The 139,941-nt window shown below is 50.0% G+C and overlaps 4 protein-coding genes, 5 long non-coding RNA genes and 2 pseudogenes across 24 annotated transcripts in view; 5 read left to right on the forward strand and 6 right to left on the reverse strand.

Moving 5' to 3' along the window:
• The first annotated feature begins 18,067 nt into the window (after window positions 1-18,067).
• On the forward strand, window positions 18,068-23,919 carry LOC136569697 (serine/threonine-protein kinase pim-1-like). The gene is made up of 6 exons (XM_066570060.1): window positions 18,068-18,083; window positions 21,113-21,972; window positions 22,092-22,142; window positions 22,346-22,712; window positions 23,357-23,533; window positions 23,782-23,919. The coding sequence occupies exons 1-6, from the start codon at window positions 18,068-18,070 to the stop codon at window positions 23,886-23,888; spliced, it is 1,578 nt and encodes a 525-aa protein (XP_066426157.1). The 3' UTR covers window positions 23,889-23,919.
• Window positions 23,920-32,041: 8,122 nt separating this feature from the next.
• On the forward strand, window positions 32,042-54,525 carry LOC136569698 (synaptonemal complex protein 1-like). Its single transcript, XM_066570061.1, is given in 30 exon segments — window positions 32,042-32,162; window positions 33,977-34,052; window positions 34,215-34,261; window positions 37,377-37,541; window positions 37,936-38,003; window positions 38,169-38,242; window positions 39,581-39,639; window positions 40,029-40,098; window positions 40,666-40,739; window positions 41,236-41,344; window positions 41,865-41,959; window positions 42,096-42,280; window positions 42,727-42,794; window positions 43,715-43,795; window positions 44,381-44,439; window positions 44,442-44,474; window positions 44,829-44,932; window positions 45,419-45,536; window positions 45,791-45,861; window positions 46,510-46,591; window positions 47,431-47,493; window positions 48,157-48,219; window positions 49,074-49,190; window positions 49,767-49,875; window positions 50,542-50,636; window positions 51,542-51,616; window positions 52,052-52,111; window positions 53,147-53,311; window positions 53,604-53,692; window positions 53,778-54,525. Coding segments are annotated over 30 exon segments (2,694 nt in total). The 5' UTR covers window positions 32,042-32,084; the 3' UTR covers window positions 53,920-54,525.
• Window positions 54,526-58,395: 3,870 nt separating this feature from the next.
• Window positions 58,396-59,384, reverse strand: LOC136569699 (zinc finger protein 211-like; annotated as a pseudogene).
• A 189-nt stretch (window positions 59,385-59,573) lies between these two features.
• On the reverse strand, window positions 59,574-59,925 carry LOC136569754 (uncharacterized). Its single transcript, XR_010785451.1, has 2 exons — window positions 59,879-59,925; window positions 59,574-59,692 (listed from the first exon to the last, which is right to left on the reverse strand). It is a non-coding gene; the product is annotated as an uncharacterized lncRNA (long non-coding RNA).
• An 8,157-nt stretch (window positions 59,926-68,082) lies between these two features.
• On the reverse strand, window positions 68,083-68,764 carry LOC136569752 (uncharacterized). Its single transcript, XR_010785449.1, has 3 exons — window positions 68,672-68,764; window positions 68,379-68,457; window positions 68,083-68,192 (listed from the first exon to the last, which is right to left on the reverse strand). It is a non-coding gene; the product is annotated as an uncharacterized lncRNA (long non-coding RNA).
• Window positions 68,765-69,505: 741 nt separating this feature from the next.
• Window positions 69,506-72,459, forward strand: LOC136569747 (uncharacterized). Of its 2 annotated transcripts, XR_010785443.1 has the most exons (5): window positions 69,506-70,142; window positions 70,647-70,753; window positions 70,853-71,003; window positions 71,461-71,637; window positions 72,083-72,459. It is a non-coding gene; the product is annotated as an uncharacterized lncRNA (long non-coding RNA). The 2 variants fall into 2 exon arrangements; XR_010785444.1 differs by lacking the exon at window positions 71,461-71,637.
• Window positions 72,460-88,419: 15,960 nt separating this feature from the next.
• LOC136569700 (serine/threonine-protein kinase pim-2-like) lies at window positions 88,420-95,887 on the reverse strand. Its single transcript, XM_066570062.1, has 8 exons — window positions 95,869-95,887; window positions 94,420-94,513; window positions 93,525-93,681; window positions 90,320-91,246; window positions 90,156-90,206; window positions 89,586-89,952; window positions 88,766-88,942; window positions 88,420-88,526 (listed from the first exon to the last, which is right to left on the reverse strand). Exons 1-8 carry the CDS (start codon window positions 95,885-95,887, stop codon window positions 88,420-88,422), a joined length of 1,899 nt encoding a protein of 632 aa, XP_066426159.1.
• A 2,301-nt stretch (window positions 95,888-98,188) lies between these two features.
• LOC136569722 (synaptonemal complex protein 1-like) overlaps window positions 98,189-139,941 on the reverse strand; it is a 44,283-nt gene continuing 2,530 nt past the window's right edge. For 2 of the 13 annotated variants that reach the window (XM_066570080.1, XM_066570081.1), the window contains 19 exons: window positions 139,938-139,941; window positions 139,297-139,370; window positions 138,692-138,800; window positions 138,077-138,171; window positions 137,756-137,940; window positions 137,242-137,309; window positions 136,260-136,321; window positions 135,109-135,212; window positions 134,505-134,622; window positions 132,551-132,613; window positions 131,824-131,886; window positions 130,857-130,973; window positions 130,169-130,279; window positions 129,410-129,502; window positions 128,430-128,504; window positions 127,935-127,994; window positions 126,584-126,730; window positions 126,204-126,290; window positions 125,969-126,111 (listed from right to left, as the gene is read on the reverse strand). The exon at window positions 139,938-139,941 is cut by the window's right edge. In XM_066570080.1, coding sequence (XP_066426177.1) covers window positions 126,097-126,111; window positions 126,204-126,290; window positions 126,584-126,730; window positions 127,935-127,994; window positions 128,430-128,504; window positions 129,410-129,502; window positions 130,169-130,279; window positions 130,857-130,973; window positions 131,824-131,886; window positions 132,551-132,613; window positions 134,505-134,622; window positions 135,109-135,212; window positions 136,260-136,321; window positions 137,242-137,309; window positions 137,756-137,940; window positions 138,077-138,171; window positions 138,692-138,800; window positions 139,297-139,370; window positions 139,938-139,941 — 1,650 coding nt within the window. In that variant the 3' untranslated portion in view covers window positions 125,969-126,096. The other 11 variants (XM_066570083.1, XM_066570085.1, XM_066570087.1 and 8 more) reach the window with 11 other exon arrangements.
• Window positions 115,992-119,307, reverse strand: LOC136569746 (uncharacterized). 3 transcript variants are annotated; one of them, XR_010785441.1, is made up of 5 exons: window positions 118,693-119,307; window positions 118,012-118,118; window positions 117,762-117,912; window positions 117,128-117,304; window positions 115,992-116,682 (listed from the first exon to the last, which is right to left on the reverse strand). It is a non-coding gene; the product is annotated as an uncharacterized lncRNA (long non-coding RNA). The 3 variants fall into 3 exon arrangements; XR_010785442.1 differs by lacking the exon at window positions 117,128-117,304; XR_010785440.1 differs by having other exon boundaries at window positions 115,992-117,304.
• On the forward strand, window positions 119,996-120,826 carry LOC136569753 (uncharacterized). Its single transcript, XR_010785450.1, has 3 exons — window positions 119,996-120,237; window positions 120,452-120,530; window positions 120,717-120,826. It is a non-coding gene; the product is annotated as an uncharacterized lncRNA (long non-coding RNA).
• LOC136569741 (zinc finger protein 501-like) lies at window positions 120,854-122,162 on the forward strand (annotated as a pseudogene).

The following is a 139,941-nucleotide window of genomic DNA, read 5'->3' on the forward strand; positions in this document are numbered from 1 at the left end:
ATCTGACTATACTCAGGAATGTGCATCCTCCAAAAGCCTATGGCACCTAGGAAAGCTTGTGTCTCTTTCTTATTGGTGGGTGGAGACATTGCTGTGATCTTGTTGATGACGTCTGTAGGAATCTGACGCCATCCATCTTGCCACTTCGCTCCCAGGAACTGAATCTCACGAGCTGGTCCCTTTACTTTGCTCTTTTTAATGGTGAAACCAGCTCCCAGGAGGATTTGGATGATTCCCTTTCCTTTCTCAAACACTTCCGCAGTTGTGTTCCCCCACACAATGATGTCATCAATATATTGCAGATGTTCTGGAGCCTCACCCCTTTCTAGTGCAGTCTGGATCAGTCCATGGCAGATGGTGGGACTGTGCTTCCATCCCTGGGGCAGTTAGTTCCACGTATACTGCACTCCCCTCCATGTGAAAGCAAACTGAGGCCTGCATTCTGCTGCCAGAGGAATGGAGAAAAATGCATTGGCAATGTCTATAGTGGCGTACCACCTCGCTGCCTTGGACTCAAGCTCGTACTGGAGCTCTAATATGTCTGGCACAGCAGCACTCAGTGGTGGAGTCACCTCATTCAATGCACGGCAGTCCACAGTCAATCTCCATTCTCCTTCAGATTTTCACACAGGCCAAATGGGGCTGTTGAAGGGTGAGTGGGTCTTGCTGACCACCCCTTGGCTCTCCAGCTCTCGGATCATCTTATGGATGGGGATCACAGCATCTCGAGTGGTTCTATACTGTCGTCGATGCACTATGGAGGTGGCAATTGGCACTCGTTGCTCTTCTCCCATCAGGCGTCCTACTGCAGATGGATTCTCAGACAGCCCAGGCAAGGTGTTCAATTGCTGGCTGCCCTCTGTCTCTACAGCAGCTATCCCAAATGCCCACTTGAGTCCTTTTGGGTCTTTGAAATACCCACTTCGAAGGTAGTCTATGCCCAAAATACATGGGGCCTCTGGGCCAGTCACAATAGGATGTTTCTTCCACTCATTCCCAGTCAGGCTCACATCAGCTTCCACCAAAGTCAAATCCTGGGATCCCCCTGTCACACCAGCAATAGAAACAGACTCTGTCCCCACATGTCTCGACGGAATTAATGTACATTGAGCACCAGTATCAACCAAAGCTTTATACTCTTGTGGCTCCCATGTGCCAGGCCAACGAATCCACACAGACCAGAAAACACGATTTTCCCTAGCCTCTACCTGGCTAGAGGCAGGGCCCCTCTAAGCCTGCTTATCCTTCTTTCCCTGGGCATATGTCTTGGATGTTCCTTCAAGGGGATCAGACATGGCATCATCAGCATCCTACCTGGTGGTTCGGCTATGGGCAACTGGAGCTGCTTTCTTTCTGGAGGCTTCCTTCAATTCACGCACCCATCGTGCCAGAACAGCAGAAGGTTTTCCATCCCACCTCCTCATGTTTTCTCCACAGTCACGCAGGTAGAACCACAGCTCTGTTTGTGGGGTGTACCTTCTCTCGCCATCTGGGAAACGTCTGCCTTGGATACCAGAACCTCTGATCTGTACTGCCGAGATTTGGAGAAGGTCTTCTTTAATCTCCTCTCTGAGCCTCTTATGATTCTCCTCTATCTTATCCTCTAAGTTCTGCAGACGTGTTTCTACCACTGCAATTCTGGCATGTGTTGGGCCATGCACAGCATCTGCATATGCTCGGAGCTTCCTTGCCATATGCAGCACAGTCTCATCCCTCTCATCCCGCTTCATTATGGCTAGGGCAGAAGCATATTCGTGTGGCCCAAGTCACACAAGTTTCCGCCACATCACAGACGTGCATGGCACCAAGTCTGGGTTCCTAGTTGTTACATCATCTGAGAAGATAATCTCTGCCACTGCCATTTCTCTAAGGTGTTGGATCCCTTGCTCTATGGTCTTCCACTGTGTTTGTTGCATGTAAAGATCATCTGCACACAGGTATCTTTGTGCAACACTTTCCAAGACCCGTGCCCAGAGGCTCTGAGGGTTTGCCCCCCTCATCATTCCTTGGTCGATGACAGGATCATGTGACAGGGATCCCAAATGCCTCACTTCAGTGCCATCCAGAATTGTAGCCTCGCCTGCAGCATCCCAGAGACGGACTAACCAACTAATTATGGATTCATCAGGTTGTCGGGTGTAATCCTTCCATAAGCCATGAAGGTCCTTCAGGGAAAAAGACTCAATATTTGCATCTGATCTTGTGCCTGCTGCTTTGACTCCTGATTTTATGTCAGGAGGCACTGAGGTTCCTTCTCCTGCATCATCATCATCATCCACTGGTCGATTGGTCTTGTCCGTGCATTTCCCACTTCTAGTACTGGTAGCAACAGCCATTGGTTTAGCTGCTGGCTTAGGCTCGCTATCTGGTTTGGCTGCGGGCTTCGAGCCTGGGCTGTTGGCTGCAGCCTGAGTGACTGGGATAGCTGCTGATTTATCTCCCTGCCCCCCTGCCTCCGTCTGCTGTCCTACAGTCTCCAACAGAGTGCGATAAGCATATGCCAGGGCCCAGCTCACTGCAATGACCTTTCTCTCCTTAGGCTCATCCTGGTATTTCTCTTTCAGATATTTCCCCACCTCAGCTGGCGTCTGAATTTGTTCATGGGGAAAATCCCAGACTATAGGGTCAGAGAATTCCTTCAGGATTTGGCCCATATCCTCCCATTTCCCACACCACTCAGGATGTTCCACGCCTGGGTCTACTCCTGAGTCAGGGGTCTCATCAGCCCGTCTAGAAATCTCAGCCCTCATTCTGGAGAAGCAGCAGACTGTATAGAGGAAGGTTACCAGGTTGAATACCAGAAAGATGGTTTCTTTAACGTTCATGGGAAACTGAACATCCTTCACTACTGATGCAACCGATTCATAGGAGAAGAAGGAAAGCAAAGGCTGAAAAGCCTCATTCCCTGCTGCTCCTCCTCTAACAAACTGGATGCATAACCATAGCCAGGAACCATTCATACCTGGAGCGGACCCCAACATGTTTATAAGCTCCTTAAAAATCATTACCACCAAGCCCAGCAGGAGAGCTATTCTGGTCACTGCCTCTCTACTGTAAAAACTACCTATTAGGGACAATACTAGAGCTGTTTCTGGATAAGATAATAAACCTAGGGACAGACCATAGAGGTATTAAGATCTCAAAAAACCCTAGGGACCAGAAATGCATGCAAGCCTTCACCCCAATAGACATTATGAATTCAGAAAACATGGCTATTAACTGCTATATACCAAGACAGAATAATGGCAGCTAAAATGTACTCAAAGCAGGGTTTTTCCACTCTCTCTTGAGCCCCACGCGTTGGGCACCAAATTTTGTCCTGGTTTCGGGCAAATTTGGTAGAGAATCTCCAAAAGGGGACCCCTCCAGTAAGGAAACCCACACAGTCCCTCCCCCAACCAGTGTGGGAAGAATTCCTCCGAGAGAGGTGGAAAGAACCTGTTTATTTAACAGGCACAGCACCCCCAGCACACAAAATGAAAAATACCAGGTGACACCACTCTTTCACCGCTCTGAAAAAAGATGACAAATTCAGAAAGTCTCTCTTGGAGGTGGTCGCTCTGTTCTCAGTCCGTCCTGTGCTGGGGTAGCTGCTGCAGGCCACAAGGTGCAAACTCTCGGTGCTCCTCGGTCCCAGTCCGCAGCAGGTTCAACCTAGTTCAAAAAAGGAAAGAAGAAACAGTCCAGGAAGAAATTGGACTGTTTAGCTAAACTAGCTAATGAGCAGAAGCAAGAGCAAGCAGAAGCAAGGAAGAAGCAAGAGCAAGAGAGCAAAGCGAAAAGCAAAAGCAAAAAGCAAAAGCAGCACTATGTACTGCCCTGTCTCTGTGTCCTGCCAGGCTGATAAGAAAACCCAAACAAAACTTTGACTCTTTAGAGCCAGTCTTAAAGGCACAGAACATAACAGCCAGCATAAACAGAACACATGAATGGGGATACAAGCATCATAACGTCACCCTAGGACACACGGGGACAGGGGCCAGGGCCCTGGGGGTGGCACAGGGGGACAGGGACCCCCCGGCAGCGTCCCCATGTCCCCATGTCCCCCAGGGCCAGAGCCTGGGCCAGTGCTCCTTCACCCTGCTACCAACAAGGCCTTGAGAGCGCTGAAAAAATCCCCAGCAAGGGAGCAGCAAAAACCAGATTTAATCTTAAGGAACAGCAGCACAAAGTTCCTTGGCAAGAGTCACTCTGCTCCTGACTGGACACTTCAGGCACACCAGGGAAACAAAGCAACAACAAAACCAAACAGAATCCAGGCAATCAAACCAGAAATGAACCGAGAACTGTCCCTCTGTGTGTGTGTGTGACAAAAGGACAGTGAGGACAGGGATAAAAGGAATACGGCCTAAAAGCTTAACAGAGCTCAAACCTAACAGGACTTAACTTATACCTTAACCTTAACTGATACTTTCAACATCACAAATTTGCACAAGAGCCGAGCGTAACAGCATTTAACCTAACTTAAACCTATGACTTCGCAATTTAACTGAGGAATAACACTTTACAGTATTTAACTTAGCTGATAACTTAGATTGAAGGTAACAACTTAGCAACTTAAAACAACTCTTAGCAGCAGTTAATTTCACTTAGACCTTGTGATTGAACCTTCCCTACAGGCCTGACTGACTCAGCTATCCAAGGCACTCCAAGCCCTCAGAGAGCAGCATTTCTGCCACATTTCCCCAGCACAGGCACTCCTGTGTGCACACAGACACAAAGAGTCAGTGCAAGGCACCTGTGAGCAATTCCCCTGAGGGCAGGGAATGCTCCCTGCTGATGCTTTGGCATCTCCCCAGCTGGCAAAGGGTTGAGCCTGGAGGAGTGGAGGGATGGGCCCAGGCTCTGTGCTTGTTCAGGATCCCCGAGTGCAGCAAACGGGAGAGTTCCCGGCTGGGAGAGGCCCCGCTCAGAGGGAGTCGCTGGCCCAGGAGAGCTCCAAGGGCTCCTTTTGGAGCGCTGTTTGCAGGGCCCCAAGAGAGGGGCTTCAGTCCCAGCAATGACTCATCCTGGCCGCACTGGGCACCAACAGCTTTCTTTGGCAGGGTGAGAACAGGGATCTTGTGCCACTGAGGGAACAAAAACAGTTCCCAGGGCTGCTGCTAAAGGAACCAGGAGCTGGTTGGGCAGCAGCAGTGCCTGGAGCAGACAGTGTTTGTGATGAGCTGCAGAGGAGCTGAGCCCAGGGGCTGTTGGCCAAGGCCGAGGCCCAAGGAGCATTTCTCAGCTGGCAGGGCGGCCTGAGAAGGGCAGGGGGGAATGCACCAGCACAGGGCCATGGAACCAAGGCACCATTGTGACACTGTGGGGCCCTGTGAGATAGAGGGACCACTGTGACATTGCTGGGCCTCATGGAACCAAGGGGACTGTACTGACGCTGTGTGGCTCCATGGAATGTAGGGATCATTGTGACACTGAGAGGCCTCATCAAACCAAGGGTCCATTGTGACAGCAGGGGGCCTCATGGCACCATGGATACCATTATGACACTTTGGGGTGTCATGGAACCAAGGGGCCATTGTGACACTGCAAGGCTCCATGGAACCAAAGGTTCATTGGGACATTGCAAGGCCTCATGGAACCATGCAAAGACAATTAAGACACTTTACAGCCTTATGGAACCAAAGAGCCATTGTGACACTGAGGGGCACCATGGAATCATGGAGACCATTGTGCCCCTGGGGGGCCCCACAGAACCAAGAGGACCATTGTGATATTGTGGGGCCTTGTGAAACCAAGAGGCCTTTGTGACACTGCAGGGCTGCATGGAACCAAAGGTCCAAGGGACCTTTGCATGTTGAGGGTCACTTCTCATCTGCTGCTGAAACCGTGGGACTCTGTGCTTTCCTTCCCAATAGAAAAGAACTGTCCTTCTGCTCCAGGCACCCATGGCCAGAATTGGGATTTCACCTCCAAATTTCCTTCAGTCCAGGGATTGTTCCCATAGGAATATTGCCAGGACAAGACTGGCTGGCAGTGGTTTCACAATGGTCACCTCTCATCTGTCCCCAAAACATTGGGGGAGGCTCCATGCTCTCCTTCCCATGGGAAAGAACTGTCCTGCTTCTCCAGGTGCCCATGGCCGAGATTGGGTTTCCACCTCCAAAATTCCCTAAATCCAAAATCTGCTATTACTGACAAGTCTGGCTGGCCTTGGCCTACTGAGGCTCTCACCTGCCTTCCAAACCTTGGAGCTCTGTGCTTTCCTTCCTATGGAAAAGAACTGTCCTTCTCAGCCAGGTGCCCATGGCCACAACTGGGATTGCACCTCCAACACTGCCTGTTGTGACAGACTGGAGGAGATTGTTGGCTCCAAATATTTTGTGTGTGAGGGAGGAAGGGGCAGGTCCAGCCTTGCCCTGCCCTGTAAGCCCAGCCCTGCCCTGCCCTGTGACCCCAATGCCCCCAGGGGCCTCCAGTGCGTTTACGGTTTCTACCTGAACCGCGGCACACTGAACCCCCAGCACTGCCGTCCGAGCCTGGGCACTGGGGCCCTCTTGGCTCTACTCAGTGCTTCTGCTGTACTCGGAGTACCCCAAACCCCGGTAGGGACCCGTGTCCCCCCACTCCAGGGATCGTGCGCGACTCACACTGCCCCGATCCTCCCCACACCCGGAGCTCCATTCGGGGTTTGCGTGCCAACTCACCAATTCGTCTGCCACCCTCAGCACGCCCTGAGGGCGCCTACCAAGCCTGAAGGGGGAAGGCCGACCCCTTGCGTGCCACTCACATTTCTATTCCTCCCACGCCCGGAGGGGGGCCCACCTTATCCCCCTGGGAGACGTCTCACTCACTCAGGCTTCTCCTGCTTCCCTCCGTTTCTGGCCAGTCCCCTCGCAGGAGTCCGGAACCGCGGTACTCGGAGGCCCACAGCTGCTTCGGGGCTCCGAGCTGCCGGGCCCCGTCTCACATACACTTCTTTCGCTTGCCTCCTACTCCTGACACCACCTTTACTTACCCATGCTCCTCCACACTCTTTGGTCCTAGGCTGCTGCCGACCGCTCCACATAGGGCCAGATATCCCGCAGGCCCTCAGTCCTCTTCGGGTGTGGCCTGTCCCGGACCAGTCCCCCAGACTGTTATGAATGGCACGTGAGCAGCTCTTTAGTGATTTCAGCTTTACTGGAAACAGTCTAGGCAGGGGACCCATGGGGTGTGCGCACACCACCGCTCCTCCCGAGACAGCGTTGAGGAGGAGGAGGTCAGCTCTGTCCTCCAGCAGAGCTGGGTCTTCTTTCCTCACAAGAGTCTCTGAGTAGATACCTGTTGGTTTCAGGTTCATAATCTTTATAATGCTCTTGGCCCGCTCTGGTTAGGTTGATGAAGGCAAAAAGTTCTGACCAGGATCTTTGATATTGTCTTATGTTCTCTTTGTTTAGAGGTGGTATTTTGATTCTTTATTTGCATGGTGGTTTGTTGTTCGAGGGGTTTTTGTTATGTTATCCTTTTCTGCTAAGTCTTATGGGAGTTTCATATTTTTGTTTATTAGGTGCCGTAATCATCCTCTTTATGGTCTCGGGTGGTTTGCCATTTTAGATGAGAGTGGGAGCAGCGGGGGGAATACCCAACAGTAAGGGGATTTACATAATTATAAAACCTTTAAATAACCTATTAAAACTAAGACTGGAACTTTACATAACTATAACACATTAAACAAACAATCTATACCTATCATTGGAACTTTCTATTAACTCCTTTAACAATGTATTCTCGACAACACTCTGGCAAGTTGTGGAACCAAGGGGATCATTGTGGCACTGTTGGGGCCCATGGAACCAAGGGGCCAGTGTGGAAACAAGAGGCCATTGTGAGCCTGTGGGGTGTAACAGCCCAGAACACTGAAATGCTGCAGGTAAACAAAGGCTCCTTTACTTGAGTTTGGTGCACAGGAGGAACACCAGCCAGATATTCTCAAGAGGTCAAAATGACACAAAATTATACTGGCAAAGTACAAAAACACAAGAAACTTTGGAAGAGGATTTCATGCAACATCCAATTACACAGAAAACACTTATCATAGCAGTAACTTCATTAACTTAGCTCATGTAACCTAGAAATCATTGAACACGTAAGCTGCTGAGGTACCCAAAAAATGTTGCATATAAAGAGCATTAGAAGGAGAAGAAAGAGAGAAAGACAGAAAGACAGAAGCTCTATAGAAAGACATGCATATGACTAACAGCTCCTAGGGTTCCAGTGTGGGTGAGACACAAACCCCAGGAGAAGGCAGAGTCCATACCAGGGGCTGACCTTGTGCTCTGTGTTTTTAAGCCCCTGGGCCTTTGTGGGCCTCCCCCAGGTGGGATTTCTGATTGCTCAGGCAATCAGGGCTGGGTTAGCACTGTCCCCACTGTGTGACTGATTGACAGCTCATCCCACGGTGTCTCAGGACATTGATCTCATCCAGCCTCTGACAGTGACCATGGTGACACCGGGGAACCTCATGGAACCATGGGTCAGTTGTGACCAGGTGGGTCCAAGGACACCACGGTGACACTGGGGAACCTCATGGGAACAAGTGAAGCTGTTCCACAGCCATTGTGAAGCTGTGGATCCCCATGGAACCAAGGGAACATGGAACAGGCTGATGCCTTCAGTTTTAGCTGTCATATCTCCAGATTCTGTACTGCATTAGTCTGTAACTCTGGACTTCATACAGAGTGTTAGCAAGTTCTCTTTACAGTGTAGTCAGACAAAACAATCCTTTTCCAGCCCCAGAACCAGATGAAGTTGCAGCTTCAGGCCTCAAAAAGGGGCAAACAACAGCAAATTGAGGAGAGCAAACTGGGAGGATGGGACTGCATCACCTGAGGCTGTAATTGGACATTTGACCCCAATATTTAAATGGACCAAACCTTATAAAAGTGTGAAAACTCCTGACCAGTCATCCATTTTGAGTGTAGCCTTGGCTGGGCTCTTGTCCTGCTCAAGGTGAATCCTTTGAAGGCCTTGTAATAAATCCCTACTTTATTCCTTTAACTCTCGCCAGCCTCTATTCCAGGGAGCCTCTCCAGGCATCAAGCTGATCAGTGCCCGCAGGGCAAAGGATTGCTGAGAAAGTCTCCCTCACCCTCGGACAGTCCCATCTGACCAGGGCAAAAATCCAGTGGGGAGGAGAACATTATCTTGGGCCCTGGAAGGTGTGTTCTGCCTTTGCTTTGCACTTCCTTTCCTTGGACATTTGTGACATCTCCTTTGAGGAATTGAGGCTCATGGAGTTGCCACCAAATCTCCCATGGGGCTCCTCAGAGTGCACAAAGCCCAAAGGAGCTGCACCTCGACCACAATTAGCTTCAAGAATTAATTTTGTCAGGAGTGGAATTAATGAAAAAGATTTCAATGAGCAATTACCTCAAATGATTTTTTCCCATTTTCAAGATTTCCTCTCCTTAGTTTTCTTTTCATAAGAGGCAATATAACATTATTTTCTAATTGATATTGAAGCAGGGTGTTCCCTAAGGAAGTCTTGATTGGTAGGAAAGGTCTTCCTTGAGGTCAAGCACTGCCTCTATGGATGAAACTTTGCTTCTCACATTTTCAATATTGCCATTTCTCTCTGGGCCTCCGGGCACCTGCATCCCTTTTCACCTTCTGGAAGGCAGTGAGCTAGGGCTGCCTGTGGCAACAGCAAGGATATAAAAGGGAGAGCAGCCATTGTGTGGATGAGCCAGCCACGTGGTTACCAGCCACAAAGTGGGGGAGGTTCCCAGCACTGTCACTTTTTCCTTATTTAGTCCTTTTGTTGTAAGTTTTGTTAAGTTTTTAATAGACCTTTCAAAATTTTGAGACATGAACAGTCATTTCTCACAGGGAGAAAAAGTTTTAATAGAAAGCTTTTTTTAAAATTTTTTTTTCTTTTAAACCCAGGCCATTCCTACCACGCTCACAGTGAACCACAGCCTTTCTCACCACCTGCACAGGCACCCCCCACTCAACCCACTCCCCCCGGACTCTGCACAGCTCCCAACACACCATTTGTCTGGGGGAATGCACAGACTGTGTCAAGGCAGCAGAGCCCAGACCTGGCCTGACTTCCCCAGACCACTGGAGAGGAGGAAATCCAGACCCACGGACACACACCTGGACACAGAGCAAAGCTTTGCTCAAAGGGTTTATTGATTCTTGATTGATTATTCTTCAGGGGAATCGGCCCAGGGCTCAAAGGGTTCAGGGGGTTCCTGCAGGGATGATCATCTCCTCATGCCACTGGAGAGGAAAAAGGACACTGGTCCTTGCAAGCCTAAAAGACAAAGCCCAGAAGGTGACCTCTGGAGCCCACTGGGCCATGGCAGGGCTTTGTCCCCAGCCCTGTCCCTGCAGGCACGGCTCACCTAGGCATCCAGAGAGGCAGCCAGGCGCTTCTGCCGCAGGAGAGCCCGCAGCTCTTTAGCCACAGGGGGCTGGGGACAAAGGCAGCATTAGAGACACTGGGGGCACTGGGCTGCACTGGGAGGCAGGGGAGAGCAGGGGGGCCTTGGGGAAGGGGCTGTGGGAGCAATGGGGTACAGGAGCTGCTGTGCTGCTGCCCAGAAGCACTGGGCTCCTGGCCAAGAGGCACAGCTGGGGCAGGGGCTGCGTCCTGGCTCATCCAGGGGCTCCTGGGCTGACAGGGATGGGAATGCAGCAGGGCCCTGGGCAAAGGCTTCCCTGGGGAGCAGCCCTCGGGCAGGGCATTGTCTGGGCTGTCAGGAGGGGTGCACTGGGCTCTGCTGGGACAGACTGGGATGGCCTGGGCTGTGGTGGCCAGGCAAGGGGAGGCTCTGACAGCGGCAGAACTCGTGGTACCCACCAGAGGCGTCTCCAGGACCGCGACATTGTCTAAATCATCCTGCAGAGAGACCAGGAGACCTCGCTGGTCACTGGGATGTCCCCAGTGCCAGCAAGGGATGGGGGGACACCACTGCCCCCCAATGCCCTGAGGGGATGCCCTCCCATGCCAGCAGCCCACTCACCTCCCGGAGATCATCTTGGGTTCCTTCCAGGAGTGCCTGGAAAGGAGAACAAAGGCTGGGTCTGGACTGGACCTTGTGGGGCTGGGGGGGGACACGGGTGTAGGGAGCAGGGCGCAGGCAGAGGGATGGGAATTCAGGACTTCCAAGGAGATCTGTTTGAGGTGAGGGGAGAACCAAAGACACTGATCTGGGGTCACTTGAGGGCCCAGGGGACAGGGCTGGGGCTGTGGAAGGAGCAGGGTGTGAGGTACAGGGGAGGAGAAAGGAATTGAGGTGTAGGGACATGGGAGTGCAAGGGAGGGACTTGGCGGGGACAGAAGAATGAGGACAGGTGGGGACAAAACCAATGGGACTGGGAGATCATTGGAGTATGGGGAGTGAGTCAGGGAATTCTATAGGAGGACCCTGCTGCAGTGGCCAGGAAGAAAGGCAAAGGACTGAGGGGGGACATGGAAGGAACGGCCTCAGGAATGGTCAATAGGAGGGTGTTTGGGGACCCTGAACGGGACCCAGAAGAGGGACCAAAAGGGTGGGATGGGAGGCCAGAAAGGGCAGGATGTGGGGACAGCGTTTGGCTGGTGCCTCACCTTGGCCTGTGCCGGGGGGCACAGCAGGATGGAGAAGAGCAGGGCCACGCTGAGCACAGCCACCTTCATCTTCCTCTGGCTCTGGGCAGCGCTGCCTGAGGCTGCAGCAGGTGAGGAGCACCTTTATCCCTGCCAGGACTCCTCCCTGCACCCTCCCTGCCAGCCCCCAGGCCAAAGCCCGGCTTGGCACAGCACCCAGCCCTGGCCACAAGCCCAGCCCTAGCACAGAGTCGACCCCACCCCACCTGTGGCACGGATCCAGCCCCCTTGCCCAGCATCCCTCCAGCTTCCTGCACGGGGCAGCTGCCCCTGGAAGGGCCCAGGCACCTGGGGGGCCAAGGGGGGCAGGCAGGGAGCCAAAGGCACCTGGGGACCCTGTGGGGACAGCCCCCAGTCCAACACAATCCATCCTCCAACAGCCCCCAGTGCCAGATCCCCCATCTCCTGCTGCCCCTCCCCTCCCAGAGCTTTCCCTGGGGGACACCCCAGAGCTGAGCCCAGCCCCAAACCCAACATGTGGGAGAACAAGGGGAACAAGGGACATGTGATCAGGTGGCTGATTGGCATCTCAGTCACTGCAGACACTGGGCAGCACTGGGCAATGCTGAGCACCTGCAGACAAGGCTGAGGGCTGGGGAATGCCTCAGGAGTGACAATTCCCACATCCACACAACCCGATATCCCTTTCCCTGCAGATGCCAAACCCCACCAAGCTCTATGCCCACAGCACTGTCCCGAGGGGAATATGCCCTGCCCTGCCCCTCATCCTGTCACACCTGCAGCCACCGAGCCCTCCCAGAGCACCTGGGTCATGGCCCTGGCTCTGGGCCCAGGCCAGCACTGGCCCTGAGCAGGATGCGCCCATCCCAGGGACATGGGGAAGTGGGCACCTGTCGCCAGGCAGCCACTCGGAGCTAATTGGGGTAACAGAGGTGCCCTGTGAGGAGGAGGGGTGTTGGTGCCCTGCCAGCCTCTCTGACAAGCCCTGTTTACCCAGGCCCTGAGGCACCAGGAGCACATTCAGACACCTTGGGCTTCCAGGAAGGAAAATCCACACTGAAGTGCTTCCTGAGAGCTGTCCATGGCTGTGATTCCTGTTTGACATTCCAGGGCATTAGTGAAGAGTTCTGCACATCTCTTTCCCCAGGGACAATGTGCACCCATCAGAGAAGTGTTATGGCCCAGCTGGGAAAACATTTCAGGCCACTGCCTTGATTGTTTGCTCTGGAACTCACCCAAGGAGGCGCAGGGCCCAAGGGGGAAGATTTTCCTCAGGGGTTTTGCTGCTTTGTGCCCTTGGAGGAGAGACCAGAGTGTCCTCGTGGGGGATTCTGGACCAGATGGACAAGAGCTGTGATGTCATTGGTTTTCTGAGGTCACCTTGGAGAGAAATTGAGGAAGTGTCTGCAGGACCCTAAAGAGTGAATGAATGGATGAAGGAGATTCTCACTGTCCTGACCCACTATCCAGCAAAACCACAGCCAAGGGAAGAGGCCTGGTGGAATCAGGGGGGAAGGAGACCTTGTTGAGCCTGGTGCACACTGGGCAGTGTTAGGTGATCCCCTGCTGGTGTCCCAGCTGTCAGTGCAATACCACTGCTCTGATAAGACTGGGTCCTTAAGAAACAAAAGAAGTGTTCAAGCTCAGGGGAGGAGGGGATCTGGTCGCACTTCTCTTCTCTGGCAGTTTCTCTCCCAGGGGGACATTACATGAGAATTGGGATGCGGTAAAGGACAGGGCTGAGGGCAGCTGCTCCCTCTCTCTCTGGGCTTCGCAGGAGGACGCTGGGAGCTGCTGCCTGGGAAAAGGAATTGGTTTCTGCGGGTGGCCAGAGCAGCTTCCCCAGGCAGGCGCTGTCAGGCACCTGCAGCACCGAAAGCATCTCCACTTGGGGCTGCCTTGACAACTCCCCCAGCCCAGCAGACGCCTGAGCCCGGATGGTGCAATCAAAGCCTCACCAGAGGGACGAGAGGACTCCTCGCAGAGCAGATCCAGCCAGGTTTAGTAAGGGAAAATCCAAGGGCCCAGCTGAAGTGAGGGGGAAGAGGGAAACAGGAGCAAGCAGGAGCACAGCCTCTGCTGAAGCGAACCAGAGGCAAAGAGCCAGGAGCAGGGCTGGGGCCAGAGTATATAACTGGAGGAAGGCAGGAGGGCTCAGGGTACAAATTATCCAATGGGGAAGGGAGTCAGGGCTGGAGTTAAGGTGGGGTGACACGGGACGCACCAATGGGGGAGCAGAGGGGAGGGGTCTCTCAGGGAAAGCCAATGGAGGAATGGGGAGTACAGAACTTTCTGGAACTGGGGGACGAGCAGCAGTCGATTGACAACAGCACATTCACATTAACAAGCAAAGAACCGTGGGGAATTGCACCAGTCTCTCACCTCAACTTAAACAGTGGTGTCCTCCAATGACATCCCAGGTTCATCTTCTCCATGGCTGTCTCTCACATCTTCCCCCTTTTTTATTTATTAAATAAGCATTTCTCAGTGTTTTGTCAATTATTTTCTTAAAACACATCAGTGCTGCTGAAATGATAACAACTATGAGAAGGACGCACAATAAACTTTTAAGAATGGGGGCCACCCACACAGGAAGGCCCCACCGCATGAGAGTTTTGTCCATCATGTCCACAACTTTATTTTCAGTAAGAAGAGTCTTCACTTGCTCTTGCATTTGTTTGATGGTGGCCTGGATTGATGTGCTATTCCATGACAGGTTAAAACAACAAAGTCCTTTGAAATCTTCACAACCATGGCCATGGGAGAGCAGCAGGAAGTTGATGGCCGCTCTGTTCTGAAGGGTTGTGGGAACTCAGCACATCACTCCGGATGTCCAGAGTTACCGAGAGAACCCTTGGGGGGGCTCAGAAATCCTGGAATTTTTCCAGGAGCATCTGGTGGCTTGCTTTTGATCCTTCTAAGGATGTGACGCCTGTGTTAGGACGTGAGAGTCACTTGGGAGTGAGTGCTGCAAGAAAGATATATTTACAGGTTGAAATATAGATTTTAGGGTTTTTGGTACAGGGAGGTTATGGAGACAAGATGGAGGGATCAGGGCGTGTCTCGTCCTTCTTCTTTCTTCTTCTTGTCATCCATTTTCTGTGGTGATGTTGGCACTTGGGGATTGGTTCATGGTAAAGGTGTACTTGCTAATATGGGTGAAAGGTATTGGGAAATAAAGGTAAGTATGATATACGTAGTTTTACGTATAAAAAGACACGACCACCCCATGGGTGGTCAGAGTGCCCGTGGCTGCCTTGCAGGTCAGACCTCTGTTGGGCAGAAAGAAAATTCTGTAGATAAGAAATAATAAACAATCTGAAGACCGAGAAACTGAAGAGTCCAGACTCGTCCTTTGAAGCGCGGGCCGCCCCAGAACCACCCTACCCGTGTCTGGGCAGAGATAGAAAGCCAAACCGGACAAAGGGTGGCATGTCTGGTGGTTTCCTCGTCCGCTAGAAGGTCTGATAAGGCAGCAGATGTAGCCTTGGTCTGCTTACTAAGCCAGCACTCCAGGTGAGAAAGCTCACCGAGGGCCTTCACAGCTGCAACCCATGGTAGAAAGATGGAAACAGCGACCCTCTTCGTCTTCCCCAATTATAAATTTGGCCATCACAATTTTGATTGAATTGGGAGTACGATCTTTTCTGGGGCGCCAATTGAGTTTCTTGTTTCCAATTTTTAATTTGGGTAGAGTTTGGGGTGAGGGTAGTAAGCTGGCCAAGACTGCAGGGGCCCCCTTTGATCTTCGAGGGGATCCCTGCCCACACCCTGTCACCACAGATGAGAAACACTCCCTCGGGAAGCACTCTGGGAAACGGAGAGGACTTAGATAATGTTTTGGCAGTATAATTGCACCAGTCAACATCATTGTATCTCTTATCATTTGATGATATATCTTTTCTCACTATCATCTGTGGTTCAGGTTTCTCATGCCAATTTTGTTGGGGTGGCTTGTCGAAAAAGTTGACACAAGAAGTCGCTTTGAGGAGCCCGGTAGGTCTAGTTCTTGGAGGTCCTGTGGTGCATGGGGTAAGATCTTCATGCACTCGTCCCAGGTGTCTACCAGGGTGGGCTTCTTACCTGCACAGGCATATTCATTTGGCGACAGGGGGATTCCCACCAGACATGTAGACAGCGGGTCTTTTGCACCTCCCATGGCCTTGCAAAAGTTATCCTGCTTGAGAGATTTCCCGAGTGTGACCCATAAGTTTTCTGTTGGCTGTGGCACGACCCATCCAACCGCTCTTTGGATGCACAGGAGCACAGTGACGGTGGCAGCAGCTGTTAAGGTATTTTGGGGTGTCCTGGGAGTGGCCATCTGCTCCTCCAGTGAGTCAGGTATCGACTGTTCGAGCACTGATAGAAACATGAATGGTCAAGTTAGTTGTCACTGTAATTTTCTTTGTTTTGTCCCTATGGTAGGGAGGGCGAGGGATTGGCAATTGGGGCAGGTGGAGACAATTGCCTTGGCTTGGTCTCTGGAAATCTTAAATTGACCTACTAAAGCTGGAGCATTCTGAGGGAAGAATGCATGGCTTAGACAAGCCTGTTGAAAGACATGTGGTGCAGCGGGGGAAATGTGGGTGGCACTTGCTGCCATTGCTAACAAGTCTGCTCTCCGGTTGCCCTCAGTGATGTATCTTGGCAGCTCTGTGTGCGACCGGACATGCAGGATGTGATAAGGTTGCTCTCTGTGGGAGATGAACCAAATTAATTCAGAGAGCAAGCTGTAGAATTTTTTATTTTGGACTTCCTTGAGCAGGGCACGCTCTGCCCGCTCTGCTATCCCAGTGACATATGCAGAATCTGTGACTAAATTGAAGGGTTGTTGGAATGTTTGAAACGCCCTCACAGCTGCAGCAAGTTCTGCAGTCTGGGGGGAACCTTCAACAACCTGGATATCAGACTCCCACTTCTGAGTGTCCGGGTCCCTCCAGGTGAACACTGACTGGTGAGATTTGCCTGAACCGTCAGTGAACTCCGTGATAGAGTTTTTGAGTGGAGTTTTACTTTTATCTGATTTTGGGGCCAAATGCAGTGAATCTTTAAAAAGCCCGTGTTTAGGATAATGAATTGAAAATTTCCCAGGATATCTGTCGAATGAAATTTGCAGATGTTCATTTGTTTGTAATAGAGAATCCAATTGTTCCAAAGTATAAGGGAGGTAAATGCACGCTGGATCGCAAGCTGCGAGGGTCCGGAGGCGATGTCAGCCTTTAATAATAAGTTTGGCTACAAGTTCTGGTGGGGTGGTAACTGTTTGATGTGGTTGGTGCGGCAGAAAAAGCCACTCGATGATGATGATGAGTGGGGTTTTTGAAGTATCATCCCTCTGAAAGAGCCGCGCATGGAAGTTTGGGCACTTACCAAAAATACCGAGGCTGAGGGGAAGGGACCGGTCTGTCCGATGTGCCTGGCAGTGTTTGATGGCGCTGGCGACTCTCTCCAAAGCCTCCCAGGCTTCTGGCATTAGCGAGCGTGGGGAAGCCAGGTCGCCGTCTCCTCGTAGAAGGTCGAAGAGCGGTGCCAGTTCTTCTGTGGTGAGGCCCAGGAGAGGTCGGATCCACGTGATGACGCCGCACAGCTGTTGCATGTCTCTTAATGTCTGGGGGTGCTCGTTGATGGACAGAGTTTGAGGCACGACGGTCCTTCCTGTGATTAAAAACCTGAGGTACTTCCATGGGCTCGATAGCTGGATTTTTTCCCTGAGCTATCTGAAACCCCACGCTTTCGACAGCTGCGACAGTCGTGGAAAGTGCTGCGTCTGAGTAAGACTTGGTGGAAGCACAGATTAGTACGTTGTCCATGTAATGTAGGTGTGAGACTCTGTCCGAAGTTTCTTTCATCTGCCTCACGATCATCATTGGGGACCACTGAAGAAAAGCCCCTTGTCTGAAGTTTCTGGCCCTGTTGGAGAAAGTTACATGCCAAGGGCTCCGAGACCTGAGCACAGCTCCTGGCATTGCTAAGCTATTGTTCACAGGTGTGTTTGCTGTATGCTACACTGAACCCAATGAAAGGAAGAAGGGGGCCCCTTGCCTTTTTGCAACACTAGCCTTGGAAGTTGTCCCACCTCTCGGCCTGGCTGGACTTCTCCTGAGTTGTGGGTGGTCCCCCACAGAAGACCCCTCACTTGTCTTACAACCGCCGTGACAGACAGACTGAGATGTACGAAGCCTCTCCATCAAAGACCGAGACATGAAATCCCTATGTGAAAAGGCCCCCCCACACTCTTTCCAAGGACTGGGACTGAGACCCCTAACCTGGGGGAGGTGTGCGGGGGAGGCAAGCTAACCAAAGCAAGATGGATGTTGCAGGTGCGAGCAGTGGACCAAGAAGACGATGGCTCTCACCCACTGCAGAGAACATGGACTGTGTGTACCCTTCTCTAAATACCATTTTTCCCCCAAAAATACAATAGACTACCCTTGATTCGGTTTCAAGTTTTACCCCTTCCCCCATCAACAAAAAGAGTATAATAAGAGTTTGGATGAACTGCAACCCTGAGATCTCCCCAGACGTGACATGGTGAACGCCATTGGTTGGACATCAAAGGACTTGGCTGTTCTACGTTTGGTAGCTCTATACCTTCCTTTCTCTTCCTCCCTCTTTTTCCCTTTTCCCCAATTCCTCCCCAATGCATTTTCTTGTGGTTATTCAATAAAGGTACATTTGTTCTGATTATCACTGCAGCCCCCTGTACCGTGTCGGTGTTTTTTGCACTCTGAGATCAACCCACGAACCATCACGAAACCCGTTCGTAAGGACGGATTGTGACACTTGCATACATACTATAGAAACCTTCTATCAAACCTTAAAAATTCTCTACAAATTCATTTCCAACATTACTGGGTCTGGCACCGCCCAGATCTGGTGTTTGCTGCCACCTCCAGTGCCCAGATCTGGAAATTCCCTTGTTCCGGCAGAGCCAAGTCCAGCAATTTTCTGGTAAAGAAAGCCACAATCTGGCAATTTCCTACTGATGGCACCAGCAATGCCAAGATCTGATGTTTTCTGCCACCGCCCATACCCCAATCTGGACATACTCGGTTCCAACACAGCCCAAGTGCAGCAATTTTTTGGAAAAAGAAGACAAAACGCAGCAATTTCCTGGTGCCAAGACTGTCACCACCCAGACCTGGTGTTTGATGGCACCGCCCATGCCCAGATCTGAACATTTCCCTGTGCCACCACAGCCCAAGTCCAGCAATTTGCTGGCAAAGAAAGCCAAAACCAGGCAAATACCTGGTGCCTACACTACTCCGATCTCGTGTGTGCTGACACGGCCAGTGCCCAGATCCGGAATTTTTCAGATGCCTGCACAGCACAATTCCAGCAGTTTGCTGGCACAGAAAGGTCACATTTGGCAATTTTCCAGTGCCAGCACATTCCCCGCCAAGATCTGGTGTGCGCTGGCACCGCCAGTGCCCTCATCTGGCAATTTCCCAGTGCTGGCACAACCCAAATGCAGCAATTGTCTGGCAAAGAAAGCCAAAACCCGGCACCTACCAGATCTGGTATGTTGGGGTTGGTTTCAAAGAAGAGGGAGACCTCGGCTTAAGGCCGTGGGAAAACCCTCTTTAGTTGGGGTCAGCAGGAGCTCCCGCCCATAATCCTCTTGTTCAGTTATGCAGATTGTTACTAGAAAGTTCTGAGTTCTCTTTGCTACCATTGGTTACATTTTACTGCAAAAATTGTAATATTCATAATCCTTCCTTCCTCTTGGATCCTTCCCTCAGATCCCACATTAACACCTCCCCATATATAAATGGATAAATATCCCTTCTAGACCCTGGACCCAGGCTTTTTTCTGCTTTGCTCTGTGTACTGTGCACGCCGTCCTGTTTGTTGTGTTTGCCTTCATTAAAGTTCTGTTTCCAGACAAGCAGATGAAAGCAGTCTCTGTCTGTAAAGTGGCCAGAGCTGGTTCTCAGGGAAACCACTGGCCAATGGTCCGGAGAAGGACCAAAAAGTTTTCACTGGTGTTTTCTGGCACCGCCAGTGCCCAGATCTGGAAATTTCCCTATTCTGACACAGCCCAAGGGCAGCAATTTGCTCGCACAGAAATCCAAAACCCAGCAACTTTCTGCTACTGGCTCTGGCACCGCCCACATCTTGTGTTTGCTGTGCCAGTACCCAGATTTGGAAATTTCCCGGTGCCAGCAGAGCCCAAATTCGGCAGATTTCTGTCGCTGCCAACGACACCACCCAGATCTGGTGTTTGCTGGCAGCGCCAGCGCCCAGATCTGAAAACTTCCAGGTGCCAGCACAGCCCAAGTCCAGTGATTTGCTGGCACAGAAAGCCAAAATTTGCAAATTTCCAGGTTCTGGCTCCAGCACCATCCAGATCTGGTGTTTGCTGGGACCACCAGTGCCCAGATTTGGAAATTTCCCAGTGCCTTCACAGCCCAGGTCCAGCAAGTTCCTGGGACTGTGACTTTCCTTTTTCTTGGAACTGTTTAAACCTGTTCTGGACCGAAAACCTGGAAAAACACCTGCAGCTCACACCTGTGGCCCACCGAGGTCTGGGATGCTGCATTCCAGCACCAGAGGGACTTAGAAGAGACCGAGTGAGCCAACTACAACCCACAAAAAGGGTTTTCTGAATTTGCCATCTCTTCAGCACTGTCAGAGGTTTCATTTAATATTATTCATTTTTCATGCTTGGGAATACTTTACTTGATAAATAAACTGGGTTTCTTTTCGCTTTTCTTGAGGGAAGTCTTTTCCTGAACTAGTAGGGGGAGAGGCCACTTGATCTTGCTCTCTAGACGGACCCCTTTTGGAGGTTTCCTCCCAAAATTTGCCCTAAACCAGCACAAAGAGTCACAATGGAAACTTCACCAGTGGCACAACACCCCAGCCCACCAGGAAAAGAAAGGACATGTAAAGTTCTCCAAACATTTGTCCTGCTTTGCTGCAAAAGTCCTGCTGCAGACACTGTGCAGTGTGGAAAGCCAAGAGAAGCTGCAGCTGGTGGCAAATCTTGGGACAGAAGCTTGACCTTGTTCTCCAGGAGAGATTCTTGGCAAGAGCAGACAGGAGAAGATTCCTGGAAAACTGGAACAGCTTTCCAGAAGGGAAATGAAAATGAAAGAAACAATCCAAGATGTTTTCCTCTATTTATTTCTATGCTCCCCTTTTCCATGTGGCATTACTTCTCCATCCCAGTAATTCCAGATGCACTGCACCTCTAAGATCGGTGACTTAGTTATTTTTAGACACTCTAAAATACCATGAGGCACACAGAGTTTTCCTTCCCCTGTTTTTACTGGAAGGCAACACTGGAGATGTAAGTGCAGTGCTGGGCTCAGGTAGGAATCCTAGCCCAAGGGAAGGTGTCCCGACAGTGTTTGCCCCTCAGCCAGGCCAATGCAGAGCAGCAAGCGAGGGGATTGCTGTGCCAGTGTGCAGGAGTCAGGGCTCTGCACCTGGGCTCAAGGCTGCAAAGTTCCCGTATTTGGCCAGACTCAGGGGCTGTGCCCGGGGCGCGCGGGGCTCGAACGTGGGGCTCGTGAGGCGAGCGGGGAACGGACACGGGGACGAACGGCCCCGGTGCTTCAGTTGCAGCGGCGGCGGCGGCGGCAGCAGCAGCGGTGGCAACAGCGGCAGAAGCAGAAAAGCAGATAATCTATAACGATCTTTCTCTTTCTCTCTTTCCTTGTCTTTCTCTCTTTCTTGGTCTTTCTCTCTTTCTGTCTCTGTGTCTCCCTTTCCCGCTGTCGGGCACCCTTCTCCCGGGGTCCCTTGCCCGGCATCCCTCTCCTCTCCCCGCCTCCCTCTCCTCTCCCCGCCTCCCTCTCCCCCTGCCGGGCCGGGCCATGCCCCCGGCCCGCCCCCGGCCCCGGGCGGGGCTGCCCCGTGCCCGGCCCCGCCCGTCCCGCCGCGGTCTCGCCTCCGCCCGGCTCTGGCCGTACTGGCGGTGGCGCTGCTGGGCAGGCATCAGTGCCTGGTGCGGGGGCGGCATCGCCGCCCTTCGCCTCCGCCTGGCCCGAGCCCGGCCCCGGCCCCGAGGCAGGCTCCAGCCCCGAGCCCGGCCCCGGCCCCGAGGCAGGCTCCAGCCCCGAGCCCGGCCCCGGCCCCGGCCCCGGCTCCTCCCGAGGCCCGCGGAGGACACAGGCGGCGCAGCCGCTGCCGCCGCCTCCGCTGGGGCTTCCCTGGCCCGAGCTCCGCCGCTCGGCAGCGCGGCCGCTGGCCCCGAGCTTCCCGTGCCGCGTTGCGAGGAGCGAAGGCCTGGGCATGGCCGGCCCGGGGCGGCTGAGGGGCGCTCGGGGGCCGTTGCTGGCCCCGGGCCGAGCGCTGACAGCCGCGTCCCGCCCGCAGGGACGGCGCACGAGGCCCAGAAGGAGCGCTACCGCCTGGGGTCGCTGCTGGGGCTCGGAGGATTCGGCAGCGTCTTCGCGGCCACGCGGCTCTCGGACGGCGCCCCGGTGAGCGGCGGGGCCGGCGGCGGGCGCAGGACGAGGGGACGGAGGAGGAGGAGGAGGAGGAGGATGGGGCTAGGCAGGGCGGGCGGCGAGCTGAACCCGCTGCTGTCCTTGGCTTGCAGGTGGCCATCAAGAGGGTGCCACGGAACCGCGTCCGGCACTGGGGCGAGCTGGTGAGTGAGCGGGGCCAGCGGCAGCAGCCGGGGCTGCCGGGCGGGGATGAGCCGAGGCCCGGCACGGTGGAAGCCGCCAGGACGCCTCGAGGGGGAGCGGGCGTGGGCGCAGCGCAGGGCGCAGAGCGTCCCGGGCTGGCTCAGGGCTTCCCCAGGCCTGGCACGGCATCGGCCCCACTGAGGGCATCGTGCTCCTCCCGCAGCCCGATGGCAGCAGGGCCCCTCTGGAGATCGTGCTGCAGGCCAAGGTGTCCACTGGCTTCCCTGGTGTGGTGCAGCTGCTGGAGTGGTTCGAGCTGCCCACCCACATCGTGATGGTGATGGAGCGGCCAGAGCGGTGTCAGGACCTGCATCGTGTCATTCGGGCACGGCGGTTCGTGCCCGAGGAGGTGGCGCGGGAGCTGTTCCGCCAGGTGCTGGAGGCCGTGCGGCACTGCACCAGCTGCGGGGTCCTGCACAGGGATATCAAGCCCGAGAACATCGTGCTTGACCTGGCCACCGGGCAGGCCAAACTGATTGACTTTGGCTGTGGCATCTACCTGCAAGAGACAGCCTACACTCACTTTGCAGGTGAGCCCACGTAGGGTGTACTCCTGGTCCTGGGATCTCATGGCCCAACATCTCCCAGCCCAAGCTGGCTGTGGCAGTGGGGATTCTCCCTTTTGCTGCCAGTCAGGGGACTGAGTCTTCAGCTGAATTGCTTTAGAGCGGGGCTGGGTGGGGAGCCATCTTCCAGGCCTGCTGGCAGCCTTTGCCAGCCACTCTGCCCAGGACTGGGACTGGGCTGGGGCAGCCAGCCCGACCACTACCCCTGTGCATGGGGGTAGCAGAGAGGGGGGTGGAACCTGTGCCCCAGGCAGTTTGGTGTGCAGGCGAGAGGAAGGGCTTGCACTGCTCAACTCTCCCTGTTTGCCTTTGCTTCCTAATATTTTTGGGGCAATGCAGGCAGGGAGCATAAGGGCATGTTTTCCCCAGCACAGAGAGGGTTTTTCCTTTGCATGTCATGGTCAGGCTTAGCCAGGGCTTCCTCTGCCCTCTTCTGACACCAGTGGCTTCTTTTCCAAGCCTAAGTTTGTGCACAAGTCCCAGGTGCTGGCGAGAGGGCAGTGGTCACCCTGTGTGCCACTGATGCAGCCCCTGCAGGCCCAGGTTTGCTGGGGCCAGGCTCTGGGAGCAGCAGCATCCCCCTGCTGAACTCCATCTGTATTCCATAGGAACACCGTCCTACAGCCCCCCGGAATGGAACGACTTTGGCTGGTACCATGGCGAGGCAGCAACGATCTGGTCCCTGGGCATCCTGCTGCACCAGATGGTCTGCGGGGAGCACCCTTTCAGGAGGGGCCGGAACCTCAGCTGGGGCCAGCTCCCGCTGCCACAAGGGCTCTCTCAAGGTGGATCCTCTTCTCTGGGCACGGGGGGAATCCCAGTGCTGGGAGCCAGCAGCGGGCTCGTGAGCATCCTGCTCTGGCAGCTGCTGAGGAGGTGGCACATGTCCTGCTCTCCTCCAAAACAGGGAATTGATGGGAAAGTTTAGGCCCAGCCCTGAGCGCATCCAGCAAGGCCTGGGCATGGCAATAGTGGGGCAAAGCAGACAGGAGCCTTCTCTGGCTGACCGGCAGTTTCTGCTTTCTCTGCCCAGAGTGCAAAGATCTGATCTGGTGGTGTTTATCCGTGAACTCCTTGGACAGACCCACATTAGAAGACCTGTTCTGTGATCCTTGGGTGCAGGATATTCCTCGGCCGTAGAAGAAGGGAGAGAGCCACAGGCACACTTTGATCCAGGGCCCTGGTAAGTTGCAGCTCCACACATGCCTTGGCAATCAGAAGCAAAGGAACCCAGACCTTTTTGTGCTGCCTGTGTCACTGCACCGGGGTCATGGGATGGGAACACGCAGCCCTTGTGCTGCAGCTGAGCTGCTCTGCCCAGCACTGGTGGCCTCCATCCAAGCTGGTTTTGCTTGTGCTGGTTTCCTGACAGCTGGGGCCCTGGGCAGAGCCCTGAGAGCCTGGTCTCCCCCCAGGGAAGGAGAAGGAGCCCCTGGAGAAGCTGTACCGGGTGGGGATGCTGCTGCTGCTGCTGCTGGAGACAGCCAGGATGACATCAAGGATGACAAGCTCTTCCTCAGCCTGGCCACTGGAGGCTGAAGGTGATGGACTTTGATTCTGGCACCTTCTTCAAAGCCAGACTCCACAGGGAATTTGCAGATGAGTCCCCACCCAGGGAAATGCTGCCAGATTTGGGCATGGTCCAGCCTGGCTGGGAAGCAAAGGTTCCCCTTTGCTGGGGCAGATGCAACTCATTCTTCAGTCACTGCCCAGCTGCTTTTGGCAGGGCTGGGGCATGGGCTGGGGTGGGTACGAAATGGGAGTGGGCTCCTGGCCCTGCCAACAGCCCCCAGCAGCCACCGTGGCCTGGGCTGGGGCTGGGGCTGGGGCTGGGGCAGCCAGCCCGACTCAAACAAAGCCCCATGCTGGGAGCAGAGGTGGGACTCCAGAAGCTGTGCAGGGGCTGCTTTGCTCTGCAGGCAAGGAAGGGCTGGGCTGCTGCACTGCCCTTGTTTGCTTTGGATCACCGTGATTTTGGGGGCAGTGCAGGGTGGAAGAGAGAAAGTGTGGGCTTCCCTCAGCCATGGCTGGGTTTTTCCCTACCGTGTAGGAGTTGGGCCTTCCTTAAGGCCCTGACAGAGATAAGAGTTTTTCCTGTTTTCTTGTTTTCCCCTTTTGTCTCTAATATCTTTTCAAGAATGTGTTGTTTGTTTTTCCAGAGGAAGCGTTCCAGGCGGTCCAGTGCAGATGGGGAAGTGCTTGGGAGCAGCTGTGGCGTGGATGGGCGGTGCCCTTGGAGAAGGCTGAGGACATGGTTTGGGAGCAGCTTTTCTTGCAGCCGTGGCTGGCGTGAGGTGGGTCCCTGTGTGCTTGGCAGGGTGGGATCAGAGCTTTTGGGAGATGGCAGCGAGCACAGGAGCATCCTGCTCTGGGCAGCTGCTGAGGGCTGGATGTGCCGTGGCTGGCTGCAGGCTGGGCACATGTCCTGCCCTCCTGCTCTGCTGCCAAAGGCAGCAGGGATGGGCAGCTCTGGGCACAGCTCTGGGCACAGCCAGCATGGCCTGGGCACCGCAGGCCTTGGCACAAGGGCACAGGAGCCCTCAGCTGACGGGCACTTTCTGCTTTCTCTCCTTGCAGCCGGGCTCTGCGGCTGCTGAGGCTGCTCTGGGCTCTGCCAGGGCTCTGCTGGGCTCAGCCCTGGGCCCAGCTGGGCTGGCTCTGCCCTCACATTGCTCTGACAGCTTTGCATCAGATGAGCCCCTTGCGAGCACAGCGCCTGAGCTTTCTGCTTTGGCAGCTGAGTGAGACTCTGCTGCAGGCCCAGAGATTGCAGCTGGGGACACACATGCAATTGGCAAGAACCCAAACTCTCCACAGTCCCAGCTGAACGCCTGGATCTGCACAGGGTGTTTGTCTGTCCCATTCTTCCTTCTTGATTGGCTGGAATTGTGCAATTGCACTTTCTTCCTCCTCTAGAAGTGCCTGAGTGGGCCAAAGCTGGCAAGTGGGCCGTGTTTCTGAGGCAGTGCAGTCTGGAGCTGATGGATGGAGAATTGCCCTTCTGCACTGCCAAACCAGAGCAAAAAGCCCTAAGTGGCACTTTGTGTCTCTAAGAAATCCCTGACAGTTTCAAAGGGAATGTGCAGCTCCTTCCCAGGCTGAGAAGGAAGGGCATCTTCTAAAGGATTTGGGCTTTGACAGAGTTTCCATTCCCAGTCCTGCTTGGAGCGGGAAGGGCACAAAGCAATTTCCTCTTGCTTTGAGCACAATTTCAAATGGCAATGTTGAAACAAAGCCCAAAATCTTTTAAAAGGCTGCTGGGGTCAGTAAGATGGATCCATGCCATCAGCACATTTACAATGAAAATAATTGACTTCTCTTTTTGAAAAGATCATTTACCTCTTAATGCAAAGAGTGTGACTTTGCATTTATGTTTTGTTTTTTTCACTAACATTATGTTATGTTTTTCACTAACACTTGGATTTTTTTCTTATATTTTACAATTTACCTATTTTTCCTTTTTCCCTTTTTTTTCCTTTAAATAGAAAACATGTCCTACAAAAGGAGTGTCCTTTGCTCCTGGTTCCTGTGTGGAGCAGCTCCCTTCCTGCTGGCTGAGCTGCTCAGGCAGAGCCCGGCAGCTCCTGGCCCTGCAGGGCTGAGGCTTTTCCCCGTTGCTGGGCACAGACTGATGGAGCAGCACTGCTGAACACGGGCACACACAGAGGGCCCAGCAGCAGCTGCCTTTGGCCACCTGAGGCTCCAAGGCCCAACCTCTGAGCAGCCAGGGCTGGAGGAGACTGGCAGCATCTGATCCCTGACTCTGGGCCAGGGCTGCACAAATGACCCCACAGCAGCAGCAGCAGCAGCAGCAGCAGCAGATGGAGCTGACTTTCAGCACAGCCCCTGCCCCTGTTCCCTCCCATGTGCAGCGGTGTCACAGCAGCCTGAGGCACCTGGGAGCCCCCAGTGCCAGCAGGGACTTGAGATGGCAGCCCTGGGCTCCTGGAGGCTGTGCAAGGAACGGAGCTGAGCACTCCCTGTCCATGGGGAGCTTCCAGATGGAAAAGGCTGCTGTGCCCAGGCAGCTCCAAGGGCACAGAAAGGAGGCTCTGGAGCACTGGATCTGTGCCAGTGCCACAGTCCTGGGCAGCAGCCAGCCAGCCCTGGGGGAACAGAGGGCACAGCAAGAGGGACAGAAGCAGGCAAGGGCAGAGACTGGGAAGAACCAGGCCCGCGAGCAGGAACAGCTGCTCCATTGCACTCTTGGAGAAAGCTCTTGGCTGCTTCAAAGTGCTGAAAGGCGTGAAGGGCAGAGAGGAGGCCACAGCAAACAATGCTCTTGTTTGCACAGCCTCCCCTCTCCGTGTCCCAGAAGGAATTGGATGGACTGGATTCGTCTCTCCGAGTGCTCTCGTTCAGCATGAGCAGCTCAGCACCAGGAGCTGAAGGAGCTGAAGCCTCAGGCCACAGGAGCTGGGCAAGAGGGAACTTCTGGAGCAAAGTAATGCTGCTGAAATAGCCCCAGCTGAATGCAGCGGATATCATCATGGAATCACAGAATCCTTTCTGTTGGAAAAGCCCTCTGAGCTCACCCCGTGCAGCCGCTCAGCCAGCAGTGCCAAGCCCAGCACTAAAGCACGTCCCTGAAGTGCCAAGGCCTGGACAGCAGCCCTGAGTGAGGCCTGGACAGCAGGCCCTGAGCCAAAGGTGGCCTCTGGAGGAACCTTCCAAGCAAAGGTTATCTTTGTATCTGCTCCCTGCTGAGATGTGCATGGTCATTAGCACTGTGGTAGATGTAGCCACTCCTTAGTGAAACATGGATGGACTTTGTGTATTTAGAAGCCAGAGAAGGCCATGAAATCTGACATCTGGCCTTGTGTGGGGCTGAAGGATCAAAGTCAGCTGCCTTGGCTCCTCCTTGAGGCCTGGCCAGGCTTTGGGAGGGAGCCAAGAGAAGGATGAAAGCAGATGTTGGCACACTAGCAGTGCTGTCAGTTTGTTCATGCAGCACTGCCAGAGCTGGGCCCTCTCCCAGCGGGCTTGGAGCCTCAGCTGGGGCTGGAGGCACCTGCAGGAATTGCCAGTGCCCAGGAGTGGCTCTGCAGCCCTTGGCTGTGACAGCTTCCCCAGCTGCTGTGTGCACCTGGGGGATGGGAAAGGCTGAGGGTAAATGCTGCTGCATCTTTCTTAATCACTGCAGGCAATCTTTGGTGGGGATGGTTGGGTGCATTGCTGAGCTGCTCCTTTTGTGATTCTTTGCTGCTCTGAACTGCAGGAAATGACACTGATTCCTTCAGTTGGAGTCTGTGTCTTTGGTGCTGACTTTGGCCACTGGTCAAACCAAACTGGCCCAGTCTGGCCAGATCCCAACCAAATGTCACTTGTTCAGTGTCAATGTGAGGCATCAGTGCCATCAGAAATTCCCAGATGGGAAGCCCTTCCCTGGAGTTCCCTGGCTCTGGAGTGGGCTGAGGTGGGAGCCCCGTGGGAGCAGTGGGGCAGTCGGGTAAAAGAAGCTGCAGCCCTGGATGTCTTCAAATGCATCCAAAAACTGCACATGGAAAAGGAAAAGGACTTGTGGGTTTGGGCAGACAAAGATGAATTTGTTAAGAGTCCAATGGAAACAGCACCTTCAGAAGGAACAATTATTGTTGGAATGCTCCCACATGGAGCAAGAGAAGAAGGTTTCAATCTTGAGCTCAGCTGCATTTGTGCCAGTGAAATATCAATATAATAACTAACTATATGTATTTATTGTATAATAAGACCTTAATATATATATATATTTGTATATTTATAGATATATATAATATATATATGTCTGTATCTATCTGTCTATATGTATATCAGTATGTATATCTACATATGAAATAATAATAATGTGAAATGGTGCTGACAATACTAATTTGGTAGCTTTGGCTGCTCAGGGATGTAACTCTAAATAACCAGACTATGCACAAGCTGCAGGATTGGTTGAACGGGTGAAGGGGTTGTTAAAAGAGCAGTTAAAAAATGAGGAGATGGGAACCTTTGCCCATGAAGAACCCACCTCCCAGATGTGCTCCATGCCCTTAACAATGGCCCACGGGGGAAATGGAAACCCCCTGGCTGTGCACGGCTGCCCCCAGTTTGCAAATCCAACCATGGGCAGTGAGATTTGGGCTGCCTGGGAAATTGTTCTGGCTGTGATGGCCCCTGGCAGGGCCAGCCCAGAGGCTGCAGGGCTGGGCCTTCATGCATTGGAATTAATGAGGATGAATTCAAAGCAAATGAGAGCCATCAATACTGAAACAGGAATTCAGATTCCTCCAGGACACTTTGCTTTGGTAACTGCTCCCTTGGAGCTTGGCCTTGCCAAGTGTTCATGTCATGGCAGGAGGAATTGATGCAGAATATCCAGGAGAAATTACAGTAATTCTGTGAAACAATAGTGACCAGGATTGGATTATTCAACCCCATGACAGGGTAGCACAATTATTGATATTGCAATTTTAGGAACGATTGTGAAAAAAGGAGCTCCCGCTCCAATCACCACCGTTTGTGGAGATAAAGGGTTTGGATGCAGCCGTCCTAATAATGGAGCCAGAGTGTGGGTCCGGAGGCCAAATGGCCCTCCCGAGGCAGCTGAAGGAGCAGCTCCTGGGAAAGACAACTCGGAGTCCTGAAACCTGGGCAGGAACAATGGGAATGTGTCCCTGCAGCCAAGGATTGTGTGTGAGAGCAAGTAGATCTGACAGGATATTGTTTTACACATGCTGCCAGACCAAATCTCCCTGTTTGCCCCAAGGGCCCCTTTGGCAAATGCTCTGATCCACGGGGCTCCATGGGAAGGCTGCTGTGACACTGAGGGACTTGCACAGGAATTGCATCCAGGAGCCTGGGTGCCCCTCAGGGACTGGGACCCGGCCCCTTCCAGCCAGAGGGGAAAGGGCCCCCCAAGCCTTGTTAGCCCCAGACAACATGGTAAAGCTGAACAGCAAAGGGCCTGGGGACATTATTCTGGAATTAAAAAGGTGCCAGCTCCATGGACAACAGAATTCTTGTTCCTAACTCCAAGGAGATTGAGAAAAAAGAATGAAGAACGGTGTCACCAAAGTACTACTGATGTCTGTAAGGTGTACCTTGATAGTCAGCCAGAATCTTTGTCTGCCACAAACACCTCTAGTGTTTGACCAAGGGGTTAGTCATCAAAATGTAATGATGAGTTCTGATGGATTGCTGAACTTCTTTTGTAATTCTTTGCTAATGATGATGTGCTTTGCTGAGCTTATCCTTTTGTCATTCTTTGCAGCTGTGCATGATATAAATGCCACAATTCCTTCAGTTGGTGTCTGTGTCTTTGGTAGTGACCCTGCCCACCGGTGAAACAGGGCCCCCTCTTGCCTAAGTGTTCCCTGGGAAGGCAAAAAGCCTCCCTCCAGAATTGCCCCCTTCCTCCTTGTTCCCCCCCTTCATAGCCTGAGCATGATGTGCTCTGCTCTGGGCTGTGCCCGGGGTCAGTTGGGGTCACCTGTCCTGGCTGTGTCCCCTGCCAAGCTCCCCCGCAGCCCCAGCCCCTCCCCAGCATGGCTGGACGAGGGGCAGGACAGGCCTTGGCTGTGCTGCAGCTCAGCAAGAACAAAACCATCTCTGCGTGCTCAGCGCTGTGCTCAGCACCCGGCCCAGCAGTGTCTCAGTGCCAGGGGCTGTGCCCTCAGTGCCTGCCAGGGCTTTCCATGGCAGCTGCCAGGCCAGGTGACCCAGGTGTCCCCCCCAGTGCCGGTTGCCATGGAAACAGTGCCCAGCCCTGCCCCTTTCTGTCTGGCTGACCTGGCCTTTGGCCCTGGCAGTGCCCTTGGCTGCTGGTTCCTGGTGCCCGAGCGGCCAGCGCGGCACAGGGCAGGTGGCCATGGCACAGCCCCCAGCAAGGGATCCCCTCTGGCTCTGGGCACTGACACCAGCCCTGAGCAAGGGGCCCAGGGCAGCTTTCCATGGCCACCAACCATCACAATGCTTTTGCCCAGAAAAAGGTACTTGGGCATCTGTAACTCTTTGTTCTTATTGTCTCGTATTCTCCTAAATCCTAATTGTCCACATTTTTATTACTTTAATTATATTACTGTTTTATAAAACAATTTAATTGTTTCATAACAATTTTTTAAAAGTTTAAAAACAAGTGATTGGCGTTTTTCACACAGTGCCCAACACACAACATCCCATGTACTGATGTTTCTGGGGGAGCCATTTACAACACCAGGGGATCATAGGATGTGAAAAACGCCAATCACTTGTTTTTTAAATTTTTAAAAGTTTCATAGTAATAAAATGGTTAGAAAAAGAGCAATATAATTCAAGTAAAAATAACTTGGATAATTTGGATTAGGACAATATGAGACAATACAAACAAAGAGTTATGGACATCTGGGTACCTTTTTCTGGGCAAAAGAAGCCTGAAAAAAGACACACTTTAAGAGAGGATTAACCCTTAAAAACAATAACCTGTTGCATATTCATATACTTCATACATGATGCATAAATTCCATTCAAACCAAGGAGTCTGTTCAGTGTCGACTTCTTCCTCTGAATCCTGACGGCGTCTTCAGGGCTGAGCAGGCAGGAAGAAGTTCATTTCCTCTGATAGGAAAGCAATAAATTCTCTTTCTCTGAAAGATTTAGGTGTCCTGTGGCTGCTATCTCGCTGCAAGTCCTTTCTTTAAAAAAAAAAAGTATCTCACATAGCATAGTTTCTATTTTGACATTAGGTTATACCCTAAAACTAGATTTAACACACTACTTAAGAAAATTTATACAGCATAACTTTCTGACATAACACATATAATATTCATTTGAATATTTGTGAAAAGCCAATCATAAAATTGCATTTTTCCCACAGGAGGACTGGGCTCCCCCAGTTATTCCCCGTACAGGCGGGACCTCCCCTTCCCCTCAGACCTCTCCCGCCTTCTCCGCGACGGCCAAAGTCCCGCTGTGCTGTCCCCGGCCGGCGGCCACGGCGACATCGCCAACCCGCCCGGGCCCCCGGGCTGCCCCGAGACCTCTCTGGCGTCCAAGGGCGACGAGCAAGCCCCGCCGCTGGCCCCGATGGCCCCGATGGCCCCGCCCATGGCCAAAGTCCATGGTCCCGCCCACGGCCCCGCCCACGGCCCCGCCCACTGCCCCCGCCCATGGCCCCCGCCCATGGGCCCCGCCCATGGCCCCCGCCCATGGCCCCGCCCATGGCGCCGCCGCCGCCGCTCTGTCCGGCCGGGCCGTGCCCGGGCCGTGCCCCGCGAGCTCCGCTAGGCGGCGCCCCCGCCTCCGGGCTGAGGGGCCGCTGCCGCTTCCCGCCCTTCGCGCCCGCCCTCAGCAGCCGCCGGCAGCTGGGGCCGCCCGGCCCGCCCTTTTATCGGAGCCATGGAGAAGGAAAACCGCTTTAAATTGTTCATGCCGCCGCGCCTGAGCGCTGGGCAGGTGTCTGCGGGCAGATCCCAGGTGAGCACTCGGCCGCGGGGCCGCTGAGGGCGGCCCCAAACCCCCCCTCCCCGGCCGCCCCCTCGGGCTGTGCTGCTCTGGAGGCCGCGGCTGAGGAGGGGGACCGGGGGAAAGCGCTGGGGCCCTTCCCCGGGGACAGTGCTGGACCCGGGGAGTGCCCGGCACAGCCCGGGCTGGAGCACACACACACCTGCCCCTTGCCCCGGCACAGCCCTGGGCTGGAGCACACACACACCTGCCCCTTGCCCCGGCACAGCCCCGGGCTGGAGCACACACACACCTGCCCCTTGCCCCGGCACAGCCCGGGCTGGAGCACACACACACCTGCCCCTTGCCCCGGCACAGCCCCGGGCTGGAGCACACACACACCTGCCCCTTGCCCCGGCACAGCCCCGGGCTGGAGCACACACACACCTGCCCCTGCGTGGGCCGGGACAGCTCCTGCCTACTCGTTTCTGGCATATGCACAGACATCTTCGGTTTGAATTTCAAAGACTTTTGTTGTTGTTTTCTATCAAAACTGAAGGGAATCATCTTCTCGAGCATCCGCTCTGTGCTGTAAGCCCGCGTTTGATGTGGGTAATTCAGCCCAGAGGGCGAGCAGGGCTCTATCGCCGGCCGGGGTCTGTGTACAAATCACAAACGGGACGGGACTGCTGAGGAACTGCCTTGAGCTGTTTTCTTTTCCAGCATCGGTCTCATTACATGGTGATGACAATGGGAAGATGTCAGCAGCTCACATCCCAGGCAGCAGACAAAGAACTTAATTTTACAACTTACTTTCAAAGTTTTTTGACCAATCACACAAAGCAAAAGCATATTGACAGTAGTTCTTACAGTACCACTGTAAGCACAGGTACCTTTGGTTCAAACAATGCTTGCCTTTTTTGAATACAATACCTGCTGCTTGTAAGCCTTAAAACACAATGCACGGAGCTCCATTATTAAGCTTAGAACTTCCTAATATCTCGCTAGATAAACTTTTCTGTAACTTAGGGAGTTATTCTAGACAAGCGTTAATACACAGACCATTGTTCTATTTGCCCTTACTTTTCTACTTTTTAAATAATTTTTCTGCTGACCTATCTCATGGCTACTGCTTGGCTCTAATCACAGTTCTGCTGTCTCTGAGGCTGCCTTTTGCAGCTTTCCCAAACCCCTCTGATTTGATGGATTCCCACAGGCCCCACTCAGATGCTGGCACTGGTGTTGGTGTCTTGGTCTCACCAGATCAGGTGTGCAGTGAAAATGTTCTGTCCCCACACTGAGTTATGGGAATTCAACAAGTTATGTTTTCATGTCAAAGCTCCTTATGAAATATGTTGAGATTCAACAGGATATTCTGACAGCAGATGAGTTAGCTGTTTACAGGATGAACTTCTGTGACTTAAAAACCTTGTGAAAGGGTATTTTCATGCTGAAACATAATCAGATATAGTTTAGAAGTGCCCTTGGAAGCAAAGCAAAAAAGAAATATCAACTACTGGTCTTCAAAAAAGTAATTGGTCTCCTTGAGTCCTTTGCCATGCACCAGGGCCCAGCCAGGCAGGAGCTGCTGAGTTCCCTGCATTGAAAGCTCCCCTTTGGCCACAGTCTATAAATCAAACTGCAGGACACCAACAGTTTGATAAACCACTGGGCAGTAAGAAGTGAGTTCCAAAGCCATTACCAATACCTTGGGCTTTGAAATTTGTAGGCAGCTGTTTTATTAATGACCAATTCTATTTTCACATCATCTGTAGGGATTTTTTATGGATTTTATAATTCTTCTTTACAAATCTACCCATAAGGAACTAATGTTTAAATTTGTGCAGGGTTTGAACAGATGCTCAGATGATGACTTTAAGCTGCCATTTGATGTGTCGAACCGTGGCGAAATCACTGATTCAGGTACGATTGGAACATTTGCCATGCACCTTCTTTAAATTTTTATATATTGTCAAGGTTTAATTTTCATGAGTAGTCTCACAGTTTCATATCTGTAACTGTTAAATACAGTTTCACTGTTACTTTTTTTAGAAAGACATTGATCAAAATCTCTTCATGTTTCAGATACAATTTCACAGCAAGTGAAACTTTGCTCTGAAGTAGATGAAGAGGTCAGCTAAGTATCAACTCTGCACATCTAATTCCTTGGGGTCTTTTGAATTTGTTCCCAAACAGTGCCTAAAGCATTATTCAGTAGATATTTCAGGGCTAAAGGAAGTAGTTAAAAGGGAATAATGTTTTTTGTCTCCTGTTTAAAGCTGAATCACTTAGAGGAGATATTTGTGATTTAGTGAACATGCCTGGAAACAAATCTTTAAAAATTAAGGTGATTGCAATATTGCTGTTGTTCTTTCTTTGTTTCTTTGTCCATGAGCTTTAATTAGAGTAAGATTTAAACACTTAAGTATTCTTGTGGAACTGGTTCTGAATATTCTGTTGAGGGGCAGAAGGGTTGAAGTCAGAGTATTCTTTGGAAAACTGAAGTAGATTATCCCCATTGCTTTGTCTGGCTTTGTTTTATCTGTAAAACAATGAATTCAGTGGTTTCCAGCCTTGTCTGGCTTTGTTTTATCTGTAAAACAATGAATTCAGTGGTTTCCTCAAGCACTGGATTCTTTTGACAGTGTCTTTACCAGCAGATCTCTGCTTTAGCACAACTCAGTCCAGCTCATTTTTTTTGCAATAGCTTCTGTACTTTGCAGCTACAAAACACTCTTTGCTACCACAAAAGAAAACCCATTTCTTGCACTCTCCCTGCTGATTTTCATATCCCTGACAACTTTTTGGACTTTTTTAATCCTAAGCTATTAAAGCACCATCAGGACTGGAACAAAACTGTGATGCAGCCAAAACAAGGATGGTGTTTGGGGGTGTTGTAAGTGAACCAAAGGGCCCTTTGGGCTCGTGTGTTGCTCTCCCTGCCTCGACCACTGGCCCAGCACTGCTTGTAGGACACTTTCAAGGTGTTCTAAGGGCACAAGGGTGGTGGTTTTCCTTCCTGCTGCGTGTGTGAGCAGAGAACTGCTGGGACACTTGGGTATTTGTAAATCCCTGGGTCCAGATGGGATCCATGCCAGGGTGAGGAGGGAGCTGGCAGATGAGCTTGCCAAGCCTCTCTCCATCATTTATCAAGAGTTGTGGCTCACTGGAGAGGTTCCAGATGATTGGACACTGGCCAGTGTGACACCCATTTACAAAAAAGGTAGGAAGGAGGATCCTGGTAATCACAGGCCAGTTAGCCTGGCCTCAGTGCCAGGTGAGATAATGGAGCAGTTCATAGTGAGTGCTATCACACAGCACTCACAGGATGGCCAGGCTATCAGACCCAGCCAGCGTGGCTCTACGAAGGGTAGGGCATGTCTGACCAACCTGGTCTCCTTCTGTGACCAGGTGCCCCGCCTGGTGCATGCAGGAAAGGCTGTGGATGTTGTGTATCTGGGCTCCAGCAGGGCCTTTGGCACTGTCTCCCCCAGCACACTCCTGGAGAAGCTGCAGCCCATGGCTTGGACAGGAGCACTCTGTGCTGGGCTCAGAACTGGCTGCATGGCCGGGCCAGAGAGTGATGGTGAATGGTGCTGCATCCAGCTGGCAGCCAGGCACCAGTGCTGTCCCTCAGGGCTCTGTACTGGGACCAGTTCTGTTCAATGTTTTTACAGACGACGGGGATGAGGGCATCGAGTCCTTCATTAGTGAATTTGCAGAGGACACTAAGCTGGGAGCTTGTGATGATCTACTGGAAGGAAGGAAGGAAGGAAGGAAGGAAGGAAGGAAGGAAGGAAGGAAGGAAGGAAGGAAGGAAGGAAGGAAGGAAGGAAGGAAGGAAGGAAGGAAGGAAGGAAGGAAGGAAGGAAGGAAGGAAGGAAGGAAGGAAGGAAGGAAGGAAGGAAGGAAGGAAGGAAGGAAGGAAGGAAGGAAGGAAGGAAGGAAGGAAGGAAGGAAGGAAGGAAGGAAGGAAGGAAGGAAGGAAGGAAGGAAGGAAGGAAGGAAGGAAGGAAGGAAGGAAGGAAGGAAGGAAGGAAGGAAGGAAGGAAGGAAGGAAGAAGAGCTCTGCAGAGAGACTTAGATCAGTTGGATGGATGGGCAGAGTGCAGCAGCATGAAGTTCAGTAAGTCCAAGTGCTGAGTTCCACATTTTGGCCACAGAAATCCCCTACAACGTTCCAAGCTGGGGACAGTGTGGCTGGACAGTGCTGAGGCAGAAAGGGACCTGGGGGTGCTGCTGACAGCCGGTTGAATATGAGCCAGCAATGTGCCCTGGTGGCCAAGAAGGCCAATGGCTCCTGGCCTGCATCAGGAATGGTGTGGGCAGCAGGAGCAGGGAGGTCATTCTGCCCCTGTGCTGGGCACTGGTGAGGCTGCACCTTGAGTGCTGTGTCCAGTTCTGGGCCCTCAGTTTAGGAAGGATGTTGAGGTGCCTGAGCACATCCAGAGGAGGGCAACAAGGCTGCTGAGGGGTTTGGAGCACAAGCCCTGTGAGGAGCGTTTGAAGGAGCTGGGCTTGTTTAGCCTGGAGAAGAGGAGGCTTAGGGGTGACCTTATTGCTCTCTCCACCTGCCTGAAGGGAGGTTGTAGCCAGGTGGGGTCGGTCTCTTCCACCGGGCAGCACTGACAGAACCAGAGGACACAGTCTCAAGCTACAGCAGGGAAGGGATAGGTTGGATATTTGGAGGAAATTTTTCACCAAAAGAATAATGAAGCACTGGAATGCTCTTCCCAGGGAGGTGGTAGAATCACCATCTCTGGATGTGTTTATAAAAAGACTGGACATGGCCCTTGGTGCTATAGCCGAGGTGTTGGGGCAGAGGTTGGACTCGATGATCTGAGAGGTCTCTTCCAACCTCATTATTCTGTGACTCTGTGATTGTGTGTGTGTTCATGGCAAGATCACAGGTACTCTTGGGCAAAGTCTCTGAAGCTGCTTTTACTTAACTCAGCAGTGTCTGTCAGAAGGAGAGGACAGAAATGGTGTGAAGAACCTGCTAGAAGGAATTTTGGCTTCACTGATAATTCTGGCAAAACTTTTATTGATTTTGGTGGACTGCAGTTATCCATGTCTTTAAGCCCATCTATTTGGTGATGTCTGAAGGGGGTTTGGGATATTTCATTGTATTTGTTTCTCCTGAGAGAAATACATTATCTCCAACAGTATTAATTAGATATTAATTAGATATTATGTACTATTAATTAGATAGTATTTGAGATTAAATTGTGGAACCTGTTTCAATAGAATACAGAAACAATGAATGAATTGTTCTCAAAACTCTACAAAGAGGCTGAGAAGATCAAGCAGTGGAAACTGACTGTGGAAACGGAATTAAACCAGAAAGAAAGAAAGCTCCAGGAAAATAAAAAGACTATTGAAGCACAGAATAAAGCCATTCAAGAACTGCAGGCCAGTATTGTATAGTATACATTAAATAAAGAAAGTTAAGTGCTTCCTGATTCAGTATGACACTATTATTGATCCAATTAAATCTTAAAGACTGTTGCAGTTTGGTTTGTGCCTTGAGAAAATGATTATTTTGAGAAGTTGCAGGCACCTGTCCCGTGTGAGTGTTTGTCTGAAGAATATACCTGTAAGTGTCTCATTTGCTGCTAAATTATTGTTCATTAATTATTGCATCTTTCATGCAAAAGATGACTCAGCATGTAATACCAGATAAAACAGACTTCTGTCTACTGATGCCCCAAATTACTTTTTCATGAGGGATTTGAGAAGTCAAAGTGCATTTCTAATCTATTTTTCAATAACAGTGTCTTTTTGCATTTGTTCCCTATGAAATTAGTTTGAAAATGAAAAACTCCATTTGAAACTGGAAGATGAGATATGTGAAAATAAAGATCTCTTGAAAGAGTAAGTAATAGAACCAAGTATATATTCTTGTGTGGAAATAATCAGTTTCCATGTGGGCAGTTTTATGTAGCTGTTAAATTTTGAAGGTCATTTCCATTGTTACTCCTTAGGTACACAAAGTACTGTGCACTCCTGTGCAAACAGGATATTTTTTCCCTCCTTTAGAGCTGCTGCTTCGAGGCATCTGTGTAACCTGCTCAAGGAAACCTGCACTCGCTTCACAGAGAAGACCAGCAAATGTAAATGCTTTTTTAGCTTTTATTGGTCAGAGTAAATGTACTTCTAGCTTGCTCTAAATTCACAAACAGAAGAAAGAAGAAGAAATTTCTCGTGCTGTTCAGAGAAGTTCTCCAGTTGGGATCAACTGGATGTGGCTCTCAGAGTGAAAAGTGAATTTTAAGTGGCTCACAAAATTGGAAGTGAAGCCCCAGGTCTAACAGACTTTTGGTGTGTAATGCTGAATGCAGAGGGCTTTTGAAGCCAGTGGAATTGTTTGCTGAAAGGTGCCAGCCTGGGAGCTCTTTGGGTGCCCAAACAGTGACCCAGGGTTGAGGCCGTGCCCACAGCCCTGACTGGCCCTGGCAGCCGCTCCAGAGCAGGGCAGGGCTCCTCAAGGCTGCTCAGCCCATTGAAGGTTTGCAGGGCCACCCACACACTGGGAATATATTAAGACATAAGAAGTGACCCTTCATGCCTGTTTTTAGGCAGTAGAATCTACTCTAAATTCCCAGCACTCTCTAACAAATTTCCAGAGCTGACATTTCCTGTTTTCAGCCATCACACATTTATGGGGAGAAAAGGTCTTAACCCCAAGGTACAATGAGTAACTGGAATTCTTCTCATGCAACTGAACAAGCCAAGACAGTTGGACAACTTAATGAAGTTTAAATTCTTGAGGTTTTAAAATATGTTCTTGATTGGAAGTTCTACTTTATATGCAATTTAGAATTGTTATTCTAATCATTAGAATTTTACTAACTTGATCCTGGATACTTAAGAAGTGTCGATTTCTTTTTAGCCTTAATTCTAGAAACACTTGTATATAGATGGACTGTTCTTTTTTGATAGCTGTTTCTTTTACTGTTCTCTTTTTAATTGTTTTCTTGGGGAAAAATAGTATCAATTACAAAAGTGAAAGAAGGAAAATATGGACATGGAGTGTTGCAATTTTCCAATGACAGCTCTGTGGTTATAGGTATCTGCTGATAGGAAGAAATTCAGTGCTAAACCCTAGATTACAGTTTAGAAATACTAACAGTGTTGATACATTATTATTCAACAGCATTAATACTATAATAATTAATATGGTCACATCAACTGATCCAGAATTACACTTTCCACAGAAAAAAATATCTTAGGAAGGAAATTTAAAAGCTGAGCTTGTCTAATGTTTCAATGAACTACACATTTTCCCTAGATTCTGTAACTTTTGGCACCATGTTTCATAAGGACTTATTTAATAAGAATGGAGCTGGTAATTCCTTTTTTAATTCATTATGCTGATTAAGTATAATGACTTGGACAGCTGGCATTCTTGTTCAAAAGAAAAACTTTCTCATATGTTCTTGCTTTGATAGATGAACAGGAAAAGGCAGAAACAATACAATTGTATGAGGAACTTCATAGCAACATAGAAGTAAGTGACCAGGCTTGATGAAAGGAATGTGAGTTATGTGAGCTGAGCTGAGTTCCATGTTTATGTTGGGATACTGTTTGTATCCATCATGTGTGGGTATCATGTCGTGTGTGATGCAGGAAGTTGGGTTTTCAATCCCTTTTCAAGAATGATTTTTGTGTTCCATAAAACACATTCAATGGAGAAAGTGCAGCAGTGTGTGGGATGTGGATCCCTGTGATCTGTGGGATGGGTGCTTAGTGCTGGGTCACTGCCACAACTTCTGGCTTCTTTCTGGGCTCTGTTTCACCCACCTGCTGGTTCCTCAGAATGGCTGAGGTGGGCAGCAGCCCCTGGAGAAGTTCCAGGGTTTCCAGTATTGAACTTCAGATATTAAATTTTGGTTTTAGAGAATGACAGCGGCATTTGAAGAGCTTCGTGTGCAATCAGAGAACGACAGATCGGAAATGAGTTTCAAATGTGAGAATTCAGTTTATTGTGTTTATGCAGCTGGCTCAATTTTTTACTTCATAGCTTGTGTTCCACATGCAGGGCCAGGGCAGACAGATGTGAAGGGCTGGAATGGTGAGCAGGTCACCCTGAGACACTGGGACCCTTCTTTTATTCATGCAGCCTTTGTTCACTGCCTGGCCCCTTCTGTTGCTGTTCCACTGGGCCAAATTTGGAACTTTATCTTTCAAACAGTCACTCAACATTGAAGTTTTGTCTGTGAAGTACAGTCTAGAGATCAATACCTATTTCACATAGTTGGTTTATTTAAATGATAATGCACTAGTGTATAGCTACAGAAACTTTAGCTAAATGCTCTCTCTCTGTATGTATAGCCTGGTATGTTCCTGTTTCATTTTCACATGCTCTTTTCTGTTTGTATTTTGATTATAAAATCAAACATTGCCTCAACAATTACTCTTGGGAAACAAAAGGTACAGCTGTACAATTCCAAGCAGTCTTAAAGTGGAAGTTGTATTGAACTTGGAGTATATTTCAGCTAGAATGTTAACTGTGGATGTTACTGTATCTCAAAAGTAAAAGAAGAAGCAGAAAAAGTGGACAAGTTTGAAAAAGAATGCAAACTGGAAGTCAGTCAAAAGGAAAAGCAGGTTTGCTCATTTTACCATCTCATATGTAGAGCTTTGTTTGTGACTAAAGGGGCAATGCAAGAGCCAAGAAGTGTTTCTGGGTATTAGTAAAAAAGACAAAATAACATCTGAAGCTGCATTTAAGTCAAATTCTGCTAAGTTTAGTGATGTTTCAGTACCTTTAGTCTACTGGAATTTATGGTTTGATTTTGAATTGGAGAACTTTTTTCTTTAATGTGACTTGATCAATATTTGGCTAAGATTATATCTAGCCCAATATTTTCTGTCTGTCTGTCTATCTATCTATCTCTCTATCTATCTCTCTATCTATCTATCTATCTATCTATCTATCTATCTATCTATCTATCTATCTATCTATCTCTCTATCTATCTCTCTATCTATTTAATCTAACTTGAATGACAGCAAAATGTCTGCTTATCATACCTGGGGTACAAATGAAAATTAACATCTGTCCCTTTTCCAGACTTCATGATGATATTTCTTGCACTTTTTTAGATTTCAGCTCTCACCATAGAGAGAGATGAAAAAGATGATGTCATAAAAGACATCAAGGCTCAGCTGCAGACGTCACAAAATAAGATTGCTGACTTAATGGAAGCAAAATGTAAGAGTTCTGCCTGCTGTGTTTAAATGTAATTGTTTATAGAATTTAAATGTAATTGTTTATGATTGTTTATTTATGAGATGTAATTGTTTATAGAAGCATAGGAAACAGGGTCATGATGGTTTTATTCTGTTGCTGGTTGGCAGCAGAATTTTGGGGCCTTGAAGGCCTTATTTTTGTTTGGAGCAGGAGCTGCTCATGTGGGAGCAGGACTGGCAGGGTCGTTTTTAGGGTGAGTCAAGCACTGAGAGCTTTGGAAGATTGGAAAGGGAAAATATGTTGCTTCAGTTTTGCAAATTTACAGTCAGGCAGATGTCACTGAGGAAACTTACTTTTCAGAACTTGATTTTCAATACTTTTAAGCCATCTATATTCAAGTTTTATCTATTATTTTATAGTATATGATGTCAGTTCCATTGCTCTGTGTTAAATTCTTTAAATGTATGTAATTTTCCATTTTTAGCAGTACTTTTTAGTAAATATCCTATTTTTAAAAATATTAACATCTTTTTTTGTTTAGTACATCATGAAGAAATGTTAAAGGAATCCCAGGTCAGTAAAGAACATTTGAGGGCAGAGCTGGAAGAGGCTAAAATGTCATTGCAAAAGGCAGAGGTACCCCTTGCTTATAGTTTTACAGTAGAAATAGACTAGAGGAGTATTTGCATAAATAATTATGGATACTTTAGACATGAAACAGCTGTAGCTGTTTGTTGCAAAACATGTTTAGAAATGATCTCATGTCTTGAAGGTTACTCAAAAGAACTTGGAAACTGAGCTCCAGACTAGAGTGAAAACATTAATTCAGGTTACTGGAGAAAAGGATGAGCAGGAGGAAGAATGTAAAAAAATGAAGGCTTTGCTTGCAGCCCTGACAGAGGAGTTTGAGACTTCTGTTGCCAATTTGAAAAGCTTGCTGCAAGAAGAGCAAAATAGGTAAATTAATGAGTTGCAATTCCAAGAGTGATCTTACAGGTTGCAGTCTATGACAAAATCAAGAACAATTGGAAATGAAGCTGAAATTTGGAGGTTTTTTCCACACAGTGGTCTAAATGCAGAGAATTGAATGTAAATTTTTTTGTTGGTGATAGTTAATACTGGTCTATAAAAAGTAAATTTTTGCCCCCTCCAACTTTCATAATTCTGTCTTTAAGAAATAGAGATTTCTGTAGGTATATATTTGTTTACTTTTATGTCTACTGTTCTGAGGTTGTAAAAGTGTAATTTGATATGTGTTGCAGGCAGATATATCATCTGCCTGTTGAAAGGTAAATGTTCTTAAAGTGCTTGTGCTAAGACTTTGTCTTATTGTCCTTGAAGTTTCAAATGGTGTGAGTGCTTTGTACCCTACATTTGGGGTTTTTAATTTACCATTTTCTTAGATTAAAGAAATATGAAGATGATTCCAAGCTGCTTACCTTGGAGCTCCAAAAGAAATCTGCTGAACTGGGTAAGGCTTGTAGAAAGGCAGAAAATGAGCCAGGCAGTAATAAAAATGCTTTCTGCTGTTGTCTGGAAATGGACTGTCTCTAGTAGGTGGAGAAATGATTTTACAGTACCTGTACCTATCAGGAATGCCTGAATTTATTTTGACTCAGCTGATCCCTTTTCTTTGGGGGTCATTGGTACTGGCAGCAGCCAAAGGGCAGTGCTGTGCAGAGCTCCAATAGTGAGACCATTCCTGCATGAATTCTTCTGGAGGTAATTTTGGTTTCCAGCTAAGAGCAGCAGCACTGCAGGTGCCAGGAGTGACTTCTGTAGCAGAGATAAAACCCTCCCATTGAGGTTTCTGGGACCCTCCCCGTGCTGGAAGTGGAATGATGCTGGCAGGGGTTGTCTTTAAATATCATAAATGTGATGTCCTGTGCTTTCTAGGGATGTGCTCCTTAGTCCCCAGAGTAAGAGCTCTGCCTTGCTGCTGAGAACTTGCAAAAAATACCAGCACTGTCAATGTGCACAGAGAAACCATTTGGAAGTCAGTAACAACTGGTTTCCTTTCTCAGCATATCCATGTGGTACCTTCAGCAGTTCAGATTTTTTTCTGGAACAATGCAGGTGCATCAATACTTGCAGAATACTCTAGTCTAACAGTCCATGGTTTATTTGAAGCTATAATTGTGGAAAACATAGAAAGGCTCTAAACTTTATTTAAGATAAATATTTAGTTTCTCTTCAGATAGAGATTTGCTAATGTCTGAATCATTTTTCAAGTCTACATTTAGATTAAGTCATAAATTAGTTTTTCAGCTTCTTAACTTAATCCAACAAGTTTTGAGAACTGGGTATTGCAAAGGGGTAAATGTTTTATACTGCCTGCTAAATATGAAAAATCATTTCTGTTCCATTAATTTTACATTCCATGTGCTGTAGAAGAGATGACTAAAGTAAAATGTGATAAAGAAGTGCAACTTGAAGAGCTGTCAGAAACTCTGGTAAATGTTCATTTTATTAATCTCATGGCATTTGCTCTTCATATGAAATTCCTCTTGCTTTGTAAGTATCTTAAATGTCATAAATAAACACCATCTAGTCTACCTTAACATTTCTACTAAACTTTCTCACACACAATTTCAGTGTTTTCTTTAAAGAACTTCTTTATTGCCACTGTTTTTCTTGTCTCCTGTGCTTTTGGTTTTTCTTGTCTCCCATGTTTTTGCTTTTCCTTCTCAAGGTTTTTGGTTATTTCCTTCTTTGTTCATGCCCATTCAAATGCCACTCCCTCTGCATATAAAGTTTTCCCCTTTGTTCTTCCTTACAGGAAGGTAATTAGCTCTGGCCTCTGTGAACCCTGCTGTACTGTGACACAGGCCCATTTTCTGTCACAGAAGTCTCAGCTATATGAAATACACTCTGAACAGAGGTTTCTTTTCATTATGATTTTAGATTTACAAGCCTAACAAGAATCCATATCAACTCAAGTTAAGATAGTGGGAAATCAGGTGTGCATTTCACTGTGTTTGCTTGTTGTTCTCATCTGTGCATTGAGTGTTCTGAACTGAGTTTCACTCATTTTCTAAAATGGGCAAATTGGAGGACTTTGACTGAAGAAGAGTCTTGAGGCTACTGTAGAAAATATGCAGAGAGAGAAAAATGTGGAGAGAGCAATGAAAATGCTCTCCAGATGAGAGAGGTCTGAAGTAGGGCAATAGTAACATATTTTAGAAATAGTGAAGTTGCACATCATGACTTGTACACAAGTTTATGCATAAGAAACAGCACCCAGAGCAGTGTCCCACCCTAATTTTGCAGACCAGGTAATTAAACTCACAGCAGGGACAGACATGAACAGCACTGGTGTCACAGTTCACTGTCTCACAGCACTTCCAGATCCCAGCAGAGATTGGAAAGATCCAACCTGGATAATCCATGACATGGATGTTGTTGGGTTCTCCTGAAAGCCTCGTGCTCTTAGTTCATGTCTGATAACCTCCAGCAGTTGGAGTTTGCACGTGTAGACTCAAAACTCTTCCTTTTCATTTTGCAGAAAGAATTCCAGGATTTGAAAGCACAGCTGACAAGTACAGCTGAGAAGGAACAAGATTATTTAAAGCAGCTTGTGACTCTGAAAACAGATCTTGAACAAGAGGCGTATGACCATTTTGAAAATACAATATTTAATTAGTTTTGGTGGAGTTGCTTTAATCCACAGTGAAATGAACTAGGATTGTTTTCTAATCAAACTTTTGAACCACATATATGCCATTAATTCCAGACTTACATTTCTAAATTCCACTTTCTCTATTTGTATGTATTCTATGGCATATGTAGTTGTTCCATATCTCTTTGACTTATTTAACAAGAAGAGACAGTTTCTGAATTCATGGTTAATCTTGCTTTGAACTACATCATCTTCACTAACCATTAGATTTATATAAAAGTTGACTCTGATTTTCTTTCTTTCCTTCTTCTGTCACCTTTTTACATCTCTCTGACTCTGCTGCAAAGCTTCTATTTGTAGATAAAGGCCTGGACTTCTTTCAGCATGGAATAAGACTTGATAACGGGTATGTTTAATTTAAAAGGAGATTTCAAAATGCATCTTCTTATTCCTCTTGGCCATTTGTTTGAAATTAGGTTAAGGAATGAACAACTAACAGTGTATCTCAGTAAGCTTTCACTAGAGAAAGAACAAACAGCACAAGAGAAAAATGCTGTGGCTGCAGAAGTCAAGAAACTGCAAGAACAACAAGAGGCAAGTTGTAAACTTCCAGGTCTCATGAAAGGACAATACTCAATTGGACAAATTACTCGGTTTTACAAATTAGATGATGAGCTGCAACATGACTTGGTCTGCAGAGTACCTGAGCTGTTTTTTGTGTTTGAGTTGGAAAGGAAGTGTATTTACACTTGTGAGCAAGGCAGGTCAGTGTGCTTTGGATGTCTTTGAATTTTTTAAGAAGTCACTTTGAATTTTATTTCTTTGCTGACACATGGGTCTTTATTTAGGATAGTAAGAAAAAAGAAGAAAATACAAAGCAGTTAGTTGAAAATCTAGAAGAGGCAAAGAGCCAGCTAAGGCAAGTAAAAACAAATATTAATAACTGATATTGTTAAAGGAAGTAGACTCAAATAGTTATTTGGGTTCAAATGCTGCTTTCTGGGATGTTTTGATTAATGTTTTTTCTAGCTTATATAGCTAAACAGAAACTATTCAGAATTGCTGTTGGCCAAGTAGAAATTTTCTCAGATTAGAAATACTAATTGCTGCAGGAACAGTGTTTGCCATCATTTTGTATTACATAGTAGGAGCTGTCTTGTTGTGCATTAGACACCTCAGGTGAGAAGGAAATGAAAATGGAAGGTGAAGGTCATGGATTAAATGTGACAAGGCAAAACTGGGTAAGAGTTACTCTCTGTATCACCAGTTCAATAGACAGGCAGCTCCCATGTTTCACAGCTGCATTGCAATAGTCCAGATTAGGATGTATTTTCCTTGGCTTAGCTGGAACATCTTTTCCTACTTAAAAAAAGTATGGACAGTTCACAGATTGACTTACTGGGCATGTTGCTGCATTTTAAGAACATTTTCATTGAGCAGCTTATGAAGTTCCCATCAACATTAGCAGCTCTTTTTAGAAAATAAAAGAAGGGTTTATTAGAAGTACTGAAAATCAGTTAAAGGCAAGAAGGAAAGATTTACTAATGCTTGTTAATTTGGCACTTAGAAATGAACTGGAGTCTTTGAAGCAGAAAATGGCAAAGACAGGTGAAGAGATGAGAAGTACACTGGATGAAAGAGAAGAAAATGTATGTCATGTGTCATGCAAATATCTTACAGAACCTGTAGGACAGCATTAAATGTAAAATCTGTGTTGGGATTTTTCTGCAAAGCTCTGCCTGGGGGATGTGATCTCTGCCAGAGGTTTCTTCTTTCTCAGCTGCTGCCAGCTGTGCCATTGTGTGTGCACGTGCTCAGCCCTGTTATTTCAAAAGACAAGCACAGTCACGGGGGTGTTCACTCTTTGCTGCAAGTTTCATATTAAAGATTTGGTTGTTTTCAGGCCAACAGAGAACCTGCTTTTCTGATTTTTCATATACCCACACAGTGATGGATGGGCTCTGGATTAGCTTTTTATATGTAGTGTGAGTTTTAGCTTAAATAGATTCAAACATTTTTACTTTTCTTTCTGTTGGTTCAAAGCAACCTGGGGTTTTTATCAAATTTCAGAATTTCATTGTAACAGTCAAAGATTTACAATTGTCATTTCAGGTAAAGAGTACTGAAAATGAAATTTCAAGAAAGGAAAAGCCATTGAAGAGTCTAGAAAATAATTGGGAAATTCATTTTTTCATGGATGTAGAGAACTTCCTACAAGTGTATTTTTAAATTGTGAAGATATTGGGGATTTTTTTTTCTTCTTTCTTAAGTCTCTAACAACTAAGGAACTGGTTCACTGCTATTATTTAACATCTTATGGTACTTTATGGCTAAAACTCTGATTATTCTAACATGTCAGCTGGTGTTGCAGTCCCATTGGAACAAACCAGACTGGTGCAAGTGCAGGTTTGAGAACATTTACAGGAATTGCTCACACAGGGAGTCATTTGTAGAACTTACTAATGAATGTCTGAAATATCTCTTTCAGATGAACAATTTAAAGAAGCAGGTGGAAAATAAAACCAAATGCATTGAAGAGTTGCAGCAGGAGGTGGGTAGAGATTTTAATTTCACAATACGTAAACACATTATATTTTGGGTTGCCTTTTCAGCAGGTTTTGTCTGCTGTGATATCTTTAGATACACCTATGTAATTTAAAAATTCTCCTTTCTTATCCTAACCCTGAGCAAATTAGGGAGTCATCTCAGGAATCACTTGATTTGTTAAATGTGCCTTAATTTGAAAAGAGCAATTACAAAAATAATGTCTTTAATAAACTTCTACTCTTTTTCATTTAGTGCATGGTGTTATTTTTGTACTTGTAATAAGTATCTCAGTTACCACTTGTAGAAAATAATTCTGCACTGGCACAAACTGTAGTAACTTCACTGTAAAAATAAAGAACTTGTATTTTTTGTCATGACATCTTCACACCTTCTGTCAGCAGCATCTTAGTTGTAATTCCCATTCTGCACCTCATTTGTTATTCCCTGCTCTTGCTCAGGAGGAGCCTTTCTTAAGGTCATGAAGAAACAGTAATTATCACAGAAATTAGTTGAACATTCATTTGTTTGAAGAATTGTTCTGGAACCTGAGCTGCACAACAGAGAGTTATTTGCCTGATGAGAGCTGGAATTTCTTGGTGCAGTTAAACCATTACATAATTCTATTTACTTATTAAGGTACAGTGCTTGTTTTGTTTTATTTCAACAGAATAAGGTGCTGCAAAAGAAACTTACTGCAGAAAGCAAGAAAAGCAATACTTATGAAGGGAAGGTAGGTTTAAATAACATCATGTAGAAGATGAGGTGAGTGTTTTTAAGCCCCACTGTAAGTAATGATAATACTTGTTCAATACGTTCTGAGCTGCTTTGGGATCTGGGATACAGACTTTGCAGGAATGAGCTCACAGTTTTTAGAAGATGCTTCCATTTTTAATCATTGGGCACTGACTGTTGGACATTTAAGAGATGGATTCACATTGCAATTAATGATGTTTCTAATCTGTTCCTTTTTTTTTTTTCTTTTCTTGATAGTGGACTGAACAGGGTTCAGCAACCTCATTGTAACAGAAAAGCATTTAAAAGACATATACATATATGTATATATATATTACTTTTTTAAGGCTGTTCTTTAAATGTGTTCTGCAGTGGCAATCCCTCTGATGGGAATATTGTGTCCAGCTTTGGGTACTGCACTTGAAGAAAAGTGGACTTTTTTGAGGATATTCATATGATAAACTTAAAAGGAAAAACTGTAATCAAAATGCACAGCTGGGAGAAAAATGTGCCATAAAAGCTGTGAAAATCTGATACAGATTTACAAGAGAGGGAATCAAATCTCCATCTGTATTTGTTTTTTTCTGAGGCATTCACAGCATTTAGGGTGACTGCTTAGGGCAGTCTTCCCCACTGGGCTGTTGCCATTCTTTCTTTGAGTATTTTCTAACTCACTTCAGGCCAAAGTTCAACTCTTTATTAAAAAAAAAGCTGAACTTTTAAATAGGAAACACTTTAATCATATACCTGAACAGTAACAGTGTGTTTGTGCTCAAAAACAAGAGGTAAGAAAAAATCATTAACACAGTAATTCCTAAACAAATAACAGCAGCAATTCTGCATTCTCAAAAGGTGAATAAATTGCAGATAGAGATGGAAAATATGAACAAGCAACATAAGGAAGCAATTGACATCTATCAAAAAGACATAGAAACAAGAAAAGGAAATGAAAATAAACTTCGTGAAGAGGTGAGAGGTGTTAATTTTTACTGCAATTTAATTTTTTTAATTTAAAATGTTTTTATGAAGCTTTATTGGCCAGAGTCCTTGCTCTTCCATTTCAGACATGAATGGAATTTGTGTATGCCTGTGAGCAAAGCTTTAGTACATGAGGTGCTTAGGCTGACGTATTTGAATATGTCTTTGAAAATAAGAACTCCATTAAAACTTCTTGCTTTCAAGATATAGTTCAAAGAAATTCCACCCTTGGTATAAAGTCAGCATAGTTAAATTAGATTATAACTTCTCCCATATTAGTATTTTTCTGCCCACACTTTTTTTTTTGATGGCAATGCTAAGAAATGTTAGGGCAGAGTGCTTGAAATGGCCTTTTGGTTTGAAGTGAACTTGCCTGCCATGGCTGTACCTTTGATCCTGCCCATTTTAACAATCTGCAGAAAAGATGAGGGATTTGAAAGGGATCTTAAAAGCAAATAAAGCCCAAGTGGGACTGCAAACTTTGCACCCACAGGGGAAAGAAGAAATTAAGATTAAAAAGAAATATATGGTTATGTTGATGAATGAAATGCAATTTATTACTGACAGGTAGAAAAGATGAGGTTGCTTTGTGATGAAACAGCAATGATACAGAGAGAAACTGATGCCAGATGTCAGCACAAGATAACTGAGATGATGGCACTGATGGAAAAGCACAAGGGAAGAGATTTTCCTGCTTGCTGTGGTTTGCAGTGTGTGATACCATGTTAATAGCATGTTTATAACTTGTGATACCACGTTCATGACCTTTCCAAAGCAGAATCAGGCCTGAATCTGGGAAAAGGAAGCCGAACCCATGCTGGACTTTGCATCATCTAAAATCAAATTCATTTGAAGATTTTCAAAAGATTCCTGTGGGCAGATAAATTCCATTCATCTAAACTTCTGGGATTTTTAGATTTTTTTCAATTCAGGCTTCCTTTGATACCATCTGAGTGCAATATTTTTCAGTATCAGTTTGGCTCTTTCTCTGAGATGCCTTAGTGACTGTCAGCAGTTTAGCCTGACACATTTTAGTTTTCCTTTCTGTTCCTCTATTTTGCAATATCTTTAGCAGATACATTAATAAAGATGGCACAGCTGGCTCTTAGTGCTGCGCCCATATTGCTGCACAGAAATCAAGCACTCTCTGCCAGTCCACAAAATAATACTTGAATTGAGCATTTTCTGTTTTACAGTTTCTGCAGAAGCATCAATGAATCTTTTCTTTCTGAATCTTAAGAGCCTGGTTTGAAAGAAATGATGTTTTAAGACTGGATAACTCTATAATTGTAACATTTAGTCACATATTTTGAGTTTGGTGTTGGTTTGGTTTTTTTAACCCAGAATGAATATGATAAAATGGTTGAAGAAAAAGATGCAGAGTTAAAAGTATATAAAATGAAACAGCAAAAGCAGTTCTCATCAGCAAGAGCACTGGTAAGGAGTACTTTCCAATGTTCAGTAATTCAGTGAAGGGGCTGATGTCCTTGTGTAGTGGTTTTATGCTGGCTAAGGGCCAGGCACACACAAAAAAAACATTCACTCATTTTTCTCTGCTGTAGTTGAGCAGAGGAGGGGAAAGAAAAATTCAAGTTGAGATAAGGATTAGGAGAAAAACACTTTGAGGGTAAAGCAGATTCAAACTTAAATAGCATCAAAAATTTATTATTAATAGGATTAAAAATGGGTAATGAGAATTAAACTAAACCTTTAAAACACCTTTTTTCCCAATCCCTCCCTCTTGCCCACCGACAGCACAGAGAGACAAAAGATGTGATCTTCAGTCAGTTTGTGACTTCTAAAAATCTTTTTTCAGTTTGCTTAGAGAGTTTCTTTTTCCTGCTGTGCTCTGGGGTCTTTCCCACCAGAGACAGTTCTCTGGGAACCTTTCCAGTGTGGTTTTAATTTTTACCAGTAGCAGTCCCACCCAAGCTGCTGCAGCAGATCTTATTCTGGGCACTAAAAACTCCAAGTGTTTCTAAAAATGAATTGGAGTAGCAGTGTGTTTGTGTCTGCTCTTCCAGACAGTGTGTCATGTTCTGACTTCCCACTTGGAATAGGAAACTTTTGTTTTAAATATTTCGATTGTGCCCTCTCACCCCTGTTCTCCCAAGTGTTTTAAGGTCTTACCTTGAACATTTCTGATCAAGTTCCTGTTTCTTATAGTGCTTCAGTCTTTTTTAAACAAGCTAAAGCAAAGCTTCAAGTATAGGGCTGAAAAGCAAATAGAATTCTCTTGTGTATCTAATGAGTGTCCCTGTTAATTACTGTCTCACTTGGGACTGTTTTCTTTTTTCTGGGCTGTGCATAGTTAACCCTGTGCTTTATTTAATGGTTTGTAGGAAAATGAGCTGTCATGTTTGAAAAGTGAACTGGCCTCCCTTAAGGAACAACTGAAAGCAGAAATTGAAGAAAAGGTGGAGTTTTTTATTCACTGAGCAGTGGGGGTGAGAGGTGTGGCCTGGGCTTGTGCTGTGGGAGGAGTTGGATAAGAAATGAAACTGAACAGAAAAACAGGGACTTTTGAATGCTGGGGTTGTGCTAAATCTGGTCATATATTTGTGTGAACTTTGTAACACTCTGTGATTATAGATTATATATAAATTAACAACAAAACAAAACTCTCCTTTATTTTAGTTAATTTTAACTAGCTAAAGCAAAAAAGTTCCCTAAACTGTAGGGGTTTTTTCAGTGACTTTTGAATGCTGGGGTTGTGCTAAACCTGGTCATATTTTTGTGTGAGCTTTGTAACAGTCTGTGATTATAGACTGTGCTCTGTAATGACACCAAGAAGATTTTTAACAACTGAATTCAAAGAAATATTTCCTTGCTGTCACATAATTCTTTTGTAGGAGAATCTTGTAAAAGAGCACTCTCGCAGTATGATTCCTGAAAGTGAAAAGAAACACAAGGTAACTTCAACTTTTTAATTGCTTTTAGAATTTGGTAGTGTTTATATGTGTAGAATCAATTGAAGTACCATGATAATTTATTTGCATTCAACAAAAGACACTGGAATGCTTTGGACTTCAAACTTTTTAAAGAAAATAAAATTTTATGTTCCTGGGACTCCTAAACCTTGTTTAGATCTATACAGTGAATCTACTCATGTAAAAATAGAAAGTCTGTAGATGATTTTTTTTCCCCTGGGATAAGAAGGGATTTTAAAGGGTCCTACCATTCCATGGAGATATTGGACAGCAGTTTCTGGAAGGGCTCCCACTGTGTAATTTTTCTTGCTCAGTTGTTGATTTTTTTATGTCTCTGGAATTGTTTTACTCAGTCTTAAAAGTGTCCATTTGTAAAGGCACTTTTCCTCTATGGAAGAGAACAAAGCTGATCTAGCTGTAAAAATGGTCAAAGTATCAAAGTAGTCCTGACTGCAGAACTTACCCTTCTTCCCTGTCAGGAGTTCACTTGTGGGTTTCATATTGGAGCAATGGAATCCAGCACCACTTTGATGTTATCTGTCTAAAAAAGGACTGCACTGGACCATTCAATGCTTCTCAGTTTAACTTCTCGTGAAAAGACTATTTTAAGTAACACCAATCTTGATATAGCTATCAATCTTTCTCTGAAAGCCTTTCCCTGCAGTTTTGTTTGTTCCCATTTTCTTTGATGTTTGATATGGTCCACATGTAGTGGCTACAGTTCAGAATAACCTGAATTTCTGCAGATAAGCATGAAGAACTGAAATACAATGTGCCATGAAACTCAGCTCTTCCATAGCTTCCCCTTCATTCTCCTCATTTGGCAACAAAAATAATATAAAAAATGCTATTTCCACCCCACCCCACTTTGTTTGGGTCATTGCTTCATGTTTGGATGGAAAGAGAAGAGTTCCACCATTTCTCTCAGGTGAATTCTTGGACACTCAGACTGTAAACTGGCTCCTGAGTTTGGCTTTAGATTCCATTCTTACCCCATAAAATAAAATCTAAAACTAGAAACGTTTTCTTTCCCAGACATATGCTATAAAGACTCCTCCAATGGATAAGATGCACAGTGGAAGAAGCACAAACCTGCCTTCAGAGCAGAGCAGCAGGAAAAAGCAGAAAGTGCTTGTGCAGCTGGACACTCAGTCAGACAGCTCTGAGCACACTGACCTCCTGGTAAGAGTCAGAGAGCAAATCATGTGCTGAGCACTTCTTTGTGCTCACTGCTGGCTCTGAGAATGAAAATAAACAGTTTGGGCTTCCACATTCAAGCCAATATTTATGTGTCTATTTTTAATTGATTGGTTCTTTCTGGAATTGTATGTACATAATTAACATTCTTTTTATTGAACTGTTTTGCCTTATAATGACATCTTAATTTTTTTATTTTTCATAGTTTAATATCCTTAGGGGGAAAGAAAAAGTAGTTTTTAATATAGTGTGAGTAAGTAACTTTTTCATTTATTAGAGCATAGTCTCGGAAGAAGAAATGTTTAAAAATTTGTACAAAGATTATCCACAAGCTTCACAATTACATTCCACAGCACCAAAAAAGGTATGTTAGCCTTTCCTAAGATTAAAGCAAGCAGTTAATCAGATTGTTTACAGAAACTAAAGGATGGCTTTATTTTCCTTCCTGGACCCCAGCTCCATCCAGTGTGAAATCTCCAGGCTCTGCTCTGAAACTCAAAACCATGAGGACAATGCGCGAGGCGGGCTGGACTGCGCTCTCCAAAATGGACAGGAAAAGGAAAATTAAAGATGTTGTAAAGTTCTTTGCTTAAAATGCAGAAATACCCAGTGCCCTGGCATTGCTTGCAGGGTTGTTTTTCTCTCAGAGTTAGTGCTTTGTTGCATTTTTCTGTCATACTCAGTGTGTTCAATACTGTGTTCATTCCTTCACACATATGAACTTTATAGATCTATAACTGCAACCCCTGCAGAGCCTTTTCCACCTTTCCTCCCTTGTGCTTCAAAATGTTGGGACAAAAATTGGCCAATTTGAAATTTTGAAATAAATAGAACTGCATAGAAAGTTGTTTCAAAGCTGTTTCTGGCATTAGAAAGTCTGGTTTTAAAGAACTTCTGTTCTTTTAAATTTACTCCATTTTTCTTAACACATAAATACATAGTGAAAGAAATGTTGCTGTTAAATGTATGTTCTTTTACCTGAAGTCCTCTTGCTTTTTCCTGCATTTTAATGGCTGTTAGACCTGTCTTTTTAGACTGTTTTGTTTTCAGTATGTTAAAATGGTTTTGAAACTTCTAAAATTGCAGTAGAATTGCTTGTATTTAAAAAGATTTCAGCTTCACAGGGAGTAAAAGATGCACGGTATAAGATCGTGAAAACAATGTTAAGATGCCATTAAATTGTTTATCTGAAATATCAAGTATGGGACTATTTGTTATTGCTTTAAATATTTGAACACAGACAGAAATCACCCACCAGCCTTCCTAGGGACCAGCAGAAGTTCAAGGATAGATTAGAACATCTATTTCTGTATTAATCCTTGATTAATCTTGGTTTCACAACAACGACAAACTCTACTTCAGAGCCTAGACATAACAAGAAAACTACAAGTACATGTTAAAATATAATGCAAAATCAAAAATCCCAAATGCAGGTGAAGTGGGAAGCAAAATAGATTTGTTTTCTTCTTTTTGTGTAGTCTTAGGGATAGGCCAGTAGTTTGGGTTCCTTATGTTGAGCTGTTGAGCAGCGATGTAAATGAGATTTGTTATTGTATGTAGCTAACAAATATTGTGCAGAGATCTGGAAGAATCTGCTGTGCTTTCCCCATGAGCACTTGAAAGTGAAAAATGGAAGTTTGTACTGCCCACTTCTGGACTCAAACAGTAACTAATCAACTAGAGCCTTGGTATTTCCTAGGGACATGAATCCATGGGATATCACATAATTCTCCTGATCCTGTGAGTGTGTCCTGTGAGGTGCTGTGTAAATCACCTGAAAAAGTACAAAAATATTGCCAGCAACACTGCAGAAAGCTTGCAGGAAATGCAAACAGCAGGGAAGGGTGTAAAATCCCATCTGCCCGTTTCTGTGCCTGATTTTATTTCTGGGCTGAGGGTGCCCTGCTTGTTGCCATGGCCACAGTGCACAGCTCCATCTCTCCTGTCTCCTTCTCTGGCCTCAGGCCCAGTTCCTGGGAGCACCCCATGGGGGAGAATCCAGGCAGTGAAAGAGACAAAGAGCCCAAACTCCTGGGCTCAGACTCAGACAGGTCCATGGGGGAAGGAAAAGCTGTGCAAGGAAGCAAAACCAGGAATTCATTCCCTGCTTCCCACGGGCAGGTGGGTGTTCATCCGTGCCCAGGTGAGCAGGGGTCCACCCCAGGCAATGGTGACCTGGGGACACAAATGCCATCACTGCCAGCATCCCCCCCTTTCTGCTTCTTCCCCCTCTTTCCAGACTGATTCTTCTTCCACATGGTCTGGGAATGCCCTGGGGTCAAGTCAGGTCACTGTCCCAGCTGCGTCTCTGCCCCTTTCTGGTGCTCCCCAAGCCCTCGCTGCCAGGGCAGGATGAGGAACAGGAAAGGCCTCAGCTCTGGACAGGAACAAAACCCTCCTGGAACCTTCCCTCTGTTTCCAGGCCAAATCCAAGCCCTGGCCCAGAGAAGCCCCTGGAAGGAAGTTCAGTCTCCCCAGCCCAAAGCAGTCCCCAGTGCCCATCCCCAGCACCAGGCACTGCCTTCCCCAGAGCGTCTCCTCTAGGAAAGGGATGGCTCCGCGAGCACCAGGCCGATGGCGATTGCAGCTCGGGGGGAAAACAGGCGGGAGGGGATCCCTGCTTGGAGTTCCAGGGGTGCTTTATGGGCCAACACACCCGAGGGGTCCAGGCACCAAGAACCAAGAACAAAGCAGGGTCCAGGGTTTTATATGGGACAAGGGAGGTGGAGCTTTGGTGTCGCCATGATATTTTCTGAAACTGAGAAGCTGAGAAGCCTCACAGGAAAAGAAAAACAAGAATTATCTGCTGCTGTGGAAGACAACAGGTGCAACTTTGATTGGTCCATGTTGGTTGTTTCTAATTAATGGCCAATCACAGTCAGCTGGCTCAGACTCTCGGAGAGTCATGAGCTTTTGTAATCATTCTTTTCTATTCCCTGCTTGCCTTCTGATGAAATCCTCTCTTCAATTCTTTTAGTATAGTTTTAATATATCATTTTCTTTTAAGATAATATATATCATAAATAATAAATCAGCCTTCTGCAACATGGAGTCAAGATTCTCGTCTCTTCCCTCGTCCTGGGACCCCTGCAAACACCAGCGCACTTTGGGCCTGAGGGCCAGTGGGCAGAGGGAACAAGGGTGGTGCAAAGGCGGGACAAAAGGGCAACAACCAACTGGGATTCAGGGGAGGAGCTGCAGGCAACGGGAACCAATAGGAAAGCGGGAGCGGGGAACATTCTAGAAATGGGGAGGAGAACAAGGATGATGTAACTTGGGTCATCAACATGTAAGGGACATGATGCCACCAGGACACACACCAGGGGACAATCACCACACCTGTGGGGACGCTGCCACCAGGACGCCTCCAGTGACACCCAGCATGGGCCCACATGGCCCCTGTGGGTGACACTGACCCTTGCCCTGTCCCCAGGGGTGGTTGGGATCCCCTGAGCGCAGTGGCCCTGGGACACCCTGGTGGCTGTCACTCACTCCTGGGCCATTTGTCACCAGCTGAACAGGTTCCCATCCTGCTCTGGTGGGTGGTGACATTCAGCTGGGACACCACAATGGTGGCAGGGGGGACGTGGTGGCAGGAACTGCATCAGGCAGCGCTATGGCAGAGATGAAGGTGCTGGTGGCACTGTGGTGGCACAGGTGGTGGCCTTGATGCTGTCCCAGTTCATGTCCCCATCCATGATCATGTCCTCCCATGTCACCATCCATGGCTGTGTCCCCCCATGTCCCTGTCCATGGCCACTTCCAACTCAGGTCCCCACCCAGGGCTGTGTCCCCACATGTGCCCATCCAAGCCTTAGTTCAATGTCTTGATTTTTACCCCAATTTCAGGGCTTTCAAAGGTATGAACAGAAACCTTTGTGTTTGAAGGCAAATCCAAAAGGATTTATGTGTCCCTGCCAGAAGAGCATCCATGTGCTTGGGTGGGTGGGAAGAACCTTATCTGGAGGGCTTTCCAACCCCACTGTCTCCAAAATCATAGGTTTTGCCCCAGTCTGACCCGATTTGGTTGTAGAAGATGCCTGTGGGGCAGAGAGAATTAAAATGATGGATTTGTATTGGAGAAGACCTCCAAGGCCATCCAGTGTTACTTGATGCCACCAGGAAGATGCAAGAAGTGAGATTTTTCTGGGGTCAGAAGTCGACAAATCTGCTCCATGTCGCTATAGGACATGAAACAACACGAGCGCACAAACCACTGTTCTCAAGGTGAAAAAGAGGAAGTTTATTTCCAGATTCCAACATTTATAGTTTTCCAAAAGTGACAGTGGATTGGAGGGTGACAGTGCCACCTCTCCAATGACACTGGACAAACCAACAGTCCATCAAATTTCTTCTCCTCCATAAAAGAATGCAAAACAATAAGTTATTTACAGGAAGTGTGTGAGAGTTTGCTACAAGAATGTAAACATCAGAAGGCTTAGAAAAATCTTCAAAAGTCAAGGCGACAGCTCTCCACAATGGATTTCTGATGTTGGTCTGTGGGTGTGTCCAGGTGCTCACAGGGAGCCAGGAGCCAGCCAGGTGTCTTCCTAACACAAATCAGCAGCACCACGGATCACCAGGGCTCTGCCCAATGGGGTCACTGGGGATCATCCAGTGCTGATCCTCCAATGAGGGATGGAGCTGTGGAGCTGGAGCAGCACACAAAGCTCTTCCCGCCCTGGGAGCACTCCCACAGCTTCCCTCAGTGCTGGATGAAGCGGTCCAGCTGGAGGAAGATTGATTGATTGTCCTTCTCGGACGTCCCGGCCGGCTGTCCAGCACCGCTAGCAGTAGGGGGGCACTATCCCGATCTCCGTGGTTCGGGACAGCACCTAAGGCAAACGCTCTGTGCCGTGACAGCAGTGTTACCTTGAGGCAGGACGTGGCTTGGCTTATGGCTACAGTCAGCAGAAATAAGAGAGCGCTCTCCAGCTGTGGTGAATCCAGGTTTATTGGGTCCCACGGGAAACCGACAACCGAAGAGAGCCAGGGGGAATTTGCAACAGCTTATAAGGAGGGAGGGACACAGGGGAGGAGTCAGTCCTTGGACAAATAGGGTTTCAGAGGGGAGTGGGATACAAAAGATTGACTTAGGGAAAACCCCAATGGGGATAACTTCAGGGTGGGGCCCCGGCCCCTGAGCCAATCACTCGACGCTCTAGCTGAAAGTTTCTAGAGAGTTCTAGAGAGAAGGGTGGGAGCGCCGAGTGATGGACAGGGCACCGGGGAGGGATTTGAGAAAGGGTACATTAATCTCCAAGGCAACTGGGGAGGAGTTGGGATAACTGGCAGTAAAGGAGGAAAGGGAGAACCAGGGCAGAACCATTGCATGATAGGGGGAACAGAACAGTCCAACTTATACAGACAACACAACAGCTGGATGCGTTGGTGTTGGGTCAAGGCTGACCTCTGGGAGAAGCTCTTCCCACACCAGGCACACTCATAGGGCCTCTCCCCGCTGTGGATGCGCTGGTGGGCACTCAGGTGGGCGCTCGTCCTGAAGCTCTTCCCACACTCCCCACACTCGTAGGGCCATTCCCCCGTGTGGCTCCTCTGGTGGGCAGTCACTTCATAGCTGGTCTTGAAGCTCTTCCCACACCTGGGACACTCGTAGGGCCTCTCCGCGGAGTGGATGAGCTGGTGCCTAAGGAGGCTGCACTTGTCCCTGAAGCCCTTCCCGCAGTCAGGGCAGCGGAAGGGCCTCTCCTCTGTGTGAGTGCGCTGGTGATGGAGGAGATTGGAGCTGATCTGAAACCTCTTGCTGCATTCATCACACTCGTAGAGCCATTCCCCGTGTGGCTCCTCTGGTGGAAAATCAGGCTGGATTTGGCTCTGAAGCTCTTCCCACACTCAGGACATCCGTAGGGCCTCTCCCGGTGTGGACGCGCTGGTGGTGGATCAGGTTGGAGTTGTGGCTGAAGCTCTTCCCACACTGCCCACACTCATAGGGCCTCCCCCTGGTGTGGATTCCCATGTGGGAGTTCAGGCGGGAGCTCCACCTGAAGCTCTTCCCACACTGCCCACACTCATAGGGCTGTTCCTCTGTGTGGATTTTCCAATGGTTGATCAGGAATGATCTCCACCTGAAGCTCTTCCCACATTCTGAGCACTTGTGGGGCTTGTACCCATCCTGAAGCTGCTCAGGGACCCCCAACTCCGACCTGTGGTCACCTTCTGGACCCAAGGTGGGTCTTTCCTCCTCGGATCCCCGTGATCTGCGTTTGCAGCCCCTCCTTGTGAGGGATCTCCAGGACTTTTCCTCCCCGTTGGATTCCTGTGCCCTGGAGCCACTCCAAACGGCCTCAGCCACCAGGTTCTGCTGTGGGGATTTGTCCTCCCTGCTCTCCATGCTCAGCTCCTTCCCTGGGGGAGGAAGGACAAGGAGAGGATGGGATTTGCCTCCGTGCCACAGGGAAGGGGAAGGAGATCCCCCCAGTGCATCCCTGGCTGGACAGCATCAGCAGTGGGGCTGTCCTGCAGCCGGGGGCCGTGCTGGGCTGGGAGATGGAGCAGGAGAGAGGGGGAAAGGGGCACTGACTTCCTCCTCACCTGTCTGGGTGTCCTGGGGCATCTTCTTCCTCCTCGCAGCCTCCTCCTCCATCTGGCCAAGGTTTGGGAATGGGAAATCCTGGTTTGGGGGGCAAAACAAGGGCTGAGCATGTCGGGTTTGATGGTCCCGGTGCCCAAGTGCAGCTGGAGAAGTCAGCGCCCCTTTCAGCCTCGGGGGGCCCGGAGCCCGCTCATCCCCAGCCTCCCCCACCCCTCCAGGCTGCCGGGGCTCCCTCTGCACCGGGATCGCCCCTCTCCGCCATGGATTTGGGGCGACTCCCCCTCCCCGCTCACCTGCGGCTTCCGGAGGGGGCGGAACCGGGGCAGCCGCGGCCCGAGCGGGGGAACCGCGTGGGGTTGGTGCGGCGGCTCCTCCTCCCGCTGCTCCTCTTCCTCCTCCTCTGGCCCTGCTCTTCCTCTTCTTCCCGCTCCTCTCTCTCTCTTTCCCTTTCCTTTTCCTCCTCCTCTGTCCCTCCTCTCCCTCCCGCTCCTCCTCCGCTCCCAGCCCGGCCCGGGTAGTGCCGGCACCCAAAAGCAGCCGCGCTTTGCCCTGGGGGGGTTCCAAAGCGGCCCCGCCACGCCCGGCACTGGGAGCGATACTGGGAGCACTGGGAACGATGGTGAGAGCAGCGGGCAGAAACTGGGAGCGCTCTCCCTGCCGGTCCCGCTCTTACTGGGAGCACTGGGAACGATGGTGAGAGCAGCAGGCGGGAACTGGCAGCGCTCTCTCTGCTGGTCCCGCTCTTACTGGGAGCACTGGGAGGGAACTGGGAGCAAACAGCGCCCGGACGCGGCTGCAGCCGGCGGGGGCGGGGCCGAAGCTGAGGGCGTGGTTATGCAAATCTGGGAGCGATCGCGCGCTGGGATTGGTGGGCGGGAGCAGGGTGGGATTTGCGCGGTCATGAGAGGGCCGAGGGGGGCCAGAGCGATGGCGGCGGCGTCCGGGGAGAGGGGACAGGGAATGGGGACAGGGAATGGGGAATGGGGATGGGGACAGGGAATGGGGACAGGGAATAGGGAATGGGGACGGGGAATGGGGATGGGGACAGGGACAGGGAATGGGGAATGGGGGATGGGGACAGGGACAGGGAATGGGGATGGGGACAGGGAATGGGGAATGGGGAATGGAATGAGGACAGGGAATGGGAATGGGAATGGGGACCGGGAATGGGAATGGGGAATGGGGACAGGGAATGGGAATGAGGAATGGGAATGGGGAATGGGGACAGGGAATAGGGGACGGGGAATGGGGATGGGAGATGGGGAATGGGGAATGGGGACAGGGAATGGGGAATGGTGACGGGGAATGGGGATGGGGACAGGGAATGGGGAATGGGGGATGGGGACAGGGAATGGGGAATGGAATGAGGACAGGGAATGGGAATGTGGAATGGGAATGGGGTCCGGGAATGGGAATGGGGAATGGGGACAGGGAATGGGAATGAGGAATGGGAATGGGAACGGGGACAGGGACAGGGAATGGGAATGGGGACAGGGAATGGGAATGGGGAATGGGGACAGGGAATAGGGAATGGGGACGGGGAATGGGGATGGGAGATGGGGAATGGGAATGGGGACAGGGAATGGGGACAGGGAATGGGGGATGGGGACAGGGAATGGGGAATGGGGGATGGGGACAGGGAATGGGGAATGGAATGAGGACAGGGAATGGGAATGGGAATGGGGACCGGGAATGGGAATGGGGAATGGGGACAGGGAATGGGAATGAGGAATGGGAATTGGAACGGGGACAGGGAATGGGGAATGGGGACAGGGAATAGGGGACGGGGAATGGGGATGGGAGATGGGGAATGGGAATGCGGACAGGGAATAGGGAATGGGGACGGGGAATGGGGATGGGGACAGGGAATGGGGAATGGGGGATGGGGACAGGGAATGGGGAATGGAATGAGGACAGGGAATGGGAATGGGGACCGGGAATGGGAATGGGGAATGGGGACAGGGAATGGGAATGAGGAATGGGAATGGGAACAGGGACAGGGAATGGGAATGGGGACAGGGAATGGGAATGAGGAATGGGAATGGGGACAGGGAATAGGGAATGGGGATGGGAGATGGGGAATGGGGAATGGGAATGGGGACAGGGAATGGGGAATGGGGACAGGGAATAGGGAATGGGGAATGGAACGAGGACAGGGAATGGGAATGGGAATGGGGACCGGGAATGGGAATGGGGAATGGGGACAGGGAATGGGAATGAGGAATGGGAATGGGGAATGGGGACAGGGAATAGGGGACGGGGAATGGGGATGGGAGATGGGGAATGGGGAATGGGGACGGGGAATGGGGAATGGGGACAGGGAATGGGGAATGGGGACGGGGAATGGGGATGGGGACAGGGAATGGGAATGAGGAATGGGAATGGGAACGGGGACAGGGAATGGGAATGGGAATGGGGACAGGGAATGGGAATGAGGAATGGGAATGGGGAATGGGGACAGGGAATAGGGAATGGGGATGGGGGATGGGAGATGGGGAATGGGGAATGGGAATGGGAATGGGGACAGGGAATGGGGAATGGGGGATGGGGACAGGGAATGGGGAATGGAATGAGGACAGGGAATGGGAATGGGAATGGGGTCCGGGAATGGGAATGGGGAATGGGGACAGGGAATGGGAATGAGGAATGGGAATGGGAACGGGACAGGGACAGGGAATGGGAATGAGGAATGGGAATGGGGAATGGGGACAGGGAATAGGGAATGGGGACAGGGAATGGGGAATGGGGACAGGGAATGGGGAATGGAATGAGGACAGGGAATGGGAATGGGAATGGGCATGGGGAATGGGGACAGGGAATGGGAATGAGGAATGCGAATGGGAACGGGGACAGGGACAGGGAATGGGAATGGGGACAGGGAATGGGAATGAGGAATGGGAATGGGGAATGGGGACAGGGAATAGGGGACGGGGAATGGGGATGGGAGATGGGGAATGGGGACAGGGAATAGGGAATGGGGACGGGGAATGGGGATGGGGACAGGGAATGGGGAATGTGGGATGGGGACAGGGAATGGGGAATGGAATGAGGACAGGGAATGGGAATGGGGAATGGGGACAGGGAATGGGAATGTGGAATGGGAATGGGAACGGGGACAGGGAATGGGAATGGGGACAGGGAATGGGAATGAGGAATGGGAATGGGGAATGGGGACAGGGAATAGGGAATGGGGACGGGGAATGGGGATGGGGACAGGGAATGGGGAATGGGGGATGGGGACAGGGAATGGGGAATGGAATGAGGACAGGGAATGGGAATGGGAATGGGGACCGGGAATGGGAATGGGGAATGGGGACAGGGAATGGGAATGAGGAATAGGAATTGGAACGGGGACAGGGAATGGGAATGGGGACAGGGAATGGGAATGAGGAATGGGAATGGGGAATGGGGACGGGGAATGGGGATGGGAGATGGGGAATTGGGAATGGGAATGGGAATGGGGACGCGGAATGGGAACGGGGACAGGGACAGGGAATGGGAATGGGGGATGGGGACAGGGAATGGGGAATGGGGACAGGGAATGGGGTCCATACTGGGAATGGAGCAGGACGGGACTGGGAGTGGGGTGACACGGGAATGGGCGGAGGAAAAGGGAGTGACAGCAGGGAGGGGGGTATCCGCTACAGGGGACACCAGGAAGTGGGACAAGGGGACACAGGGACAGTTCCAGGCCGGGAGGTCCTTGATCAGCAGCCCCAGAATCTCCACCAGCATCTTCCAAAGCATCCAGAGCTGCTCGGCCTCGTGTCCCCAAAGCCCTGAGCAACCCCCAAGTCCTTCCCGGGAACTCTCAGCTCCCTCGGACCCAGCATCCCCCACACCTCTGGAACAGCCCCCCACTTCTCTAGCCCCATCTTAGTTCAACATCTTTATTTTTACCCAGGTTTAGGGTGTTTGGAAAGAATGAGGAAATGTGAAAAGAAGACCCAGGCCATGAGGAGCCAGGAGGATGTGGAGCCCCCAGCCAGGTGTCTTCCCAACAGGAATCACCGGCACCACGGATCACTGGGGCTCTGCCCACCGGGGTCGCTGGGGATCATCCAGCGCAGATCCTCCCGTGGGGATGGAGCTGGAGCAGCGCACGGAGCTCTTCCCACACTGGGGGCACTGGCAGGGCTTCCCTCAGTGCTGGCTGCGTTGGTGTTGGGTCAAGGCTGACCTCTGGGAGAAGCTCTTCCCACACCTGGTACACTTGTAGGGGCTGTGACATCCCCAGGAACAGGGCTGGGATGGGCTCTGATGCCTGGGACATCCCCAGCAGCAGCGGGGCTGGGATGGGCTCTGGTGCCTGGGACATCCCCAGCAGCAGCGGGGCTGGGATGGGCTCTGGTGCCTGGGACATCCCCAGCAGCAGCAGGGCTGGCTGTGATGCTCTCCAGTGCCTGGGCCATGCCCAGGGGTGCTGCTGGCTGGGGTTGGGTTGGTGCCTGTGCAGTGCCCAGGGCAGGGTCACAGCGGGGCAGCTCTCAGTGTCCCCAGCAGGTCATGCTGTCCAGGGCAGCCGGGCCAGCGCTCACTGCGCACTCGGGGCAGGCTGGGCTGGACGGGGCTCGGGGCACAAACGCCACCCCCGGGGCTGGGCTCTGCCCCTGCCTCTGGGGCCCAGCCCCTGCTGGCAGCGCCTTGGGCAGGGCACAGGGCTGCTGCTGGCCCAGGGGGACAAGCCTTGCCCCCTGCCAGCTGCCCGGGCCCCTCGGGTGCCTGTGCCACAGCCCTGTGCCTCCTGTCCCTGCTACTCCCTGCCACCTCCACTCCCTCCATCAAAGCCCCACTCAACCTCTGCACTGTGACCTCTGGAAAGAACAAAAGAACGGGAAAGAAAGAATGAGAGAGGGAAAGGAAAAAGGAAAGGAAAGGAAAGGAAAGGAAAGGAAAGGAAAGGAAAGGAAAGGAAAGGAAAGGAAAGGAAAGGAAAGGAAAGGAAAGGAAAGGAAAGGAAAGGAAAGGAAAGGAAAGGAAAGGAAAGGAAAGGAAAGGAAAGGAAAGGAAAAAAAGGAAAAAAAGAAAGGAAAAAAAGGAAAAAAAGGAAAAAAAGGAAAAAGAAAAGAGAAACATGTAGCCATTTGGCCCTGCCTGGATGCCAGGCACCCACCAAAGCTGCTCTCTCACTCCCCTCCAGAGATGGACAGGAGGAAAAACAGAATGAAGGCTTCATGGCTTGAGTTAAGGACTGGGACAGATCATTCAGCAAATGCCATCATAGGCAAAACATTTTTGAAATTACAGGTATTAATTGAATTTATTTCTATCCAGATCAGGGCAGGATAGTGAGAAGTAAAATAAAGCTTCACAAACACCTTCTGCCTGTTCCTCCCTCCTTCCCAGCTCTGCTCCTCCCGCAGTGGTGCAGGCAGACAGGCACTGGGGGCTCTGCTCCGTTCATCACCCGTTGTTTCTCTGCTGCTCGGGGAGAGGAGTCGTTCCCCTGCTGTGCCAGGGGTCCCTCCTGAGACACTTCTCCATGAACTTCTGCAGGGTGAGTTCATCTCACGGACAGCAGCTCTTCACAAACTGCTGCAGCTGCCTCACTCTCCCAGGGGCTCACAAGTCCTGCCAGGACCCTGCTCCAGCGTGGGCTCCTCTCTCCACGGCTTTGCAACAAAAGGGCAACAACCAACTGGGATTCAGGGGAGGAGCTGCAGGGAATGGGAACCAATAGGAAAGCGGGAGCGGGGAACATTCTAGAAATGGGGAGGAGAACAAGGATGATGTAACTTGGGTCATCAACATGTAAGGGACATGATGCCACCAGGACACACACCAGGGGACAATGTCACCACACCTGTGGGGACGCTGCCACCAGGACGCCTCCAGTGACACCCAGCATGGGCCCACATGGCCCCTGTGGGTGACACTGACCCTTGCCCTGTCCCCAGGGGCGGTTGGGATCCCCTGAGCGCAGTGGCCCTGGGACACCCTGGTGGCTGTCACTCTCTCCTGGGCCACTTGTCACCAGCTGAACAGGTTCCCATCCTGCTCTGGTGGGTGGTGACATTCGGCTGGGACACCACAATGGTGGCAGGGGGGACGTGGTGGCAGGAACTGCATCAGGCAGGGCTATGGCTGAGATGAAGGTGCTGGTGGCACTGTGGTGGCACAGGTGGTGGCCTTGATGCTGTCCCAGTTCATGTCCCCATCCATGCTCATGTCCTCCCATGTCACAATCCATGGCTGTGTCCCCCCATGTCCCTGTCCATGGCCACTTCCAACTCAGGTCCCCACCCAGGGCTGTGTCCCCACGTGTGCCCATCCAAGCCTTAGTTCAATGTCTTGATTTTTACCCCAATTTCAGGGCTTTCAAAGGTATGAACAGAAACCTTTGTGTTTGAAGGCAAAACCAAAAGGATTTATGTGTCCCTGCCAGAAGAGCATCCACGTACTTGGGTGGGTGGGAAGAACCTTTTTTGGAGGGGTTTCCACCCCACTGTCTCCAAAATCATGGGTTTTGCCCCAGTCTGACCCGATTTGGTTGTAGAAGATGCCTGTGGGGCAGAGAGAATTAAAATGATGGATTTGTATTGGAGAAGACCTCCAAGGCCATCCAGTGTTACTTGATGCCACCAGGAAGATGCAAGAAGTGAGATTTTTCTGGGGTCAGAAGTCGACAAATCTGCTCCATGTCGCTATAGGACATGAAACAACACGAGCGCACAAACCACTGTTCTCAAGGTGAAAAAGAGGAAGTTTATTTCCAGATTCCAACATTTATAGTTTTCCAAAAGTGACAGTGGATTGGAGGGTGACAGTGCCACCCTCCAATGACACTGGACAAACCAACAGTCCATCAAATTTCTTCTCCTCCATAAAAGAATGCAAAACAATAAGTTATTTACAGGAAGTGTGTGAGAGTTTGCTACAAGAATGTAAACATCAGAAGGCTTAGAAAAATCTTCAAAAGTCAGGGTGACAGCTCTCCACAATGGATTTCTGATGTTGGTCTGTGGGTGTGTCCAGGTGCTCACGGGGAGCCAGGAGCCAGCCAGGTGTCTTCAGAGGGGAGTGGGATACAAAAGATTGACTTAGGGAAAACCCCAATGGGGATAACTTCAGCGTGGGGCCCCGGCCCCTGAGCCAATCACTCGACGCTCTAGCTGAAAGTTTCTAGAGAGTTCTAGAGAGAAGGGTGGGAGCGCCGAGTGATGGACAGGGCACCGGGGAGGGATTTGAGAAAGGGTACATTAATCTCCAAGGCAACTGGGGAGGAGTTGGGATAACTGGCAGTAAAGGAGGAAAGGGAGAACCAGGGCAGAACCATTGCATGATAGGGGGAACAGAACAGTCCAACTTACACAGACAACACAACAGCTGGATGCGTTGGTGTTGGGTCAAGGCTGACCTCTGGGAGAAGCTCTTCCCACACCAGGCACACTCATAGGGCCTCTCCCCGCTGTGGATGCGCTGGTGGGCACTCAGGTGGGCGCTCGTCCTGAAGCTCTTCCCACACTCCCCACACTCGTAGGGCCATTCCCCCGTGTGGCTCCTCTGGTGGGCAGTCACTTCATAGCTGGTCTTGAAGCTCTTCCCACACCTGGGCCATTCGAAGGGCCTCTCCCCGGAGTGGATGAGCTGGTGCCTGAGGAGGCTGCACTTGTCTCTGAAGCCCTTCCCGCAGTCAGGGCAGTGGAAGGGCCTCTCCTCTGTGTGAGTGCGCTGGTGATGGAGGAGATTGGAGCTGATCTGAAACCTCTTGCTGCATTCATCACACTCGTAGGGCCGTTCCCCGTGTGGCTTCTCTGGTGGAAAATCAGGCTGGATTTGGCTCTGAAGCTCTTCCCACACTCAGGAGATCCATAGGGCCTCTCCCGGTGTGGACGCGCTGGTGGTGGATCAGGTTGGAGTTGTGGCTGAAGCTCTTCCCACACTGCCCACACTCATAGGGCCTCTCCCTGGTGTGGATTCCCATGTGGGAGTTCAGGCGGGAGCTCTACCTGAAGCTCTTCCCACACTGCCCACACTCATAGGGCTGTTCCTCTGTGTGGATTCTCCAATGGTTGATCAGGGATGATCTCCACCTGAAGCTCTTCCCACATTCTGAGCACTTGTGGGGCTTCTCCCCATCCTGAAGCTGCTCAGGGACCCCCAACTCCGACCTGTGGTCACCTTCTGGACCCAAGGTGGGTCTTTCCTCCTCGGATCCCCGTGATCTGCGTTTGCAGCCCCTCCTTGTGAGGGATCTCCAGGACTTTTCCTCCCCGTTGGATTCCTGTGCCCTGGAGCAACTCCAAACGGCCTCAGCCACCAGGTTCTGCTGTGGGGATTTGTCCTCCCTGCTCTCCATGCTCAGCTCCTTCCCTGGGGGAGGAAGGACAAGGAGAGGATGGGATTTGCCTCCGTGCCACAGGGAAGGGGAAGGAGATCCCCCCAGTGCATCCCTGGCTGGACAGCATCAGCAGTGGGGCTGTCCTGCAGCCGGGGGCCGTGCTGGGCTGGGAGATGGAGCAGGAGAGAGGGGGAAAGGGGCACTGACTTCCTCCTCACCTGCCTGGGTGTCCTGGGGCATCTTCTTCCTCCTCGCAGCCTCCTCCTCCACCTGGCCAAGGTTTGGGAATGGGAAATCCTGGTTTGGGGGGCAAAACAAGGGCTGAGCGTGTCGGGTTTGATGGTCCCGGTGCCCAAGTGCAGCTGGAGAAGTCAGCGCCCCTTTCAGCCTCGGGGGGCCCGGACCCCGCTCATCCCCAGCCTCCCCCACCCCTCCAGGCTGCCGAGGGTCCCTCTGCACCGAGATTGCCCCCTCCGCCATGGATTTGGGGCGACTCCCCCTCCCCGCTCACCTGCGGCTTCCGGAGGGGGCGGAACCGGGGCAGCCGCGGCCCGAGCGGGGGAACCGCGTGGGGTTGGTGCGGCGGCTCCTCCTCCCGCTGCTCCTCTTCCTCCTCCTCTGGCCCTTCTCTTCCTCTTCTTCCCGCTCCTCTCTCTCTCTTTCCCTTTCCTTTTCCTCCTCCTCTGTCCCTCCTCTCCCTCCCGCTCCTCCTCCGCTCCCAGCCCGGCCCGGGTAGTGCCGGCACCCAAAAGCAGCCGCGCTTTGCCCTGGGGGGGTTCCAAAGCGGCCCCGCCACGCCCGGCACTGGGAGCAATACTGGGAGCACTGGGAACGATGGTGAGAGCAGCGGGCGCGAACTGGCAGTGCTCTCTCTGCCGGTCCCGCTCTTACTGGGAGCACTGGGAGGGAACTGGGAGCAAACAGCGCCCGGATGCGGCTGCAGCCGGCGGGGGCGGGGCCGAAGCTGAGGGCGTGGTTATGCAAATCCAGGAGCGATTGCGCGCTGGGATTGGTGGGTGGGAGCAGCGCGGGGTTTGCGCGGTCACGTGAGGGCCGAGGGGAGCCGGAGCGATGGCGGCGGCGTCCGGGGAGAGGGGACAGGGAATGGGAATGAGGACAGGGAATGGGGAATGGGGACAGGGAATAGGGAATGGAATGAGGACAGGGAATGGGAATGGGAATGGGGACCGGGAATGGGGAACGGGGAATGGGGACAGGGAATGGGAATGAGGAATGGGAATGGGGACAGGGACAGGGAATGGGAATGGGGACAGGGAATGGGAATGAGGAATGGGAATGGGGGATGGGGACAGGGAATGGGGTCCATACTGGGAATGGAGCAGGACGGGACTGGGAGTGGGGTGACACGGGAATGGGCGGAGGAAAGGGGAGTGACAGCAGGGAGGGGGGTATCCACTACAGGGGACACCAGGAAGCGGGACAAGGGGACACAGGGACAGTTCCAGGCCGGGAGGTCCTTGATCAGCAGCCCCAGAATCTCCACCAGCATCTTCCAAAGCACCCGGAGCCGCTCGGCCTCGTGTCCCCAAAGCCCTGAGCAACCCCCAAGTCCTTCCCAGGAACTCTCAGCTCCCTCGGACCCAGCATCCCCCACACCTCTGGAACAGTCCCCCACTTCTCTAGCCCCATCTTAGTTCAACATCTTTATTTTTACCCAGGTTTTGAGTGTTTTGAAAGAATGAGGAAATGTGAAAAGAAGACCCAGGCCATGAGGAGCCAGGAGGATGTGGAGCCCCCAGCCAGGTGTCTTCACACCAGGAATCACCGGCACCACGGATCACCGGGGCTCTGCGCACCGGTGTCACTGGGGATCATCCAGCGCGGATCCTCCCGTGGGGATGGAGCTGGAGCAGCGCACGGAGCTCTTCCCACACTGGGGGCACTGGCAGGGCTTCCCTCAGTGCTGGCTGCGTTGGTGTTGGGTCAAGGCTGACCTCTGGGAGAAGCTCTTCCCACACCTGGTACACTTGTAGGGGCTGTGACATCCCCAGGAACAGGGCTGGGATGGGCTCTGGTGCCTGGGACATCCCCAGCAGCAGCGGGGCTGGGATGGGCTCTGGTGCCTGGGACATCCCCAGCAGCAGCGGGGCTGGGATGGGCTCTGGTGCCTGGGACATCCCCAGCAGCAGCGGGGCTGGGATGGGCTCTGGTGCCTGGGAAATCCCCAGCAGCAGCAGGGCTGGGATGGGCTCTGGTGCCTGGGACATCCCCAGCAGCAGCAGGGCTGGCTGTGATGCTCTCCAGTGCCTGGGCCATGCCCAGGGGTGCTGCCCAGGAAAGGAAAGGAAAGGAAAGGAAAGGAAAGGGGAAAGGAAAGGGGAAAGGAAAGGGGAAAGGAAAGGGGAAAGGAAAGGGGAAAGGAAAGGGGAAAGGAAAGGAAGTAAAAAGAAAAGAGAAACATGTAGCCATTTGGCCCTGCCTGGATGCCAGGCACCCACCAAAGCTGCTCTCTCACTCCCCTCCAGAGATGGACAGGAGGAAAAACAGAATGAAGGCTTCATGGCTTGAGTTAAGGACTGGGACAGATCATTCAGCAAATGCCATCATAGGCAAAACATTTTTGAAATTACAGGTATTAATTGAATTTATTTCTATCCAGATCAGGGCAGGATAGTGAGAAGTAAAATAAAGCTTCACAAACACCTTCTGCCTGTTCCTCCCTCCTTCCCAGCTCTGCTCCTCCCGCAGTGGTGCAGGCAGACAGGCACTGGGGGCTCTGCTCCGTTCATCACCCGTTGTTTCTCTGCTGCTCGGGGAGAGGAGTCGTTCCCCTGCTGTGCCAGGGGTCCCTCCTGAGACACTTCTCCATGAACTTCTGCAGGGTGAGTTCATCTCACGGACAGCAGCTCTTCACAAACTGCTGCAGCTGCCTCACTCTCCCAGGGGCTCACAAGTCCTGCCAGGACCCTGCTCCAGCGTGGGCTCCTCTCTCCACGGCTTTGCAGGTCCCTGCTGGGTCCCTGCTCCAGCACAGGTTTCTCATGGGGTCCCAGCTCCTGCTCAGGCACCCCCTGCTCCAGCACGGGCTCCTCCAGGCGCTGCAGGTGCATCTCTGCTCTCCGGGCCCTCCATGGGCTGCAGGGGCCCAGCTGCCTCCCCAGGGGCTGCCCAGGGAATCTCAGGGCAATCAGCTCCAGCCCCTGGAGCAGCTCCTGCCCCTCCTCCTGCCCTGCCCTGGGGTGTGCAGAGTTGTTCCTCTCACCGGTTCTCACCCTGCTCTTCCCTGCTCACAGTTACACCTACACCATCACCCATTTTCCTAAATCTCTTGCCCCAAAGGTGTTACCACCATTTCCAACTGGCCCAGCCTTGGCCAGCGGCCGGTGCATCCTGGAGCTGGCTGGAATTCACTCTGTGGGACACAGAGGAGCAGCTGCTTCCAGCAGCCTCTCACAGAAGGTGCTCCTTGAGCTCCCCCTTACCAAAACCTGGCCATGCAAACCAAGTATAAGCATGGTAGGGTTTTTATTACCATTATTAATTCTTCTTTTTGCTATTGTCACTATTATTGCTATTAAGTTATTATTTTTATGGCTACTAATATTTTTAGTATTTTTGACTCTATAAATAGTGGCTATAGTAGAACTCGAAAGAAAAGTTCTTAATTGCAAGTAGAAGTTATAATTTTGTCAGCCTCTTGCCCTGCCCTGTTCTGTGTCATTGCTGTGTGTGAAGCTGCTGCTGCCAGGGCTCCCTATTTCCCTGGTTTGGGAAATTCCACGGCATTGCTCACATGTCAGAAAGAGAGGCCTCGTTCCAATCAAATGCATTGCCTGAGCTCTTCTAGTCCCAGTGCTGGAAGCTTGTTTTCTAAGGTTGTTGACTTTCTCAGCTTCTGTTAACATTTGTGATTTTATAACAGAATGTTCTGAGATGTGATTTTGCAAGATTCTCTAATCAGATTTCAGCTTTGCTCTTGGATTCCTTGATGGTGTGTGAGAGCTGAAGGCAGCAGTTTGTGTGGGAAGCCTTCAGCGGGAGCTGGGATTGCCTCAGCAGCAGCTGGCTGTGCCCGTGTGAGCAGAGACACCAGAGATGCCATGAACGGAATGTTGTGCCCGGCTGGGAGGCCGCAGTGCCCGGCTGGAGGAAGCTTCGCTGGGAGCTGCAGGTTGTGCCGGGGCCGGGCAGTGGCCGGAGCGATGGACACTGACCCTGGGCCGGGCAGGGGCTCGGGGCCCTGCGGCGCCGGGCGCTCGGTGCCCGCTCAGAGCGGGGCTGTGCGGGAGCCGGAGCAGCGAGAGAGCCCAGGCCGAGCATCAGCCCCGGGGCGGGCACGGCTGGGAGGGGGCCCAGCCCGGGGTCCCGCAGAGCCTCCCTGCTCCAGAGCCGCAGCTGAGGCAGCACCGGGGCAGCACCGGCAGCTTTGGGGCACGGAGGAGCCGCGGGCGGGCGTTCCAAGGGCTCCTTCAGGGCAGGATTTTGTCCCGGTGCGGGGCAATTCCCGGGGCTGGGCGGGCTGGGGCCGCTGCCGAGCGCCGCCGCCTTTGCCCGGAGCCCCCGGGCAGAGCTCTCTGCTCGGGGCTCTGAGAAACACGTTCACTCTCCTGTGAAAATTCAAAGAGTTTAATAAAGGACAAGAGGAGACAAGGACCATGGAGCAAAGGTTATTACGGCCGGGTGCAACTTGGCACTGAACCAAGACCACCCTGTTATCTTCGGGATATCCCTTAAATACCTTTTCCTTCCATCAGCCTGTTGCATATTCATAGACCCTCATGCATAGTAAACTTTTTTCCCAAACTGGTTTCCATATTCCAAGAACTGTTTAGTGTGGCTCCTCCTCGGTTCCACCTTTTTAGAGCACGTGTATTCCTTGGTTGTGGTTTTGGTCCTTTTTTATCATCATCTTCAGTTTTGGCCGCTGCCCACATTGCCTTCAGACGGTGAGTGCTGATGGCTGGCACATCTGTACCAGGTGTCTTCATCCCATGTTCATTGGATGTTATCCCAGCCAAGCAGGCATTGTAACACAAGCACACTTATATCAGCTATTTCACTGTTATGTCTAAGCTTATAATTAACTACAGAAATCAAAACTGTATCTTTATAACAAAGTTATTTTAAGGCCACCCATATAAAATCCATGTTAACATTTGCACAAAGCCAATATTGCAATATGTATCTACACCAGGGCCAAGGGCCGGGCGCCCCTCGGCGGCTCCGGCCCGGCAGAATTTTGGGGGTCCCGGTGTTGGTGCCGGCAGAGCCCCAGTGCTGGGCCGGGGTGCGTGGGACCCTCCCTGGGGGGGTTGGGCTGCCTGGGGCAGGCGCTGCATCCTCAGCCCGGAGCCACGGGGGGATTGCCCGGGACTGGCGTGCTGGGGGCTGGGAGAGCGGAGAGGGCGGCACCGCAGCTGGGGGAGCCTCTGCAGCCTGCGGGGTCGGACATCCCCATAAGGGGGACCCGGGAGCCCAGACGGGGAGCCCGGATAGGGGGAACCCCGGCAGCCTGGAGATGTTGGGACCATGGACGAGGGAGACCCTTGGGTACCCTGGGCCCTGAAACGGGGACCCCGCACAGGCGGCACCCCTGGAGCCCCTCTGACACCCACCTGGGGAGCCCAGGGAGGGAACCTTTGGGATTGCCAGGAGCGTTTTGATGGATCTCGGGGCCTTATCTATTGAACAGAGTGGTTTGGGGTGTGGGGGGCAGCAGGGATCTGTGGGGTGGTTTGATGGAGCTGGAGTGGCTGTGGGGCTGGGAGGGGGTTTTAGGGCAGCCATGACCCCCAGACCCCCAGAGCTGCCCCCAGACCCAGCCCACAAGGTGCTGCTGGGGGACAGGGGCTCCATGTAGGGGTTTGTCTTCCTGGTACCATGGGAGTGAGGGGGGATCCCCAGGGGCCATGTGTGACCCCCCCATGCCGGTGTCACCCCCTTGTCCCTCCCCTCAGGGCTCCTGCCCCAGCTCCTGCTCCCCCAGAGGGAATTTGGGGAGGGGGCAGAGGGGGTGAGGAGCCCCTGCTGGAGGATGACCCTGGCCCAGCCCCTTTGTTCAGCACCAAGCTGGGCTCGGGGCTGCAGGAGGAAGAGGCCAATGGAAAGCAGATCCTGCAGGTGGGACAGTGCTTGGGTCAGGGCAAGGTCCTGCCCTGCACACCTGGCTCAGGTGTGACCCTACCCCAGCAAGGGAGTGGGACATTCCCATCCCCACGGATCAGGGCTGGGAGCAGCACTTGGAGCAGGGACATGGAAATACTGGGAGCAGCTGGGAGCACACTGAGAGGGTGAATTATCCTCCCCTGCCCTTCTCAGGCCGCCCTGCCAGCTGAGAAATGCTCCTTGGGCCTCGGCCTTGGCCAACAGCCCCTGGGCTCAGCTCCTCTGCAGCTCATCACAAACACTGTCTCCTCCAGGCACTGCTGCTGCCCAACCAGCTCCTGGTTCCTTTAGCAGCAGCCCTGGGGACTGGTTTTGTTCCCTCAGTGGCACAAGATCCCTGTTCTCACCCTGCCAAAGAAAGCTGTTGGTGCCCAGTGTGGCCAGGATGAGTCATTGCTGGGACTGAAGCCCCTCTCTTGGGGCCCTGCAAACAGCGCTCCAAAAGGAGCCCTTGGAGCTCTCCTGGGCCAGCGACTCCCTCTGAGCAGGGCCTCTCCCAGCCGGGAACTCTCCCGTTTGCTGCACTCGGGGATCCTGAACAAGCACAGAGCCTGGGCCCATCCCTCCACTCCTCCAGGCTCAACCCTTTGCCAGCTGGGGAGATGCCAAAGCATCAGCAGGGAGCATTCCCTGCCCTCAGGGGAATTGCTCACAGGTGCCTTGCACTGACTCTTTGTGTCTGTGTGCACACAGGAGTGCCTGTGCTGGGGAAATGTGGCAGAAATGCTGCTCTCTGAGGGCTTGGAGTGCCTTGGATAGCTGAGTCAGTCAGGCCTGTAGGGAAGGTTAAATCACAAGGTCTAAGTGAAGTTACCTGCTGCCAAGAGTTGTTCTTAGTTGCTAAGTTGTTACCTTTAATATAAGTTATAAGCTAAGTTAAATACTGTAAAGTGTTATTACTCTGTTAAATTGCAAAGTCATAGGTTTAAGTTAGGTTAAATGCTGCTACGCTCGGCTCTTGTGCAAATTTGTGAAGTTGAAAGTATCAGTATAGGTTAAGGTATAAGTTAAGTCCTGTTAAGTTTGAGCTCTGTTAAGCTTTTAGGCCGTATTCCTTTTATCCTTGCCTTCACTGTCCTTGTGTCACACACACACACAGAGGGACAGTTCTCGGTTCATTTCTGGTTTGATTGCCTGGATTCTGTTTGGTTTTGTTGTTGCTTTGTTTCCCTGGTGTGCCTGAAGTGTCCAGTCAGGAGCAGAGTGACTCTTGCCAAGGAACTTTGTGCTGCTGTCCCTTAAGATTAAATCTGGTTTTTGCTGCTCCCTTGCTGGGGATTTTTTCAGCGCTCTCAAGGCCTCGTTGGTAGCAGGGTGAAGGAGCCCTGGCCCAGGCTCTGGCCCTGGGGGACACGGGGACGCTGCCGGGGGGTCCCTGTCCCCCTGTGCCACCCCCAGGGCCCCGGCCCCCCATCCCCGTGTCAGGCTCTGGGGTTGATCTCGTGGAACATCCTCTGGGGGAGGCTGCGGGGCTGGGGGGACCTGGGGGGACGGGGACCCCGCTGTGCACGAGCAGGGTTGGACTGCTCTGGGGGGAACTGTGAGGGGGCCGGGGCAGAGTGACCTCCCCAGGGACCTCACACAGCCCCTGTGACGTCACACTGCCCCTGTGACGTCACACTGCCCCTGTGATGTCACACAGCCCCTGTGATTTCACACTGTCCCTGTGATGTCTCAGAGCCAACTCTATATCACCTTGTGATGTCATACAGCAGTGCTGTGACATCACAGAAGACTGATGTCACAAAGTCATCCTGTCATGTCACAATCTGTTTTGTGATGTCACAGCCTGCTCTATGATGTTACCCAGCCACCAGGTGATGTCACAACCCACTCTCTGATGCCATTCAGCCACCCTCTATGATGGCAGACTCTGCTCTATGGCCTCATATCCTGGTCTATGATGTCACAGCCAGCTCTGTGACGTCACAGCCCGTTCTGTGATGTCACCATCCCCTCAGTGATGTCACAAAACACTCAAGAACTCAGTTCTATTGAAACACTGAAGTTTCTTGTACTTTGAAGAGATCCCTGTCAGGGACACAGATGAGAAAGTGTTCCCAGGTTCCAGCTAGAGCAGAACACTGCAGGCAGTGATGCCAGGTGGGGACAAGCAAGGCAAAGGTGTCTCTGGTGCTGAGCACACCTGGATGTGTTTGAGGAATGCAAAGGGCCAAGGCCTGAGCCCCAGGGCCTGGCCAGGCAGATCCTGTCCCTCCCTCCTTGCTCAGGGCTCTTCCCGGGATGGGCACTGGCATGTGGGGATGTGCAATGCCAGGGGCAGGAGCGTGGGGCGGCCCCTGCCAGGCTGCTGAGCAGGGACAAGGAGGCAATGAGGCCCCAGGCCTGCAAGGGTCACTTGTCCCCTCCTGGCCCCAGGCCCAGCAGCCATGGCCAAAGTGCTGCCCATGTTGGCTCTGTCAGGGCTGTCTTGCAGCTGCTGCCCATCCCTGTGCCCTGTGCAGCCCAGGCTGTCCCACGGTGTCCCTGCCCTGCGCCTCTGTCCCTGCAGGCTGTCGGCATCCCCCGGCTGCCCCCCCTGGCTGGGCCCTTCCTTTGCTGACAGCTCTGCCTGGCCACTGCATGGTGTTTGCAGGGATTGAGCAATTAGGTCAAAGCTGTATCGCACTGTCTGTAAGGGGAGGAGTTCCTTAATAAGTACAGTAGGATATGATATAATATAGTAGAATAAAGCCATGGATCAGCCTTCTGCAATCATGGAGACAATGCTAATTATTACCTGGCTGGGAGCCTGCAACAACAGGCAAACACTGCAGTACTGATAAACAGAGGTACAGCCAGGGGAGGGAGGCAGGTGGAAAAGGCTTTGTGCTGTCCCTGCTCTGAGGGGATGCTCAGCACGGCCTGAAGGTCTGCACATAGGAGAAAACAACAATGAACACAGAACAGCCAAATGATAAACAGGCACCAACAGCAAGAAGCCCAAGTTCCCTGGGCTTGGAAGTTTGAGGATCTGGGGGATTTCACAGAAGAACTGGCCCAGGGCATTGCCATGGCACAGGGGCAGGGAAAATGTATTGGCCATGTGCAGCAGAGCAGTGAGAAAGCCCCTGGCCCAGGCAGCTGCTGCCATGTGGGCACAAGCTCTGCTGCCCAGCAGGGTCCCGTGGTGCAGGGCTTTGCAGATGGACACGTAGCAGTCGGAGCACGTGAGGGTCAGGAATGAAAGCTCTGCTGTGATAAAGAATAAAAAGTCCTGTGCAGCACATCCTGTGTAGGAGATGGTGCTGGAGTCCCAGAGGGAATTGTGCATGGCTCTGGGCACAGTGGTGCAGATGGAGCCCAGGTCAGTGAGGGCCAGGCTGAGCAGCAAGAAGAACATGGGCGTGTGCAGGTGGTGGCCGCAGGCTACGGCGCTGATGATGAGGCCGTTGCCCAGGAGGGCAGCCAGGGAGATGCCCAGCAAGAGGCAGAAGTGCAGGAGCTGCAGCTGCCGCGTGTCTGCCAATGCCAGCAGGAGGAAGTGGCTGATGCAGCTGCTGTTGGACATTTGCTGTGGCTGCACATGGGCACCTGTTCATGGAGAAAAGGACAGTGAAGGGTTAGAGGAGATACCTGTAACCAAAATCAAAGCCACGTCCCACACACCCTCCTTTGTAACACACATGGACATGCTCTTGTGTTTCAGAGTTCTGATGTTTTCTTTTTAAGCTCCTTCCATGGACTTCCTGGTACTCTTGGATATCAGAAACCCTGAGCATTTCTGCTGCCCTCTGGTAGAACAGAGTGATTTCCCTGAGGCAAGATAATGAGTGGAGACTGGGGGCAGATGATCTGTCACTTCATTCTGTTTGCAGTTCCTCTGGGCTTTCACTTTTCTCAGCTGGAGGATGTTCACACTCCCACGTTCCTCTTACAAACGCCCAGGTACTGTGAGAGCAGATGGATCCAGCAGAGCCCAGCTCCACTTTTGTAGCCAAGGATTCACGTTGCTCATTCCACCAACCCAGCAGCATTTTCAGGGTCACAACACCTCTGCCTTTGCCCATGGATCTTATCACTCAGAGATGCTCTAGGACAGGTTTGCACGCTGGGGTGAAGCTCCCAGCCTGGACTGAAATCTCAGAGGGACTTGCAAGTGTCCTTCTGCTGGCATTGGCTGAAGGGAGATGCAGCTCCTTCCCTGGCTGCCCTGACAGCATTGCCCAGAGCCGGGCACTGGGGACAGCGTCACCCTGAGCCAGCTGTGCCCCCTCCAGAGCCCCCAGGGCCGGGCAGCTGCTCCCAGCCCTGTGCTCTGCAGAGGGACCTGGGCCCGGGGCTGCAGAGCTGCCCCACGGCTCTGCTGCAGCTCTGCCTGCACAGGAGGGGCTGCACGCCTTGGAGCCCCTGCCCTGAGGGCAGAGGCTTGGCTGGGGCACAGGAGGGAGGGGGCTTGTTCAGAGGGAGGGGCTGCACTGCTGGGGATCCTGTGCACATCTCTCAACTCTCCCTGCCACAGCATTGCTGGGTTTTCTTTTCTCTCCTTCCCTGATCTTCTCTCTGCCTCCTGGAGATTTTCCTCCTGCAGGTGTTTCCCTGTGCCTGATCTCTCTGTGCCAGCACTTACAGAGCCCAAAGCTCTGTGCACTCTCCTTGGCCTGACAGAACCCTGCCTGTTTGCAAGGCACTGGGGGCAGCTTCTCTTTGCAGCTTGGATTAAGGACAGCTCAGACTGAGCCTGATGGCTCCAGTAAAGCTGCTGCTGCTGCTGTCCATGGGCAGAGTGGCTGAAGGCACATTAGGGATCTCCTGTGAACCTGCTGGTCACTAGAAGGAACAGTTTGGTGGTCTCAGGCACCACTTGCCAAAATTCATAACTAATAATTCATAATCATCCTTTAATAATTATCCCCCTTCCCTGCCACTCTCCAGTAGTAGGAATCTGAAGACAAAGTCTTAGGAAATTGCCTCATTTCAATCAAAATCCTTGTCTTGGAAATATTCTGAGACTGATCAGCATGTGAGAGCTTCATGAGCATTTCAGCTCCCCTGCAGCAGAAATACTCAGAGATGCACTCCCAGAGTCTGCAGGCATTGGGATGTTGCAGCTTTAGGAGATCAGTGCAGGAGCTGCAGCTGCATTGTCCTGCAGCCAGAGGTTACTGTGCCAAGGGCTGGCAGTGATTGTGCCCCAGGCACTTCCCAGCCCCTTCCCAGCCCTGCCTGATTGAAGCTCTCTGTGCCTCTGTGCTATGCCCGGGCTGGCTGCAGGCAGTGCCCCAGCCCTGCTGGGCTGTGCACAGGAGCTGCTCCTGCCCAGAGCTGTCTCTCTGCAGCTCTGCTGCCCTTGCCAGGAGCTGCCTCTGGGCCAGGAGCCTGGCCCAGCTCAGCAGCACAGACACAGCACAAGGACTTTAGGAGCCTCTGGGCCTTTGTGCTGAGGCCCTGAACATCAGTCCCTGAGAGGGAGCTGAAGAAGCCTCTCCAGATCTCCAAGTCGCAATCCAACTCCAAAGTTTCTTGGACTTGTAGTGGCTCCCACTGAGGGACACGACAGGGAAAGTGTCCCCAGGCCCCAGGCAGAGCAGAGAACTGGAGGCACTGATGGCAGCTGGGGACAAAGAGAAGCCAAGTCTTGGTGCCCTGGGGCACAGCAGGGTCTGTGCCAGCAAGGGCTGGGAGGAGACACCTTGTGCTGAGGCCCTGGGGCCTCCTGGCCCAGCCCCAGCCAGGCTGGGCACTGTCAGCCCCTTGTCCTGCCCTCTGCATCCCCCCCTGGCCCACATCCCAGGGGCCTCAAGGATCTGCTGCAAGGAGTCCCTGGGGAGCCTTGCTCAGCAATGGCCCTGGCGGCTCCTGAATGCTCCCTGCAGGGGCTGCAGGTTTTTCAAAGGACTTGGGGTTTTGCTTTGGCCTTGCAGTCTCTGAGAGCTTTGTGCAATCATGGCCTCCAATTACCTGCTGTAATTAGTCCCTGCAGAGGCTTTGTCAGTAACACCACTCAGTGGGGCTCATGAATGCTTCAAGGTACTTCAGTTCTTTTAAGGTACTTGGTGTTTCCCTTTGGATCCAGACTCTGGGAGAGCTTTGTGCAATCATGGCCCCAATTATCTGCGTTAATGAGTCCCTGGAGAGCTTTGTACTGACACTCAGTGGGGCTCATTCATGCTCTGAGACACTCAAGGTGTTGAAGGTACTTTGGATTTTCCTTTCCACACTGAGTGTCTGAGAGGTTTTTGTGCCATCCTGGCCACCAATTCTCTCCTCCAAGGAGTCCATGAGGAGCCTGTGTTGGACAGGGACCTCAGTGGGAGCCATGAATGCCTGGAGACACTTTGGGTGTTTCCTCTGACTCTGACTCTGACTCCAGGCAAGGTTTGTGCAATCTCCTCCCAGGCCCTGAGGTTCAAGGGCTCAGCTCCAAATGCACAGTGAGGCTCATGAGGATCAAGCAAGTCCTGACAAACCATGGCTCTGCCTTGATTTCCCTCTGCTCCAGTGCAGTTCATTAGGAGGGTTATGGAGAAATAGTTATGGAGAAATAGCTCAAAGAGCTTCTAGGAAATATGTATTCCTATTTTAAAGGGTGTCTTTTATTGCTGTTCCCATTACACAAGAAGTGATTGCAGCATTCCAGGTCTGATATTGATGCAGGGACTGTCCTAAGGAGGTCTGGCCTGCTCAGAGAAGCTGTGCCTTGAGCTCTGAGCCAGTGTGGACAACCTTGCTCCACATTCCCCAAGCCCATGGGGTCTCTCCTCACTCACCTGGGAGCTGTTTGCTTGGAGAAGTGGCTGCACTCAGGCAAAGAGGGATTTTCCTTCTTTGAGTTTTGAAGCCATCTAAAACTCCTGAGTTTCCCCATTGCAAACAGACATCCTCCTCAAGTGTGTGCCAAGCCCAGGGTGCCACCAAGAGCACTCCAGCCCTGGCCTGGGCCAGCTGTGAGGGTGGATCATCATCCCAACAGGCAGTGGGCCATTGCAAGGGGCTGCTGCCATGGACACTGCAGGGACCCCAGTGCTGGGTTTGGGTGCCATGGCAACCACCATCAGTTCAGGTTTCCTTGGAAAGCAGCCCAAGGAGCCATTTCTGCAGCCAGGTTCCATGGCCCCTTGCCTGCAGAGCTGCTGCTGCCCTGGGCTGCCATGGCAACCCTGAGGACAAAGCGGTGCCAGGGCTGTTCCAGGTACAATTGCAGTGACACTGGTTGGTGCCACCAGGTGCCATGGCAACGGCCACGGGGACCCGTTCCTTGGTTTGGTGCCATGGCAAGCAATGCCCGAAGCCGTTGTGATGGTTGGTGGCCATGGAAAGCTGCCCTGGGCCCCTTGCTCAGGGCTGGTGTCAGTGCCCAGAGCCAGAGGGGATCCCTTGCTGGGGGCTGTGCCATGGCCACCTGCCCTGTGCCGCGCTGGCCGCTCGGGCACCAGGAACCAGCAGCCAAGGGCACTGCCAGGGCCAAAGGCCAGGTCAGCCAGACAGAAAGGGGCAGGGCTGGGCACTGTTTCCATGGCAACCGGCACTGGGGGGGGACACCTGGGTCACCTGGCCTGGCAGCTGCCATGGAAAGCCCTGGCAGGCACTGAGGGCACAGCCCCTGGCACTGAGACACTGCTGGGCCGGGTGCTGAGCACAGCGCTGAGCACGCAGAGATGGTTTTGTTCTTGCTGAGCTGCAGCACAGCCAAGGCCTGTCCTGCCCCTCGTCCAGCCACGCTGGGGAGGGGCTGGGGCTGCGGGGGAGCTTGGCAGGGGACACAGCCAGGACAGGTGACCACAACTGAGCCCGGGCACAGCCCAGAGCAGAGCACATCATGCTCAGGCTATGAACGGGGGGAACAAGGAGGAAGGGGGCAATTTTGGAGGGAGGCTTTTTGCCTTCCCAGGGAACACTTAGGCAAGAGGGGGCCCTGTTTCACCGGTGGGCAGGGTCACTACCAAAGACACAGACACCAACTGAAGGAATTGTGGCATTTATATCATGCACAGCTGCAAAGAATGACAAAAGGATAAGCTCAGCAATCCATCAGAACTCATCATTACATTTTGATGACTAACCCCTTGGTCAAACACTAGAGGTGTTTGTGGCAGGCAAAGATTCTGGCTGACTATCAAGGTACACCTTACAGACATCAGTAGTACTTTGGTGACACCGTTCTTCATTCTTTTTTCTCAATCTCCTTGGAGTTAGGAACAAGAATTCTGTTGTCCATGGAGCTGGCACCTTTTTAATTCCAGAATAATGTCCCCAGGCCCTTTGCTGTTCAGCTTTACCATGTTGTCTGGGGCTAACAAGGCTTGGGGGGGCCCTTTCCCCTCTGGCTGGAAGGGGCCGGGTCCCAGTCCCTGAGGGGCACCCAGGCTCCTGGATGCAATTCCTGTGCAAGTCCCTCAGTGTCACAGCAGCCTTCCCATGGAGCCCCGTGGATCAGAGCATTTGCCAAAGGGGCCCTTGGGGCAAACAGGGAGATTTGGTCTGGCAGCATGTGTAAAACAATATCCTGTCAGATCTACTTGCTCTCACACACAATCCTTGGCTGCAGGGACACATTCCCATTGTTCCTGCCCAGCTTTCAGGACTCCGAGTTGTCTTTCCCAGGAGCTGCTCCTTCAGCTGCCTCGGGAGGGCCATTTGGCCTCCGGACCCACACTCTGGCTCCATTATTAGGACTGCTGCATCCAAACCCTTTATCTCCACAAACGGTGGTGATTGGAGCTGGAGCTCCTTTTTTCACAATCGTTCCTAAAATTGCAAAATCAATAATTGTGCTACCCTGTCACGGGGTTGAATAATCCAGTCTTGTTCACTATTGTTTCACAGAATTACTGTAATTTCTCCTGGATATTCTGCATCAATTCCTCCTGCCATGACATGAACACTTTGCAAGGCCAAGCTCCAAGTGAGCAGTTACCAAAGCAAAGTGTCCTGGAGGAATCTGAATTCCTGTTTCAGTATTGATGGCTCTCATTTGCTTTGAATTCATCCTCATTAATTCCAATGCATGAAGGCCCAGCCCTGCAGCCTCTGGGCTGGCCCTGCCAGGGGCCATCACAGCCAGAACAATTTCCCAGGCAGTCCAAGTCTCACTGCCCATGGTTGGATTTGCAAACTGGGGGCAGCCATGCACAGCCAGGGGGTTTCCATTTCCCCCGTGGGCCATTGTTCAGGGCATGGAGCACATCTGGGAGATGGGTTCTCCATGGGCAAAGGTTCCCATCTCCTCATTTTTTCAACTGCTCTTTTAACAACCCCTTCATCCGTTCAACCAATCCTGCAGCTTGTGCATAGTCTGGTACATGAAAAACCCTGCAGGCTTCATCCCTGTATTTTTCACAGCAACAGACAAAGCACTCTGCATCACAGTATCAGCAAACCCTGGGGAAAAAGCCAATTTCATCCCTTTATCCTTTTTTCATTGACTAAAATCTCACAAAGTTGACCACTGACAGTAGGGTCCTGGCCAATCCTGTTCTGTAGGGTATTTAGAGTTACATCCCTGAACAGCCAAAGCTACCAAATTAGTATTGTCAGCACTATGTCATATTATTATTATTTCATATGTAGATATACATATTGATATATATATAGACAGATAGATACAGACATATATATAATATATATCTATAAATATACAAATACATATATACATATATTAAGGTCTTATTATACAATAAATACATATAGTTATTTAGTATATTGATATTTCACTGGCACAAATGCAGCTGAGCTCAAGATTAAAACCTTCTTCTCTTGCTCCATGTGGGAGCATTCCAACAATAATTGTTCTTTCTGAAGGTGCTGTTTCCATTGGACTCTTAACAAATTCATCTTTGTCTGCCCAAACCCACAAGTTCTTTTCCTTTTCCATGTGCAGTTTTTGGATGCATTTGAAGACATCCAGGGCTGCAGCTTCTTTTACCCGACTGCCCCACTGCTCCCACGGGGCTCCCACCTCAGCCCACTCCAGAGCCAGGGAACTCCAGGGAAGGGCTTCCCATCTGGGAATTTCTGATGGCACTGATTCCTCACATTGACACTGAACAAGTGACATTTGGTTGGGATCTGGCCAGACTGGGCCAGTTTGGTTTGACCAGTGGCCAAAGTCAGCACCAAAGACACAGACTCCAACTGAAGGAATCAGTGTCATTTCCTGCAGTTCAGAGCAGCAAAGAATCACAAAAGGAGCAGCTCAGCAATGCACCCAACCATCCCCACCAAAGATTGCCTGCAGTGATTAAGAAAGATGCAGCAGCATTTACCCTCAGCCTTTCCCATCCCCCAGGTGCACACAGCAGCTGGGGAAGCTGTCACAGCCAAGGGCTGCAGAGCCACTCCTGGGCACTGGCAATTCCTGCAGGTGCCTCCAGCCCCAGCTGAGGCTCCAAGCCCGCTGGGAGAGGGCCCAGCTCTGGCAGTGCTGCATGAACAAACTGACAGCACTGCTAGTGTGGCAACATCTGCTTTCATCCTCCTCTTGGCTCCCTCCCAAAGCCTGGCCAGGCCTCAAGGAGGAGCCAAGGCAGCTGACTTTGATCCTTCAGCCCCACACAAGGCCAGATGTCAGATTTCATGGCCTGCTCTGGCTTCTAAATACACAAAGGGCCATCCATGTTTCACTAAGGAGTGGCTACATCTACCACAGTGCTAATGACCATGCATATCTCAGCAGGGAGCAGATACAAAGATAACCTTTGCTTGGAAGGTTCATCCAGAGGCCACCTTTGGCTCAGGGCCTGCTGTCCAGGCCTCACTCAGGGCTGCTGTCCAGGCCTTGGCACTTCAGGGACGTGCTTTAGTGCTGGGCTTGGCACTGCTGGCTGAGCGGCTGCACGGGGTGAGCTCAGAGGGCTTTTCCAACAGAAAGGATTCTGTGATTCCATGATGATATCCGCTGCATTCAGCTGGGGCTATTTCAGCAGCATTACTTTGCTCCAGAAGTTCCCTCTTGCCCAGCTCCTGTGGCCTGAGGCTTCAGCTCCTTCAGCTCCTGGTGCTGAGCTGCTCATGCTGAACGAGAGCACTCGGAGAGACGAATCCAGTCCATCCAATTCCTTCTGGGACACGGAGAGGGGAGGCTGTGCAAACAGGAGCATTGTTTGCTGTGGCCTCCTCTCTGCCCTTCACGCCTTTCAGCGCTTTGAAGCAGCCAAGAGCTTTCTCCAAGAGTGCAATGGAGCAGCTGTTCCTGGGCCTGGCTCTTCCCAGTCTCTGCCCTTGCCTGCTTCTGTCCCTCTTGCTGTGGCCTCTGTTCCCCCAGGGCTGGCTGGCTGCTGCCCAGGACTGTGGCACTGGCACAGATCCAGTGCTCCAGAGCCTCCTTTCTGTGCCCTTGGAGCTGCCTGGGCACAGCAGCCTTTTCCATCTGCAAGCTCCCCATGGACAGGGAGTGCCCAGCTCCGTTCCTTGCACAGCCTCCAGGAGCCCAGGGCTGCCATCTCAAGTCCCTGCTGGCACTGGGGGCTCCCAGGTGCCTCAGGCTGCTCTGACACCGCTGCACACGGGAGGGAACAGGGGCAGGGGCTGTGCTGAAAGTCAGCTCCATCTGCTGCTGCTGCTGCTGCTGCTGCTGCTGTGGGGTCATTTGTGCAGCCCTGGCCCAGAGTCAGGGATCAGATGCTGCCAGTCTCTTCCAGCCCTGGCTGCTCAGAGGTTGGGCCTTGGAGCCTCAGGTGGCCAAAGGCAGCTGCTGCTGGGCCCTCTGTGTGTGCCCGTGTTCAGCAGTGCTGCTCCATCAGTCTGTGCCCAGCAACGGGGAAAAGCCTCAGCCCTGCAGGGCCAGGAGCTGCCGGGCTCTGCCTGAGCAGCTCAGCCAGCAGGAAGGGAGCTGCTCCACACAGGAACCAGGAGAAAAGGACATTCCGTCTGAAGGACATGCTTTCTATTTAAAGGAAAAAAAGGGAAAAAGAAAAAAAACTATATAAAATGTGAAAGATGAAAACAAAACCCAAGTGTTAGTGAAAAACTTCTGTAACTTTGCATTAAGAGGTAAATGATCTTTCCAAAAAGAGAAGTCAATTATTTTCATTGTAAATGTGCTGATGGCATGGATCCATCTTACTGACCCCAGCAGCCTTTGAAAAGATTTTGGGCTTTGTTTCCAACATTGCCATTTGTAATTGTGCTCAAAGCAAGAGGAAATTGCTTTGTGCCCTTCCCGCTCCAAGCAGGACTGGGAATGGAAACTCTGTCAAAGCCCAAATCCTTTAGAAGATGCCCTTCCTTCTCAGCCTGGGAAGGAGCTGCACATTCCCTTTGAAACTGTCAGGGATTTCTTAGAGACACAAAGTGCCACTTAGGGCTTTTTGCTCTGGTTTGGCAGTGCAGAAGGGCAATTCTCCATCCATCAGCTCCAGACTGCACTGCCACAGGAACACGGCCCACTCGCCAGCTTTGGCCCACTCAGGCACTTCTAGAGGAGGAAGAAAGTGCAATTGCACAATTCCAGCCAATCAAGAAGGAAGAATGGGACAGACAAACACCCTGTGCAGATCCAGGCGTTCAGCTGGGACTGTGGAGAGTTTGGGTTCTTGCCAATTGCATGTGTGTCCCCAGCTGCAATCTCTGGGGCTGCAGCAGAGTCTCACTCAGCTGCCAAAGCAGAAAGCTCAGGCGCTGTGCTCGCAAGGGGCTCATCTGATGCAAAGCTGTCAGAGCAATGTGAGGGCAGAGCCAGCCCATCTGGGCCCAGGGCTGAGCCCAGCAGAGCCCTGGCAGAGCCCAGAGCAGCCTCAGCAGCCGCAGAGCCCGGCTGCAAGGAGAGAAAGCAGAAAGTGCCCGTCAGCTGAGGGCTCCTGTGCCCTTGTGCCAAGGCCTGCGGTGCCCAGGCCATGCTGGCTGTGCCCAGAGCTATGCCCAGAGCTGCCCATCCCTGCTGCCTTTGGCAGCAGAGCAGGAGGGCAGGACATGTGCCCAGCCTGCAGCCAGCCATGGCACATCCAGCCCTCAGCAGCTGCCCAGAGCAGGATGCTCCTGTGCTCGCTGCCATCTCCCAAAAGCTCTGATCCCACCCTGGCAAGCACACAGGGACCCACCTCACGCCAGCCACGGCTGCAAGAAAAGCTGCTCCCAAACCATGTCCTCAGCCTTCTCCAAGGCCACCGCCCATCCATGCCACAGCTGCTCCCAAGCACTTCCCCATCTGCACTGGACCACCTGGAAGGCTTCCCTTGGAAAAACAAACAACACATTCTTGAAAAGAGATTAGAGACAAAAGGGAAAACAAGAAAAACAGGAAAAACTCTTATCTCTGTCAGGGCCTTGAGGAAGGTTCAACTCCTACATGGTAGGGAAAAACCCAGCCATGGCTGAGGGAAGCCCACACTTTCTCACTTCCACCCAGCACTGCCCCCCAAAATCACGGTGATCCCAAAGCAAACAAGGGCAGTGCAGCAGCCCAGCCCTTCCTTGCCTGCAGAGCAAAGCAGCCCCTGCACAGCTTCTGGAGTCCCACCTCTGCTCCCAGCATGGGGCTTTGTTTGTGTCGGGCTGGCTGCCCCAGCCCCAGCCCCAGCCCAGGCCACGGTGGCTGCTGGGGGCTGTTGGCAGGGCCAGGAGCCCACTCCCATTTCGTACCCACCCCAGCCCATGCCCCAGCCCTGCCAAAAGCAGCTGGGCAGTGACTGAAGAATGAGTTGCATCTGCCCCAGCAAATTGGAACCTTTGCTTCCCAGCCAGGCTGAGCCATGCCCAAATCTGGCAGCATTTCCCCGGGTGGGGACTCATTTGCAAATTCCCTGTGGAGTCTGGCTTTGAAGAAGGTGCCAGAATCAAAGTCCATCACCTTCAGCCTCCAGTGGCCAGGCTGAGGAAGAGCTTGTCATCCTTGATGTCATCCTGGCTGTCTCCAGCAGCAACAGCAGCAGCAGCAGCATCCCCACCCGGTACAGCTTCTCCAGGGGCTCCTTCTCCTTCCCTGGGGGGAGACCAGGCTCTCAGGGCTCTGCCCAGGGCCCCAGCTGTCAGGGAACCAGCACAAGCAAAACCAGCTTGGAGGGCAGCCATCAGTGCTGGGCAGAGCAGCTCAGCTGCAGCACAAGGGCTGCATGTGCCCATGCCATGACCCCTATGCAGTGACACAGGAAGCACAAAAAAGTCTGGGTTCCTTTGCTTCTGATTGCCAAGGCATGTGTGGAGCTGCAACTTACCAGGGCCCTGGATCAAAGTGTGCCTGTGGCTCTCTCCCTTCTTCTACGGCCGAGGAATATCCTGCACCCAAGGATCACAGAACAGGTCTTCTAATGTCGGTCTGTCCAAGGAGTTCACAGATAAACACCACCAGATCAGATCTTTGCACTCTGGGCAGAGAAAGCAGAAACTGCCGGTCAGCCAGAGAAGGCTCCTGTCTGCTTTGCCCCACTATTGCCATGCCCAGGCCTTGCTGGATGCGCTCAGGGCTGGGCCTAAACTTTCCCATCAATTCCCTGTTTTGGAGGAGAGCAGGACATGTGCCACCTCCTCAGCAGCTGGATGCTCACAAGCCCGCTGCTGGCTCCCAGCACTGGGATTCTCCCCGTGCCCAGAGAAGAGGATCCACCTTGAGAGAGCCCTTGTGGCAGCGGGAGCTGGCCCCAGCTGAGGTTCCGGCCCCTCCTGAAAGGGTGCTCCCCGCAGACCATCTGGTGCAGCAGGATGCCCAGGGACCAGATCGTTGCTGCCTCGCCATGGTACCAGCCAAAGTCGTTCCATTCCGGGGGGCTGTAGGACGGTGTTCCTATGGAATACAGATGGAGTTCAGCAGGGGGATGCTGCTGCTCCCAGAGCCTGGCCCCAGCAACCCTGGGCCTGCGGGGGCTGCCCCAGTGGCACACAGGGTGACCACTGCCCTCTCGCCAGCACCTGGGACTTGTGAACAAACTTAGGCTTGGAAAAGAAGCCACTGGTGTCAGAAGAGGGCAGAGGAAGCCCCGGCTAAGCCTGACCATGACATGCAAAGGAAAAACCTTCTCTGTGCTGGGGAAAACATGCCCTTTTCCTCCCTGCCTGCATTGCCCCAAAAATATTAGGAAGCCAAGACAAACAGGGAGAGTGGAGCAGTGCAAGCCCTTCCTCTCGCCTGCACACCAAACTGCCTGGGGCACAGGTTCACCCCCCTCTCTGCTACCCCCATGCACGGGGGTTTTGGTCGGGCTGGCTGCCCCAGCCCAGCCCCAGTCCTGGGCAGAGTGGCTGGCAAAGGCTGCCAGCAGGGCTGGAAGATGGCTCCCCACCCAGCCCCGCTCTAAAGCAACTCAGCTGATGACTCAGTCCCCTGACTGGCAGCAAAAGGGAGAATCCCCACTGCCACAGCCAGCTTGGGCTGGGAGATGTTGGGCCATGAGATGCCGGGACCAGGAGTACACCCTACGTGGGCTCACCTGCAAAGTGAGTGTAGGCTGTCTCTTGCAGGTAGATGCCACAGCCAAAGTCAATCAGTTTGGCCTGCCCGGTGGCCAGGTCAAGCACGATGTTCTCTGGCTTGATATCCCTGTGCAGGACCCCGCAGCTGGTGCAGTGCCGCACGGCCTCCAGCACCTGGCAGAACAGCTCCCGTGCCACCTCCTCAGGCACGAACCGCCATGCCCGAATGACACGCTGCAGGTCCTGACACCGCTCTGGCCGCTCCATCACCATCATGATGTGGGTGGGCAGCTCGAACCACTCCAGCAGCTGCACCACACCAGGGAAGCCAGTGGACACCTTGGCCTGCAGCACGATCTCCAGAGGGGCCCTGCTGCCGTCGGGCTGCGGGAGGAGCACGATGCCCTCAGTGGGGCCGATGCCGTGCCAGGCCTGGGGAAGCCCTGAGCCAGCCCGGGACGCTCTGCGCCCTGCGCTGCGCCCACGCCTGCTCTCCCTCGAGGCGTCCTGGCGGCTTCCACCGTGCCGGGCCTCGGCTCATCCCCGCCCGGCAGCCCCGGCTGCTGCCGCTGGCCCCGCTCACTCACCAGCTCGCCCCAGTGCCGGACGCGGTTCCGTGGCACCCTCTTGATGGCCACCTGCAAGCCAAGGACAGCAGCGGGCTCAGCTCGCCGCCCGCCCTGCCCAGCCCCATCCTCCTCCTCCCCCTCCGCCCCCTCGTCCTGAGCCCACCGCCGGCCCCGCCGCTCACCGGGGCGCCGTCCGAGAGCCGCGTGGCCGCGAAGACGCTGCCGAATCCTCCGCGCCCCAGCAGCGAACCCAGGCGGTAGCGCTCCTGCAGGGCCTCGTGCGCCGTCCCTGCGGGCGGGACGCGGCTGTCAGCGCTCGGCCCGGGGCCAGCAACGGCCCCCGAGCGCCCCTCAGCCGCCCCGGGCCGGCCATGCCCAGGCCTTCGCTCCTCGCAACGCGGCACGGGAGGCTCGGGGCCGGCGGCCGCACTGCCGAGCGGCGGAGCTCGGGCCGGGGAAGCCGCAGCGGAGGCAGCGGCAGCGGCCGCGCCGCCTGTGTCCTCCACGGGCCTCGGGAGGAGCCGGGGCCGGGGCCGGGCTTGGGGCCGGAGCCTGCCTCGGGGCCGGGGCCAGGGCCGGGCTCGGGCCAGGCGGAGGGAAAGGGCGGCGATGCTGCCCCCGCACCAGGCACTGATGCCTGCCCAGCAGCGCCACCGCCAGTACGGCCAGAGCCGGGCGGAGGCGAGACCGCGGCGGGACGGGCGGGGCCGGGCACGGGGCAGCCCCGCCCGGGGCCGGGGGCGGGCCGGGGGCATGGCCCGGCCCGGCAGGGGGAGAGGGAGGCGGGGAGAGGAGAGGGAGGCGGGGAGAGGAGAGGGACGCCGGGCAAGGGACCCCGGGAGAAGGGTGCCCGACAGCGGGAAAGGGAGACTCAGAGACAGAAAGAGAGAAAGACCAAGAAAGAGAGAAAGACCAAGAAAGAGAGAAAGAGAAAGATTCTTATCGAGTATCTCGTTATGCTGCTTCTGCCGCTGTTGCCGCCGCTGCTGCTGCCGCCGCTGCCGCCGCTGCAACTGAAGCACCGGGGCCGTTCGTCCCCGTGTCCGTTCCCCGCTCGCCCCACGAGCCCCACGTTCAAGCCCCGCGCGCCCCGGGCACAGCCCCTGAGTCTGGCCAAACACGGGAACTTTGCAGCCTTGAGCCCATGTGCAGAGCCCTGACTCCTGCACACTGGCACAGCAATCCCCTCGCTTGCTGCTCTGCATTGGCCTGGCTGAGGGGCAAACACTGTCGGGACACCTTCCCTTGGGCTAGGATTCCTACCTGAGCCCAGCACTGCACTTACATCTCCAGTGTTGCCTTCCAGTAAAAACAGGGGAAGGAAAACTGTGTGTGCCTCATGGTATTTTAGAGTGTCTAAAAATCACTAAGCCACTGATCTTAGAGGTGCAGTGCATCTGGAATTACTGGGATGGAGAAGTAGTCCAACATGGAAAAGGGGAGCATAGAAATAAATAGAGGAAAACATCTTGGATTGTTTCTTTCATTTACATTTCCCTTCTGGAAAGCTGTTCCAGTTTTCCAGGAATCTTCTCCTGTTTGCTCTTCCCTAGAATCTCTCCTGGAGAACAAGGTCAAGCTTCTGTCCCAAGATTTGCCACCAGCTGCAGCTTCTCTTGGCTTTCCACACTGCACAGTGTCTGCAGCAGGACTTTTGCAGCAAAGCAGGACAAATGTTTGGAGAACTTTACGTGTCCTTTCTTTTCCTGGTGGGCTGGGGTGTTGTGCCACTGGTGAAGTTTCCATTGTGACTCTTTGTGCTGCTTTAGGGCAAATTTTGGGAGGAAACCTCCAAAAGGGGTCCATCTAGAAAGCAAGTTCAAGTGGCCTCTCCTCCTACTAGTTCAGAAAAAGACTTCCCTTGGGAAAAGTTAATAAAACCCCAGTTTATTTATCAAGTAAAGTATTCACAAGCATGAAAAATGAATAATATTAAATGAAACCTCTGACAGTGCTGAAGAGATGGCAAATTCAGAAAGTCCTTTTTGTGGGGTGTAGTTGGCTCACTCGGTCTCTTCTAAGTCCCTCTGGTGCTGGAGTGCAGCGTCCCAGACTTCGGTGGGCCACAGGTGTGAGGTGCTGGTGTTTTTCTGGGTTTTCAGTCCAGAACAGGTTTAAACAGTTCCAAGAAAAAGGAAAGTCACAGTCCCAGGAACTTCTCTGCCTAAGCTAGCTAAAACCAAATTGCTGGACCTGGGCTGTGAAGGCACCAGGATATTTCCAAATCTGGGCACTGGCGCTGCCAGCAAACACCAGATGTGGATGGTGCTGGAGCCAGAACCTGGAAATTTCCAACTTTTGGCTTTCTGTGCCAGCAAATCACTGGACTTGGGCTGTGCTGGCACCAGGAAGTTTTCAGATCTGGGCGCTGGCGCTGCCAGCAAACACCAGATCTGGGTGGTGTCGTTGGCAGCGACAGAAATCTGACGGATTTGGGCTCTGCTGGCACCGGGAAATTTCCAGTTCTGGGTACTGGCACAGCAAACACAAGATGTGGGCGGTGCCAGAGCCAGTAGCAGAAAGTTGCCGGGTTTTGGAATTCTGTGCCAGCAAATTGCTGCCCTTGGGCTGTGTCAGAATAGGGAAATTTCCAGATCTGGGCACTAGTGGTGCCAGCAAACACCAGTGAAACCTTCTGGTCCTCGTCCGGACCATTGGCCAGTGGTTTCCCTGAGAACCAGCTCTGGCCACTTTACAGAGAGAGACTGCTTTCATCTGCTTGTCTGGAAACAGAACTTTAATGAAGGCAAACACAACAAACAGGACAGCGTGCACAGTACACAGAGCAAAGCAGAAAAAAGCCTGGGCCCAGGGTCCTGCAGAGATATTTATACATTTATATATGGGGAGGGGTTAATGTGGGATCTGAGGGAAGGATCCAAGAGGAAGGAAGGATTATGAATATTACAATTTTTGCAGTAAAATGTAACCAATGGTAGCAAAGAGAACTCAGAACTTTCTAGTAGCAGTCTGCATAATTGAACAAGAGGATTATGGGCAGGAGCTCCTGCTGATCCCAACTAAAGAGGGTTTTCCCACGGCCTTAAGCCGAGGTCTCCTTCTTCTTTTAAACCAACCCCAACACACCAGATCTGGGAAGTGCCGGGTTTTGGCTTTCTTTGCCAGACAATTGCTGCATTTGGGTTGTGCTGGCACAGGGAAATTGCCAGATCTGGGCACTGGTGGTGCCAGCTCACCGCGGATCTGGGTGGTGCTGGTGCTATCACCAGAAAATTGCCAGGTTTTGTCTTTCTGTGCCAGCAAACTGCTGGACTTGGGCTGTGCTGCCACTGGGAAACTTCTGGATCTGAGCACTGGTAGTGCCAGCAAACACCAGATCTGGGTGGGGCCTGCACCAGGTATTTGCCTGGTTTTGGCTTTCTTTACCAGAAAATTACTCGACTCGGGCTGTGCCGGCACCGGGAAATTCCCGCATCTGGGCACTGGTGGTGCCAGCAAACACCGGATCTTGGCATTGCCAATGACGGTAGCAGGGAATTGCCAGATTTTGGCTTTCTTTGCCAGAAAACTGCTGGACTTGGCTCTGCCAGAACGGGGAAATATCCAGATGTGAGCACTGGCAGTGGCAGCAAACACCAGGTCTGGGCGCCTGTATTGGCATCAGGAAATTGCCGGATTTTGGTTTTCTGTGCCAGCAAATTGCTGGACTTGGGCTGTGCCAGCACTGGGAAATTTCCGGATCTGGGCACTTGCGCAGCAGGCACCAGATCTGGGTGGTGTGTTGTAGTGTGTTTTTATACTTTGTAATACTTTGCGATAGTTTTGATTTTGTACCCCCGTATTTTTCCCAAATGGTTCATCGCAGATGGTACCCCCCTCCCTTTCCCTGTGTAATCCTTTGCCCTTGCTGAGATCATCCCCAAATCTCCACCCTGGCTCTCTGTCAATCACTCAGCATCCCATCCCCTCCCTCTAGAAGCTTTGGTCCAGGATGTCGAGTGATCAGCCAGAGGCCAGGGGTCAGCCCCCCAAGCCTTGCCCCATACGCTGCCCTAAATGTCCATCCCCCAGTACCCATCCCTTAGGGTCACTTCTTGGTTAGTCAAATGTTCTCTACTTTGGGTTTCCACCTCCCTTTAAATGTAACCTTGGCACATCTCCCGGGCTCTCGGCAGGAGGCCCCTGAGGTGTAGGGGCTCCTTTGGGACATCTGGAATAAAACCTTGGATTAACCCCTGCTAAGAGTCGGCCCTTTATCTTCTACCGATGTCTCTGGTGTCTCTTGTGCTGCAGAGGCGACCAGCCCAGGTGCCCTCAGTACCCTCGGGGCACAGAGAGTGTCTCCCCGCTGTCGGCCGTGTCAGGGCTGCCCCCGGTGTCTGCCGACTCGGGACTGGCCCAGGGTTCCTGAGAGGCTCCCAGAGAGACAGAGACAGTGGTGCTGGTGGCAGCACCGGGAAGCTGCCGGGTTTTGGCTTTCTTTGCCAGAAAATGGCTGCATTTGGGTTGTGCAGATGTGGGCACTGGCAGTGGCAGCACACACCAGATCTTGGCGGGGAATGTGCTGGCACTGGAAAATTGCCAAATGTGACCTTTCTGTGCCAGCAAACTGCTGGAATTGTGCTGTGCAGGTATCTGAAAAATTCCAGATCTGGGCACTGGTGGTGTCAGCACAGACGAGATCGGAGTAGTGTGGGCACCAGGTATTTGCCTGGTTTTGGCTTTCTTTGCCAGCAAATTGCTGTACTTGGGCTGTGGTGGCACAGGGAAATGTTCAGATCTGGGCATGGGCGGTGCCATCAAACACCAGGTCTGGGTGGTGACAGTCTTGGCACCAGGAAATTGCTGCGTTTTGTCTTCTTTTTCCAAAAAATTGCTGCACTGAACCGATAAATGTCCAGACTGGGGTACGGGCGGTGGCAGCAAACACCAGATCTTGGCATTGCCAGTGTCAGCAGTGGGAAATTGCCAGATTTTGGCTTTCTTTACCAGAAAATTGCTGGACTTGGCTCTGCCGGAACAAGGGAATTTCCAGATCTGGGCGCTGGAGGTGGCAGCAAACACCAGATCTGGGCGGTGCCAGACCCAGTAATGTTGGAAATGAATTTGTAGAGAATTTTTAAGGTTTGATAGAAGGTTTCTATAGTATGTATGCAAGTGTCACAATCCATCCTTACGAACGGGTTTTGTGATGGTTAGTGGGTTGATCTCAGAGTGCAAAAAACACCGATATGGTACAGGGGGCTGCAGTGATAATCAGAACAAATGTACCTTTATTGAATAACCACAAGAAAATGCATTGGGGAGGAATTGGGGAAAAGGGAAAAAGAGGGAGGAAGAGAAAGGAAGGTATAAAGCTACCAAACGTAGAACGGCGAAGTCCTTTGATGTCCAGCCAATGGAGTTCACCAGGTCATGTCTGGGGAGATCTCAGGGTTGCAGTTCATCCGAACTCTTATTATACTCTTTTTGTTGATGGGGGAAGGGGTAAAACTTGAAACCGAATCAAGGGTAGTCTATTGTAATTTTGGGAGAAAAAATGGTATTTAGAGAAGGGTACACACAGTCCATGTTCTCTGCAGTGGGTGAGAGCCATTGTCTTCTTGGTCCACTGCTCACACCTGCAACATCCATCTTGCTTTGGTTAGCTTGCCTCCCCCGCACACCTCCCCCAGGTTAGGGGTCTCAGTCTCAGTCCTTGGAAAGAGTGTGGGGGGGCCTTTTCACATAGGGATTTCATGTCTCGGTCTTTGATGGAGAGGTTTCGTACATCTCAGTCTGTCTGTCATGGCCGTTGTAAGACAAGTGAGGGGTCTTCTGTGGGGGACCACCCAAAACTCAGGAGAAGTCCAGCCAGGCCGAGAGGTGGGACAACTTCCAAGGCTATTGTTGCAAAAAGGCAAGGGGGCCCTTTCTTCCTTTCATTGGGTTCAGTGTAGCATACAGCAAACACACCTGTGAACACTAGCTTAGCAATGCCAGGAGCTGTGCTCAGGTCTCGGAGCCCTTGGCATGTAACTTTCTCCAACAGGGCCAGAAACTTCAGACAAGGGGCTTTTCTTCAGTGGTCCCCAATGACGATGGTGAGGCAGATGAGAGAAACTTCAGACAGAGTCTCACACCTACATTACATGGACAACGTACTAATCTGTGCTTCCACCAAGTCTTACTCAGACGCAGCACTTTCCATGACTGTCGCAGCTGTCGAAAGCGTGGGGTTTCAGATAGCTCAGGAAAAAATCCAGCTATCGAGCCCATGGAAGTACCTCGGGTTTTTAATCACAGGAAGGACCATCGTGCCTCAAACTCTGTCCATCAACGAGCACCCCCAGACATTAAGAGACACGCAACAGCTGTGTGGCGTCATCACGTGGATCCGACCTCTCCTGGGCCTCACCACAGAAGAACTGGCACCGCTCTTCGACCTTCTACGAGGAGACGGCGACCTGGCTTCCCCACGCTCGCTAACGCCAGAAGCCTGGGAGGCTTTGGAGAGAGTCGCCAGCGCCATCAAACACTGCCAGGCACATCGGACAGACCAGTCCCTTCCCCTCAGCCTCGGTATTTCTGGTAAGTGCCCAAACTTCCATGTGCTGCTCTTTCAGTGGGATGATACTTCAAAAACCCCACTCATCATCATCAAGTGGCTTTTTCTGCCGCACCAACCACATCAAACAGTTACCACCCCACTAGAACTTGTAGCCAAACTTATTATTAAAGGCCGACATCACCTCCGGACCCTCGCAGCTTGCGATCCGGTGTGCATTTACCTCCCTTATACTTTGGAACAATTGGATTCTCTATTACAAACAGATGAACATCTGCAAATTCCATTAGACAGCCATCCTGGAAAAACTTCAATTCATTATCCTAAACACAGACTTTTTAAAGATTCACTGCATTTGGCCCCAAAATCAGATAAAAGTAAAACTCCACTCAAAAACGCTATCACGGAGTTTACTGACGGTCCATGCAAATCTCACCAGTCAGTGTTCACCTGGAGGGACCCAGACACTCAGAAGTGGGAGTCTGATATCCAGGTTGTTGAAGGTTCCCCCCAGACTGCAGAACTTGCTGCAGCTGTGAGGGCATTTCGAACATTCCAACAACCCATCAATTTAGTCACAGATTCTGCATATGTCACTGAGATAGCAGAGCGGGCAGAGCGTGCCCTGCTCAAGGAAGTCCAAAATAAAAAATTCTACAGCTTGCTCTCTGAATTAATTTGGTTCATCTCCCACAGAGAGCAACTTTATCACATCCTGCACGTCCGGTCGCACACAGAGCTGCCAAGATACATCACTGAGGGCAACTGGAGAGCAGACTTGTTAGCAATGGCAGCAAGTGCCACCCACATTTCCCCCGCTGCACAAAGTCTTTCAACAGGCTCGTCTAAGCCATGCATTCTTCCCTCAGAATGCTCCAGCTTTAGTAGGTCAATTTAAGATTTCCAGAGACCAAGCCAAGGCAACTGTCTCCACCTGCCCCAATTGCCAATCCTTCGCCCTCCCTACCATAGGGACAAAACAAAGAAAATTACAGTGACAACTAATTTGACCATTCATGTTTCTATCAGTGCTCAAACAGTCGATACCTGAATCACTGGAGGACCAGATGGCCACTCCCAGGACACCCCAAAATACCTTAACAGCTGCTGCCACCGTCACTGTGCTCCTGTGCATCCAAACAGCGGTTGGATGGGTCGTGCCACAGCCAACAGAAAACCTATGGGTCACACTGGCGAAATCTCTCAAGCAGGATAACTTTTGCATGGCCATGGGAGGTGCAAAAGACCTGCTGTCTACATGTCTGGTGGGAATCCCCCTGTCGCCAAATGAATATCCCTGTGCAGGTAAGAAGCCCACCCTGGTAGACACCTGGGACGAGTGGATGAAGATCTTACCCCATGCACCACAGGACCTCCAAGAACTAGACCTACCGGGCTCCTCAAAGCGACTTCTTGTGTCAACTTTTTCGACAAGCCACCCCAACAAAATTGGCATGAGAAATCTGAACCACAGATGATAGTGAGAAAAGATATATCATCAAATGATTAGAGATACAATGATGTTGACTGGTGCAATTATACTGCCAAAACATTATCTAAGTCCTCTCCGTTTCCCAGAGTGCTTCCCGAGGGAGTGTTTCTCATCTGTGGTGACAGGGAGTGGGCAGGGATCCCCTCGAAGATCTAAGGGGGCCCCTGCAGTCTTGGCCAGCTTACTACCCTCACCCCAAACTCTACCCAAATTAAAAATTGGAAACAAGAAACTCAATTGGCGCCCCAGAAAAGATCGTACTCCCAATTCAATCAAAATTGTGATGGCCAAATTTATAATTGGGGAAGACGAAGAGGGTCGCTGTTTCCATCTTTCTACCATGGGTTGCAGCTGCGAAGGCCCTCGGTGAGCTTTCTCACCTGGAGTGCTGGCTTAGTAAGCAGACCAAGGCTACATCCGCTGCCTTATCAGACCTTCTAGCGGACGAGGAAACCACTAGACATGCCACCCTTCAGAACAGAGCGGCCATCGACTTCCTGCTGCTCTCCCGTGGCCATGGTTGTGAAGATTTCAAAGGACTTTGTTGTTTTAACCTGTCATGGAAAAGCATATCGATCCAGGCCAACATCAAAAGAATGCAAGAGCAAATGAAGACTCTTACTGAAAATAAAGTTGTGGACGTGATGGACAAAATTCTCATGCAGTGGAGCCTTTCTGTGTGGGTGACCCCCGTTCTTAAAAGTTTATTGTGCGTCCTTCTCATAGTTGTTATCATTTCAGCAGCACTGATGTGTTTTAAGAAAAGAATTCACAAAAGACTGGGAAATGTTTATTTAATAAATAAAAAAGGGGGAGATGTGAGACACAGGCATGGAGAAGACAAACCTGGGATGTCATTGGAGGACACCACTGTTTAAGTTAAGGTGAGAGACTGGTGCAATTCCCCACGGTTCTTTGCTTGTTAATGTGAATGTGCTGTTGTCAATCGACTGCTGCTCGTCCCCCAGTTCCAGAAAGTTCTGTACTCCCCATTCCTCCATTGGCTTTCCCTGAGAGACCCCTCCCACTCTGCTCCCCCATTGGTGCGTCCCGTGTCACCCCACCTTAACTCCAGCCCTGACTCCCTTCCCCATTGGATAATTTGTACCCCGAGCCCTCCTGCCTTCCTCCAGTTATATACTCTGGCCCCAGCCCTGCTCCTGGCTCTTTGCCCCTGGTTCCCTTCAGCAGAGGTTGTGTTCCTGCTTGCTCCTGTTTCCCTCTTCCCTCTCACTTCAGCTGGGCCCTTGGATTTTCCCTTACTAAACCTGGCTGGATCTGCTCTGCGCGGAGTCCTCTCGTCCCTCTGGTGAGGCTTTGATTGCACCATCCGGGCTCAGGCGTCTGCTGGGCTGGGGGAGTTGTCAAGGCAGCCCCAAGTGGAGACGCTTTTGGTGCTGCAGGCGCCTGCCAGCGCCTGCCTGGGGAAGCTGCTCTGGCCACCCGCAGCAACCAATTCCTTTTCCCAGGCAGCAGCTCCCAGCGTCCTCCTGCGAAGCCCAGAGAGAGAGGGAGCAGCTGCCCTCAGCCCTGTCCTTTACCGCATCCCAATTCTCATGTAATGTCCCCCCTGGGAGAGAAACTGCCAGAGAAGAGAAGTGCGACCAGATCCCCTCCTCCCCTGAGCTTGAACACTTCTTTTGTTTCTTAAGGACCCAGTCTTATCAGAGCAGTGGTATTGCACTGACAGCTGGGACACCAGCAGGGGATCACCCCACAGTGCCCGGTGTGCACCAGGCTCAACAAGGTCTCCTTCCCCCCTGATTCCACCAGGCCTCTTCCCTTGGCTGTGGTTTTGCTGGATAGTGGGTCAGGACAGTGAGAATCTCCTTCATCCATTCATTCACTGTTTAGGGTCCTGCAGACACTTCCTCAATTTCTCTCCATGGTGACCTCAGAAAACCAATGACATCACAGCTCTTGTCCATCTGGTCAAGAATCTCCCACGGGGATGCTCTGGTCTCTCCTCCAAGGGCACAAAGCAGCAAAATCCCTGAGGAAAATTTTCCCCCGTGGGCCCTGCGCCTCCTTGGGTGAGTTCCAGAGCAAACAATCAAGGCAGTGGCCTGAAATGTTTTCCCAGCTGGGCCATAACACTTCTCTGATGGATGCACATTGTCCCTGGGGAAAGAGATGTGCAGAACCCTTCACTAATGCCCTGGAATGTCAAACAGGAATCCCAGCCATGGACAGCTCTCAGGAACCACTTCACTGTGGATTTTCCTTCCTGGAAGCCCAAGGTGTCTGAATGTGCTCCTGGTGCCTCAGGGCCTGGGTAAACAGGGCTTGTCAGAGAGGCTGGCAGGGCACCAACACTCCTCCTCCTCACAGGGCACCTCTGTTACCCCAATTAGCTCCGAGTGGCTGCCTGGGGACAGGTGCCCACTTCCCCATGTCCCTGGGATGGGCGCATCCTGCTCAGGGCCAGTGCTGGCCTGGGCCCAGAGCTGGGGCCATGACCCAGGTGCTCTGGGAGGGCTCGGTGGCTGCAGGTGTGACAGGATGAGGGGCAGGGCAGGGCATATTCCCCTCGGGACAGTGCTGTGGGCATAGAGCTTGGTGGGGTTTGGCATCTGCAGGGAAAGGGATATCGGGTTGTGTGGATGTGGGAATTGTCACTCCTGAGGCATTCCCCAGGCCTCAGCCTTGTCTGCAGGTGCTCAGCATTGCCCAGTGCTGCCCAGTGTCTGCAGTGACTGAGATGCCAATCAGCCACCTGATCACATGTCCCTTGTTCCCCTTGTTCTCCCACATGTTGGGTTTGGGGCTGGGCTCAGCTCTGGGGTGTCCCCCAGGGAAAGCTCTGGGAGGGGAAGGGCAGCAGGAGATGGGGGATCTGGCACTTGGGGCTGTTGGAGGATGGATGGTGTTTGACTGGGGGCTGTCCCCACAGGGTCCCCAGGTGCCTTTGGCTCCCTGCCTGCCCCCCTTGGCCCCCCAGGTGCCTGGGCCCTTCCAGGGGCAGCTGCCCCGTGCAGGAAGCTGGAGGGATGCCAGGCAAGGGGGCTGGATCCGTGCCACAGGTGGGGTGGGGTGGACTCTGTGCCAGGGCTGGGCTTGTGGCCAGGGCTGGGGGCTGTGCCAAGCCGGGCTTTGGCCTGGGGGCTGGCAGGGAGGGTGCAGGGAGGAGTCCCGGCAGGGATAAAGGTGCTCCTCACCTGCTGCAGCCTCAGGCAGCGCTGCCCAGAGCCAGAGGAAGATGAAGGTGGCTGTGCTCAGCGTGGCCCTGCTCTTCTCCATCCTGCTGTGCCCCCGGCAATGGCCAAGGTGAGGCACCAGCCAAACGCTGTCCCCACATCCTGCCCTTTCTGGCCTCCCTTCCCATCCTTTTGGTGCCTCCTCTGTGTCCCATTCAGGGTCCCCAAACACCCTCCCATTGACCATTCCTGAGGCCTTTCCTTCCATGTCCCCCCTCAATCCTTTGCCTTTCTTCCTGGCCATTGTAGCAGGGTCCTCCTATAGAATTCCCTGACTCACTCCCCATACTCCAATGATCTCCCAGTCCCGTTGGTTTTGTCCCCACCTGTCCTCATTCTTCTGTGCCCACCAAGCCCCTCCCTTGCCCTCCCATGTCCCTACACCTCAGTTCCTTTCTCCTCCCCTGTACCTCACACCCTGTTTCTTCCACACCCCCAGCCCTGTCCCCTGGGCCCTCAAGTGACCCCAGATCAGTGTCTTTGGGTCTCCCCCCACCTCAAACAGATCTCCTTGGAGGCCCTGAATTCCCATCCCTCTGCCTGCGCCCTGCTCCCTGCACCCGTGTCCCCCCAGCCCCACAAGGTCAAGTCCAGACCCAGCCTTTGTTCTCCTTTCCAGGCACTCCTGGAAGGAACCCAAGATGATCTCCGGGAGGTGAGTGGGCTGCTGGCATGGGAGGGCATCCCCTCAGGGCATTGGGGGGCAGTGGGGTCCCCCCATCCCTTGCTGGCACCGGGGACATCCCAGTGACCAGCGAGGTCTCCTGGATGATGGTGGCGGCAGTCAGGGAGGGACAGCGAAACAACCCTCCACCACGAGAAAGAAGTGGCATGAGGAGAGGTCCCGGGATTTAGGAGGACCTCCAACTGGAGGGAGAGAAGGAGTAGTGTGCTACTATTGTGGTGGAAAAGGACACGTGAAGAGGGAAGGTCGAAAGAGGCTTAGGGATGAGAAAATGTTCAAAGAGGATTAGGGGGTCAAGGGCTCTATCTATTGGGGACTCAAATGTCCTTGGAGCCCTTGGTAAAACTTAAGGTGGGTCCCCAGCAAACCCCCATAACCTTCCTTGTAGATACAGGGGCCGAGAGATCAACGGTTCTATCTTTGTCCCTGGGATGTAAGATTTCACCTTCCCCTATAAAGGTTATTGGGGCAAAAGGAGAACCCTTCAAGGTTCCTGTAATTAAAGATGTCTTAATAGAATCAGAGAAGAAAATAGGGGTAGGATCACTGCTACTGGTTCCCAAAGGCAATTACAATTTATTAGGAAGAGATTTAATGGTGGAATTCGGGATAAATATAAATATTGAAGAAAAACAGCTGAAAGTCAGGTTGTGCCCCTTACGGGTCACTGACAAAGAGAAAATCAACCCAGAAGTCTGGTATACCCCTGATACAGCAGGAAGATTGAATATAGAGCCCTTCACAGTCAACATTCAAAACCCAGAAATCCCAGTAAGGATAAAACAATATCCCATGTCAGATGAGGGGCGAAGGGGACTAAAACCAGAGGTAGAACGGTTAATACAACAAGGGCTCTTGGAACCTTGCATGTCTTCCTTCAACATCCCCATCTTACCTGTAAAGAAACCAGATGGAAAATACCGATTAGTACATGATCTAAGGGAAATAAATAAGAGAACCATTGCCCGGTTTCCTGTAGCAGCAAACCCCCATACATTGCTCAGTCAATTGAAACCAGATGATCACTGGTATAGTGTTATAGATTTGAAAGACACCTTTTGGGCGTGCCCCTTGAAAGAAGAATGTAGAGATTATTTTATATTTGAATGGGAAGATCCCGATACCCACTGAAAGCAACAACTAAGGTGGACAGTGCTCCCACAGGGATTCACAGAATCCCCGAATTTGTTTGGGCAGGCACTAGAGCAAATAATGAAATCCTATACCCAAACCAAGGAATAACCATTGTTCAATATGTAGATGACCTTTTAATTGCTGGAAAAAGCGAGGAATCAGAGAAGAAAGCATTAAGCTTCTGAACTTTTTAAGCATCCAGGGGCTGAAAGTGTCCAAAAGTAAATTGCAATTTGTAGAAGAAGAAGTGAAGTACCTAGGACACCGACTTAGTAAAGGAACTAAAACATCAGACCCAGGGAGGGTTAAGGGAATCCTCTCCCTTCCTCCCCCAAGAAATAAGAGACAAATCAGGCAGCTATTGGGTCTTGTAGGATACTGCAGACAATGGATTGAAAACTTTAGTGGTAAAGTAAAATTTTTGTATGAAAAACTAACTGCTGAAGGTTTGATGAAATGGACTGAGAAGGATGATGAATCATCAGAACAATTAAAAGAGGAATTGGCTAATGCCCCGGTGCTAAGCCTCCCGGATGTTAGGAGACCCTTTTATTTGTTCGTTAACACTGAGGCAGGAGTAGCATTTGGGGTACCAGCTCAGGACTGGGCCGGCAGTCGAAAACCAGTAGCATTTATTTCTGAAATCCTAGACCCCGTAAGTAGAGGATGGCCAACATGTTTGCAGATTATAGTGGCAACAGCCCTCTTAGTGGAAGAAGCTCTCAAAATTACCTATGGAGGAGAACTGAAAGTCTTTACCCTCCATAACATATGGGCAGTATTGCAACAAAAGGCAGAAAAATGGATAACAGACTCAAGACTTTTGAAATACGAGGGCATTTTACTGTCATCCCCTTGGTTGATACTTGAAACCACCTCTCTGCAAAACCCCGCTGAATTCTTGTTTGGAGATCCATAGGAGAATTGAACTCATGACTGCTTACCTAGCATAGAAAAACAAAAATTCAGCCAGGCCTCGAAGAGGAAGAACTGGAAGGGGGAGAAAGGTTATTTGTGGATGGGTCCTCTAGAGTTGTTGAGGGAAAGCGAATCTCTGGATATGCGATTGTGGGAGGTGAAAATTTGGAAATAATAGAATCTGGACCTTTGAGTCCTAGTTGGTCAGCCCAGGCCTGTGAGCTGTATGCAGTATTGCGGGCTCTAAAATTCTTGGAAGCTAAGGTTGGGACCATCTACACAGACTCCAAATATGCCTTTGGAGTGGTACATACTTTTGGGAAAATTTGGGAAGAAATAGGGTTAATCAACTCCCGAGGAAGAGAATTAATACATCAGGAACTAATTACTCAGGTACTACAAGCTTTAAGAGGCCCAAAGAAAATAGCAATAGTACATGTTAAAGGACATCAAAAGGGTCTCTCCCATTTGATCAGAGGAAACAACACAGCAGACAGAGAGGCAAAGGAAGCTGCTCTCAGAAAATTCCAGGATCAGGGGATAAAGAGAATGCGAGATGATGAGAAAGTTTGAGTCCTGAGCTTCAGAGCCCAGGAAAAGAAGAAATTAGACAAAATGGGTATAAAAGAGAATGGGGGTATTCGAAAATTGCCAGATGATAGGGAGGTACTGCCAAAATCTATGGCCCAAGAATAGTGCAGCAGCTGCATGACCAGACTCATTGGGGAACCCAAGCCTCAGTAGATCAGTTTACTATTAAGTACATGTGTATAGGAATTTATGACATAGCAAAACAAGTAGTTAGGAGATGTATAACATGCCAAAGAGTTAACAGACATCAAGCTCGAGAAAGGATTCCAGGAGGAAGGGAATTAGCCCACTGACCTTTTTCACACGTACAAATAGATTTCACCGAGCTACCGAAAGTAGGGAGATACAAGTACTTCTTGGTACTGGTAGATCATCTAACCCACTTTGTAGAAGCATATCCTACATCGCAGGCTACTGCAAATGTGGTGATTAAAACCCTGCTGGAAGAAATAATCCCTAGGTATGGACTAGTAGAAATATTAGACTCTGATAGAGGTCCCCATTTTGCAAACAAAGTACTGAGAGAGGTAACCATGGCCTTAGGCACTAAATGGCAATATCACAGCCCTTGGCACCCTCAAAGCTCAGGGAGGGTGGAAAGGGCAAATGGAGAAATCAAGAAGCAACTCACCAAGCTCATGGTAGAAACTAAAATGTCTTGGGTCAGATGTTTACCCATGGCATTGCTAAACATTAGAACCCAACCTAGGATGGATGTGGGAATCTCTCCCTTTGAAATGCTTTATGGAATGCCTTACGACTTAGAACTCCCAGGGAACCATCCTTGCATCCAAGATAGTCAAATTCAGGGTTACATACAACAGTTAATGAAACAGAGGGAGGAATTAAAACGAAAAGGGCTATTGGTACAAAGACCCCCTTTGGATATAATAATGCATAAGCTTAAACCTGGAGATAGGCTCCTAATTAAGACTTGGAAAGAGACATCCCTAACACCCCACTGGGAAGGTCCCTATGTTGTCCTGTTTACCACAGAAACAGCCATCCCAACTGCTGAAAAAGGCTGGACACATGCCAGTCGAGTGAAAGGACCCATCACTGCAGACACCCCCTGGGAGGTGACCAGTTGCCCTGGAGATCTACAGCCAACCCTTCGGAAGGCACAGGAACCTGCGCCAGCTGGGAACGGGAATGACTGAATTAGGGGACAGAGAACTATACCGATTGAGACTCTTGGTAAGAAAACCCCTACAGCAACTGGAACAGGAGTTCAAGTGCCCTCTGCCGTGGAAAACCTGGAATGAACTGACACTTGCTCTTTCAGTAGTGGCTGAAGTGAGGCGAGAATTATTCAATTAGACCGTGTCTTAAATGTCGGGAATCTTCTTGTCAGGCGTGGGTAAAAATCTTTTCCGGGGGCTGTAAAGACAAATGGTGGATTCTCCAGTCACATTTGGTGGGGAGTGCATGGTGTCTTACTCATGATTGGGATTGGAGAAGAGCAAATCCATTAAGAGCCTTAAGAGAATTTAGAAGGATCCCTGGAGAGCGGGAGATCCCTGACAGAGAAGCAGAGTCACTAGTTGAAAATCTAGAACAGAGAAGAGATTGGGCCCTGGCATGGGAATTCCAACACCAATTGCATAGGATCACACGCCAGAACCAGACAGTCTGTCCTGGTTTAGGGCAAATTTGGAGGAGAATTTCCAAATTAGGGCCCCTCCAGTAAGCAAACCCCGACCGCCCGTCCCCCCAACCGGTTCGGGAAGGATTCCATAGAGAGAAGTGGAAGGAACCTGTTTATTTAACAGGCACAGCACCCCCCAGCACACAAAATGAACAATACCGGATGGCAACACTCTGAAAAGAGATGATAAATTCAGAAAGTCTCTCTTGGGGGGTGGTCACTCTGTTCTCAGTCCCTCCGGTACTGGGGCAGCTGCTGCAGGCAACAAGGTGCAGAATCTTGGTGTTTCCCAGGTCCCAGTCCGGAGCAGGTTCGAAATGGTCAGAAAAAAGGAAAGGAGAAATGGTCCATGAAGAAATTTGGACTGTTTAGCTAAACTAGCTAATGAGCAAAGCAAGCAGAAGCGAAGCAAGCAAGAGTGAGAGAGAGCAAAGCAAAAAGCAAAAGCAGCAAAAGCAAAAGCTGCAGTCTCTGTGTCCCGCCAGGCTGATAAGAAAACCAAAACAAAACTTTCCCTCTTCAGAGCCAGTCTTAAAGGTAGAGAATAGAATATCCAACATTAACAGAACACATGAATGGGGATACAAGCATCATAACGTCACCCTAGGACATTCCACCCCTTATCCCCATATCATCAACATACTACCACACATCATGCATTTATTGACACAAAATTTCCATCTGCTCCCCCCTTTCACCTTACTCACTCAAAGCTCCATCTATCACTTGCTCAGACCTTCGACACTTGCACATCTCCTTCTCCATCTTCCACTTGCCCAGACCTTCATCACTTACACATTTCCTTCTATCTCATGTCTGTATGGTTTAATGTACAGACAATGGCAGTAACATCCAACGAACAGTGATATTGCATATCATTCTCACCCCACAATCAGATCTCCCTGTGGTACACATCGTGTTGTTCCATCTTTTTGCATTATCCACCACGTGCAACCTGGTCCCTGAGCAAAGACAACCCCACGAATGGGTTTGTCTGTACTCAAGGCAGAAATGACCCACACTGTCTTCCCTAACAAACCTCTGACACCTACCACTGGGACTTGATCTCCATCTATTACATTCAGGGACTCAGACTGGGCAGGACCTGCTCGGTTGGTGGAACCTCGGGTGTTATCTAACCAGGTGGCCTTTGCTAAATGCTGCTCCCAATTTTTGAAAGATCCCCCACCCAAAGCTTTCAGCTGGGTTTTTAGTAGTCCATTGTACCTCTCCACTTTGCCTGCAGCTGGTGCATGGCAGGGGATATGATACACCCACTCAATGCCATGTTCGCTAGCCCAGGTGTTGATAAGGCTGTTCTTGAAATGAGTCCCATTGTCTGACTCAGTCCTCTCAGGGCTACCATGCCTCCAAAGGACCTGCTTTTCAAGGCCCAGGATGGTGTTCCGGGCAATAGCATGAGACACAGGGTAGGTTTCCAACCATCCAGTGGTGGCTTCCACCATGGTCAGCACGTAGCGCTTGCCCTGGCGTGTCTGGGGCAGTGTGATGTAGCCAATCTGCCAGGCCTCCCCATACTTGTTCTTGGACCCCCGCCCACCATACCACAGGGGCTTCACTCGCTTGGCCTGCTTGATGGCAGCACACGTCTCACAGTCATGGATAACCTGTGAAATCCTGTCCATGGTTAAATCCACCCCTCGGTCTCTTGCCCACTTATAGGTGGCATCTCTGCCCTGATGGCCTGAGGCATCATGGGCCCATTGAGCTAGGAATAACTCTCCCTTGTGTTCCCAATCTAGGTCTATCTTTGACACCCCTATCTTTGCTGCCTGGTCTACCTGCTCATTGTTTTGGCTCTACTCTTGGGGACATGGGCATCTACATGGCGGACTTTCACAGGTAGCCTCCCTACCCTGGTAGCAATATCTTTCCACTCATCAGCAGCCCAAAATAGTTTTCCTCTACGCTGCCAGTTAGCCTTTTTCCACCTCTCCAGCCATCCCCACAGAGCATTGGCTGCCATCCATGAATCAGTGTAGAGGTAGAGCTTCGGCCATTTCTCTCTTTCTGCAATGTCCAGGGCCAGTTGAACAGCTTTGAGTTCTGCAAGTTGACTTGATCCACCTTCTCCTTCGGTAGCTTGTGCAGCCTGTCGTGTGGGGCTCCATACGGCTGCTTTCCACTTCCGGTTCATCCCTAAGATGCGGCAGGAACCATCTGCGAAAAGAGCATAGCATGTTTCCTCTGTGGGCAGTTGGTTATATGGAGGAGCCTCTTCAGCCCGTGTCACTGGTTCTTGTTCTTCATCTGTGACACCAAAATTCTCACCTTCGGGCCAATTTGTAATTACCTCCAAAATCCCAGGGCGATTCAGTTTACCTATATGGGTGTGCTGAGTGATAAGAGCAATCCACTTGCTCCATGTGGCACCGGTGGCATGGTGAGTGGAAGGAACCTTGCCTTTGAACATTCACCCCAGCACCGGCAGTCGGGGTGCCAGGAGGAGTTGCGCTTCTGTGCCAATCACCTCTGAGGCGGCTTGGACTCCTTCATAGGCAGCCAAGATTTCCTTCTCTGTGGGAGTGTAGTTGGCTTCAGACCCTCTGTAGCTTTGACTCCAAAATCCCAGTGGTCGACCCCGAGTCTCCCCAGGCACCTTCTGCCAAAGGCTCCAGGACAAGCCATGGTTCCCGGCTGCAGAATAGAGCATGTTCTTCACATCTGGTCCCGTCCTAACTGGGCCAAGAGCTACTGCATGAGCGATCTCCTGCTTGATCTTGACAAAGGCTTGTTGCTGCTCCGGGCCCCAGTGGAAAGTGTTCTTCTTGCGGGTGACCAGCTAAAGAGGGCTCATGATCTGACTATACTCAGGAATGTGCATCCTCCAAAAGCCTATGGCACCTAGGAAAGCTTGTGTCTCTTTCTTATTGGTGGGTGGAGACATTGCTGTAATCTTGTTGATGACGTCTGTAGGAATCTGACGCCATCCATCTTGCCACTTCACTCCCAGGAACTGAATCTCACAAGCTGGTCCCTTTACTTTGCTCTTTTTAATGGTGAAACCAGCTCCCAGGAGGATTTGGATGATTCCCTTTCCTTTCTCAAACACTTCCGCAGTTGTGTTCCCCCACACAATGATGTCATCAATATATTGCAGATGTTCTGGAGCCTCACCCCTTTCTAGTGCAGTCTGGATCAGTCCATGGCAGATGGTGGGACTGTGCTTCCATCCCTGGGGCAGTCGGTTCCAGGTATACTGCACTCCCCTCCATGTGAAAGGAAACTGAGGCCTGCATTCTGCTGCCAGAGGAATGGAGAAAAATGCATTGGCAATGTCTATAGTGGCGTACCACCTCACTGCCTTGGACTCAAGCTCGTACTGGAGCTCTAATATGTCTGGCACAGCAGCACTCAGTGGTGGAGTCACCTCATTCAATGCATGGTAGTCCACAGTCAATCTCCATTCTCCTTCAGATTTTCGCACAGGCCAAATGGGGCTGTTGAAGGGTGAGTGGGTCTTGCTGACCACCCTTGGCTCTCCAGCTCTCGGATCATCTTATGGATGGGGATCACAGCATCTCGAGTGGTTCTATACTGTCATCGATGCACTATGGAGGTGGCAATTGGCACCCATTGCTCTTCTCCCATCAGGCGTCCTACTGCAGATGGATTCTCAGACAGCCCAGGCAAGGTGTTCAATTGCTGGCTGCCCTCTGTCTCTACAGCAGCTATCCCAAATGCCCACTTGAGTCCTTTTGGGTCTTTGAAATACCCACTTCGAAGGTAGTCTATGCCCAAAATACATGGGGCCTCTGGGCCAGTCACAATAGGATGTTTCTTCCACTCATTCCCAGTCAGGCTCACATCAGCTTCCACCAAAGTCAAATCCTGGGATCCCCCTGTCACACCAGCAATAGAAACAGAATCTGTCCCCACATGTCTCGACGGAATTAATGTACATTGAGCACCAGTATCAACCAAAGCTTTATACTCTTGTGGCTCCCATGTGCCAGGCCAACGAATCCACACAGACCAGAAAACACGATTTTCCCTAGCCTCTACCTGGCTAGAGGCAGGGCCCCTCTAAGCCTGCTTATCCTTCTTTCCCTGGGCATATGTCTTGGATGTTCCTTCAAGGGGATCAGACATGGCATCATCAGCATCCTACCTGGTGGTTCGGCTATGGGCAACTGGAGCTGCTTTCTTTCTGGTGGCTTCCTTCAATTCATGCACCCATCGTGCCAGAACAGCAGTAGGTTTTCCATCCCACCTCCTCATGTTTTCTCCGCAGTCACGCAGGTAGAACCACAGCTCTGTTCGTGGGGTGTACCTTCTCTCGCCATCTGGGAAACGTCTGCTTTGGATACCAGAACCTCTGATCTGTACTGCCGAGATTTGGAGAAGGTCTTCTTTAATCTCCTCTCTGAGCCTCTTATGATTCTCCTCTATCTTATCCTCTAAGTTCTGCAGACGTGTTTCTACCGCTGCAATTCTGGCATGTGTTGGGCCATGCACAGCATCTGCATATGCTCGGAGCTTCCTTGCCATATGCAGCACAGTCTCATCCCTCTCATCCCGCTTCATTATGGCTAAGGCAGAAGCATATTCGTGTGGCCCAAGTCGCACAAGTTTCCGCCACATCACAGACGTGCATGGCACCAAGTCTGGGTTCCTAGTTGTTACATCATCTGAGAAGATAATCTCTGCCACTGCCAGTTCTCTAAGGTGTTGGATCCCTTGCTCTATGGTCTTCCACTGTGTTTGTTGCATGTAAAGATCATCTGCACACAGGTATCTTTGTGCAACACTTTCCAAGACCCGTGCCCAGAGGCTCTGAGGGTTTGCCCCCCTCATCATTCCTTGGTCGATGACAGGATCATGTGACAGGGATCCCAAATGCCTCACTTCAGTGCCATCCAGAATTGTAGCCTCGCCTGCAGCATCCCAGAGACGGACTAACCAACTAATTATGGATTCATCAGGTTGTCGGGTGTAATCCTTCCATAAGCCATGAAGGTCCTTCAGGGAAAAAAACTCAATATTTGCATCTGATCTGGTACCGGCTGCTTTGACTCCTGATTTTATGTCAGGAGGCACTGAGGTTCCTTCTCCTGCATCATCATCATCATCCACTGGTCGATTGGTCTTGTCCGTGCATTTCCCACTTCTAGTACTGGTAGCAACAGCCATTGGTTTAGCTGCTGGCTTAGGCTCGCTATCTGGTTTGGCTGCGGGCTTCGAGCCTGGGCTGTTGGCTGCAGCCTGAGTGACTGGGATAGCTGCTGATTTATCTCCCTGCCCCCCTGCCTCCGTCTGCTGTCCTACAGTCTCCAACAGAGTGCGATAAGCATATGCCAGGGCCCAGCTCACTGCAGTGCCCTTTCTCTCCTTAGGCTCATCCTGGTATTTCTCTTTCAGATATTTCCTCACCTCAGCTGGCGTCTGAATTTGTTCATGGGGAAAATCCCAGACTATAGGGTCAGAGAATTCCTTCAGGATTTGGCCCATATCCTCCCATTTCCCACACCACTCAGGATGTTCCACGCCTGGGTCTACTCCTGAGTCAGGGGTCTCATCAGCCCGTCTAGAAATCTCAGCCCTCATTCTGGAGAAGCAGCAGACTGTATAGAGGAAGGTTACCAGGTTGAATACCAGAAAGATGGTTTCTTTAACGTTCATGGGAAACTGAACATCCTTCACTACTGATGCAACCGATTCATAGGAGAAGAAGGAAAGCAAAGGCTGAAAAGCCTCATTCCCTGCTGCTCCTCCTCTAACAAACTGGATGCATAACCATAGCCAGGAACCATTCATACCTGGAGCGGACCCCAACATGTTTATAAGCTCCTTAAAAATCATTACCACCAAGCCCAGCAGGAGAGCTATTCTGGTCACTGCCTCTCTACTGTAAAAACTACCTATTAGGGACAATACTAGAGCTGTTTCTGGATAAGATAATAAACCTAGGGACAGACCATAGAGGTATTAAGATCTCAAAAAACCCTTGGGACCAGAAATGCATGCAAGCCTTCACCCCAATAGACATTATGAATTCAGAAAACATGGCTATTAACTGCTATATACCAAGACAGAATAATGGCAGCTAAAATGTACTCAAAACAGGGTTTTTCCACTCTCTCTTGAGCCCCACGCGTTGGGCACCAAATCTTGTCCTGGTTTAGGGCAAATTTGGTAGAGAATCTCCAAAAGGGGGCCCCTCCAGTAAGCAAACCCACACAGCCCCCCCCAACCAGTGTGGGAAGAATTCCTCAGAGAGAAGTGGAAAGAACCTGTTTATTTAACAGGCACAGCACCCCCAGCACACAAAATGAAAAATACCAGGTGACACCACTCTTTCACCGCTCTGAAAAAAGATGACAAATTCAGAAAGTCTCTCTTGGAGGTGGTCGCTCTGTTCTCAGTCTGTCCTGTGCTGGGGCAGCTGCTGCAGGCCACAAGGTGCAAACTCTCGATGCTCCCCGGTCCCAGTCCGCAGCAGGTTCAACCTGGTTCAAAAAAGGAAAGAAGAAACAGTCCAGGAAGAAATTGGACTGTTTAGCTAAACTAGCGAATGAGCAGAAGCAAGAGCAAGCAGAAGCAAGGAAGAAGCAAGAGCGAGAGAGCAAAGCGAAAAGCAAAAGCAAAAAGCAAAAGCACCACTATGTACTGCCCTGTCTCTGTGTCCTGCCAGGCTGATAAGAAAACCCAAACAAAACTTTGACTCTTCAGAGCCAGTCTTAAAGGCAGAGAACATAACAGCCAGCATAAACAGAACACATGAATGGGGATACAAGCATCATAATGTCACCCTAGGACACACGGGGACAGGGGCCAGGGCCCTGGGGGTGGCACAGGGGGACAGGGACCCCCCGGCAGCGTCCCCGTGTCCCCCAGGGCCAGAGCCTGGGCCAGGGCTCCTTCACCCTGCTACCAACGAGGCCTTGAGAGCGCTGAAAAAATCCCCAGCAAGGGAGCAGCAAAAACCAGATTTAATCTTAAGGGACAGCAGCACAAAGTTCCTTGGCAAGAGTCACTCTGCTCCTGACTGGGCACTTCAGGCACACCAGGGAAACAAAGCAACAACAAAACCAAACAGAATCCAGGCAATCAAACCAGAAATGAACCGAGAACTGTCCCTCTGTGTGTGTGTGTGACAAAAGGACAGTGAGGACAGGGATAAAAGGAATACGGCCTAAAAGCTTAACAGAGCTCAAACCTAACAGGACTTAACTTATACCTTAACCTATACTGATACTTTCAACCTCACAAATTTGCAAAAGAGCCGAGCGTAAAAGCATTTAACCTAACTTAAACCTATGACTTTGCAATTTAACAGAGTAATAACACTTTACAGTATTTAACTTAGCTGATAACTTAGATTGAAGGTAACAACTTAGCAACTTAAAACAACTCTTAGCAGCAGTTAATTTCACTTAGACCTTGTGATTTAACCTTCCCTACAGGCCTGACTGACTCAGCTATCCAAGGCACTCCAAGCCCTCAGAGAGCAGCATTTCTGCCACATTTCCCCAGCACAGGCACTCCTGTGTGCACACAGACACAAAGAGTCAGTGCAAGGCACCTGTGAGCAATTCCCCTGAGGGCAGGGAATGCTCCCTGCTGATGCTTTGGCATCTCCCCAGCTGGCAAAGGGTTGAGCCTGGAGGAGTGGAGGGATCGGCCCAGGCTCTGTGCTTGTTCAGGATCCCCGAGTGCAGCAAACGGGAGGGTTCCCGGCTGGGAGAGGCCCCGCTCAGAGGGAGTTGCTGGCCCAGAAGAGCTCCAAGGGCTCCTTTTGGAGCGCTGTTTGCAGGGCCCCAAGAGAGGGGCTTCAGTCCCAGCAATGACTCATCCTGGCCACACTGGGCACCAACAGCTTTCTTTGGCAGGGTGAGAACAGGGATCTTGTGCCACTGAGGGAACAAAACCAGTTCCCAGGACTGCTGCTAAAGGAACCAGGAGCTGGTTGGGCAGCAGCAGTGCCTGGAGCAGACAGTGTTTGTGATGAGCTGCAGAGGAGCTGAGCCCAGGGGCTGTTGGCCAAGGCCGAGGCCCAAGGAGCATTTCTCAGCTGGCAGGGCGGCCTGAGAAGGGCAGGGGAGGATAATTCACCCTCTCAGTGTGCTCCCAGCTGCTCCCAGTATTTCCATGTCCCTGCTCCAAGTGCTGCTCCCAGCCCTGATCCGTGGGGATGGGAATGTCCCACTCCCTTGCTGGGGTAGGGTCACACCTGAGCCAGGTGTGCAGGGCAGGACCTTGCCCTGACCCAAGCACTGTCCCACCTGCAGGATCTGCTTTCCATTGGCCTCTTCCTCCTGCAGCCCCGAGCCCAGCTTGGTGCTGAACAAAGGGGCTGGGCCAGGGTCATCCTCCAGCAGGGGCTCCTCACCCCCTCTGCCCCCTCCCCAAATTCCCTCTGGGGGAGCAGGAGCTGGGGCAGGAGCCCTGAGGGGAGGGACAAGGGGGTGACACCGGCATGGGGGGGTCACACATGGCCCCTGGGGATCCTCCCTCACTCCCATGGTACCAGGAAGACAAACCCCTACATGGAGCCCCTGTCCCCCAGCAGCACCTTGTGGGCTGGGTCTGGGGGCAGCTCTGGGGGTCTGGGGGTCATGGCTGCCCTAAAACCCCCTCCCAGCCCCACAGCCACTCCAGCTCCATCAAACCACCCCACAGATCCCTGCTGCCCCCCACACCCCAAACCACTCTGTTCAATAGAAAAGGCCCCAAGATCCATCAAAACGCTCCTGGCAATCCCAAAGGTTCCCTCCCTGGGCTCCCCAGGTGGGTGTCAGAGGGGCTCCAGGGGTGCCGCCTGTGCGGGGTCCCCGTTTCAGGGCCCAGGGTACCCAAGGGTCTCCCTTGTCCATGGTCCCAACATCTCCAGGCTGCCGGGGTTCCCCCTATCCGGGCTCCCCGTCTGGGCTCCCGGGTCCCCCTTATGGGGATGTCCGACCCCGCAGGCTGCAGAGGCTCCCCCAGCTCCGGTGCCGCCCTCTCCGCTCTCCCAGCCCCCAGCGCGCCGGTCCCGGGCGATCCCCCTGTGGCTCCGGGCTGACCCAGGGAGGGTCCCACGCACCCCGGCCCAGCACTGGGGCTCTGCCGGCACCAACACCGGGACCCCCAAAATTCTGCCGGGCCGGAGCCGCCGAGGGGCGCCCGGCCCTTGGCCCTGGTGTAGATACATATTGCAATATTGGCTTTGTGCAAATGTTAACATGGATTTTATATGGGTGGCCTTAAAATAACTTTGTTATAAAGATACAGTTTTGATTTCTGTAGTTAATTATAAGCTTAGACATAACAGTGAAATAGCTGATATAAGTGTGCTTGTGTTACAATGCCTGCTTGGCTGGGATAACATCCAATGAACATGGGATGAAGACACCTGGTACAGATGTGCCAGCCATCAGCACTCACCGTCTGAAGGCAATGTGGGCAGCGGCCAAAACTGAAGATGATGATAAAAAAGGACCAAAACCACAACCAAGGAATACACGTGCTCTAAAAAGGTGGAACCGAGGAGGAGCCACGCTAAACAGTTCTTGGAATATGGAAACCAGTTTGGGAAAAAAGTTTACTATGCATGAGGGTCTATGAATATGCAACAGGCTGATGGAAGGAAAAGGTATTTAAGGGATATCCCGAAGATAACAGGGTGGTCTTGGTTCAGTGCCAAGTTGCACCCGGCCGTAATAACCTTTGCTCCATGGTCCTTGTCTCCTCTTGTCCTTTATTAAACTCTTTGAATTTTCACAGGAGAGTGAACGTGTTTCTCAGAGCCCCGAGCAGAGAGCTCTGCCTGGGGGCTCCGGGCAAAGGCGGCGGCGCTCGGCAGCGGCCCCAGCCCGCCCAGCCCCGGGAATTGCCCCGCACCGGGACAAAATCCTGCCCTGAAGGAGCCCTTGGAACGCCCGCCCGCGGCTCCTCCGTGCCCCAAAGCTGCCGGTGCTGCCCCGGTGCTGCCGCAGCTGCGGCTCTGGAGCAGGGAGGCTCTGCGGGACCCCGGGCTGGGCCCCCTCCCAGCCGTGCCCGCCCCGGGGCTGATGCTCGGCCCGGGCTCTCTCGCTGCTCCGGCTCCCGCACAGCCCCGCTCTGAGCGGGCACCGAGCGCCCGGCGCCGCAGGGCCCTGAGCCCCTGCCCGGCCCAGGGTCAGTGTCCATCGCTCCGGCCACTGCCCGGCCCCGGCACAACCTGCAGCTCCCAGCGAAGCTCCCTCCAGCCGGGCACTGAGGGCTCCCAGCCGGGCACAACATTCCGTTCATGGCATCTCTGGTGTCTCTGCTCACACGGGCACAGCCAGCTGCTGCTGAGGCAATCCCAGCTCCCGCTGAAGGCTTCCCACACAAACTGCTGCCTTCAGCTCTCACACACCATCAAGGAATCCAAGAGCAAAGCTGAAATCTGATTAGAGAATCTTGCAAAATCACATCCCAGAACATTCTGTTATAAAATCACAAATGTTAACAGAAGCTGAGAAAGTCAACAACCTTAGAAAACAAGCTTCCAGCACTGGGACTAGAAGAGCTCAGGCAATGCATTTGATTGGAACGAGCCCTCTCTTTCTGACATGTGAGCAATGCCGTGGAATTTCCCAAACCAGGGAAATAGGGAGCCCTGGCAGCAGCAGCTTCACACACAGCAATGACACAGAACAGGGCAGGGCAAGAGGCTGACAAAATTATAACTTCTACTTGCAATTAAGAACTTTTCTTTCGAGTTCTACTATAGCCACTATTTATAGAGTCAAAAATACTAAAAATATTAGTAGCCATAAAAATAATAACTTAATAGCAATAATAGTGACAATAGCAAAAAGAAGAATTAATAATGGTAATAAAAACCCTACCATGCTTATACTTGGTTTGCATGGCCAGGTTTTGGTAAGGGGGAGCTCAAGGAGCACCTTCTGTGAGAGGCTGCTGGAAGCAGCTGCTCCTCTGTGTCCCACAGAGTGAATTCCAGCCAGCTCCAGGATGCACCGGCCGCTGGCCAAGGCTGGGCCAGTTGGAAATGGTGGTAACACCTTTGGGGCAAGAGATTTAGGAAAATGGGTGATGGTGTAGGTGTAACTGTGAGCAGGGAAGAGCAGGGTGAGAACCGGTGAGAGGAACAACTCTGCACACCCCAGGGCAGGGCAGGAGGAGGGGCAGGAGCTGCTCCAGGGGCTGGAGCTGATTGCCCTGAGATTCCCTGGGCAGCCCCTGGGGAGGCAGCTGGGCCCCTGCAGCCCATGGAGGGCCCGGAGAGCAGAGATGCACCTGCAGCGCCTGGAGGAGCCCGTGCTGGAGCAGGGGGTGCCTGAGCAGGAGCTGGGACCCCATGAGAAACCTGTGCTGGAGCAGGGACCCAGCAGGGACCTGCAAAGCCGTGGAGAGAGGAGCCCACGCTGGAGCAGGGTCCTGGCAGGACTTGTGAGCCCCTGGGAGAGTGAGGCAGCTGCAGCAGTTTGTGAAGAGCTGCTGTCCGTGAGATGAACTCACCCTGCAGAAGTTCATGGAGAAGTGTCTCAGGAGGGACCCCTGGCACAGCAGGGGAACGACTCCTCTCCCCGAGCAGCAGAGAAACAACGGGTGATGAACGGAGCAGAGCCCCCAGTGCCTGTCTGCCTGCACCACTGCGGGAGGAGCAGAGCTGGGAAGGAGGGAGGAACAGGCAGAAGGTGTTTGTGAAGCTTTATTTTACTTCTCACTATCCTGCCCTGATCTGGATAGAAATAAATTCAATTAATACCTGTAATTTCAAAAATGTTTTGCCTATGATGGCATTTGCTGAATGATCTGTCCCAGTCCTTAACTCAAGCCATGAAGCCTTCATTCTGTTTTTCCTCCTGTCCATCTCTGGAGGGGAGTGAGAGAGCAGCTTTGGTGGGTGCCTGGCATCCAGGCAGGGCCAAATGGCTACATGCTTCTCTTTTCTTTTTACTTCCTTTCCTTTCCCCTTTCCTTTCCCCTTTCCTTTCCCCTTTCCTTTCCCCTTTCCTTTCCCCTTTCCTTTCCCCTTTCCTTTCCTTTCCTTTCCTTTCCTTTCCTTTCCTTTCCTTTCCTTTCCTTTCCTGGGCAGCACCCCTGGGCATGGCCCAGGCACTGGAGAGCATCACAGCCAGCCCTGCTGCTGCTGGGGATGTCCCAGGCACCAGAGCCCATCCCAGCCCTGCTGCTGCTGGGGATATCCCAGGCACCAGAGCCCATCCCAGCCCCGCTGCTGCTGGGGATGTCCCAGGCACCAGAGCCCATCCCAGCCCCGCTGCTGCTGGGGATGTCCCAGGCACCAGAGCCCATCCCAGCCCCGCTGCTGCTGGGGATGTCCCAGGCACCAGAGCCCATCCCAGCCCCGCTGCTGCTGGGGATGTCCCAGGCACCAGAGCCCATCCCAGCCCTGTTCCTGGGGATGTCACAGCCCCTACAAGTGTACCAGGTGTGGGAAGAGCTTCTCCCAGAGGTCAGCCTTGACCCAACACCAACGCAGCCAGCACTGAGGGAAGCCCTGCCAGTGCCCCCAGTGTGGGAAGAGCTCCGTGCGCTGCTCCAGCTCCATCCCCACGGGAGGATCCGCGCTGGATGATCCCCAGTGACACCGGTGCGCAGAGCCCCGGTGATCCGTGGTGCCGGTGATTCCTGGTGGGAAGACACCTGGCTGGGGGCTCCACATCCTCCTGGCTCCTCATGGCCTGGGTCTTCTTTTCACATTTCTTCATTCTTTCAAAACACTCAAAACCTGGGTAAAAATAAAGATGTTGAACTAAGATGGGGCTAGAGAAGTGGGGGACTGTTCCAGAGGTGTGGGGGATGCTGGGTCCGAGGGAGCTGAGAGTTCCTGGGAAGGACTTGGGGGTTGCTCAGGGCTTTGGGGACACGAGGCCGAGCGGCTCCGGGTGCTTTGGAAGATGCTGGTGGAGATTCTGGGGCTGCTGATCAAGGACCTCCCGGCCTGGAACTGTCCCTGTGTCCCCTTGTCCCGCTTCCTGGTGTCCCCTGTAGTGGATACCCCCCTCCCTGCTGTCACTCCCCTTTCCTCCGCCCATTCCCGTGTCACCCCACTCCCAGTCCCATCCTGCTCCATTCCCAGTATGGACCCCATTCCCTGTCCCCATCCCCCATTCCCATTCCTCATTCCCATTCCCTGTCCCCATTCCCATTCCCTGTCCCTGTCCCCATTCCCATTCCTCATTCCCATTCCCTGTCCCCATTCCCCGTTCCCCATTCCCGGTCCCCATTCCCATTCCCATTCCCTGTCCTCATTCCATTCCCTATTCCCTGTCCCCATTCCCCATTCCCTGTCCTCATTCCCATTCCCTGTCCCCTCTCCCCGGACGCCGCCGCCATCGCTCCGGCTCCCCTCGGCCCTCACGTGACCGCGCAAACCCCGCGCTGCTCCCACCCACCAATCCCAGCGCGCGATCGCTCCTGGATTTGCATAACCACGCCCTCAGCTTCGGCCCCGCCCCCGCCGGCTGCAGCCGCATCCGGGCGCTGTTTGCTCCCAGTTCCCTCCCAGTGCTCCCAGTAAGAGCGGGACCGGCAGAGAGAGCGCTGCCAGTTCCCGCCTGCTGCTCTCACCATCCTTCCCAGTGCTCCCAGTAAGAGCGGGACCAGCAGGGAGAGCGCTCCCAGTTCGCGCCCGCTGCTCTCACCATCGTTCCCAGTGCTCCCAGTATTGCTCCCAGTGCCGGGCGTGGCGGGGCCGCTTTGGAACCCCCCCAGGGCAAAGCGCGGCTGCTTTTGGGTGCCGGCACTGCCCGGGCCGGGCTGGGAGCGGAGGAGGAGCGGGAGGGAGAGGAGGGACAGAGGAGGAGGAAAAGGAAAGGGAAAGAGAGAGAGAGGAGCGGGAAGAAGAGGAAGAGAAGGGCCAGAGGAGGAGGAAGAGGAGCAGCGGGAGGAGGAGCCGCCGCACCAACCCCACGCGGTTCCCCCGCTCGGGCCGCGGCTGCCCCGGTTCCGCCCCCTCCGGAAGCCGCAGGTGAGCGGGGAGGGGGAGTCGCCCCAAATCCATGGCGGAGGGGGCAATCTCGGTGCAGAGGGACCCTCGGCAGCCTGGAGGGGTGGGGGAGGCTGGGGATGAGCGGGGTCCGGGCCCCCCGAGGCTGAAAGGGGCGCTGACTTCTCCAGCTGCACTTGGGCACCGGGACCATCAAACCCGACACGCTCAGCCCTTGTTTTGCCCCCCAAACCAGGATTTCCCATTCCCAAACCTTGGCCAGGTGGAGGAGGAGGCTGCGAGGAGGAAGAAGATGCCCCAGGACACCCAGGCAGGTGAGGAGGAAGTCAGTGCCCCTTTCCCCCTCTCTCCTGCTCCATCTCCCAGCCCAGCACGGCCCCCGGCTGCAGGACAGCCCCACTGCTGATGCTGTCCAGCCGGGGATGCACTGGGGGGATCTCCTTCCCCTTCCCTGTGGCACGGAGGCAAATCCCATCCTCTCCTTGTCCTTCCTCCCCCAGGGAAGGAGCTGAGCATGGAGAGCAGGGAGGACAAATCCCCACAGCAGAACCTGGTGGCTGAGGCCGTTTGGAGTTGCTCCAGGGCACAGGAATCCAACGGGGAGGAAAAGTCCTGGAGATCCCTCACAAGGAGGGGCTGCAAACGCAGATCACGGGGATCCGAGGAGGAAAGACCCACCTTGGGTCCAGAAGGTGACCACAGGTCGGAGTTGGGGGTCCCTGAGCAGCTTCAGGATGGGGAGAAGCCCCACAAGTGCTCAGAATGTGGGAAGAGCTTCAGGTGGAGATCATCCCTGATCAACCATTGGAGAATCCACACAGAGGAACAGCCCTATGAGTGTGGGCAGTGTGGGAAGAGCTTCAGGTAGAGCTCCCGCCTGAACTCCCACATGGGAATCCACACCAGGGAGAGGCCCTATGAGTGTGGGCAGTGTGGGAAGAGCTTCAGCCACAACTCCAACCTGATCCACCACCAGCGCGTCCACACCGGGAGAGGCCCTATGGATCTCCTGAGTGTGGGAAGAGCTTCAGAGCCAAATCCAGCCTGATTTTCCACCAGAGAAGCCACACGGGGAACGGCCCTACGAGTGTGATGAATGCAGCAAGAGGTTTCAGATCAGCTCCAATCTCCTCCATCACCAGCGCACTCACACAGAGGAGAGGCCCTTCCACTGCCCTGACTGCGGGAAGGGCTTCAGAGACAAGTGCAGCCTCCTCAGGCACCAGCTCATCCACTCCGGGGAGAGGCCCTACGAATGGCCCAGGTGTGGGAAGAGCTTCAAGACCAGCTATGAAGTGACTGCCCACCAGAGGAGCCACACGGGGGAATGGCCCTACGAGTGTGGGGAGTGTGGGAAGAGCTTCAGGACGAGCGCCCACCTGAGTGCCCACCAGCGCATCCACAGCGGGGAGAGGCCCTATGAGTGTGCCTGGTGTGGGAAGAGCTTCTCCCAGAGGTCAGCCTTGACCCAACACCAACGCATCCAGCTGTTGTGTTGTCTGTGTAAGTTGGACTGTTCTGTTCCCCCTATCATGCAATGGTTCTGCCCTGGTTCTCCCTTTCCTCCTTTACTGCCAGTTATCCCAACTCCTCCCCAGTTGCCTTGGAGATTAATGTACCCTTTCTCAAATCCCTCCCCGGTGCCCTGTCCATCACTCGGCGCTCCCACCCTTCTCTCTAGAACTCTCTAGAAACTTTCAGCTAGAGCGTCGAGTGATTGGCTCAGGGGCCGGGGCCCCACCCTGAAGTTATCCCCATTGGGGTTTTCCCTAAGTCAATCTTTTGTATCCCACTCCCCTCTGAAGACACCTGGCTGGCTCCTGGCTCCCCGTGAGCACCTGGACACACCCACAGACCAACATCAGAAATCCATTGTGGAGAGCTGTCACCCTGACTTTTGAAGATTTTTCTAAGCCTTCTGATGTTTACATTCTTGTAGCAAACTCTCACACACTTCCTGTAAATAACTTATTGTTTTGCATTCTTTTATGGAGGAGAAGAAATTTGATGGACTGTTGGTTTGTCCAGTGTCATTGGAGAGGTGGCACTGTCACCCTCCAATCCACTGTCACTTTTGGAAAACTATAAATGTTGGAATCTGGAAATAAACTTCCTCTTTTTCACCTTGAGAACAGTGGTTTGTGCGCTCGTGTTGTTTCATGTCCTATAGCGACATGGAGCAGATTTGTTGACTTCTGACCCCAGAAAAATCTCACTTCTTGCATCTTCCTGGTGGCATCAAGTAACACTGGATGGCCTTGGAGGTCTTCTCCAATACAAATCCATCCTTTTAATTCTCTCTGCCCCACAGGCATCTTCTACAACCAAATCGGGTCAGACTGGGGCAAAACCCATGATTTTGGAGACAGTGGGGTGGAAACCCCTCCAAAAAAGGTTCTTCCCACCCACCCAAGCACGTGGATGCTCTTCTGGCAGGGACACATAAATCCTTTTGGTTTTGCCTTCAAACACAAAGGTTTCTGTTCATACCTTTGAAAGCCCTGAAATTGGGGTAAAAATCAAGACATTGAACTAAGGCTTGGATGGGCACACGTGGGGACACAGCCCTGGGTGGGGACCTGAGTTGGAAGTGGCCATGGACAGGGACATGGGGGGACACAGCCATGGATTGTGACATGGGAGGACATGAGCATGGATGGGGACATGAACTGGGACAGCATCAAGGCCACCACCTGTGCCACCACAGTGCCACCAGCACCTTCATCTCAGCCATAGCCCTGCCTGATGCAGTTCCTGCCACCACGTCCCCCCTGCCACCATTGTGGTGTCCCAGCCGAATGTCACCACCCACCAGAGCAGGATGGGAACCTGTTCAGCTGGTGACAAGTGGCCCAGGAGAGAGTGACAGCCACCAGGGTGTCCCAGGGCCACTGCGCTCAGGGGATCCCAACCGCCCCTGGGGACAGGGCAAGGGTCAGTGTCACCCACAGGGGCCATGTGGGCCCATGCTGGGTGTCACTGGAGGCGTCCTGGTGGCAGCGTCCCCACAGGTGTGGTGACATTGTCCCCTGGTGTGTGTCCTGGTGGCATCATGTCCCTTACATGTTGATGACCCAAGTTACATCATCCTTGTTCTCCTCCCCATTTCTAGAATGTTCCCCGCTCCCGCTTTCCTATTGGTTCCCGTTCCCTGCAGCTCCTCCCCTGAATCCCAGTTGGTTGTTGCCCTTTTGTCTCGCCTTTGCACCACCCTTGTTCCCTCTGCCCATTGGCCCTCAGGCCCAAAGTGCGCTGGTGTTTGCAGGGGTCCCAGGACGAGGGAAGAGACGAGAATCTTGACTCCATGTTGCAGAAGGCTGATTTATTATTTATGATATATATTATCTTAAAAGAAAATGATATATTAAAACTATACTAAAAGAATTGAAGAGAGGATTTCATCAGAAGGCAAGCAGGGAATAGAAAAGAATGATAACAAAAGCTCATGACTCTCCGAGAGTCCGAGCCAGCTGACTGTGATTGGCCATTAATTAGAAACAACCAACATGGACCAATCAAAGTTGCACCTGTTGCCTTCCACAGCAGCAGATAATTCTTGTTTTTCTTTTCCTGTGAGGCTTCTCAGCTTCTCAGTTTCAGAAAATATCATGGCGACACCAAAGCTCCCCCTCCCTTGTCCCATATAAAACCCTGGACCCTGCTTTGTTCTTGGTTCTTGGTGCCTGGACCCCTCGGGTGTGTTGGCCCATAAAGCACCCCTGGAACTCCAAGCAGGGATCCCCTCCCGCCTGTTTTCCCCCCGAGCTGCAATCGCCATCGGCCTGGTGCTCGCGGAGCCATCCCTTTCCTAGAGGAGACCCTCTGGGGAAGGCAGTGCCTGGTGCTGGGGATGGGCACTGGGGACTGCTTTGGGCTGGGGAGACTGAACTTCCTTCCAGGGGCTTCTCTGGGCCAGGGCTTGGATTTGGCCTGGAAACAGAGGGAAGGTTCCAGGAGGGTTTTGTTCCTGTCCAGAGCTGAGGCCTTTCCTGTTCCTCATCCTGCCCTGGCAGCGAGGGCTTGGGGAGCACCAGAAAGGGGCAGAGACGCAGCTGGGACAGTGACCTGACTTGACCCCAGGGCATTCCCAGACCATGTGGAAGAAGAATCAGTCTGGAAAGAGGGGGAAGAAGCAGAAAGGGGGGGATGCTGGCAGTGATGGCATTTGTGTCCCCAGGTCACCATTGCCTGGGGTGGACCCCTGCTCACCTGGGCACGGATGAACACCCACCTGCCCGTGGGAAGCAGGGAATGAATTCCTGGTTTTGCTTCCTTGCACAGCTTTTCCTTCCCCCATGGACCTGTCTGAGTCTGAGCCCAGGAGTTTGGGCTCTTTGTCTCTTTCACTGCCTGGATTCTCCCCCATGGGGTGCTCCCAGGAACTGGGCCTGAGGCCAGAGAAGGAGACAGGAGAGATGGAGCTGTGCACTGTGGCCATGACAACAAGCAGGGCACCCTCAGCCCAGAAATAAAATCAGGCACAGAAACGGGCAGATGGGATTTTACACCCTTCCCTGCTGTTTGCATTTCCTGCAAGCTTTCTGCAGTGTTGCTGGCAATATTTTTGTACTTTTTCAGGTGATTTACACAGCACCTCACAGGACACACTCACAGGATCAGGAGAATTATGTGATATCCCATGGATTCATGTCCCTAGGAAATACCAAGGCTCTAGTTGATTAGTTACTGTTTGAGTCCAGAAGTGGGCAGTACAAACTTCCATTTTTCACTTTCAAGTGCTCATGGGGAAAGCACAGCAGATTCTTCCAGATCTCTGCACAATATTTGTTAGCTACATACAATAACAAATCTCATTTACATCGCTGCTCAACAGCTCAACATAAGGAACCCAAACTACTGGCCTATCCCTAAGACTACACAAAAAGAAGAAAACAAATCTATTTTGCTTCCCACTTCACCTGCATTTGGGATTTTTGATTTTGCATTATATTTTAACATGTACTTGTAGTTTTCTTGTTATGTCTAGGCTCTGAAGTAGGGTTTGTCGTTGTTGTGAAACCAAGATTAATCAAGGATTAATACAGAAATAGATGTTCTAATCTATCCTTGGACTTCTGCTGGTCCCTAGGAAGGCTGGTGGGTGATTTCTGTCTGTGTTCAAATATTTAAAGCAATAACAAATAGTCCCATACTTGATATTTCAGATAAACAATTTAATGGCATCTTAACATTGTTTTCACGATCTTATACCGTGCATCTTTTACTCCTTGTGAAGCTGAAATCTTTTTAAATACAAGCAATTCTACTGCAATTTTAGAAGTTTCAAAACCATTTTAACATACTGAAAACAAAACAGTCTAAAAAGACAGGTCTAACAGCCATTAAAATGCAGGAAAAAGCAAGAGGACTTCAGGTAAAAGAACATACATTTAACAGCAACATTTCTTTCACTATGATTTATGTGTTAAGAAAAATGGAGTAAATTTAAAAGAACAGAAGTTCTTTAAAACCAGAATTTCTAATGCCAGAAACAGCTTTGAAACAACTTTCTATGCAGTTCTATTTATTTCAAAATTTAAAATTGGCCAATTTTTGTCCCAACATTTTGAAGCACAAGGGAGGAGAGGTGGAAAAGGCTCTGCAGGGGTTGCAGTTATAGATCTATAAAGTTCATATGTGTAAAGGAATGAACACAGTATTGAACACACTGAGTATGACAGAAAAATGCAACAAAGCACTGACTCTGAGAGAAAAACAACCCTGCAAGCAATGCCAGGGCACTGGGTATTTCTGCATTTTAAGCAAAGAACTTTACAACATCTTTAATTTTCCTTTTCCTGTCCATTTTGGAGAGCGCAGTCCAGCCCGCCTCGCGCATTCTCCTCGTGGTTTTGAGTTTCAGAGCAGAGCCTGGAGATTTCACACTGGATGGAGCTGGGGTCCAGGAAGGAAAATAAAGCCATCCTTTAGTTTCTGTAAACAATCTGATTAACTGCTTGCTTTAATCTTAGGAAAGGCTAACATACCTTTTTTGGTGCTGTGGAATGTAATTGCGAAGCTTGTGGATAATCTTTGTACAAATTTTTAAACATTTCTTCTTCCGAGACTATGCTCTAATAAATGAAAAAGTTACTTACTCACACTATATTAAAAACTACTTTTTCTTTCTCCCTAAGGATATTAAACTATGAAAAATAAAAAAAATTAAGATGTCATTATAAGGCAAAACAGTTCAATAAAAAGAATGTTAATTATGTACATACAATTCCAGAAAGAACCAATCAATTAAAAATATACACATAAATATTGGCTTGAATGTGGAAGCCCAAACTGTTTATTTTCATTCTCAGAGCCAGCAGTGAGCACAAAGAAGTGCTCAGCACAGGATTTGCTCTCTGACTCTTCCCAGGAGGTCAGTGTGCTCAGAGCTGTCTGACTGAGTGTCCAGCTGCACAAGCACTTTCTGCTTTTTCCTGCTCCTCTGCTCTGAAGGCAGGTTTGTGCTTCTTCCACTGTGCATCTTATCCATTGGAGGAGTCTTTATAGCATATGTCTGGGAAAGAAAAGGTTTCTATTTTTAGATTTTATTTTATGGGGTAAGAATGGAATCTAAAGCCAAACTCAGGAGCCAGTTTACAGTCTGAGTGTCCAAGAATTCACCTGAGAGAAATGGTGGAACTCTTCTCTTTCCATCCAAACATGAAGCAATGACCCAAACAAAGTGGGGTGGGGTGGAAATAGCCTTTTTTATATTATTTTTGTTGCCAAATGAGGAGAATGAAGGGGAAGCTATGGAAGAGCTGAGTTTCATGGCACATTGTATTTCAGTTCTTCATGCTTATCTGCAGAAATTCAGGTTATTCTGAACTGTAGCCACGACATGTGGACCATATCAAACATCAAAGAAAATGGGAACAAACAAAACTGCAGGGAAAGGCTTTCAGAGAAAGATTGATAGCTATATCAAGATTGGTGTTACTTAAAATAGTCTTTTCACGAGAAGTTAAACTGAGAAGCATTGAATGGTCCAGTGCAGTCCTTTTTTAGACAGATAACATCAAAGTGGTGCTGGATTCCATTGCTCCAATATGAAACCCACAAGTGAACTCCTGACAGGGAAGAAGGGTAAGTTCTGCAGTCAGGACTACTTTGATACTTTGACCATTTTTACAGCTAGATCAGCTTTGTTCTCTTCCATAGAGGAAAAGTGCCTTTACAAATGGACACTTTTAAGACTGAGTAAAACAATTCCAGAGACATAAAAAAATCAACAACGGAGCAAGAAAAATTACACAGTGGGAGCCCTTCCAGAAACTGCTGTCTAATATCTCCATGGAATGGTAGGACCCTTTAAAATCCCTTCTTATCCCAGGGGAAAAAAAATCATCTACAGAGAAGTAAGAAATACAGGCAGAAAAATGCAACAAGAAAAATTCACTGTTAGGAGCTACAAAACTTCAGTGTTGGACTGCCCAAGGGGCTTCCTGCACTGAAGGAGATATTTTTTATTTTTATCTTTTTTATTTTAGGAATATAATTTGGAGACTTTCTATTTTTTAATGAGTAGATTCACTGTATTGATCTAAACAAGGTTTAGGAGTCCCAGGAACATAAATTTTTATTTTCTTTAAAAAGTTTGAAGTCTAAAGCATTGCAGTGTCTTTTGTTGAATGCAAATAAATTATCATGGCACTTCAATTGATTCTACACATATAAACACTACCAAATTCTAAAAGCAATTAAAAAGTTGAAGTTACCTTGTGTTTCTTTTCACTTTCAGGAATCATACTGTGAGAGTGCTCTTTTACAAGATTCTCCTACAAAAGAGTTATGTGACAGCAAGGAAATATTTCTTTGAATTCAGTTGTTAAAAATCTTCTTGGTGTCATTACAGAGCACAGTCTATAATCACAGACTGTTACAAAGCTCACACAAAAATATGACCAGGTTTAGTACAACCTCAGCATTCAAAAGTCACTGAAAAAACCCCTACAGTTTAGGGAACTTTTTTGCTTTAGCTAGTTAAAATTAACTAAAATAAAGGAGAGTTTTGTTTTGTTGTTAATTTATATATAATCTATAATCACAGAGTGTTACAAAGTTCACACAAATATATGACCAGATTTAGCACAACCCCAGCATTCAAAAGTCCCTGTTTTTCTGTTCAGTTTCATTTCTTATCCAACTCCTCCCACAGCACAAGCCCAGGCCACACCTCTCACCCCCACTGCTCAGTGAATAAAAAACTCCACCTTTTCTTCAATTTCTGCTTTCAGTTGTTCCTTAAGGGAGGCCAGTTCACTTTTCAAAGATGACAGCTCATTTTCCTACAAACCATTAAATAAAGCACAGGGTTAACTATGCACAGCCCAGAAAAAAGAAAACAGTCCCAAGTGAGACAGTAATTAACAGGGACACTCATTAGATACACAAGAGAATTCTATTTGCTTTTCAGCCCTATACTTGAAGCTTTGCTTTAGCTTGTTTAAAAAAGACTGAAGCACTGTAAGAAACAGGAACTTGATCAGAAATGTTCAAGGTAAGACCTTAAAACACTTGGGAGAACAGGGGTGAGAGGGCACAATCGAAATATTTAAAACAAAAGTTTCCTATTCCAAGTGGGAAGTCAGAGCATGACACACTGTCTGGAAGAGCAGACACAAACACACTGCTACTCCAATTCATTTTTAGAAACATTTGGAGTTTTTAGTGCCCAGAATAAGATCTGCTGCAGCAGCTTGGGTGGGACTGCTACTGGTAAAAATTAAAACCACACTGGAAAGGTTCCCAGAGAACTGTCTCTGGTGGGAAAGACCCCAGAGCACAGCAGGAAAAAGAAACTCTCTAAGCAAACTGAAAAAAGATTTTTAGAAGTCACAAACTGACTGAAGATCACATCTTTTGTCCCTCTGTGCTGTCGGGGGGCAAGAGGGAGGGATTGGCAAAAAAGGTGTTTTAAAGGTTTATTTTAATTCTCATTACCCATTTTTAATCCTATTAATAATAAATTTTTGATGCTATTTAAGTTTGAATCTGCTTTACCCTCAAAGTGTTTTTCTCCTAATCCTTATCTCAACTTGAATTTTTCTTTCCCCTCCTCTGCTCAACTACAGCAGAGAAAAATGAGTGAATGTTTTTTTTGTGTGTGCCTGGCCCTTAGCCAGCATAAAACCACTACACAAGGACATCAGCCCCTTCACTGAATTGCTGAACATTGGAAAGTACTCCTTACCAGTGCTCTTGCTGATGAGAACTGCTTTTGCTGTTTCATTTTATATACTTTTAACTCTGCATGTTTTTCTTCAACCATTTTATCATATTCATTCTGGGTTAAAAAAACCAAACCAACACCAAACTCAAAACATGTGACTAAATGTTACAATTATAGAGTTATCCAGTCTTAAAACATCATTTCTTTCAAACCAGGCTCTTAAGATTCAGAAAGAAAAGATTCATTGATGCTTCTGCAGAAACTGTAAAACAGAAAATGCTCAATTCAAGTATTATTTTGTGGGCTGGCAGAGAGTGCTTGATTTCTGTGCAGCAATATGGGCGCAGCACTAAGAGCCAGCTGTGCCATCTTTATTAATGTATCTGCTAAAGATATTGCAAAATAGAGGAACAGAAAGGAAAACTAAAATGTGTCAGGCTAAACTGCTGACAGTCACTAAGTCATCTCAGAGAAAGAGCCAAACTGATACTGAAAAATATTGCACTCAGATGGTATCAAAGGAAGCCTGAATTGAAAAAAATCTAAAAATCCCAGAAGTTTAGATGAATGGAATTTATCTGCCCACAGGAATCTTTTGAAAATCTTCAAATGAATTTGATTTTAGATGATGCAAAGTCCAGCATGTGTTCAGCTTCCTTTTCCCAGATTCAGGCCTGATTCTGCTTTGGAAAGGTCATGAACGTGGTATCACAAGTTATAAACATGCTATTAACATGGTATCACACACTGCAAACCACAGCAAGCAGGAAAATCTCTTCCCTTGTGCTTTTCCATCAGTGCCATCATCTCAGTTATCTTGTGCTGACAGCTGGCATCAGTTTCTCTCTGTATCATTGCTGTTTCATCACAAAGCAACCTCATCTTTTCTACCTGTCAGTAATAAATTGTATTTCATTCATCAACATAACCATATATTTCTTTTTAATCTTAATTTCTTCTTTCCCCTGTGGGTGCAAAGTTTGCAGTCCCACTTGGGCTTTATTTGCTTTTAAGATCCCTTTCAAATCCCTCATCTTTTCTGCAGATTGTTAAAATGGGCAGGATCAAAGGTACAGCCATGGCAGGCAAGTTCACTTCAAACCAAAAGGCCATTTCAAGCACTCTGCCCTAACATTTCTTAGCATTGCCATCAAAAAAAAAAAAGTGTGGGCAGAAAAATACTAATATGGGAGAAGTTATAATCTAATTTAACTATGCGAGTTTATACCAAGGGTGGAATTTCTTTGAACTATATCTTGAAAGCAAGAAGTTTTAATGGAGTTCTTATTTTCAAAGACATATTCAAATATGTCAGCCTAAGCACCTCATGTACTAAAGCTTTGCTCACAGGCATACACAAATTCCATTCATGTCTGAAATGGAAGAGCAAGGACTCTGGCCAATAAAGCTTCATAAAAACATTTTAAATTAAAAAAATTAAATTGCAGTAAAAATTAACACCTCTCACCTCTTCACGAAGTTTATTTTCATTTCCTTTTCTTGTTTCTATGTCTTTTTGATAGATGTCAACTGCTTCCTTATGTTGCTTGTTCATATTTTCCATCTCTAACTGCAATTTATTCACCTTTTGAGAATGCAGAATTGCTGCTGTTATTTGTTTAGGAATTACTGTGTTAATGATTTTTTCTTACCTCTTGTTTTTGAGCACAAACACACTGTTACTGTTCAGGTATATGATTAAAGTGTTTCCTATTTAAAAGTTCAGCTTTTTTTTTAATAAAGAGTTGAACTTTGGCCTGAAGTGAGTTAGAAAATACTCAAAGAAAGAATGGCAACAGCCCAGTGGGGAAGACTGCCCTAAGCAGTCACCCTAAATGCTGTGAATGCCTCAGAAAAAAACAAATACAGATGGAGATTTGATTCCCTCTCTTGTAAATCTGTATCAGATTTTCACAGCTTTTATGGTACATTTTTCTCCCAGCTGTGCATTTTGATTACAGTTTTTCCTTTTAAGTTTATCATATGAATATCCTCAAAAAAGTCCACTTTTCTTCAAGTGCAGTACCCAAAGCTGGACACAATATTCCCATCAGAGGGATTGCCACTGCAGAACACATTTAAAGAACAGCCTTAAAAAAGTAATATATATATACATATATGTATATGTCTTTTAAATGCTTTTCTGTTACAATGAGGTTGCTGAACCCTGTTCAGTCCACTATCAACAACAAAAAAAAAAGGAACAGATTAGAAACATCATGAATTGCAAAGTGAATCCATCTCTTAAATGTCCAACAGTCAGTGCCCAATGATTAAAAATGGAAGCATCTTCTAAAAACTATGAGCTCATTCCTGCAAAGTCTGTATCCCAGATCCCAAAGCAGCTCAGAACGTATTGAACAAGTATTATCATTACTTACAGTGGGGCTTAAAAACACTCACCTCATCTTCTACATGATGTTATTTAAACCTACCTTCCCTTCATAAGTATTGCTTTTCTTGCTTTCTGCAGTAAGTTTCTTTTGCAGCACCTTATTCTGTTGAAATAAAACAAAACAAGCACTGTACCTTAATAAGTAAATAGAATTATGTAATGGTTTAACTGCACCAAGAAATTCCAGCTCTCATCAGGCAAATAACTCTCTGTTGTGCAGCTCAGGTTCCAGAACAATTCTTCAAACAAATGAATGTTCAACTAATTTCTGTGATAATTACTGTTTCTTCATGACCTTAAGAAAGGCTCCTCCTGAGCAAGAGCAGGGAATAACAAATGAGGTGCAGAATGGGAATTACAACTAAGATGCTGCTGACAGAAGGTGTGAAGATGTCATGACAAAAAATACAAGTTCTTTATTTTTACAGTGAAGTTACTACAGTTTGTGCCAGTGCAGAATTATTTTCTACAAGTGGTAACTGAGATACTTATTACGAGTACAAAAATAACACCATGCACTAAATGAAAAAGAGTAGAAGTTTATTAAAGACATTATTTTTGTAATTGCTCTTTTCAAATTAAGGCACATTTAACAAATCAAGTGATTCCTGAGATGACTCCCTAATTTGCTCAGGGTTAGGATAAGAAAGGAGAATTTTTAAATTACATAGGTGGATCTAAAGATATCACAGCAGACACAAACCTGCTGAAAAGGCAACCCAAAATATAATGTGTTTATGTATTGTGAAATTAAAATCTCTACCCACCTCCTGCTGCAACTCTTCAATGCATTTGGTTTTATTTTCCACCTGCTTCTTTAAATTGTTCATCTGAAAGAGATATTTCAGACATTGATTAGTAAGTTCTACAAATGACTCCCTATGTGAGCAATTCCTGTAAATGTTCTCAAACCTGCACTTGCACCAGTCTGGTTTGTTCCAATGGGACTGCAACACCAGCTGACATGTTAGAATAATCAGAGTTTTAGCCATAAAGTACCACAAGATGGCAAATAATAGCAGTGAACCAGTTCCTTAGTGGTTATGGAATTAAGAAAGAAGAAAAAAATCCCCAATATCTTCACAATTTAAAAATACACTTGTATGAAGTTCCCTACATCCATGAAAAAATGAATTTCCCAATTATTTTCTAGAATCTTCAATGGTTTTTCCTTTCTTGAAATTTCATTTTCAGTACTCTTAACCTGAAATGACAATTGTAAATCTTTGACTGTTACAATGAAATTCTGAAATTTGCTAAAAACCCCAGGTTGCTTTGAACCAACAGAAAGAAAGGTAAAAATGTTTGAATCTATTTAAGCTAAAACTCACACTACATATAAAAAACTAATCCAGAGCCCATCCATCACTGTGTGGGTATATGAAAAATCAGAAAAGCAGGTTCTCTGTTGGCCTGAAAACAACCAAATCTTTAATATGAAACTTGCAGCAAAGAGTGAACATCCCCGTGACTGTGCTTGTCTTTTGAAATAACAGGGCTGAGCACGTGCACACACAATGGCACAGCTGGCAGCAGCTGAGAAAGAAGAAACCTCTGGCAGAGATCACATCCCCCAGGCAGAGCTTTGCAGAAAAATCCCAACACAGATTTTACATTTAATGCTGTCCTACAGGTTCTCTAAGATATTTGCATGACACATGACATACATTTTCTTCTCTTTCATCCAGTGTACTTCTCATCTCTTAACCTGTCTTTGCCATTTTCTCCTTCAAAGACTCCAGTTCATTTCTAAGTGCCAAATTAGCAGCATTAGTAAATCTTTCCTTCTTGCCTTTAACTGATTTTCAGTACTTCTAATAAACCCTTCTTTTATTTTCTAAAAAGAGCTGCTAATGTTGATGGGAACTTCATAAGCTGCTCAATGAAAATGTTCTTAAAATGCAGCAACATGCCCAGTAAGTCAATCTGTGAACTGTCCATACTTTTTTTAAGTAGGAAAAGATGTTCCAGCTAAGCCAAGGAAAATACATCCTAACCTGGACTATTGCAATGCAGCTGTGAAACATGGGAGCTGCCTGTCTATTGAACTGGTGATACAGAGAGTAACTCTTACCCAGTTTTGCCTTGTCACATTTAATCCATAACCTTCACCTTCCATTTTCATTTCCTTCTCACCTGAGATGTCTAATGCACAACAAGACAGCTCCTACTATGTAATACAAAATGATGGCAAACACTGTTCCTGCAGCAATTGGTATTTCTAATCTGAGAAAATTTCTACTTGGCCAACAGCAATTCTGAATAGTTTCTGTTTAGCTATATAATCTAGAAAAAACATTAATCAAAAAATCCCAGAAAGCAGCATTTGAACAGAACTAACTATTTGAGTCTACTTCCTTTCACAATATCAGTTATTAATATTTGTTTTTACTTGCCTTAGCTGGCTCTTTGCCTCTTCTAGATTTTCAACTAACTGCTTTGTATTTTCTTCTTTTTTCTTACTATCCTAAATAAAGACCCATGTGTCAGCAAAGAAATAAAATTCAAAGTGACTTCTTAAAAAATTCAAAGACATCCAAAGCACACTGACCTGCCTTGCTCACAAGTGTAAATACACTTCCTTTCCAACTCAAACACAAAAAACAGCTCAGGTACTCTGCAGACCAAGTCATGTTGCAGCTCATCATCTAATTTGTAAAACCGAGTAATTTGTCCAATTGAGTATTGTCCTTTCATGAAACCTGGAAGTTTACAACTTGCCTCTTGTTGTTCTTGCAGTTTCTTGACTTCTGCAGCCACAGCATTTTTCTCTTGTGCTGTTTGTTCTTTCTCTAGTGAAAGCTTACTGAGATACACTGTTAGTTGTTCATTCCTTAACCTAATTTCAAACAAATGGCCAAGAGGAATAAGAAGATGCATTTTGAAATCTCCTTTTAAATGAAACATACCCATTATCAAGTCTTATTCCATGCTGAAAGAAGTCCAGGCCTTTATCTACAAATAGAAGCTTTGCAGCAGAGTCAGAGAGATGTAAAAAGGTGACAGAAGAAGGAAAGAAAGAAAATCAGAGTCAACTTTTATACAAATCTAATGGTTAGTGAAGATGATGTAGTTCAAAGCAAGATTAACCATGAAGTCAGAAACTTTCTCTTCTTGTTAAATAAGTCAAAGAGATATGGAACAACTACATATGCCATAGAATACATACAAATAGAGAAAGTGGAATTTAGAAATGTAAGTCTAGAATTAATGGCATATATGTGGTTCAAAAGTTTGGTTAGAAAACAATCCTAGTTCATTTCACTGTGGATTAAAGCAACTCCACCAAAACTAATTAAATATTGTATTTTCAAAATGGTCATACGCCTCTTGTTCAAGATCTGTTTTCAGAGTCACAAGCTGCTTTAAATAATCTTGTTCCTTCTCAGCTGTACTTGTCAGCTGTGCTTTCAAATCCTGGAATTCTTTCTGCAAAATGAAGAGTTTTGAGTCTACATGTGCAAACTCCAACTGCTGGAGGTTATCAGACATGAACTAAGAGCACGAGGCTTTCAGAAGAACCCAACAACATCCATGTCATGGATTATCCAGGTTGGATCTTTCCAATCTCTGCTGGGATCTGGAAGTGCTGTGAGACAGTGAACTGTGACACCAGTGCTGTTCATGTCTGTCCCCTGCTGTGAGTTTAATTACCTGGTCTGCAAAATTAGGGTGGGACACTGCTCTGGGTGCTGTTTCTTATGCATAAACTTGTGTACAAGTCATGATGTGCAACTTCACTATTTCTAAAATATGTTACTATTGCCCTACTTCAGACCTCTCTCATTTGGAGAGCATTTTCATTGCTCTCTCCACATTTTTCTCTCTCTGCATATTTTCTACAGTAGCCTCAAGACTCTTCTTCAGTCAAAGTCCTCCAATTTGCCCATTTTAGAAAATGAGTGAAACTCAGTTCAGAACACTCAATGCACAGATTAGAACAACAAGCAAACACAGTGAAATGCACACCTGATTTCCCACTATCTTAACTTGAGTTGATATGGATTCTTGTTAGGCTTGTAAATCTAAAATCATAATGAAAAGAAACCTCTGTTCAGAGTGTATTTCATATAGCTGAGACTTCTGTGACAGAAAATGGGCCTGTGTCACAGTACAGCAGGGTTCACAGAGGCCAGAGCTAATTACCTTCCTGTAAGGAAGAACAAAGGGGAAAACTTTATATGCAGAGGGAGTGGCATTTGAATGGGCATGAACAAAGAAGGAAATAACCAAAAACCTTGAGAAGGAAAACCAAAAACATGGGAGACAAGAAAAAGCAAAAGCACAGGAGACAAGAAAAACAGTGGCAATAAAGAAGTTCTTTAAAGAAAACACTGAAATTGTGTGTGAGAAAGTTTAGTAGAAATGTTAAGGTAGACTAGATGGTGTTTATTTATGACATTTAAGATACTTACAAAGCAAGAGGAATTTCATATGAAGAGCAAATGCCATGAGATTAATAAAATGAATATTTACCAGAGTTTCTGACAGCTCTTCAAGTTGCACTTCTTTATCACATTTTACTTTAGTCATCTCTTCTACAGCACATGGAATGTAAAATTAATGGAACAGAAATGATTTTTCAGATTTAGCAGGCAGTATAAAACATTTATACCTTTTGCAATACCCAGTTCTCAAAACTTGTTGGATTAAGTTAAGAAGCTGAAAAGCTAATTTATGACTTAATCTAAATGTAGACTTGAAAAATGATTCAGACATTAGCAAATCTCTATCTGAAGAGAAACTAAATATTTATCTTAAATAAAGTTTAGAGCCTTTCTATGTTTTCCACAATTATAACTTCAAATAAACCATGGACAGTTAGACTAGAGTATTCTGCAAGTATTGATGCACCTGCATTGTTCCAGAAAAAAATCTGAACTGCTGAAGGTACCACATGGATATGCTGAGAAAGGAAACCAGTTGTTACTGACTTCCAAATGGTTTCTCTGTGCACATTGACAGTGCTGGTATTTTTTGCAAGTTCTCAGCAGCAAGGCAGAGCTCTTACTCTGGGGACTAAGGAGCACATCCCTAGAAAGCACAGGATATCACATTTATGATATTTAAAGACAACCCCTGCCAGCATCATTCCACTTCCAGCACGGGGAGGGTCCCAGAAACCTCAATGGGAGGGTTTTATCTCTGCTACAGAAGTCACTCCTGGCACCTGCAGTGCTGCTGCTCTTAGCTGGAAACCAAAATTACCTCCAGAAGAATTCATGCAGGAATGGTCTCACTATTGGAGCTCTGCACAGCACTGCCCTTTGGCTGCTGCCAGTACCAATGACCCCCAAAGAAAAGGGATCAGCTGAGTCAAAATAAATTCAGGCATTCCTGATAGGTACAGGTACTGTAAAATCATTTCTCCACCTACTAGAGACAGTCCATTTCCAGACAACAGCAGAAAGCATTTTTATTACTGCCTGGCTCATTTCTGCCTTTCTACAAGCCTTACCCAGTTCAGCAGATTTCTTTTGGAGCTCCAAGGTAAGCAGCTTGGAATCATCTTCATATTTCTTTAATCTAAGAAAATGGTAAATTAAAAACCCCAAATGTAGGGTACAAAGCACTCACACCATTTGAAACTTCAAGGACAATAAGACAAAGTCTTAGCACAAGCACTTTAAGAACATTTACCTTTCAACAGGCAGATGATATATCTGCCTGCAACACATATCAAATTACACTTTTACAACCTCAGAACAGTAGACATAAAAGTAAACAAATATATACCTACAGAAATCTCTATTTCTTAAAGCCAGAATTATGAAAGTTGGAGGGGGCAAAAATTTACTTTTTATAGACCAGTATTAACTATCACCAACAAAAAAATTTACATTCAATTCTCTGCATTTAGACCACTGTGTGGAAAAAACCTCCAAATTTCAGCTTCATTTCCAATTGTTCTTGATTTTGTCATAGACTGCAACCTGTAAGATCACTCTTGGAATTGCAACTCATTAATTTACCTATTTTGCTCTTCTTGCAGCAAGCTTTTCAAATTGGCAACAGAAGTCTCAAACTCCTCTGTCAGGGCTGCAAGCAAAGCCTTCATTTTTTTACATTCTTCCTCCTGCTCATCCTTTTCTCCAGTAACCTGAATTAATGTTTTCACTCTAGTCTGGAGCTCAGTTTCCAAGTTCTTTTGAGTAACCTTCAAGACATGAGATCATTTCTAAACATGTTTTGCAACAAACAGCTACAGCTGTTTCATGTCTAAAGTATCCATAATTATTTATGCAAATACTCCTCTAGTCTATTTCTACTGTAAAACTATAAGCAAGGGGTACCTCTGCCTTTTGCAATGACATTTTAGCCTCTTCCAGCTCTGCCCTCAAATGTTCTTTACTGACCTGGGATTCCTTTAACATTTCTTCATGATGTACTAAACAAAAAAAGATGTTAATATTTTTAAAAATAGGATATTTACTAAAAAGTACTGCTAAAAATGGAAAATTACATACATTTAAAGAATTTAACACAGAGCAATGGAACTGACATCATATACTATAAAATAATAGATAAAACTTGAATATAGATGGCTTAAAAGTATTGAAAATCAAGTTCTGAAAAGTAAGTTTCCTCAGTGACATCTACCTGACTGTAAATTTGCAAAACTGAAGCAACATATTTTCCCTTTCCAATCTTCCAAAGCTCTCAGTGCTTGACTCACCCTAAAAACGACCCTGCCAGTCCTGCTCCCACATGAGCAGCTCCTGCTCCAAACAAAAATAAGGCCTTCAAGGCCCCAAAATTCTGCTGCCAACCAGCAACAGAATAAAACTATCATGACCCTGTTTCCTATGCTTCTATAAACAATTACATCTCATAAATAAACAATCATAAACAATTACATTTAAATTCTATAAACAATTACATTTAAACACAGCAGGCAGAACTCTTACATTTTGCTTCCATTAAGTCAGCAATCTTATTTTGTGACGTCTGCAGCTGAGCCTTGATGTCTTTTATGACATCATCTTTTTCATCTCTCTCTATGGTGAGAGCTGAAATCTAAAAAAATGCAAGAAATATCATCATGAAGTCTGGAAAAGGGACAGATGTTAATTTTTATTTGTACCCCAGGTATGATAAGCAGACATTTTGCTGTCATTCAAGTTAGATTAAATAGATAGAGAGATAGAGAGATAGATAGAGAGATAGATAGAGAGATAGATAGATAGATAGATAGATAGATAGATAGATAGAGAGATAGATAGAGAGATAGATAGATAGACAGACAGAAAATATTTGGCTAGATATAATCTTAGCCAAATATTGATCAAGTCACATTACTCTAAAGAAAAAAGTTCTCCAATTCAAAATCAAACCATAAATTCAGTAGACTAAGGGTACTGAAACATCACTAAACTTAGCAGAATTTGACTTAAATGCAGCTTCAGATGTTATTTTGTCTTTTTTACTAATACCCAGAAACACTTCTTGGCTCTTGCATTGCCCCTTTAGTCACAAATAAAGCTCTACATATGAGATGGTAAAATGAGCAAACCTGCTTTTCCTTTTGACTGACTTCCAGTTTGCATTCTTTTTCAAACTTGTCCACTTTTTCTGCTTCTTCTTTTACTTTTGAGATACAGTAACATCCACAGTTAACATTCTAGCTGAAATATACTCCAAGTTCAATACAACTTCCACTTTAAGATTGCTTGGAATTGTACAGCTGTACCATTTGTTTCCCAAGAGTAATTGTTGAGGCAATGTTTGATTTTATAATCAAAATACAAACAGAAAAGAGCATGTGAAAATGAAACAGGAACACACCAGGCTATACATACAGAGAGAGAGCATTTAGCTAAAGTTTCTGTAGCTATACACTAGTGCATTATCATTTAAATAAACCAACTATGTGAAATAGGTATTGATCTCTAGACTGTACTTCACAGACAAAACTTCAATATTGAGTGACTGTTTGAAAGATAAAGTTCCAAATTTGGCCCAGTGGAACAGCAACAGAAGGGGCCAGGCAGTGAACAAAGGCTGCATGAATAAAAGAAGGGTCCCAGTGTCTCAGGGTGACCTGCTCACCATTCCAGCCCTTCACATCTGTCTGCCCTGGCCCTGCATGTGGAACACAAGCTATGAAGTACAAAATTGAGCCAGCTGCATAAACACAATAAACTGAATTCTCACATTT

The sequence above is a fragment of the Molothrus aeneus genome, unplaced genomic scaffold (assembly GCF_037042795.1).
Source record: "Molothrus aeneus isolate 106 unplaced genomic scaffold, BPBGC_Maene_1.0 scaffold_19a, whole genome shotgun sequence".
In the NCBI taxonomy this organism is placed as follows: Eukaryota; Metazoa; Chordata; class Aves; order Passeriformes; family Icteridae; genus Molothrus; species Molothrus aeneus.

Coding starts and splice junctions, on each gene's coding strand:
- LOC136569697 (XM_066570060.1), top strand. Junction 22,143..22,345: donor TCCGGCACTGGGGCGAGCTG/GTGAGTGAGCGG, acceptor CTCCTCCCGCAG/CCCGATGGCAGCAGGGCCCC. Junction 22,713..23,356: donor AGCCTACACTCACTTTGCAG/GTGAGCCCACGT, acceptor TGTATTCCATAG/GAACACCGTCCTACAGCCCC.
- LOC136569700 (XM_066570062.1), bottom strand. Junction 93,682..94,419: donor ACACTCTCTGTGCCCCGAGG/GTACTGAGGGCA, acceptor CCGTTCTGGCAG/AGCCAAGTCCAGCAGTTTTC. Junction 89,953..90,155: donor TCCGGCACTGGGGCGAGCTG/GTGAGTGAGCGG, acceptor CTCCTCCCGCAG/CCCGACGGCAGCAGGGCCCC.